Source organism: Drosophila gunungcola, unplaced genomic scaffold (assembly GCF_025200985.1).
Source record: "Drosophila gunungcola strain Sukarami unplaced genomic scaffold, Dgunungcola_SK_2 000153F, whole genome shotgun sequence".
Lineage (NCBI taxonomy): Eukaryota > Metazoa > Arthropoda > Insecta > Diptera > Drosophilidae > Drosophila > Drosophila gunungcola.
In genome coordinates, this window is record NW_026453314.1 from 2,396 (window position 1) to 142,434 (window position 140,039).

General features: G+C 39.9%; 17 protein-coding genes across 21 annotated transcripts in view; 11 read left to right on the plus strand and 6 right to left on the minus strand.

Annotated features, from left to right (window-relative positions):
- The first annotated feature begins 2,992 nt into the window (after positions 1-2,992).
- On the plus strand, positions 2,993-23,329 carry LOC128265756 (uncharacterized). Its single transcript, XM_053001964.1, has 4 exons — positions 2,993-4,041; positions 18,769-20,275; positions 21,332-21,523; positions 21,593-23,329. Exons 1-4 carry the CDS (start codon positions 3,961-3,963, stop codon positions 21,808-21,810), a joined length of 1,998 nt encoding a protein of 665 aa, XP_052857924.1. The 5' UTR covers positions 2,993-3,960; the 3' UTR covers positions 21,811-23,329.
- Positions 23,330-24,560: 1,231 nt separating this feature from the next.
- On the plus strand, positions 24,561-29,636 carry LOC128265759 (monocarboxylate transporter 7). The gene is made up of 5 exons (XM_053001967.1): positions 24,561-24,729; positions 26,841-27,896; positions 28,836-28,980; positions 29,048-29,168; positions 29,249-29,636. Exons 1-5 carry the CDS (start codon positions 24,646-24,648, stop codon positions 29,508-29,510), a joined length of 1,668 nt encoding a protein of 555 aa, XP_052857927.1. The 5' UTR covers positions 24,561-24,645; the 3' UTR covers positions 29,511-29,636.
- A 672-nt stretch (positions 29,637-30,308) lies between these two features.
- LOC128265765 (receptor-binding cancer antigen expressed on SiSo cells) lies at positions 30,309-32,204 on the plus strand. Its single transcript, XM_053001974.1, has 3 exons — positions 30,309-30,750; positions 31,817-31,945; positions 32,007-32,204. The coding sequence occupies exons 1-3, from the start codon at positions 30,397-30,399 to the stop codon at positions 32,187-32,189; spliced, it is 666 nt and encodes a 221-aa protein (XP_052857934.1). The 5' UTR covers positions 30,309-30,396; the 3' UTR covers positions 32,190-32,204.
- A 305-nt stretch (positions 32,205-32,509) lies between these two features.
- LOC128265762 (uncharacterized protein DDB_G0283697) lies at positions 32,510-33,820 on the plus strand. The gene has a single exon (XM_053001971.1). The coding sequence runs from the start codon at positions 32,511-32,513 to the stop codon at positions 33,705-33,707; it is 1,197 nt and encodes a 398-aa protein (XP_052857931.1). The 5' UTR covers position 32,510; the 3' UTR covers positions 33,708-33,820.
- Positions 33,821-35,977: 2,157 nt separating this feature from the next.
- LOC128265755 (protein vav) lies at positions 35,978-51,187 on the minus strand. Of its 3 annotated transcripts, XM_053001963.1 has the most exons (11): positions 50,503-51,187; positions 50,245-50,426; positions 48,791-48,865; positions 47,117-47,737; positions 41,251-41,359; positions 40,982-41,149; positions 39,414-40,243; positions 38,238-38,615; positions 38,016-38,168; positions 36,472-36,643; positions 35,978-36,409 (listed from the first exon to the last, which is right to left on the minus strand). In XM_053001963.1, exons 1-11 carry the CDS (start codon positions 50,743-50,745, stop codon positions 36,341-36,343), a joined length of 3,000 nt encoding a protein of 999 aa, XP_052857923.1. In that variant the 5' UTR covers positions 50,746-51,187; the 3' UTR covers positions 35,978-36,340. The 3 variants fall into 3 exon arrangements, with proteins under 3 accessions (XP_052857923.1, XP_052857922.1, XP_052857921.1); XM_053001962.1 differs by lacking the exon at positions 47,117-47,737; XM_053001961.1 differs by lacking the exon at positions 41,251-41,359 and having other exon boundaries at positions 47,119-47,737.
- On the plus strand, positions 41,857-45,213 carry LOC128265761 (uncharacterized). The gene is made up of 4 exons (XM_053001969.1): positions 41,857-42,079; positions 42,173-42,266; positions 43,050-43,856; positions 44,681-45,213. The coding sequence occupies exons 1-4, from the start codon at positions 42,040-42,042 to the stop codon at positions 44,937-44,939; spliced, it is 1,200 nt and encodes a 399-aa protein (XP_052857929.1). The 5' UTR covers positions 41,857-42,039; the 3' UTR covers positions 44,940-45,213.
- Positions 51,188-51,634: 447 nt separating the features above from the next.
- On the plus strand, positions 51,635-62,391 carry LOC128265753 (rapamycin-insensitive companion of mTOR). The gene is made up of 12 exons (XM_053001958.1): positions 51,635-51,895; positions 53,751-53,961; positions 54,031-54,576; positions 55,238-55,391; positions 55,459-56,322; positions 56,496-56,672; positions 56,746-56,954; positions 57,203-57,994; positions 58,058-58,182; positions 58,253-59,198; positions 59,867-60,617; positions 60,678-62,391. The coding sequence occupies exons 1-12, from the start codon at positions 51,832-51,834 to the stop codon at positions 61,752-61,754; spliced, it is 5,916 nt and encodes a 1,971-aa protein (XP_052857918.1). The 5' UTR covers positions 51,635-51,831; the 3' UTR covers positions 61,755-62,391.
- A 115-nt stretch (positions 62,392-62,506) lies between these two features.
- LOC128265763 (heparan sulfate glucosamine 3-O-sulfotransferase 6) lies at positions 62,507-68,447 on the minus strand. The gene is made up of 4 exons (XM_053001972.1): positions 67,725-68,447; positions 65,720-66,183; positions 64,204-64,724; positions 62,507-62,996 (listed from the first exon to the last, which is right to left on the minus strand). Exons 1-3 carry the CDS (start codon positions 67,869-67,871, stop codon positions 64,217-64,219), a joined length of 1,119 nt encoding a protein of 372 aa, XP_052857932.1. The 5' UTR covers positions 67,872-68,447; the 3' UTR covers positions 62,507-62,996; positions 64,204-64,216.
- Positions 68,448-70,485: 2,038 nt separating this feature from the next.
- Positions 70,486-73,287, plus strand: LOC128265760 (uncharacterized). Its single transcript, XM_053001968.1, has 3 exons — positions 70,486-70,661; positions 70,721-70,978; positions 72,052-73,287. The coding sequence occupies exons 1-3, from the start codon at positions 70,601-70,603 to the stop codon at positions 73,179-73,181; spliced, it is 1,449 nt and encodes a 482-aa protein (XP_052857928.1). The 5' UTR covers positions 70,486-70,600; the 3' UTR covers positions 73,182-73,287.
- Positions 73,288-74,409: 1,122 nt separating this feature from the next.
- LOC128265764 (protein-lysine N-methyltransferase EEF2KMT) lies at positions 74,410-75,907 on the minus strand. The gene is made up of 3 exons (XM_053001973.1): positions 75,718-75,907; positions 74,618-75,428; positions 74,410-74,553 (listed from the first exon to the last, which is right to left on the minus strand). Exons 1-3 carry the CDS (start codon positions 75,787-75,789, stop codon positions 74,447-74,449), a joined length of 990 nt encoding a protein of 329 aa, XP_052857933.1. The 5' UTR covers positions 75,790-75,907; the 3' UTR covers positions 74,410-74,446.
- Positions 75,908-77,089: 1,182 nt separating this feature from the next.
- Positions 77,090-87,207, plus strand: LOC128265757 (uncharacterized). Of its 2 annotated transcripts, XM_053001965.1 has the most exons (5): positions 77,090-77,632; positions 81,039-81,220; positions 82,546-82,816; positions 84,833-86,062; positions 86,886-87,205. In XM_053001965.1, the coding sequence occupies exons 2-5, from the start codon at positions 81,062-81,064 to the stop codon at positions 87,020-87,022; spliced, it is 1,797 nt and encodes a 598-aa protein (XP_052857925.1). In that variant the 5' UTR covers positions 77,090-77,632; positions 81,039-81,061; the 3' UTR covers positions 87,023-87,205. The 2 variants fall into 2 exon arrangements, with proteins under 2 accessions (XP_052857925.1, XP_052857926.1); XM_053001966.1 differs by lacking the exon at positions 77,090-77,632 and having other exon boundaries at positions 81,088-81,224; positions 86,886-87,207.
- A 129-nt stretch (positions 87,208-87,336) lies between these two features.
- Positions 87,337-107,111, minus strand: LOC128265754 (histone-lysine N-methyltransferase 2D). 2 transcript variants are annotated; one of them, XM_053001960.1, is made up of 4 exons: positions 106,665-107,111; positions 89,279-91,988; positions 88,169-88,299; positions 87,337-87,989 (listed from the first exon to the last, which is right to left on the minus strand). In XM_053001960.1, exons 1-4 carry the CDS (start codon positions 106,665-106,667, stop codon positions 87,903-87,905), a joined length of 2,931 nt encoding a protein of 976 aa, XP_052857920.1. In that variant the 5' UTR covers positions 106,668-107,111; the 3' UTR covers positions 87,337-87,902. The 2 variants fall into 2 exon arrangements, with proteins under 2 accessions (XP_052857920.1, XP_052857919.1); XM_053001959.1 differs by having other exon boundaries at positions 88,169-88,302.
- Positions 107,112-115,998: 8,887 nt separating this feature from the next.
- LOC128265751 (salivary glue protein Sgs-3) lies at positions 115,999-117,512 on the minus strand. The gene has a single exon (XM_053001956.1). The coding sequence runs from the start codon at positions 117,461-117,463 to the stop codon at positions 116,162-116,164; it is 1,302 nt and encodes a 433-aa protein (XP_052857916.1). The 5' UTR covers positions 117,464-117,512; the 3' UTR covers positions 115,999-116,161.
- A 2,922-nt stretch (positions 117,513-120,434) lies between these two features.
- LOC128265752 (uncharacterized protein DDB_G0271670) lies at positions 120,435-122,090 on the minus strand. The gene is made up of 2 exons (XM_053001957.1): positions 121,902-122,090; positions 120,435-121,834 (listed from the first exon to the last, which is right to left on the minus strand). Exons 1-2 carry the CDS (start codon positions 122,037-122,039, stop codon positions 120,581-120,583), a joined length of 1,392 nt encoding a protein of 463 aa, XP_052857917.1. The 5' UTR covers positions 122,040-122,090; the 3' UTR covers positions 120,435-120,580.
- A 2,352-nt stretch (positions 122,091-124,442) lies between these two features.
- On the plus strand, positions 124,443-132,420 carry LOC128265768 (uncharacterized). Its single transcript, XM_053001977.1, has 5 exons — positions 124,443-124,778; positions 124,857-125,166; positions 126,433-127,133; positions 129,667-130,015; positions 131,950-132,420. The coding sequence occupies exons 1-5, from the start codon at positions 124,629-124,631 to the stop codon at positions 132,255-132,257; spliced, it is 1,818 nt and encodes a 605-aa protein (XP_052857937.1). The 5' UTR covers positions 124,443-124,628; the 3' UTR covers positions 132,258-132,420.
- A 1,326-nt stretch (positions 132,421-133,746) lies between these two features.
- LOC128265747 (uncharacterized) lies at positions 133,747-138,354 on the plus strand. The gene is made up of 6 exons (XM_053001953.1): positions 133,747-133,881; positions 134,105-135,472; positions 135,698-136,618; positions 136,698-136,844; positions 136,912-137,113; positions 137,195-138,354. The coding sequence occupies exons 2-6, from the start codon at positions 134,139-134,141 to the stop codon at positions 137,807-137,809; spliced, it is 3,219 nt and encodes a 1,072-aa protein (XP_052857913.1). The 5' UTR covers positions 133,747-133,881; positions 134,105-134,138; the 3' UTR covers positions 137,810-138,354.
- An 839-nt stretch (positions 138,355-139,193) lies between these two features.
- LOC128265767 (post-GPI attachment to proteins factor 2-like) overlaps positions 139,194-140,039 on the plus strand; it is a 5,535-nt gene continuing 4,689 nt past the window's right edge. Inside the window, exon 1 of the mRNA XM_053001976.1 lies at positions 139,194-139,483. Coding sequence (XP_052857936.1) covers positions 139,343-139,483 — 141 coding nt within the window. The 5' untranslated portion in view covers positions 139,194-139,342. The remainder of the gene's footprint in view (positions 139,484-140,039) is intronic.

Genomic DNA, 140,039 nt, shown 5'->3' on the forward strand with positions numbered 1-140,039 from the left:
TTTTTTTTAGCCAGATTCGGATTAAGCACATTTTAACTTAATTCACAGTGTTTTTAAATACAGAGATATTGTATTTAAAAGCTTATAATTTTGGAGGGAAGACAGTATATTTTGTTTAATATGTATTTCACATTAAAACCGCTAATATAACATGCTTAAGTCCACTAAAAATACTTCGTACTTATTATAAATTGTAAAGGTTTTTAAGTTGGGTTCAGGGTTCATGCATGTAAGAGAGCCAGGAAATTTATACTGCACAGGGGATAAGGACCAGCAATTTCGTAGCATGCAACGCACTCTTCTTGTTTCCTCTCATAGCTGACTCTTCCACATGCCACATCCTCTTTCAGGACACATACAAGGAGACACACAAACAAAATCACCCACATACATCCACCCACAGGGGTGGGTGGCTTAACAAAGTGAGCAACAAGTTGAAACAGGAAGGAAAAGAAGAAAACAAAAATCAGAGCAGCAGTGCTGCCCTTCTAGCCAATTTATAGTTCTGTCTATTACACCATCATACTTATTTTCTATTATTATTGATAAAGCTCACAAAAAATTATAAATCAGCAACTGACATTATCCATTTTACGTACAGAAAAATATAGATCAGCCAATACCCAAATATATCAATACTGGACGACTATATCCACCGCTGTTCTTTTTTCCAAAGATACTTTACATAATGAACATAAGCTCAACTTTTTTTTTAAGTTTCCATTGCATTGATTCGCAAGAGACAGATCGATAAATATAATAACTTATGGGGTGCAGCTATTTTAGCCTTTTTAGTGGCTTCAATTGTAGCAACAATACTAATGAATCAACAATCTGTCGCCGGGTTGAATCAGCTTTAAGTACTCGCATGCGAATCCCACGTGGATGTGTGCGGTGTCATTGTCAGCTCCGCTTCCCCTATCTTTTTAAAAACTCTAACAATTATCGATTCTTTGACAAACTTGCAGGACAGTGTTGTGTATTTAGCGTTTTATTTCTTTTTTCTGCTATCAAATGTCGATGTCGGAAATTGAAATTGAGATTGGGATTGGGATTTCAAGTCATATTGATAAAAAATTATTTCATTTTTATACCCTTGCAGAGGTTATTATAATATCGGTAAGAAGTTTGCAACGCAGTGAAGAAGACATTTCCGTCCCTATAAAGTATATATATTCTTGATCGCACCACTAGGAGAGTCGACCTAGCCATGTCCATCTGTGCGTCCGTCTGGCCGTCCGTCCGTCTGTTTGCATAAAAAGAGTTTCGAACTCCGATTTTGCAACGAGCGTTAGGCTCATGGAAATGTACATTTCCACAGATTTTCCAGTCATCGCTGTCAACGCCACTGTTTTGAGTTCATGAAGCATTGAAAGAGATTTGCATGACCAATTAGTTGCAAGAAAAGAATAAAAGGATCGCCCCAAAAAATGGATTGGCGTATACATGTTTGTTCTTCATACTTTTAATGAGAAGTATTAAATACAACTTTTCAAAAGAAATTGGTTCTAGTCTAGTCCTATTTTTGTAACAGTCTCTCACTTTTCGTTTTAATTTATTTGTTTCACGTATTTGTATTGTAAAAAAAGCTCTTCAATGTTTCTGGGTCTTTATCACTCATACGCACTGTTGTCCTTGATCACATTTTGTATTCTAAAGATTTTACGTGTCGAATGAGTCATTTTTATAGAAACTTTTAGACCATCAAAACTATATTATGTTTTGGTTTTTTTTAATACAAATATTTCAAATAAAAATGTACTATAGTTAACGGTGAAATTATGTTTTTTTTAAGCACCATAGCTTACAAAAAAGATATATGCTCATCTGATATTGATAAGAATCTATGGGGATAGCCCAAAGTCTGTGTTTGCTTTAAAGAGGTATTACTGTGAGCACACACACTTGCACGTCTGCGCAACAAGTTAACGGGAGAGAAGGGAGACAAGAGAGCACAGAAAACGGGAGAGACTATTTGCGCAACTGCAGCCGAACCAAAATGCCATGCAAAGAGAAGGGAAGAAGTAGTAAAGAAGGAGAGAAAAAGGAGAGGAGGAGGCAGCAAACTGTCCAAATGCAACAAATGCGCCATAACTTCAGACAAAGAACGAATGTAAACAATGAAGCAAGGCGCATTGTTGCTGTTGTTGCTTGGGGATTTTGGCAAGCAAAGAAACGTAAGCAAGATTTCTCTCTCTCTCTCTCTCTTTGTCAGCTCTCTTGATCGACATTAGAACGCGATCTTGAAACACAGTCACACACACATGGGCATGGACATGGCCAAGCTCTCCCACACGGACAGCGGAGTGACTCTCTCTGGATGGAACCGCACTGTGGGCCGAACTCCCGGCATTTCATTCAAATTTATTTATTTATTTCTTGCAGTTCCACTCTGACTTTCTGTCTACACAATAACTTGGCTTACATTTTAAAATTTAAATTTTGTTCTTCAGGTATTTAAATTCAAAATGGTTTTGTGAAACCTCGGATATGCACTCGCTGTACTCTTCCACGTTGAAAGAATAGGAACAGCTAGTATGTTCGTATTTACATGTAAGCCCGTTTTCTCGTCCTTATAGAAAGCTGAATAGTTGTTATAAAACACCATTTAAAAACCTTCGTCTAGATAAACATAAACATAAGAAAAAAAGGGTCTTAATGTCATATAATCAGCTTCGAATTCCGTATCCCGTATCCTGGTGTAAAATAATGTGTTTAACCTATATTAAGAACCTGTCCTGGACATACACTATGTGACGAGAAATATCAAAATCATATAAAATCAATTATTTTTCACATTGGGATATAAGATTCGCATGGAGGTCCAAACAATGATCTGGTCTCTAGTAAAGTCGCTAGCTAGTCACTCCGTGCTCCGTATGTCCCACTGTGCGACAACGGTAACGGCGACCGAGGCAGCGGCGGTGGCGGTGGCATCGACGCAGGCATCGGCGGCAGCAGCAGTCAGGCCAGCAGCGCACCAAAGCAGCGACGGGACGGCAAACGACAAACGGCGAACGGCGAACGCTAACAGCAGTCAGTATCGATTGAACAGCCGCGCGTAGCCCATCGAATCGAGGAAGAGACGCGACGACGAGAGCGAGCGAGACGGACGACAGGCGACGAGACAGAGCGACCAGGGAAAGGGAAGAGGAGAAGGAAACGGAGACATTGAGCGCCTGCCGCCCCCTCTTTTGTAATAAATAGCGCTGTGCGAGGCGACCACGCTACCAAACGGCAAGAGTCCGCTGAGAGCGACGCAACGCAGGCCACAAAGGCCCCGCCCCCGCCTCCCACCGACAAGACACCAGAACAACAACAACAACAAAACACTACCAACAACAAAGCACCGACACACACACATACACATCCATACACATCAGCACTCCCCCTTGAACGAAAGGGAGAACAGTGAAACAGCTGGATGAAAAAAATAACCAGGCTGACCAAAACAAAATTAAATTTTACCAACTGGCTAAAAGGAAATAATTTACAACAATATAAAACAAATATACATCTCACGCGTTTCTCCACTAAGTGCCTTACAACAAACAACACATAAACCAAAAATTCAAATCAAATTGAATAAAATAACAAATTAAATTAAAATTTCAAATGTGATACAAAGAAACACTGATAAAAAGGAAAAAAAATCCAACTTAAAAAAAAGGATAAGTCTATCTCTTTTTTTGTTTTTTTTTTTAAGTGTGTTGTCTAAAAATCAAAGAAATGGAAAAATATAATTAGACTTCATCAAAAACCAACCACACACAGACGGCAAGACAAAATTAAGAAAATCGAAAGAAAAAACCACAACGTAAAAAATATCCATAAATCTATATATACTACACCTCGTACATATATAGAGATACCTAAACAACAAAGCAAATCCAGGAAAAGCAGGCAGCAGAAGAAAGAGCAGAAGCAAAATAAGCGAGGAGAACAACAAAGACGGCAGAAATGGCAACCAAACAGCCCAGAAAAGTGGCCCCCGATGGCGGATGGGGATGGGTCGCTTGTTTTGGCGTTAGTTTGGTCAACGTAAGTCGCCCCCAAATAAAATACTAGGTTAACCCCTTTCGACACATTCCGGTATCCATTCGAGCCGTGCCTGCCAATCAGTTAGCCAATACCGATGGCTATGATTTCTGACCTCTGACCTCTACTACTCTACTCTTTTCTTTTTTATCCAGCTGCAATTGACTTTCTCCCGTTTCTCCGCCTCACTTCCCGCATTTGCACTTAGGATAGGTTAGTTCCGAAACCCCAACCGCATTTCATAGTTATATGGCTCGTGGTAAACACGTTTTCATATGAACGATAAGATTCAAATGAATTATGACGAAATTCAATATGCTTCTAGTCCTACCCGCATTTTTCCATGTTTACACACACCCAATTTATGGGCTACCTGAAATATTATTGGCTTACTTGTGGGGCGGCGCATTAAAGCCAATTTCATAAATAATAAATTCCCTAATGGACAAGGGCGCTTTGCCGGTGTTTATAAAAATCGAACGCCTTCAAATAGTAAACGCAAAATTCACATTAAATATTGCTGTAAATCAATTATAAAGATCTAAAACTAGTTTATACATAAACACTAAAGTATGGTTTGAAACTCTTTTCTGTTTTTGTTTAATCAAGTCAAAATGATTTAATTACTTATTATTAGCGAAAGCAGATTAATTTACACAGCTGAGTTAAAGGGAGATCCAGTTTCAATCATTAGAAAACAAAATGCTTTTGACAAGCTGATAACGAAACAGAAATCCTTCTATCTAAACATTTGCACTTTTAATAAAGTCTAAATTATGTAAAGCAAACCCCCACTTTTTACCTTCTAACTGATGTCCAGAGCAGACTGCATTTTAATGTGTATCCAAACCTCTATTTGTATCTGTATCTAAATCTGGGCTGCACCCTGCCAATGGCCATAAACTCTTTTTTATGAAGTCCGTCAGCAAACAGCTGCTTCCTAATTTTAAAAGAGCTGTTTGGAGATGCATATACGCAGAGGAGAAAAAAGGAGTATTCTGTGGGTTTCCAGATCGTATCTGTCTGGCGGTCACGCACCCGCCGCGTGATCTCGAAAATGCGTCTCAACACGGTTTTTTTTCTCCGTTTCTGTAGTTGGCTCTGGCTCCTTATATGCCTATAGCCACATTGTTTTTTGTTTTAGTTTTATTTCGTTCCTCTTTATATACTGTTGCAATCTGGCCCGAGGCATCAAGCAAAGTGAGTCAACGAGAAAATAGGTTTTGGTGGCAAATCCAAGAATCAATTGACACAATTGATTTAATATATATATTACAGTATTGTATATATATATATCGCCTAATTCTGAATAAATATTTTGAATTTTCTTGGCATAAAGTAACAGCCAACACTGTCATCATTATAAAAGTATTATGAGATCATCATTAATTGGGCGGATAAGAAGGATCTTGCATTTCATCTGCTTGCAAAGAAACAAAGAATAGTTATGTATATTGTTAGCACAGTGAAATTTGTTTGTTGGCCAAAGATCATACTGCAGGATAAACTTTGCGAAAACAATAGTATTTATGTAAATCAAAGCAAATATGTTGTTCTATGACGCATCGTTAGTGTGAAGCAATTCCAAAATCAGATTATAGCAATTATGTAATAGTCACAAAGTTGTCTTATTGTCATTTGAGCGATAACCAAGCGACTTGGTAAATGAGTCGAGACGATGTGCAATTATAAATGCTAATTTGTGTGTGGCCAAGCGAAGATCTCGAAAATTGACAGCAACAGTCCCATGCAATGATTATGCGTACTCAGAGTGGAGACAATGATATGAGCATTAGGGGTGCTTATATCATCTGGGTGCCGTCGACTCTTAAAAATAATGTAACAATCAATGGATCAGATGGGTGGATATGGTTAGGATGTGTGCACACATTGAGTGCCGATGGTTCGGTCATTGCAGCCAAATGCGTTGTGACACGATTATTCGAGGGTGGTTCAAATGGTTTTGATGGATAAGAACAGATAACATATAAAAACTACACGAAAAAAACATTCAAAAATAATAATCTTAATTACCCTTTGATTTAAGTGGACAACATTTGTAATTCTAAACTGCACATTATTTACATTCTCTAAAATAAAGTGAATGTAAATAATTTGCTGTCATTAAAATGGTATTCTTCATAAATATGATGTTGTATTATGTATAATTTAAATTTTATTTAGTTTTCGATTAAATTTGCAAGTATGTTCCTTATATATGTACAATTGGTAATACCTGTGCAAATCATTTACGCAAGTATGTATCTTGTCATGGCGAAATATATACAAATTTAAGGTTCTATGAAACCTTCCCATAATAATGATCAATTTAAACCCACTGAATATTAATCTGTCTACCCATGGTGGCTGTCGCCTCCAGCCAATTCTCACCCAACGAAAACAAAACACTAGAACGAAACCTCCAATAGAAATGTGCCATTTGAAAAACAAATCGAGTGTTTGGCTCGGAATTTGCCTTTTATATTTGGTCTTTTGTATATGTATGAAGAATGAAACTAAACGACACTTTCAGGATGCTTGTAAACAAAAAGTAGCGCGAGAAAGAAAACAAGGAATGCCCAAGTCTTAAATTGAATGATTAAAAAGTTAATATCTGCCCAACAGATAAAGGAGATCTTTAAAAGTTTAGTGACGTCAGGTCCAACTTCACACAACCTTTCAACGATTACGACTAGCAGGTGGGTCCATAACGAAAACAAGATATTTAATCATCTCCTAATCAGTCGATTAAAACTGTCCTGAATCATGGCCGTGCAAATATATCCCATGGAAACAAGATAGATAAGATATTTGTGACCCACTTGGTCACACGACCAACTTCCAGACTTCGACACCGAAATCTCGAGTAGTTCGTTTTAGTGCCCCGCCCCTTGCCGGAAAATTTAAAACACTCGTAAAACTTAATTGTTCTTCGGGACAATAGAATGAAAGGTGCTTAGCGAAAACAAAATCGATCATCATCATCATCATCATCATCGGGGTGCTGGAACATTGAGGTTAGATGGCGACTGACTGATATGCCAATCATTCGATTATGTGTTCGATTGCTTTTGGTTCTAGGTTAAGTTCGAACGACTAATCGCAATCGCAACTTTTGTTTGTTTTCGTTCCGTTATACTACCATTATCTTTGGCCAGGCAAGCACACGTTTAATCGCTTTTAAATCATTTACGAGGCAAATTAGCACTTGAACCTTATACAACACGAAAACCCAATAGAGCAATAGCAGTATGTGCACCATAAACAATACATTTTTGAAGCTGGTACAAACAACATGAGTCTTATTAAATAATTTAGCTTGTTGCCATGATGACTGGACCCCTGAAGAAGTTTTTTTTTTTTTCTCTTCCCACACAATCTAGCCGGAAACATGGTTGTAAAACAAAACGAAATATTTATTATTCACTGATTTACGAGAATTTAGAGTAATGGTGACTTAAATTTGCTAGTTCACTAGCTTTTTAATTTAATCGCTTAATAAGTGGAAATATCAGATGAAAAAGATCAGATCTAAATATTATTGTATTAATGAATTACATCTTGAAAGGCATTTCACAAAAATTAACCAAATAATATAACTAAGTTTTATTATTACACTTGTATTGCAATTCTTCTTCTCCATATTCACACATAGAATGTCTAGTCCGGGAGCATTGTTTAAATACCTTATCAGAAAGTAAAGAAAAAGAACCGCGTCGTCTGTCTGTCTGGAAGGCCTGAGGCAATGATAAAGAACGAGTTGCTATATAGCCGAATATCCGCGCAATCCAATTGAAAATACGATGAAAATTGTTTACGTAAGGCCCCAAAAACAAAGACCCGCGGTCGAACCCATTGGCAAAAGCACGTGACCGATAGCGAAAGGCGGCGGAGATGAGATAAAACTATGGAGATATGTATATGCATAAACTCAGGATATACACATAATTTGGAAATGAATTTGTTTGCCTCGAGGTTGCCGACACACTTCGGATGTATATACAATCGTATTTTGAGCTCGGCGGAATAATTGCTTAATTTATCCGGAACAAAGTGGAATATCCATTAGCGGATCGTTATTAGGCCACAGAACGATTTTATATAAAGCGTTTTTATCGCTGTGATTAATCATTGCCTTCGCTCTGTTTTAGCTGCAATCGAAATTGTTAATAAATATTGACTTTAGATAAAAGTTATGTGAGGAGAAGCTTAAGTGCTAGCTTAACATTTTCGATTAACTATCAATTGACTATGTGTGTGCATTTTATTCCATTTCATTTAAATGACAGATAAACGTTTGTTATCTGTTTTTTTTAACCGCCCAATATTTTCTTTGTTTTGCAAAATTCATTAATTTAAAAGGAAAACAATTGGATGGAAATTCTTTAATTCCGCGGGTCAATTGTTACTTTGTCACCCGTCAGTTTTTATTTAATTGTGATTGATTTGCAACCGTGTTTTTGTTCAAACATTGGCGGCTGCATATACAGTCTACACTTTTTTCTTGTTTTGACAATGGGGAACCGGTGGGCTTGGAGCTCTTTGGTTGACCGATGATGAAATTTGCTAAACAATTGAACAACACTAATCGGCGATTTCTTTGGCTAAATAACTGTGGACTTTGCTCCACTGACTTTGAACGCACGACGAATCTTTTGTCTGTTGTTGTTTTCATTCCCATCTGTTCTTTTCTATCCACCTATCTATTTGCGGTGTGTGTCGTCTGATTTGTTGTCTCTGTTTACCTATAAATTATATATGGTGTTTTCGCCTCTGTGTGTTCAGTGTCAGCGCAATAATGAATACCAAGTTAATGTTGTGGGTGCCACTTGTGCGGATGCTCTCTTTCGGTTTCCAACCAAGTACCAGACATTCGGGCATATTGTTTTCTTCGATAAGATATATACTGAAAACATATCCTTGGTCTGGATTAGAGATCTTATCATATCTTAGCAATGTGAAATATGTCTTTTATTATATGATTATTTAGTTGATTTAACATGATATCCTATCATATCTTAGCAATGTGGAACATGTCTTTTAATATGTGTTTATTTAATTGATTTAACAATAATAACAATAAAATCCCCCCGCATTTCTATAGTAAGAGAGAGCAACCACCATTTTAAGCAAATCGAATTTATTTTCACATAAACTCACATTGTTTTCTTTTATCATGGCCAAACAGTCTCCCCGTACATAAAAAATATTTAAAAATTTGAATTTTAAATTTAAAAATTTTAAATTGATAAGCTGAGTCACTAATTAAATGGATAGAAATTTATAAGCGGGGTATTTATTAGTCTGACTTGTTTTCCATATGGATTTTTTTTCTATTTGAAGACTGCCGTTTCACCCCTCGAGAGGCCAATTTGGAAAGAAAAAGAGCAAAACAAGTAATTAAATATACAAAGAGAAGGCGTCATTGATTCGCGCTGTCGCCATTTCGTTACCATTTCTGATTTCTGATTTCTGATTTCGATTCCGCTGTTTGTTTCGGTCTCCGTTATCATTATCAGGTGCGATTAACACATTGGTTCATGGGGCTCAAGATGTTAGCAAAGCGAAAATCCCCCCGAATCAGCAAGTGCCAGGCAATTAAGCTAAACATTTAGAACATTGGCTTAATTGATAATTAGAATACGCGGATTTCGTTCAGCGTTGAGAACTGGTCATGTAAGGCGGGCGTGAGAGATCCCCAATCCTCAAACCCGATTTGTACCCATCTTGGGCATTCTGTGGGGTGTATTATCACACTGTGTTTGACCGATCGAGCGACCGTTTAGCATTCGACCAACGCATGCTCGCTGAACGCAACCCAATACGTCATAAATGTATCCGGCATGCTTCACTCGAGTCGAACAATCTATATCTGGACATGCTGGTACATATATGTGTATATATGTTTGTATGTGAAGTGGCATTAGTGTCGTCGCACTTGGAAAGCCAATTAGAACATTTCCGAATAGTGTTCAGATAAGTTAACGTATTTCAAATCAGATGGATTTAAGGTGTTTCAGATGTTGTGACATTTACAAAGTAGGCTCTTTAGGCTCGTTAGCTTATGTAGAGGATGGAGGATGTAAGTTTATTAAAATAGGGATAATTGCCTAACTAAATATGGTTTGACTGACTGTTTGACAGTCCATTGAAATATAAAACATTGTTTCCATTGAAAAAAAAAAATTCTTTAAAAATATTCAAGGAAGTATATTAAACAAAGCCTAATATCTTGGAATTCTGTAAGTAAAACTAGTTTTAAATTTCATACATACATAAAAATAAATAAAATCCAGTGTATAGTTAATTTCAATGCTAAACCAAAAAATTAACAAAATTCTCACTTAATTCCCACAAACAAATTCCGAATAAATTCAAATGTTTTCTTGTTAATTGTGACGTTTTCTTCTATGCACAATTGGTAAATGTGTCTGTGTGGATTGGCCTCTGTTTTCGCAAATGAGAGCTAATTTCTTTGACAAATTCCGAGTACCAGGCGCGAGAAAAACAATAAATAGAATTAAAATAGAGCATAGTAAGCGGTTGAAATGAAATTTACTGGTGGTATATGTATGTATATACATATATCGTGCAAACAAGATGCGAACGCCTTTAACTAAGCAAACACACTTCAAAATGGGCATTCGCAAGTGAATGCTAAAACCAAACGATATATCGATTGATACCAGGCTATCTCACAATGTTAATTCAATTTTAACAACTGCTAAAAGCGATCAGCCAGAGATTCGATCTATTGTGCCATTGGCTATATAAGCCGAACTGTGAACCGCACGAGATCGCAGTATTAGATTTGGATTTGATAGGTTATCAATATGGGATATGGGTGCTAATTCCCAACCCACGCGCCAGACATTCTTTCCTCATAAACTAAGTGGTGATTTTCAGAGGATTTATTGCTCGAGTTGACAACAAATTCAACAGATCAGCCGATTTTGCAAAACAAAACCAAAATACAACAGGTGTTTAATCTAGAGATCTATAGATTCAATTGTCAATAGAGGAATATCTCTTCAATCATCACCCTGAGGATGTTTATTCTAATATGCTATTCGTTTATTTTAAGTAATGTTTGTGATTTATGACCTCTAAATACTTACATATACCTAGTTATACATCAGATTAGGTTTTTCGATTGGAGGCGTTAGTGCACTTGTCATCATAGGGTTTTGAACTAAGCATTTAATATTATTCGATTACTTTTAAAAATGTAGAGATTGGTGGTGTGTTTTTAAATATTGTACTTGTTTAACATTGACTAGCGAATCTAATTTCGGAAAATAGTCACTGAGTATTCGATAATTCTGTGAAATCAATACCCCAAAAACAAAACGTTTCTGCCGCAAGGCAGCAGCAACACAAACAGAGAAACTGCACGCAAATGCACAAGTACTCACAAAAGAAAACTTTCTTCTCTTCGCAATTTATTTTTGCATTGGCCCCAACGACGTCACGTGATCATTGTGATCGCAGAATATCTGGCGGCAGCAAAAACTAAAACTAAAACTGAAACGAACCGCATCAAAAAGGCCCCGAACAATCCGCAATCGAAGCAGCCTTAACAACGGGTCCCCAACGGATCAATGTCAATAGTAAAATGCACATGTGATGCCGTATTTTCCTGCCTCCCAAGCGTTGTGGCAAATCCGGTTTGGCCACAACAAAGGCCAGCACAGCTGATGCTGCCGATCACGTGACTGCTCACCAAGTTGCAAGTTGCACCGAATGGGAGCTCAAGCCCCTTCCCCCTCCAAGAAAAAAAAAAAAAAACAACAAACTCGTTTGCAGCTTACAACAGCTGCTCTCGTAACTGTATCTGAATCTCTAATTGTATCTGTATCTGTATCTGTATCTGATGCCAGCCTATCTGTATCTGGGAGTATCTCTGCACGAGAATATATAGTATGTGTTGGGTAAATCACATGACTTCGATCATGTGCAGGCCAGCCAAGCAACAGAAGCAGCAACACCATCATCAGAGCCATCAGATGACCCGATATTAAGCCTCCATCCGCTCCGTTTTGTACCCCATTAACAGTAGAGCCTCGAAATAAAGTTAAGATAAATGTGTCAGCAAAGAAACTGATCAATTAATGAGGGTTTAGAATTTATTGATGGTTATAGGTATAACACAACTAATACGTTTATTCCCACAGAACATAGAGCATTGGTTGAATATAGTTTCGATGGTTATAAGCAATCTAATCAGATCCAGTTGTCTGTACGTACACAATGCATCGAATTTGCACTTGCAAATTTCTAGAATATCTACAAATCAAATAGACTAATTAAAAAATATTTTTCACTCTACACTATGTCAATACTGAAGTTCTAAAAATACTATTCTACAGCTTTCAATAACGATAATCTTAGATATTATTTAAAGAACATTAGCGTTTTCGGTCCTGCTAATGAATATTTCTCCCAAATCAATTACAACACAAATTGGGCAATTGGAAAGAAAGAAACGATAAGAAATCCAAAAACACATAGAATAGTTACTCAATATCGAGTTTTAACTGTAGTGCAGTCCGGATCGGTTTGGCTTCGGTTCGGTTCAGTTCAATTCAATTTCGAGTTCAGCTTTGTGACGGCTTTTGTTTTATGGCAATGTCGAGTCAACTTTTTGTTATTGTTTCGGTTTCATTATTATTATTTTTTGTTGCTGTGTGCTTTTAATTGAAATGTTTGGCAGTGGCCGAATCCCCCTTCAGTTGAGTTCAGTTGAGTCGATTTGAGTTGTTCCGTTTGGTTCGGTAGTGAAATGTACTTCACAATTAATTGTTTCAATTGCCACGAGGGCCCAACAGGCAGCAGCAGCAATTTAATTTCAATTCAAACATATTAATTCACTGACGATCGTCCTCTGTGTCTCGATCTTTCATTTTTGTCCGCTTCTCTACGTTCAAGTAACGTAAATTATTGTTTTACCCAGAAGAACATTAGCCAATCAAAGCTCTCAAGTTCAAGGTACTCGTAAAGTTACACAAAAAAGTCAATTAAAACACACAGCAACACGTAAAATTGAAAATATGTAAATTCACTCTTAATTAAGTCAAGGCGGTAGCGATCTGAGGGGTAACTGAAACCGAATAAAATGCATTGAACTGAACGGGTTAACAAGTCACCTTACCACTTCATCCCCATACCCTTGAGCTGAACTTGAAAGTAAATCGGAATATTTTAATTCTCCACCTTTCAATGTCTCAGAGTCATGTCGATACCTATTACTGTTGACAACCTATCGTTGTAGGTTAAATTATATTTATTAGTCTATTTAATTTTGTTAATTCCCTTAACATAATGGTTTACTCGTATTGTACAAGAAGTTCGCTCTATGCAACTAATAATACACCTAAATTAACCATAACTCCATTAATTAATTTACAAATGTGAAACAAATTGTAAACATGCAACTATTGCATGATCCCAATGCAATTACGGAAATATTAAATTACAAGTACGTCATTTTCCTCACAACAAATTGAAAAATGCGTGTGGTAACGCCGAAATAAATTCATTAGGCACTTTTGATTACACAATTTTACAATTTCTCTCGGCGATTACCTGTAATTGAGCGATTGCTACTAACTTCTAAAGGCAATTACTGTTGTGGCCCAACCAAACCGACCCGGAAATTAACCTAGGGCTCAACTATTTACTTCTTATCAAGCTGAAGATTGGAGAATGGACAGGAATACCAGATAACATTTTGAATATGAAGTTCAAATAGTGAAGGAAAAACCGCAGGAATGATGAAATATCAAAGTGGGGGGCTAAAAAATGCCACGCAAAACTTAATGGGAAATCGATAGAATGAATGGACTTGATTTACGACGGCGGTCAAGAGCTTCCTCAAAAGGGGGATGAAGACGTGGAATGGACTCAAATGACGTCTGCTGGACAACAACGTCATCATCGTTGACATGGGGGTGACATATTATGATGGCATAATATGGGTTATATCTATATCCATCCCCCACAATCCACGACCTCACGAACTTTGGACTTCAAAATTGATAAAAGCGAATTCAAAACCAGTAGTAACACACACACGCGCTGCCAAGTGGCTTCCAAATGCCCCATTCAATATCTTTCCAGATAGACAGTGTATCTTTTCGTATCACGAGACCCAGGCGTGCTATATTTACACATTGTGAAATAGTTTAAGCTGAGCAAAAATACATCATTAATAAACAGAAGTTAATAACATTTAAGGATTGTTTCACATAATCAATGTTGAGTTTAAAATATAATCAAAAAATATATTAAAAACAATAATGGGTATATTTGTTCGTATATTGACGAAATCGTTAATATTGCGTTTTTGATTTTTGGCAATTTTCTAAAAATTAGTTTTTTAAAACATCACTTTAAACCTATGCTTTTCAAATTCATAAATTAAACTCCATAAGCAAATAAATCGAAGATTTTAAATTTTGCAATATGAGCTTGTCCAAACAATAAAGTTATGAATGAAACTTATGAAAATAACATCAACAAGTGAACAAAATTATAGCATTTTTAAACATTGAAATTGAGTAATAAATGAAATATTAAATACACTGCTTCCGATTTGGAAGAGTTATTTATGAGTACTTAGTCGTTTGACATACGACTTTAAAAACCATAAATCACATCTTAAGTTTTTGCTAATTTAGCCCCTTTAAAGAGTTATTTTCTGACCTAAAAAACAAATATTTCAACCCCATAAACCCTTCAAAGCCAATCGACTGAACTATGACAACGTGTTAGCCGCGTGAAGGGCGCTAGAGCGAATTGTTAAGTAATATTGTCTATAAAGGGAACCGCAACGATACGACAATATTTCTATATGTACGTATTTATATCTGTATACATGTATATATAGGTATATAATACATATATATAAAACGACTTTCGTTGCGAACACTCAAGTGTCACGTTAATTTCACGCAGTCAACGGCAAAGGGGCATCTACTTGTAAATTAGATTAGAAAATATTGCACGAAATGTTTAAAAATAAGTTAGCAGCTAATCGTGCAAATTTCGCATCTAAGCCCCCCTACTGACCACAATTAAATTATACCCAGCAGAGCATAAATCAATAAGCTGATTTGGGGCAATATCGAAACACAAATAAAACAAATCACCAGTCTGTTCCCGACTTGGTTGTTAACGGGTTTGCTGTTTGACTTTGGCTGTTTTTCGCTAAAATTGTCGAGCACAACAGCGAGTTTAAACCAAATAAAACAAAACATGTGTATAATTTATCTATATAGAATATGGCAATAGCTAATAAACAATCCCCAACAACAGGCAATAAGCTTCCAAAATATTTATTTACACATTACAATAAAAACCAAACCCTCCTCCTCCGTCGGCAGCGCTGAAAATGTGCAAATTTATAAAGAAAACAGGTCGGATTAGTTTTTGGTTTTCTTGAAAAATTGTTGAATCGAACAACAAGCGTTGATTGAGATTTCCTTGCTATAGCGGATGTATGTATATGTATTGTTTTTAATTTACAAATTTTATATTAGATAGATAATGGCTTTTTATAAACAATTATTAGACAGGTCTATAACATTCACTGTTTGAGCAGTTCTAAAAAATTTCGGAATTTCGTTAAAGCGTAAAAAAATAAATAACTTAATTGATTTGCTTTGCAGCGACAAAAGTCATTGTTTGGCGATACAATAGCTATTCGAATTCTTTAAAATACCTTTTAGTTCTGAAAACCTTTTTCTTTACCAAAAGCAAGTCCAACTTTTCTACTTTTCAGCATGCCCGACTTGATCAGTCAATTGTTATTGACAGATTTTAAAATCAAAGTGTGGGAACTTAAAAATATTTATTGAACCCCAATAGTGCCAATCCAGAGTAATATCGACTTCGCCCCCGCAATCAATATCGCAAATGATTGAACTATTTTAGCCATATTTGGGCACACCTAGTGAGCGCGTGTTGTTTCCTTCAAATGTTTTTTCTCCTTCAATTATGAGTTCTGATAGTTCAATTATCAAGCAATTAAGGCTTTGACTGAAACGCCCCATAAAAGCACATAATAAAGCCGTGGCTCGGACGGGCGCCGTAATTCAGAAATTCGAAAATCAATAAGCACCAAAGCGCAATCAATAATAATCGCAGCCCAACCGCAAACAAATAAAACACTTTAGGAAGTCCATCAATCCAGAAGGTTTAAATCGTTCAATGCTGAAAGTAGATTTTAAGTAGCCACGTAAGACGTCCCTTCAGGAAATCGCAATTAGTTAAAACTCAAATCTTTATGGCATGAGTTATCAAATAGTAAGATTACTTTAAAAGTTTCACAAAATCTCAAAATAATTACAATCATTTTCCATCAAACTTTATATAGTTATTTTAGATGTTACGTAACTATCATTGCCTTAAGTGTTGCCCGATAGTTTTATTTATTATAATGTAAGCAATTACATCAAAGCGATTGAAATCCAAAAACTTCAGCTATAAGAAGAAAACAGATAAGGCGAATATGTATATCACTCAGAAAGATAGCAAAATAGAAATGTATTATAAACAAAAATTTCTAATTTTCCTTTAACCCATATTTCACACCACACCATTAATTCGCTTAGTTGGCCTCTAAAATGAGTACGAACAAACTGAATTTTAATGCCAGCCCACCAACTATATAATCTAATAGCAAATTCATGCCCGTCCACTTTATAGGCCAAGCCATTTAACGAATACAAATTGGAGGTGCTCGAATTTCGAGTCTTGACAGGCACCCTCAATAGATATGAATCCACAAGGTCCGAAAGAAGGAATCGTACAGAGAAAGAAATGTGAAAAATCCATCAATCAAATCGATCATGAATGGAAGAGAACGAAAGCTGTTCAGTCAGTCAGTCAGTCAGTCAGTCAGTCAGTCAGTCACTTTGTCCCTTGTCCGTCAGATTGCGAGTCCCTGGCGTTGTGATTGTGATAAGGGCAAAGCCCATTGAGATGGTGGCCAACGCAATTATTGCACAACCGATAAGATGAAGCAGGGGCCTGAGGAGGACCATCTGAAGAGCATCGATAGGGGCGTAGTGCTGACATCGGGTTTGCCCACTTGCCCGCACCAAATAGTTCTCATACACCCTTCAAGTGTGGGTGTTACAATTCTAGCCAGACCCTATAGTATGTATATGATATATTCTCTAAGCAGCTTCAACTGTCGAGTGGATCTTTCCATCTGTTTCTACTAAAGATTCATTTAGCAGCTGCCACAGAAACAATCGGAAATTGTTGTGTTTGTTGTTTTTAAGCATACATTTACTTACTCCGAGATATAGTCGTGCTTTACGATTCTAGAAACACCGGCTTAATTAAATACAATTCAGACGACTATTATATATAGCTGTTATAGGAAAGATCAGAAAGCAAATATGAAAATAAAAGAAAAATCAACATAACTTTTTTGTTAAAAAAATACAATTTTTAATTAATTAAATTCGTACAGCTATTGGTAAATGAATAGAAAACTAGGGAATTCAACACAATTTTGATGTTTTGTAACATTTACGCTAGTTATAAAAAAAAAATTTCAATTTAAAAAAATGAACGACTATAACATATAGCTACTATTATAAAATGTATCGAAAAATGTTTCGGAGAATCAACTTAACTTGATTGAAACATAATATATACGCATAGAAATCGATGACATTTGCGTTAAATCTGTATGGGTATATAAACTTCGGTTAGCCGAAGATAGCTCGATTTTGTGTTTGGTTTTTTGGTTTTCCGCTGAAAACCGATAAGCTTTTTTTCTGAGATATTGTTATCCGTACGATGACGTTATGTTTTGTGTCAATTACTCTGGCCACTTTCCCCTTTCCCTTTCCCTTTCCCATTCCCCATTTCCCCTTTTCCCTTTGGCAATCCCTAAAAAATGCCGTCCCCCAATGTTGGTTCGTTGATAATGGAATGGTTATGGCCCGGCGCCCCCTCCCCCTCTACGTAATTCTTTGCGAGTTCTGCCCTCGGAGACGATAAATCACGCGGCCTCTGAACGGCAGATTAGCTCGCACAAATTGGCCCACATAAAAATACAAATAGAATAAAAGTAATAAAATGTTCGCATAGTAAGTGTATAATTTATGGAGTGCTGAACGATCAGTAATCGAAGTTCGATTGAGCTGTGGCCGATCGCAGGGTAGAAGAATAATAACTAATTCTGTCGATAATTTGATTTATGAGCTGCCGCGAATTCTTTAAAAGACAATGGTCCAACATTTTAAGAAATACCTATTTAGTAACACAGAAATACAATTAATTCGAATAGAAGCCCCTTCCTTTTGCTATCTTAGAATGGCGTCTATGCATCCTAATATTCGTATACCCCAGTCAATAAAACCAATTATCAGAACAAAATCTGAAGTTTCAAGGCAGTTATTTAGGAAAACAGCAAAACAGTTTATCCAGTGGATAGCAAACCTTTATTTGATATTGAACTTATTTCCATAAATTAATTTAAATTAAAAATCTTTACAAAGTATCAAAAAAAAAAAACAAGAAAGAAAACAAGTCTATAAACCCAATGTTCAATATACATATGTTGGTTGGTTGTTGTTATGAAAAGAAAAACCAATCTGGGGAGAGTTTAGGTCAAGCGTGATTTTAGACCATTAGACTGATTTCCAGTATTGCTTACAGCCGTAACCCAAATCAGGACTCATGCAAAAATCTCTTATACTTATCTTATAGCTGGCCACCCGCTCCATCGAACCATCGTTTGGCCTGCTCTTCGGGGACACCCTCAAGGATCTCAATGTGGGCACCACGGGGGCAGCGGTGATCATCAGTGCGCTGGACGTGTGCATGAACTTCTCCGGACTGTTTGTGGGGCCGCTGCTGAAGGAGTTCTCCTACCGCAAGGTGGCCATCGCCGGATCGCTGCTGTGCGGCCTGGGACTGGCGCTCACATCGCCGGCGACGAGCATGGCCCACATCCTGAGCACCTACTCCGTGATCAACGGCATCGGCGTGGGCCTGTCCACGTCGGCGGCGTTCGTGGCCCTCAATCACTACTTCAAGCACAAGCGCGGCCAGGCGGTGGGGCTGTCGATGGCCGGGACGGCCATGGGCATGCTGATCATGCCGCAGCTGGTGCGGATCCTGCTGGAGGCCTACGACTTCCGGGGGGCGGTGCTGCTGCTGGCGGGCGTGGCCCTCAATGCCACGGTCGGATCAATGCTGCTGCAGCCGGTGAAGTGGCACATGAAGGAGGAGTTCGACGACGAGGAGCTGATGTGCATCTCGGCCCTGCCCACCCCGCAGCCCCAGCTGACGGTAGGCGGCGGCGGCGGCGGCGGCGGAGCAGGTGGCGCAGCGGCGGCATCAGCTGGAGCTGCAGCTGCAGCTGGAGCGGCGCCCGAATTCAAGGTGATCAAGGAGGATGGCAACGAGGAGGACGCCCTGCCCGAGATGAACACGCTGCTGTTCCACAAGCACCATCCGCATCAGCACTCGATGCGCAAGAACTACTCGGAGATGGCCATGAACACGATGAATGGCAACCGGCTGGGCTTGCCCAAGAGGCCCACCTTTCCGCGCATCATGTCGCTGGCCGGGGTGCAGTCGGCCGCCCATGGCGCTGGCGGGGATTCGGGCGGCTATACGTCGCAGGCGGAGGTCAATGCCACGCAGCTGCGCTGCCGCAAGGCCTCGGTCACCTCGAACCTCTCCTACATGGACTTCACCGGCTCCATTCTCCAGGTGCACCTCAACACCGGCGACGATGAGTTCGAGCAGAACGATCGCGAACTGCGACGTGTTGGCACCGCCACGGGCAGCATTGTCCTCGGCGGTCACCGCGACAGCTTCATCAAGATGAAGCCCACCGAGCTGGACAAGCAGGCCGAGGCGGCGGCCGCCCTCGACGAGGAGGCCAAGAAGAAGGCCAAGAAGCCGGGCTTTTGGCGCCGTTTCGCCGACCTGCTGGACATCGATATGCTCAAGGACAAGATGTTCCTCAACCTGCTCTTCGGTCTCTCCATCTTCTACGTGGCCGAGATGAACTTCAAGATGGTCACGCCGTTCTTCTTTGCCAACCTGGGCTACCAGAAGGCCGATGTCGCCTTCTGCCTCTCGGTCACCGCCATTACGGACATCGCCGCCAGGATTGTGCTGCCACCGATATTCGATCGCACCACGATCAAGAAGCGCACCATTTTCCTCGTCTCCATCATCTTTGTGGCCCTGACCCGTTCAAGTGAGTGGCTGCAGTCGATCGTCGTTCATTTCATTTGCATTAAGAGTTCAATTTTAAAATAATTTCAAATTCCAACATATTTGAACATTAGATTTCAATTTTAAAAATAACTTCAAATTCCAACATACGCCTAGGACAAAGAGAAGTAAACTATCTTAAATCTTTAGAAGCAGCGATATATTAATTCTTATATTATATCTTGCATTTTTAGAAACACTGCCATATATTAGAGACTAACTCTGTTGACATTTTTAATTAATATACTTTTTTTTAAATTTTATTTTTTACTTAATTTACGGAGTTATTTTCTTTCAACGAATATATTATAAGTGGAGCATTATCCACGATACTGTTTATTTATATGTTTAATAACTAACAATCACATAGCTAGTGAGTAGCTGTAGTCGATCAATCATTTCATTTTTTAATAGATTTCAAATATAAAATGATTTTATATTCCAATATACGCCTAGGTCGAAGAGAAGTAAAATATCCTTAATTTTTTGAAACACAACTATATTTAACAGACTTACACTTTCAATAGTTATCCTTTTTTCATCATCATATTTTACGGGTTTTTTTCTTTGAAGGAATATACTATGAGTGGAGCATTCTCCACAAAACTTTTTCCTTATTTTTATAATAATTAACAATCACATAACAAGTGAGTAGATGAAGTCAATCAATAATTGGCCCGTTTTTAATTGGTTTTCAATCCTTTAATAATTCCTAATGTCCATATAAACTCAAAAGTTTAAAAAAAAAAAAACAGCGTTATATTTAAGATTTACTATAAAACTACTTTTAATAGTTTTTATATTGTTCATTGAAACATTAAGTCGAGTCTTTCACACATAACTTTTTCCTTATATTATATATTAAATAACTTTTTTACAACATTTGATCGTTCCAAATATAGCGTTGTCCGATTTTAATATAATTAAAACCGTTGTTCTGAAGTAATAAATCGTTACTATATCTATATAATCTATACTATAGATTTTAGGAATTTTACGGTTATTTTTAGTAACTAACAATCACATCTCGGCTTTTTAGTTATGGCTGAGCAGACGGACTGGACGCAGTTGATGGTGTGGCTCTCGATCTGCGGCTTCTTCCGAGGATCCGCCCTGAGTAACTTTACGCTAACCGTATCCGAATACTGCTCACTGGAAAAACTGCCCTCGGCATTCGGCTGGCATCTGGTGGGCAAGGCCCTGTTCGTCATCACTTTTGGACCTCTAATTGGTAAGGACCATCTAGATATATATACAGACTCCCAATTATTTACTCAACATGGATATTTGTCAATTGTAGGTCTCATTCGGGATGTAACAGATAGCTACCCCATTTGCATACACACCCAGAGCGTTTGCATCATGATTTGCGCCTGTGCCTGGGGCATTGAGTACCTGGTGGAGTACATCCACTCGAGACGTCGCACCGCCGATGCCGCCCAGTTGCCAACCCAGGACGGAGGTGCCACCACGATGACGCAGACGACGACGACGGGACAGCACGATGTGAAGCTGTAGATCTGAAGAGGTTCGGCGACAGCATGAGATGGACATGGGATGGACTAGAGAGATCTACTTTAAGGAAGACAGTCTCGCCGCGGGACGGAGGATTGATTTCCTCCAGCGAGTACCCCACTTTAAATATACTTAAGAGGGTCCCTGCACAATGCAAGGGTATAATTTTAGATGGGGAAACCCATTGGTTCCCACTTCGTTTAACACTCGAGCGTAGTGTGCGGCCCTAATCCCCCAAAATGTATTAAAACTCAACTTAGTTAAGTCATTTTTTTCGTTTGCGCTCTTTTTTTTTCAATATGTTTAGTGAGTCTTAAGATCTTGGAGAGACATAATCATACACACTCCACATACCACACATATAACTATATATATATATATACATAAGCAGGATTTGTCAGTTTTAGTTATATGGAACACATTTCTCAACTGTAACCAACCCAAGGGGATAAACAAACAACTAGAGCCCCACAAAAACCACAACAAAGTGCGTTTACATTTTAATGTTAAAGGAGAAAAGGGAAAATCCAAAATTCATTCATTTAAGTTACCAATTTCCGGCGTTCTCTTCATTTTATGATTTGCCTTGATTTGTTCTCTCTTTTTGTTTATTAGTGAACTTGTATGTGATAGTTCAAAGATAGTTTTTAATTTAGATGTTAATCTTTACATATAGAAATACTGATATCTGCATCTGCATCTGCATCTGCAATATAACGATGCGACAAGAATGTATGAAGGGAATGTTGAAAATTGATCGGCTTTAAAATGTACCTTGAGAGCGATGTTGAGCAACGACAAAACAACTAAACTATACAAACATAAATAAAAAACACTATATATCATTTATCTTATGTGTAATTTAGAGAGAACGTTCGTATAAAGCTAAGTGCGTTAATTGAACTGAAGAAACAAGAGCGATCGAATTAGATAAGATGGACAAATGAAGTGAAAAGCGCGCCAGAAGTAACTTTTTTAAAGCGCTGGTTCTGATCCTAGCCAAACAAATGCCACAATATATATTTATACACAATTGAAGGTTCCTTGCAGCGGCGTTTTAACTGATCAAAATCGATAAAAAAGCCTTTTAAGTGTCCGAAAATCAGCATATTGTTAGTTTTTTTAGGTAATTTAACCAAAATGCAACTAAGCCCAACCGATAAGCAATAAAACGCAAACAAAGCACGCAAATTGTGGTGCAATTGACCAAGTAAACTCAATGTAGCAAACTTTTGGGCTCGCTGAGAATTGAGCTACACTGGAAAAGATGACGACATTCGGATATATACCATATACACAAACTATTACGATAAGCATATTTGTGTACTTACATTTATTGTGGAGTATATACTTTTTGTCGGATTAGTAAATAGTAAACAGCGATTTTGATACATGCGTATGAAGCAAAGTTTTGGAAATGTATTGCGCGATATTGTAGCCCTATAAATTAATATATATTGTATCAGTATATAAATTTGTGTATATTAAATTGAAAATAAAGTGATGAAAAACAGAGCAAAAACGAGCATTTCTTTGTTAGAGAGAGAGAGAGATGTCCTGGAAATGATATTGAGATAGAAGAGATAAGAAAATGGGACAGATTTTATCTAAGAAGTAAAAAAAATTTATGAACGCAAACGCAATGTTTGAATTTTTATAAATGCTGCAACCCAAAAAAAAAAAAAAAAACTAAAAACCAAGTAATTATGGACATTTTATTTTGCTAATAAATTTAATTAAATTAAATTAATGTGCACTTATTAATGGCACACGTAACAATATTTGCAAGGTTACGAGTAATTATTAATATTATTATTATTAATTTAATGCCCATGATTATTTTAAAATTTTATTTAGTCAAAACATTTTTGATTTTTATATTTTTTTCCTAGGTGTAAGAAGAATTAAGAAAAAAATTGGATATTTAAAAAAAATGTTATGATGATGTTAAATTAAAATGTATAAAATCATTTACTTAATTTCACCAACATTTATTTTGTCATTTATTTATTTTGTTACCTACATCAAATGGTGATCAATTATCAATATTCGTAAGAAAAAAAATTTGTTATCTTTAATATCCGAGTGATACGAAGAAACAAGGCTCCCTGGTAAATTCTTTTCACATAATGTCATCAGATATGAACCTAGAGATCCGGCTAAGATACACTCTAGCATCATTATCACCAAAGAGCAAACAAGCCAGTTTAGAAGTCATTTATAGGATGTAGTCGAGCAAAGCTCATGCGTCCGGGGGCAAACAAATGTAATGCGTGAAGAATAAATTTAATGTTGTATAAATTAGGCACAAGAAATCTCTTTGAGGGGCACTGTTGTAAATCTAGTGACACAAACCTGTCCAAACCATTAGTTTTGGAACCTCTTATCAGCCCAACTTGTTTCCGATATGGAAGGAGGTTGATAAAAACCCCGAATGCTGCTCAAACATGTTTCCGTTATTTGCCAATGTAATAGTAATATTACAATTACAACTGGAACTGGGATGGTGCGAGTGGGGGCGTGGAAGGTTACGGAAATGCTCGGAAAAACACGGGGGGCAGCAGCCAAGACAACACTGAGTGCTGAGTAGAGAATCCGGACTAATCTTATCGGCAAAGCCGTGTTATAAACCTTCGTCATAAGAAGCTTAGCTTGGTCATAAAGACCCGAGGTGCGATAAGCGGATGGTAATCGAGGTGCTACTGGCTACTGGATGCGCCGACTTATACGATGGGATTGATATATGTACACGGATGGGCGGATGCCTCAGATAACTGGGTGACGACCGAGCCATCACTTGCCGCCCAGCAGCCCGCGGAGCAACTTTGCTGATTCGAGATGAAGAAGTCCAAAGCCTACATCCTGGAGGCCCCCGATGGCGGCTGGGGAATCCTCGTTTGCATCGGCATGGCCCTGCCCTTTGTAAGTGGAATCAGTCGTGATTTCTTTTTTTTAAGTGAACACGGGACAAGCAGTGCCAATAACTATCCAAGTTACTTTAAAGTTGCAAATATAAGTGCAGTTTAAAAAAAAGAACAACAAACCAATGATACCATACGTTAAAAAAAAACTTTATTTTAGTGAGTGATCCTTATAAATCATGTGCACAGAGTCAATAAAATAATTTCTAAAGTACAATATATTTTACAAGTAACCAATTTGTTGCTATTTATCCATTAAATATGATATCGTTTTTAAATATGTAATTATTATTTTGTTTGCTCTTTTTGTATACCATGTTTTAAACTTTAATATATGTAATATGCGGAACTTGCCGGTATTTCTCCGTAATTTAGACGAGAAACAAAAAAATTTCTTTGTTTTTTTACAATGTGTGATCTTTTTTTTAATAAATTGCCTAAATACATTTTTGTCTAAAAGAATTAACTATTGTTCACATATTAAACCCATCTGCTAATAATATGTATATTTATATCTAACAAATACAATTTTTATACCCTTGCAGAGGGTATTATAAATAAAGTCAGAAGTTTGCAACGCAGTGAAGGAGACATCTCCGACCCTATAAAGTATATATATTCTTGATCACTAGGAGAGTCGATCTAGCCATGTCCGTCTGTCCCTCCGTCTGCCCGTACGTTTCTACGCAAACTAGTCTCTCAGTTTTAAAGCTATCTGCATGAAACTTTCCCAAAAGTTGTCTTTCTATTGTAACTAGTATATAAGTCGGAACAAGCCGGATCGGACGACTATAGCATATAGCTCCCATAGGAACAATCGAAAAACTAAATACAAAAAAAATTATAACTTTGGTGTTTTTTAATTTTTTTTTAGTTTTTCGACATATAAAAATGGTTAAATATTTTAGAATTACGTTTTAAATTTCATCAAAATCGGACGACTATAGCACTTAGCTCCCATAGGAACAATAGAAAAAATAAATAAAAAAAATGTATAACTTTGCTGTTATTTTATTTTTTTTATAGTTCTTCGACATATAGAAATGGTTAAATATTTAAGAATTACGTTTTAAACTTCATCAAAATCGGACGACTATATCATATAGCTCCCATAGAAATAATAAAAATATATAAAATAACTATCTAATAATTGAGCTGCAAATCATCAAAGCTTCAATGTTTTTCAACATATACGCAAGTAAATCATAATTTTAATGTTTTCAAAAGTATTTAATTCTTGCAATAGCTGCAAGGGTATATGAGCTTCAGCTTGCCGAAGTTTGCTTTCTTTCTTGTTTAAATTAAATCAGAAAATATTTTTGTTAAAGAAACTTTTATTATTTACTTTTCATTATTAAAGCGTGAAAAAAATATAGTTGCAATTTTAAAATGTATGACATTTTCGAAGTGAAAAGCCAAAAAAAGTGTATTTGACAAATAAGTAACAAATTAAATACGCCTTTTTTTGCATATAACTACAGTTTTCCCCAAAATTGTTTGCCAACTTTATTTAAATTTTTGATTCATACCTTACGCTAAGGATATGTGACCCAAATATATGCAGCACGAAGTCTTTAGTGATATATATATTTTATAATACTCAAGAGTACCATCTTAGATAAAATAGAATTAGATAGAATAGAATTCTAGAATTTGGCGGTATTAACAAGTCATTAATGCGTGAAAATTATTTAAATTGGTGCTTTAAAATGTAATTTTTTTTGTAGTCAAAATCTCAATAAAATTCTAACACAATGAATCAACAAAAAATTGTGCATATCTTAACATTTTTTCCCCTAAAACTATTTGCTAACTTAATTAATATTTATGTTTTTTTTTAACTCTTAACTATTTTTAAACGAAAATTCGCTTGTATTCGCAATTTAGGGGTAAAAAAGTTTAGTTGTTGTTTTAAAATATATATCAAATAAATTACTGCATATCTTAAAAGTTGTTCCCCTCAAATATATATTTGCTAACTTTATGAGCATTTATGATTCAAAACATTTAGCCCAAAAGAAATGTGACCTCGAGTAATATAATATTATATAATATATAGCCAAGAATATGGCTTCAGATAAGATGGACTCACCTGACTTTCATTTTTCACAGACGAGTGCTTTGGCCGCCTTACCATCGTTTGGCCTTGTTTTCGGGGACTTCCTCAAGAGCATCGGGGCGGAGACGAGTGCCATGGCCATCATCACCAGCGCCTTTTTCTCGTCGATGAGCTTCGCCGGCCTGTTCTCCGGATCACTGTTCCAGCGCTTCGGCATGCGACAGGTGGGCGTTACGGGGGGCATACTGTACTTTCTGGGCACCGGCATGCAGCTGTTCGCCACGTCCACGCTGCACCTGCTGCTGGCCTTCAGCCTGGTCCAGGGATTGGCCTTCGGACTGATTGTGCCCACCTGCTACACGACCTTCAACCATTACTTCGTGAAGAACCGGGTGATGTGGATGAGCTTTGCCCAAACCCTGATCGGCCTGGGAGCGATGCTCTATCCGATTGCGATGCAGAAACTGATGCAGTGGTATGGCTTCCGGGGCTGCCTGCTCATCCTCACGGGTCTGAATGCCCATGCGATACTGGGCATGCTGGTGATGCATCCCGTCGAGTGGCACATGCGCCGCGTGCCCATCACTCCGGATGAGGAGGCGCTCAAGCTGCTGGAGCTGCCGAAGCAGCCGGAGAAGCCGGTGAAGCCAACAGTGGTGGTGGTAAGGGTGCAGCCCGAAACCCCAGTGAAGGCCGTCAAGGATGCGCCAAGTTTCGATGCAGATCCCGTTGCGCGGCGCCTCTCCCACGCCGAGGAGCACCTGCTGCACGTGCACTCCAGCCGTGCCTCGAGCATCACCAGCCTGGGCAACTGGTCCGGACCCGTGGTGGTCAGCGATGCCTCTCCCCAGATGATGCACAGCCTGCAGGCTTCCCGTCGACAGAGCATGGTCATTGGTGGTGGGGCCGCTGGCGGAGGATCTGTAGCCCAGGATGGGGATCCAATCAAGAAGGGCTGGGTGCGCACTGTCGTCGATTTCCTCGATCTCACCCTGCTCAAGAAGCCCATCTACGTGAACATCGTGCTGGGCATCACCTTCGCCCTCTACTCGGACATCACGTTCTTCACCATGCAGCCGGTTTACCTCTTCGAACTGGGCTACAGCAAGGTGAGCTATTAAAAAAAAGCAAATAAAATCCATTTCATTAACAAGAATTTACATTAATGAAAAAAATATATATATTAGTAACAAATTTTATAGTGCTACAAGAACGTTACTGCATGTCAGCGTTTTTGAGAGAATAAACCTCAAAGTGGAAAAATTACAATTTTCATAATTGCTTAACCCTACTAACAGACAAAAGAATTTTTTTTCAAAATTTTTTACTATAAGGTTAAGTGCAACTATTTGGATTTTTAATATTATTTGCTCAACAATTTAAGGCTTTTTTAGAAAATATTTAAAAATATTGAATCCTTTTCCAGTTATTAAGGTTTAAAAATGATAGAAATATTGATATATTTTAAATTTTAGTTTTTCTGGTCAGAACGCTGACGTGGTTGCACATCAATTAAGAACGGCTGATCTGATTTTATTTCATATTTTTATTCTAAAATTCTGAAAAAGAAGTTGTGAAATTTGTATTTTGGAAGAATATTTAACGATAAGATGCAAAACATTATTTTTTATCTAACGACACTAAGGGCATACACAATATTCTAAACATGCATTTAAATACTACTCAGTAATAATTTGTCTTTTATTTAGCACTCCACTATTTATTATTTTGCGGCAAAAGAAGTAGCCTTTAAAAATAAAATACAAAATAGCGTGGCCATTTCTTTTCCGATTACATTTAAATTTTTTTTTTTATATCTTTACTCCTCTTTTCTTTTTTATTATATTTTAACCAAATACAATTTTTGTTTTGCATATAGCTAAAAATTATTAACATAATTTTTTAACTTCTCGGGGCTGACAGTAACTTAAAACCAAAATTTGAAAATGATTTTTATTTTCTGGCTAAGAAATTATATTATTAATGTTTTTGCCAAAACCTTTTTTTGGTTGCTAAAAAGTGTTATTTGCTTAACGTATATTTTTCAGCCGGATACGGCCACTATTATAGCAATTGGAGCAGCCGCCGACTTGACTTCCCGAATTTTCCTGGCCATCACCGCCGTGTGCATCCAAGTTCCCTCGCGATACATTTATTTGGCAGGAGCAGTGCTCACAGTTTTTGCAAGATTCGGTGAGAACATCTCATGGTCAACGAGTTTCTTAACTAATTCCTTTGAATTCTCAAAATTTCACGACAGTTTTTAATGGGATCACAGAGTTTATGGGAATGGCCTGCATTACGGCTGTGATTGGATTCCTTCGCACCTGGCTCCATGTCCCATTGCCTCTGGTCTTTGCCGACTACTTGCCCAAGGAGAGGTAAGTTTTATCAAACTAAAAAGCTCCATTAAATCTTGAAATTTGTGTAAATTTTCCTTCTCTATTATCACTTAATTCAGGTTCGCTACAGGCTATGGCCTATTCATGTTCACCCAAGGCAATGCCATGTTCCTCATTGGCCCCATTGTCGGAATTATCCGCGACAAGACCAAGGACTATATTCTGGTCTTCCATATCCTCAATGGCTTCATGATCCTGTGCGCCGTTCCCTGGGTCATCGAAGTGCTCATCGTAAAGTTCCGGAGGCGCAACAAGATCGAACGCAACAACGTTGATCACGACGAGCTGAAGAACCAAGGACGCAGCGCAATAAGCCATTAAAAAATATTGTTATTTTGTTGTTGTTAAACATGAATATAAAACAAGAAAGGAAGCAAACTTCGGCAAGCCGATGTTTATACACCCTTGCAGTTATTGCAAAAATAAAAACAAAATCTTCAAAACATATGAATTTCGAATTATATGAGTAACCATTTAAAAGCTAAGATGACTTTCACCCCAAGTATTCGATGGTTCCTAGGGCAGCTATATGATATTATTTTCCGATTTGAATAAGATTTAAAAAGTTTTTTACATATTTATATGTCCAAAAGAATTACAAACAAAATTGAAAATTAAAAATTAATTTAAAATTTGTAATGCAAAGAAATAATGTATTCCGCTGGGTTTTAAACAATTTTGTGATATTTTATTTAATTTTATAAAATTTTGAAAAAGCGGTTTTCCATTTTTTAATTACTTTATTTGAAATTGTGGGTTTTAGTATTCGCGTTATACATATATGACTTAATTTCCTAACACTTGCAAAAAAGGAGATCAGAAATAAATCTTTGAAAATTGCTAAAATTGCACAGTATGAAAAATGAATAATTAAACACAATATATATGTATTGTTATTTCGCTGCTATAAATATAATAAACTGTTGGTTAACTTACAGTGTGTACTAAAAAGTGCTTACGAACTGGAGTGGAAACGATAACAGCGTTACGTTTTGAACATTTTTCAAACTTATATGTCGATATCAGCTGTATTAGGGATGGGCGGACTTGCCTATCGATATCAACTGCTTTAAAGAATCGATGAACTCTGCAAGACATTGATATGTCCGATATTTTGAAATCATCGGTATTGGCACCGATGTTTCTCCACCTCTTCGAAACCGACAATTAGTAAATAATATAATATAAACCGGAATACGAGGTGACAATGCTGCAGCAAATCAAGATGCTGGTGCTGGGCATCATCACGCTGTGCCGGCGTGCCTTGTGCTGCTTCTCCAGGCGCCGCAAGCTGAGCCACAGCGGCTCCTCCTCGGGAAACGGGGACCAACTGCAGGCGGTCAATGTGATTGTGGAGCGGGGAGAGTTCTCTGCCGCCGCCGCCTCCTCCGCCGGAAATCCCACGGGTCCGGGTGGCAGGCCGTCCGGAGCGAGGGAACGGGACTGGAACTCCTGGGACGACAGTCCGCGCACCGTGGAGGAGCACATCGAGCAGTACCGCCAGCGGATGGCCCAGCCACCCACTCCGCCCAAGGAGGAACCTGAGCCGGACTTCTTCAGTGTGAGTTGGCACATTCAATACGGCGGTTACACCACCGGTCAGGCTAATAGCACCGCGATTTATATTACGTTTTATCTTCACACTTTGACCACTTACCTACTTACACATGTTTATAGCAAACATTTTTTTTATTTTATTTTTAATGGTCACTGATGTTTGTTTACTTTAAGAATAAGGTAAACTAGGTTATGGATTATTTAAAATGATGTGTGTAATTATTTTTATAAAATACCACAATATGATATGTTGTTTTTCCATGAACATATTAAATTATTGAATTGGGTTTATATAAAAAAATAGTAATTATTTTTATAAAATGACATAATATGGTTTCATGGGTTTTCCTGACAACTATAATATTAGGCTGTAATGATAAGACCTGAATCCAAGCATAAATCAGAATTAACTAAAAAAAATTTGATTTATTTGCAATTTGAAGTTTTTTACTTCTTTAAAATAAAATTTGTATCCCTTAATTTTTAACCTAAAATCTATTAAATATTCCCAGCGAGCCACTTATCTAATTCTTAAGGAACTTATTGCCTTTATTGATTGCACCAACTAAGCTGTCAATCAAAACAATCCTAAAAAAAAAAGTAAAATAATAATTGAATATAAACAGAGTCCATATTTAAACTTAATTTATTGTTAACCATTTAAAATTTCTTTGTGACATAATGATATAAAAATATGTGGATCGTTGTAATTTATCGCATAGAAAAAACAAATAGAATCCTAGTCTACAGAAAGGCAATGCTAAAACTAAATTCTCTTTTGAGAAATATTTTTAAAAAGTTCTAGAAATTACGCAAACTGCATACAATTGTAAATTAACTGAAAAGATTAATGCTATAAAAAAACTAGTCAAGAGATGGAACCCAAAAACGAAATAACTTTGTAAAGAAAACCAATGAATATTTGTTAGATCAAAAAACCCGGTTCAAAAGTTGTAGTATGTACGATTTTTTAAAAAGGTTACACTTAGTCAAAAGATAAAACTCAAAGGGAAAACATATTTTGAAAAGATTGAAAATACTGGTCTCTAATTCGAATTTCATTCCACCAGGAGCTGGCGCCAACCATAAAGCCCCAGATGAAGTACTACCTGGAGGATCCGTCCGCGAGTGCGTCCGCCAGCCAGCCAACTGACTTCTCAAGACTGCAGGCCCAGGATCTGGTGCCCATTAGCGATAATGTAAGTCCAATGTAAGTACCAACTGGGCCAACCATGTATATATAGATATCTCCATTGGCAGGCCGATCTCGAGGACTGGGTGGATGACAATGCCGGTGGCTGGGAGGAGCTGGACACCTCCCAGACCAAGCAGATCCTGCGGGAAAAGCGGCGGGAGCTGCGTCACCAGCGGCAGCCCGCTGCCCGACCAGCCCCGCCCACTGTGGGCGCTCAGCGGCTGACAGACGGACAACGTGCGGCGTAGTTAAAGCTGCACCACCCGCTCCTCCCTCTAATCCTCCTCCGCCTCCGCCTCATCCCCCACTCTGACCATTCCACAAGCAGCAACAAGCGCTTGGCTTCTGTTTTCCTTTTCTTTTGTTCGATTTAGTTGATTGGCCACACGAAATAAATCTTGCCTTTCACTCGCACTTCCCTGCTCGCGGATCAATGGATCAGTTGAGCCACACTTCCTGATGGCTCTGTGGCTTCGGACACGCTCCATTGGCCACGCTCTTATGCCGGAGTCGCCGTTCGCCATCCATAAAAGCAACTGGCGACGACGGGAGCGGCAGCTTTCAGTGCGATGCTGCTGCCGGAGCTGCTGCTACTCGGCTTGGCCGTCTCCCTGGCGGACAGCTACGACCGCACTGTCAACTACTGGGAGGCCTTTGCGCCGGGCAAGCTGCTCCAGCGTCTGGATGCCCTAACCGCCACGGATGTGGTGGATCACTCGAAGGCAGTCAAGCTGCCGGAGATGATGCAGCCCGTGGTCCAGGCGCAGGCGCAAGCCAAGGCGGACGAGGATGTGGATGTGGAGCCGTCGAACGATGATGGGGATGTGGAGCCGTCGAACGATGATGTGGATGTGGAGCCGTCGAACGATGATGTGGATGTGGAGCCGTCGGACGATGATGTGGATGTGGAGCCGTCGGACGATTATGTGGATGTGGAGCCGTCGGACGACGATGTGGACAACCTGAGTGCGGAGACCAGTCACGAGGGGTATTCCGGCGAGGACTACGAGCGCAACTACGAGCAGTTCGTCCAGGAGTACTTCGACAGGGCTGCCGACAAGGACAACCACGACAACGACGATAATGATGATGAGCTGGAGGAGGAAACCCAGGCGGAGGCCAGCAATGTCAAGGATCAGCGCTGCAGGCGGGTCAGGCGCAAGGATGGCCAGCTGTGCGAGATCTGTCGGCAATTGAAAAACAACGCGGTTTCGGAGACATGCAGCTATTCCCATGATGACCAGCCGGAGCAGTATGCCTTTGGCAGTGGCACCCAGTACAAGCGATACCGCCACGATCCAGCAGAGGAAAAGGAAAAGGGCAAGGGCAAGGGCACGGAGGAGCAGGTGGCGCCCAGCAGCCTGTGCGTGCGACGTCAGCAGGACAATAGCGTGTGCTACGCTTGCAAGGACAGCAAGGGTCAGAAGATCGAGCGCTGCTACGATGTGGAGGCCAGGAAGGCCAAGACCAGAAAGAAAAAGGCCTCCTCCTCCTCCTCATCATCATCCTCATCCTCGCCTTCCAAAAAACGAAAGCCGCGCTCCCAGCAATCCCAGCAGTCGGAGCAGGAGCAGCGCATCTACAAGCGCACCATTAGCTACAGCTATGCCCAGGGCACGGATCGGGATCAGGATCAGGATCGGCAGGGGGATCAGCAGGAGGAGCAGCCTCCGGATGGGACAACACACCTCCCGCCAGTGCCACGTCAACGTCGCCGGCGGCTGGTGAAGATTACGCGCCGACGCGGCCCTGTTCCCGTCCAATGATCTTCGTTTTGTTTTGTTTTTCTATCGCCCAAACTCATTGTATTCCCCACTCGCTAGCTTAAACTAATTATTACACACATTTTTTTGTTACAATAAAACATTTTATAAGATCACGTTGCATACTTGTGGGCTAATCAGCTAGCTAAGATTATTAAATTAAAAAAGAAACGAGAACAGAATCCTGAAAGCTAAGACTTTAAAATTGATCAAAGATGCCTTTGAAAATTAAAATTAGAGTAATTCAAAATATTTGAAATCAACAGAGGAACGTCCGGAAAATGGAGCACTCTTAAAGTACTAAATAATTCAATCTACGACCACGTAAAAGAAACAACAATAATTTTGCATACGAATTAAAATTGGTTTAATTCTACACAGAAATAAATGATGAAAATTGTTTGAATATCCTAACACGTAAAAAGTAGTTTTAAGAAGCCTATAGATACAAAAAATATAAAAAATACTATATATATTGGTCATACAATATCAGGAAGAATTGTTATGTGTAGAGCAATTTGAATAGTGGTCCGTGAATTATATCTTTGAAAAGGACTTACGAACAGATTTAAAACATAAGCATTGTGTAATAAAAATGTTAAATAAAAAAAAAAAACAAATACAACACAAATTCAAAATGATCCAAGTGTGACAACGAAAATACATATATTTTGCCATCTCGTTAGAGTCTTCAATATAAGTGCAAAATAAGATTGATTCACAAAAGTCGTTTATAAACGCGTCTCGGTGTTTTCAGCGATTTTCTAATCGTTTATTTGTTATATATATAAAACCACGAACAATTTTTTTACATTGGCATAGAACTGAATGCGACAATTTTCCAATTAAACATACACAAAGACCGGAGGTCCGAACAACATTGACTTAACTATCATTTTTTGAAGCTGTCGGAAGATAAGAGATTTTCAAATCGCCGTTTGGAAAGGGACAGCTAGAGAGCAGTTGAAAAGGTCGGCTAGAGAGTCATTGAAAAGAGATAGAGATATGTGGGTGAGTTTAATTGTAAATGCAGCTTTCGGAATTGTTAACGTTTCGGTTCGACATGCAGTGAAGATCACATCTCTGTAAATATGAAACCATACTCAAATATTCAAACTCGAAAAGCACATCAAGAGTCTGAAACCTATAGACTATAGTTTTTCTATTGTTACGCCGGTGCCTTGTGCGGGAAAAATAACACTGAATATTAAATGTGATCTGAATTGCTTGATTTGCTTGTGCGCTTGAGTGAAGAGCGAAAGATTATTAATATGGTAATCAGTTTTCTAATAGAATTGCCACAGAACCGCATTTTGTGCATGAATTTATATAATTTGATCAATCAACTTTCTTGCGCAGACTTACTCCCATTTCTACGTTCACGATTTATTTTAAATTTATTGATAATTATTTAGTGATAATATTGAATGCTAACAATTATGTATAGATTTTTTCTTGCTGCATACCGTTTTAGAACAATTCGGTACCTAATTAATTATAAACCCATTTGGTTGGTGCTGCCTTTTAAATGACTCGACATATTAATTGCCCTACTTATTTTAAAATCCATAAAATAATACTATCAATTTAGGAGTCTGATTTCAAATGAACGTGCTAAGTGAAGATGGGAGCATGACTGATTGTTGCGGAATAAACAGTATATATTTTTGCTTTAAAAACTTCGTTGAGTTTTCTAACTACACATTTTCGCAAGTTATTCGTTGGTTATATGAATAGGTACATTATAGTTAATAATAGATATCTATAAATTGGCTGGCCTAAAATGTTGATCATCTTGTAAATATGACGGTTATCGTTATTACTAAAGCTTTTACTTCCTTATCGTCGTTTCTTCATCGTAGTATTCTTATTTTCTGTTCGAACATTTTGTGGCTGCGTTGCTTTCGTTATGTTAACATTTGCGTTTCAACTAGGGTTAATATCTAGCAGTACAATAATATGAATATATATTTTTTAAAGCTTCTTTTTGTATGGAAATGCCGCACAGGGCATTTATAATATATATATAAATATATATACATATATATTCCTTTCCATTCGCACAACCCTCACTCGACGTGGGACGAATAAATTTGAAAAACAAAATAGAAAAAAAAATTTATAGAAATAGATCAAACAACACACGCTCAAATAAAACTTAATAAACTAAACATTCTTAAAAATGTAAGCATATACATATATATATTTGCAATATAATTTAAAACAATTGAAACATTAAAAGTATAGATTGACAAACGAACATTGGTGGATGATTTTGTTTTGTTACATTTCGTTTCGATATCGATTTTGTAATTTTCCAGTGATTGGCACAAATGTTTCGAGCAGACGCAAAAAATGATAAAATGTAAAACAATAAGTGCTTAAACACAAATAAAAACAAATTGTATATTTAAATATATTTAACTAGGGATACGATCTAGCTGCAGTTGTTGTTGCTGTGGCCGTGGCTGTCGATGTTGTCTGCCACGCCCTCCTCGAGGGGGGCTCCTCCTTGAGCGGCGGCTCCAGATCCAGATCCAGATCCGCCAGCTTCAGCTCCAGCTCCAGCTCCTGGTGATCCAGCAATGGCTGCCGTTGCGGGCGTAATGGCCTTGGGTGCAAAGTAAACCTCGTAGTTATAATATCAAAGCTCTTCGCTGGCCAGTTTTCTGCTCCTGCACGTACTCCTTGGGAAAGTAGCCCACCTGCGAAAAGCACCAACTGTTGGTTAACAAGCCGTCTTCAGGATTAAGGCATCCATGGTTACCGTGTCACCGATCTTGCCCCGCCACCAGCCCTTGCTGTCGCCATCCTTGCCGATGACCAGCACCTGGCAGTCGGTGCGCAGCTGCAGCTGGTTGCTCCCAGCCTTCGGCTCGTAGTCATACAGAGCGGTCGCGATCACCTCCTTGTAGGGCCACTGCAGCGACTGGTTGAGTCTGGAAAGCGTTTAACCATTTATTATGCTTTTTAGTTCACTTCTCTGTCTCGCATCCAGAAATTATTTCTATTTCTTAATCTTAAGGGCTAATACGACATTATCAGTTGTACCAGTTGAGTTAACTTTTTAATGGTACAGTTTAATCAAAAGGAAAGGCGATAACGAATGTAATCCTCTTCTTTTAGTCTCAATGCACTTCAATGTTCAGAATGTAAAAAAAGATGATATATAGCTCTCATGTCCAGAAATTCTATCAAATTGCAGTCCAATACCAGTTCCAAAGAAGTTATTGAACAAGGACAAATATCACTACTTCATGTACTAGTTAAGTCAACCAATTGAATTTAGTGTTCAGGATCTATACAAAGAAGATTCATGCTCTCTATTAACAGAATGCCATCCATTGCCAGTTCTAATGAATTTAATTTGGTTATAAATACTTATAAGACTATCAGACTATCCTACGTTTTTTTTACTATCATGCCTTTATAAGAAGTAATTAGTGTTTGTGTTTTTCAATTAAATGAATATAAATGTATTGACTTAATAAGTTAAGTTCACCACCACATTTATGTACAAAAAATTGTAAAACCTTTTCATTTCATTTCATTTTCTTATTATTGTTAATTTCAATAGTTCCTATGTTGCCATCTTTTGTTAGTTTGGTCAAAAAAAGTTTTATAACCATTCAATTGGTTGCGTAGCAAGTAACGTTTGTATACATAAATTTTATATATATAGCTGCGGTTTGGAAAATGGTAGTTTTTTTTGCTTATCAATCAAAACTTGTTTTAAAGTCACTTTTATCTTTTTTTTGTATTTTCATGAAGCTATACTTTTTAAAACTAAATGACGCACATAAAAAAATCCGCATATAGCATAGGAATAATATTTTTAAAAACACTGCGAAGAAAAAAATTTGTTCATTTCTAATTTAAAAAAGAGGTCAGATATTAAAAATATTTTTATTCCAACACAATGTGCAGATGAACGAAGATCTATATATTATCACAAATATTTTTGAAGTAATCAAGGGGATAAAGATGTATTTTGGCTATTGGAATTTAATACTATTATTTTATAAAAATATAATATTCTTGTTAAATAAATGACATTAAGTCAAATCTATGCCTAGACATACAACATATTTGTGCAAATTTGTAAAGGGTTTATAAAACATTAAGTATTACACAAATATTATATGTCTTAGCATCAAAGTCAAACTTGGAAAAGAAGGTGGAAAAACTTGCTGATCCGTTTTGGTATAAGTAGCACAAAATAATATTTGTCGTAATTTGGGTTATTAAGCCATTTAATGACTAGAGCCGAAATCAATCAAATGCATCCCCTCTATCACGCTTTTAGCTTACCCCGCAAAATTCTCCCCCAGGTCGTTGCGTTCGTAATAGGAAACCAGTTCGACGATGGTCTTAAAATGCCGGCGCGAGGACAAGCAGTAGAGCATGGAATCGCCGGAGTTCTCCTGGTTGATTTTCATATGTTTGATCACATGATCATCGGTCCTACGGACAACAGAAAGACAGCATGGCATTGTAGATTGGATTGAATAATAAACTAAACAATAAACTCACTTCAGGCTGAGGGCGTACATCGTCTCGTGGGCCGTCGACGGACCCTGGGGACGTACGCGCAGCAAGTAGGTGCCGATGCGTCGGTTCTCCAGCCGATGGGCCGCCGTCTCCCGATCCATGTTGCCCGCGAACCAGTTGAACTCGGACAGCTGGCGATCGCAGACGGGCGGCGGCACACTCACCGGATTCTGCTTGCAACGCCCCGTCGACGAGATGCAGCCCTTGTGCACGCTGATCTGGCACACCTTGCACCGATAGCCCTGGTGGATGCGGCCCTTGAGGAACTTGGAGCAGTGCCGGCACGTGGTCGGGGCGTCGAAGGTGTAGATCTCCATTTTGTGGTCCGTACTTCGGCAGCCAGGCGGTTCGAGGCTTTCCCTGTGGATGGTCGTTTATATAAGTATCCCTTTTTTTAATACAAATAAGCCTAACGCAATGACGCCGCCTGTGGGTCTTAACACACTTTTTTAGGGCAATAGCGCCTGCATATAAAAATAGGCAACCTCTTTTAAATTACACAATTTTTATTAAGCATTTAACAAACATAAAATCAATATTTTGTATCCGATATTTAAAAAAAATTATTTTATTATTTTGTAATATTTAAAAAACGAAAAGTGCAATAAAGACAAAGTTTGCAGGAGTAAAAAAAAAGTTTGTACGGCACTATTGCAGTTTTAGAAAAGCCTTAACTTTTTAAGTCTAACGTTTCACATATTTTAAATCTGTAAAAGTTTTAGTTAGAAAATATTTGAAAAATGTAAGAACTTAGTTGTTGAAACAGGCAATCTGATCAAACAAAAATATTTCTTTTTTTTCAGTTTGATAATAAATTGTTTGTTTTTGCCCTGAATGATGTTTTTATAGTGTTTAGAACCTATACCTAGATATTTGATCAAAATCAGTTGACTACACTGAACAATCAGTTCTAGGCCGATTTTTCGTACAGTGGAAGAGATCTATTCTTCAAACTTTTCAAATCGTGTTTTTGTATACATGTGTACAGTAATCATGTTACAGAACCTAGCCGATCGAACAACTGTTTCCTACATATTAAATAAATGATAAATTAAAAAAAAGAAGTGGAAGTTTGGAAGTGGTACAGCAAAGTTGGGAGGCGGTGTAGCTGCAGACGCTGTTGCATGTACCCAAGAAGCAGTGAAAGCATGTACTCACATGGCCTCGGTGAGGGCCTTGCGCCACTTGTCCCGCTCGTGCTCCGACTTGAGGTACAGGGTGAAGGCGGTCTTGCCCGACTTGCGGGCCAGCAGCAGCTGGTACTTGAAGCGCGTGTCCCGGCCGAGGGTGCGCCGCGAGTGGCTCTGCTCGACGCGATAGTCGGCCAGGTTGTGCGAGTCGCGGTAGTTGTACTGCATGTCGCCCGTCTTGATGTGCAGCGCCTTCACCATGATGAGGATCTTGTCGAAGACGAAGGCGTAGCGCAGCTTGGTCTTCTGGTCCTCGTGCGCCTTGATGTGCAGCTCGCCGTCGAGGAGCAGGCGTCCGTATTGCAGCAGGTCGCTGCCGTTGCCGTTCTGCAACAGTTGCAGGTCGAAGATGCTGTCCTTGACCTTCTGGATGATCACCAAGTGGTCGGAGTCGCGCTTCACCTCGTTGATGTACTGCGACACATCGATCATGGCCTCCTTGGCCCGCTCCAACGAGCGGTAGTCGTCGTGCAGCGGCGACGTCTCCTTCACCAGCTTGTCCAGCAGCAGGTGGTACTTGAGGATGCGCTGCATCGGCACCGACAGGATGTCGCGCAGCTGCAGCTTGCCCACGTTGTAGTCGCGCTCGCACTTCTGCACCAGCTGGTCGATGATCTGGTTCTTCTTGCAGACGTCCGCCAAATAGTCGATGGCGGCCAGCAGGCACGAGCAGTACTCGCCGTAGATGAGGAACGGTTCGCGGAACTCGAGGAAGACCTGGGCCATCTTGACCTTGGCATTGGGCGTCAGCGATTCCCTCAGCTTGTCCAGGAACCTTGTGTGGATGTCGGCCAGCTCCTGCGAATATGGTACACCAAATAAGTAAGTAAATAATTCAATTAAAATTATAACTAAAAGGAAGGTTATGTTTGAATGCTAGACTTTTAAATACCCTACACTCTGTTGACCAACTGCCGCCGGCAGATGGCGCCACCATTTCTAAGGCTAATTTGCCATCTTGTACACCAAATAAATCATTAAAATGAAATTAAAACTCAGAAATACGTCACATTTGAAAGAACTATCAGATACCCGTCAATATGTTTACTAATTTCAAAACAAATATGCAAGATCTTCTATCATCTGTTGGGTCCTTCACTGATGGGTAGATATGGACAGAGTTTGCGAATCGGTACTGGTAATGAAAAAATAATTTTTTAAAATCCAAAACTAATTGAAACAGTACGTCTTCTTATCTAAAATAAAAAATAAATAAAATAAAATAGAGTATGGAACACATTACGATTTTACCCATGTGCCGTGACTTTAAAAATGAAAATGCGCATATATTCTCATCTGCTTTAATAGCAAATGTGTACTAAAATTGGTTGACAATTTTAAAAGATATTATCAAACAAATGAATAACAAATGTGATTGTCTTAAATGAAAAAAAAAATGCACATACCAAATAGAAGAGCCTTATTTATTATAACAACTTCTTTTGCCCTGTGTTATGTTTAATTTAACTGTTTTATGACTTCAAAAAAAAAAAAGTTTGTTTCGAATAAATATATGAATCATAACGGATAACTCACTTTAATCCGCGGAAAAATGATTCGCAGCCCGTCCTCATTGAGATGACGCTCCAGCGGACCCATAAACTTGGTCTTCAGTGCGGTGAGCACGTCCAGATAGTTGGACTCCGTGTCGATCAGCTCCCGGATGACGTAGTCGCGCTGCTCAAAGCTCGTCGACGAGGCGGTCTAGAGGGGAAAGACGGAGAAGTCCAGAGATTAGGGCGGTCAGGAAGCAAGCGACTGGGCCACCAAAGTGTCTCATGCACGGACAGGCGTCGCAATTCTACCTGGCTTCTACTCGTCCTGTGCAGGGCGCACAGATCTTGGTACACCTCCTCTTCTTTTGTGTTGGTGTGGTCGTAACCGGTTCCATTGCATGCAATATTGTCGGTGGTACTAAACGAAAAGGAAATAAATGCCAAAGGAAAACATAAAAAATCATAAAAAACGTATGCAATTTTTTTTTTTTGGGGATGGGGGGGGGGGGGGGGGGGTTCTTATTGTTTCAAATGACAAAATCGTCCGAAAAACTATTGAAAAACATATAAAAGGGCACGACATCAAATCAGAGATCTCTCTTGCAGGGTTTCAAAATTTTCTTACTTAAGGGGCTTAAATCTGGCTTACAGATATATATATTTAAAATAACTGATTAAATTATACGATTATTTTTTTCTACATTTCTGAATAGCTAATATTATTTCTTATTTGTCGTTTATAGGAATGCAGTAAAATAAAAAGGTGTGCCTAACATAAATTAAAATAAAGAAATAAGTTTTAATTTCTACTAAACGTGCAATTTAAAACGAAATTTGAATACGATAGGCCGACAGCCGTTGGCCCGATAATCGATTACCGCCACTGTTAACTAACAGTGCGATTAACAGGGCGATAGAATTCAACCAGGTGGCAACCTTGGCCGGGCAACCAGAACATCTGTGGCAGAACAATAAAAAAAATAAAAAAAAGAACTTTGTGGTTTCGGGATTTCATTTTTATTGGCCCCCAAAATCACGATTTTTGGACTCCCGCTCGCTCCGCACTGGGCACAAACGGAGGAGCTGCAGCCGGGAACTATGGACCACCACACGTACGCCAAAAGTGGATCCAAAAAGTGTAGGCAACAACAACACGTGTTCTGATTGCACGACCTACGAATGCACTAATTCCGCATTTTTCTTTTCTACAATTGGCATTTATGTTTTTCAGGGTCCACGGAGGAGAAACGCGACCTGGTGGTGCAGAGGATCGCGGCGGATGAACTCTTCTCCCGGTATTCGCCCAAGCACGCGGAGCCATGGAAGTGAGTTTCTTGGTTATCCACGAGGAGAACTGGCGAAATGGTGAAGTGGGTCTAGAATCCCTCATAAATCTGGGAAACCTATTTGTGGAACTCAGGCCTTATAGCAACTAACAAAGGAGATATTTGTTTAAAAGGGAATTAATAGGGAAGCCTTTGGTTTTGTTCAGAAACAACAATATGATTCTTACAACTTTTACCAATATTCGTGTTGAAAAAATGTTCCTTTGCCAACTGTGTACAGTGGTACATTTATAAAGTATGCTCTAAGATCCTAACCTTTCACAATTTAAAACTCGCAACCTATTTCCTTAACTCACATTTCAAAAAAATTAATGTGAATTAATTATTAAAAAACAACAAAATTGTAAAGACCAACTTTTGAAAGTTTTTAAAAACTAAAAGCAAAACTAAAATTAGCGGTAAAATTGTTTGTTTACAACTTTGACTATTTGTTATTTAAAACTTCGTATAAGATTTTAGTCTATATCCAACTATTAATTAGTTTATGAGTTACAAACATAAAAAAATTGATTGCCACTAGAAAAGGAATAATAATAATAATAACCTTTTAAACCAATTTAAAGTACAAACTCGTCCCGACAAATTCTAAGGCTTAAACTTTTTCTCAGCATTGAATTGTGATTCTCAAAAGCAAACAATTTCAAATTGTGGCTAATGAGCTTAAGATGACTCCAATCGTCGTACTAATTTCATAACCAATCCTGATCTCTTTGCATACATCAATCAGTAAATCAGTTAAAACAACCTTTTATATCCCTTTAGAAAATTCAAGGACATGGCCAAAATTGGCGACTTCAGCGAGATTGCGCTGCGCAAGCAATGGTTCTCCATGGTGCAACGCTATCGCATCCACAAGGCCAACGCACTTGGAGGCCCGCTCAACAAGCAGAGCATCGAGGAGCTGAACAAGGAGTGGGAGTTCTTTGGCCTCATCCATGCCTACATGAACCAGAAGACCGCCGACCTGCACTCGTATGCGCTCAAGGAGCCGAATGTGGAGCCGCCCAACAACAACCTGGCCATCGCCAGCGTCTATTCCTGCGACGAGGCGCAACTTTCGCCCCTGATGTTGGGCGTGCTCAACGATCACAACTTTGGCGAGCGATCGCCGCCAAACGAGGGCGATACCACCGACGACATGGACGACTCAGCCGTTGCATCGCCCTGCCATCGGAACAGGGCCACCATCGCCAGCATCGCCCAGCACAGCAACAACGATGAGCTGGACAGGCTGCTGGCCGAGGCCACCATGCGCAAGGATGCCGGTGAAGGCGGAGGCGGTGGCGGTGGCGGATGCGGAGACTGTGAGGATGCGGGCGAGGATGTGTGCATGACCACCACCTGCCACGAGATGGAGTGCGGCCCGGTGATGATCGGCGGCGAGGTGTCCCTCTCCAACAGTCGCTACAACGACGACTTTGATGAGTCCTCGACGGCAACAACGACGACAACGACAACGGTCGTGAAGACCGAGAAGCTGGAGCAGCAGCCAAGCGAGTTGGTGGCCAAAACGGTCAGGAAACGACACCACCAGCGCAAGGTGCTCAGCGAGAAGGACAAGTATTACAGGTGAGTCAATCGTCAAACTGAGTGAATTGTGCATTTATCGAATAACTTTAAATTTGAAAAAAAATCTATTCTCTGGAGCAACTAAACTTTGATAGCTGTTTTTGCTGCTTAAAACAAAATATAAAACCTTAAAAAAATAAATCATATTTGATAATCCTTTTTGAGTGCCTATTTAAAGATTAGTTTTAAAAATAAAACTTTTTTTTAATTGAATCGGTTTTCTAAAGCAACTTAACTTTTATAGCTATTTTTGCCAAGTATAAAACATTTCAAAAATTAAAATGGTTTAGATTTCTTTCGTTAGTCAAAAAACTTGTTCAATGAAAATAAATCTGTTTTGTGGGGCAACTTAACTTGAATAGCTAAAAAGATTAAAACATAAATTAATAAACATTTTTAGAATCTTGTTTGAACGCATATTTAAAACTAAATTGAAAAACTTAATTATTGAAATTGAATCAGTTTTCTAGAGCAACTTATCTTTTTGCTGCTTATAAATTTGCGAATAGGCCAACATGTAAAAACACTAATAGAGGGCTACATAAATATGTATATGCATGTAAGGAACTTAAAACGTTTTCTTTCATTCAATCAAAATATTGTTAACATTTTAAATGTAATCAAAACTGGAAGTACATTTTTTTGAAATGACATTAGTTTAAGCTAATCTTGTTTACTTAAATTTATTTAAAATACTGAACACATTTAAATAGCGTTCAATATACTCCAAAACTAGAAGAAAATTGTACAAACTCAAATTTCACTCACTCAATAGATTTGGAAGCTAAGAGTAAAATTAACTAATTAACTAATTCCTGTTGCAGGCATCGTCGTCTCTACGAGCAGCGAATGGAAAAGCGTCTGATGGGCTTGTGCACTGTGGTGGGTCAGCTGCTAAAGCAGTTTGCCCCCGACATGGATGTCCAGCCACTTCTGGCCTTGGGCAGCCACATGGCCCTCAACTCGCCGGCACCGAGTAGCAGTGACGGAAACGAGGACGAGGACCAGGATGAGCAGGAAGACCAGGATGAGCAGGAGGATCAGGAGGATGCAGATGCGGATGCCATGTCACTAAGAATCTAAGCGGACATTCGAAGCATATTGTTCCACTCCGGTCAACTGATTGTTAGTTCCTATCTGTTTCTCCACATTGGAATCCCATCTCAATTGTATTTCTTACAATTCGCAAGCGAAGTATAGATAGACACGTTAAGTGATAACAAAAACTGAATACATTAATCAAATGAAAGAATGTAAACACTAGATAAGCAGAAAGCAAACCAAATACAATGCGTATGGAAATGAAAAAAGACTTGAACAATAAATGGGCCTGATAATGGGCAAACAGCAAGCCTATGTGGGTTACCCGTCTAATTTCAATGTTTCTTCAATAAAATAAAAACTATTTGAAATGCATTATGGTAAGGTTCCCAACTTGTCAATACTGCAGATTCAAATAAGTACTTTGTTAAATGTATCTAATGTAAAATACCAATAAAACAAAGACACATTTGGGTAATAGAAAATTCCAAATAATAATAGGATAATCACGTGAAACATTGAAAACAATAGCATAAGCCATCGGACAGACGAGTTGTTAGTTGTTAATGGGATTCCGCGCTTCGGCCTTTTATCGCCGCACATCCCTGTTTGACAGGCAGAAGCTTTTGGTTATGGATCGATATGGTTTGGGGTTTTCCCATCGGCTTGGTGGTGCGATGATGACTGTACCGAACTACTTTTGCAATATGCTCCCACATCCCAGCTCGGTAACACAATGGTTGCTAAAATAGTGAGGAAAGTAGTTGGCATGGCCAGCACTTCCGGTGGCTATCTGTGTTTCCTCGATCGGTGTCAAGTGGGGGTCGATAACCCATTGCATTCCCGTTTTGGATCAACCAGAAGCAGAAGAGCGGGAAGAAAGTGGCGCTCGGTGTGATATGGTATATGTGGTGTATATGCTATATGCTATAGGGTATATTTTGTGGCCTCTAATCTCGGGGATGCGGGGTTCGTTGGTGGGTGGATTGGTGGATTGGTGCGCGTCCGGGTGGGTTAGTGGTTGATTTGGTTGGTTGAGTGGTTCGAGTGGTTCGAGTGTTTCGGGTGACGGGGGGCAAGCTAAGTAAGCTCAAGCGCAAGCAAGACAAGCTGTGAATTGTGGGCATGGGCATTGGTGCAGGGCGGTTTCTTACGGCTATTTGGTATCTAAGGGATCAAGCATTCGACGGATGGATATGGGCGGCAGGAAGAAGAGGGGAGGAGGAGGCGAAGTGTCGGGAAAGGAGATGAAAGGCTGTTACACAAGACGATACGCTGGGGTGGGTCGATCCTTACGGACAAAATCGCAGGAGCAGAAGGCAATCTGTGAGCTGTTTTATGGTTACCGGTTCTAAAAACTGAAATATATTGGAATTTCAATTATCAGTTAAGTTACTTGAATTTATAGATTTAATCTTAGCCAATGAAAACGAAGTATTAAAAGCTATTTAAATTTAGAAAAAAAAATATGAAAGGAAGCCATTTGGTTATCCGAAGTATATAATACCCTTTCAGTTATTACAACAATGTATTAGTTAATACACTTTACTTAATGCACCAATTGGTATATAAAACGTTGTGTACCACTATTAAATTTGTTAATGCTTCTATATTAAACCAGATAAGGTGATTTCGTTGTTAAATTGCTAAAAGTTGACTAAATTGGTTTAATTTAAAAGTATTTTGGTCATTTTACTTGTCGATTTTTATTCAAAACAAAATTTTTTTTAAAATTAAATTATATCTCATGTTTTTTGCATGCAAGTGTAAAATTTTGTATTCATTGTCCCTACACTTCCATCATAAATATTTTTTGAAACAGAAATGATACTTTCGGTAAAGTTTCTTTCGGACATTTTAAAACTAGAAGACGGATTCTGCTGATGTTCCTGACTAAAATATATATTGTTGTTTTCTTAATTGCGTTGCCAACTTCTGACTAACAAACATTGCCTAGAACAGCTCTAAGATTACATTTCGTTCCTAGAATTTTTTAGTATATTTCCAACAAGTCCGAACTGCAAAGCAACTGACTATTTCCACACATAACATAAAATTTTTAATTAAATTTAGATCCGAAAATTATAAGATTATAATATTTATATTTTGTGCATGGAACTTCCGTTGCTTTGGTCTTGACTTGTTGAGTTCGCTTTCGATTCATGGCGGATCGATCCCACCCCGCTGGACACAAAGACAGTTAATATGATGGACAGCACACCTCGGGTTTGGCCTTGGCCTGGAAGGTGACGTAGCACAGGTCCTCGTAGACCTTCTCGTCGTCCTCGCTGTAGATGTAGGCGTACTCGTGCTCCGTGGACGCCATCGAGGAGCGGTAGTTGTAGACGGCGGCGGCCGCCCGCTGCAAACGCTGACTTTCGCTGATCAAAAGCGACGACGAGGAGGAGGATGTGGACACCAGCCGGCTCATTGGTGGCCCGGGAGCAGTTGATGGCGAAGTGACCGCGATGGCTTCGTCGCCCAAGGGCGATTCGCATTGTCGGGCAAAGGATTCCGGAGTGGGTGTGACCGCATTGGAGGCGGAATCAATCGTGGTGGAGCTAACCACATCCAGGGTGAGATCGAAGGAGAGGTTCCTTTCGCCAGCCAGCAGCGGTGTCTCCACGCTCGCATCATCCAAATCATTTTCGATGGTCGAGTCGCACATATTGGAGAGCGAGTCCTCGATGTAGTCGTCGATGTCCTCGGTGCCGTTCTCGATGGTTATGTCGCTGTTCTCGTCCAGCGATCCACTCTGCGAGGTTCTATCGTAGTACTCCGCCGACGAGGAGGCGGAGGCGGTGGCGTCAATGCTGCTCGTCTTCTGCATGCTCAGATCGCTGGGGGGAATCCCCCGATTGCGACCCACATATCACATTCACCACCAAGAAAGCAACACCCATACACAATTCACATTCACAATTACACACACCGATTCCAATTCGATTTGATTTAATTGAGTCGATTCATTCACCCAGAGTGTTAGATAGAGATAGAGACAGACAGAAAGAAAGAGAGAGAGTGTGTTAGATAAAGCTGGACAATGGGATATATGCTTGGGTCTGCGTCTGCTCGACATTGACATCTACTTCGACTTCGACTTCGATTTCGACTTCCTCATCTTGCACAGATAACAATGAATGATAATGATATGGATATGTGTACATATATCTGATATAATTATTCAGTGATTTCTAATCAAAGTGTATCAGTAAATTACAAACCAGATTCTGATATTTATAACCTAATAATATATCTTTGCAGTTTCAGGCACTTTTGTATCTTACTTTAAAGTTCGGCAAGAAATACATTAAGATTGTAAGATTTTATAATTAACTCAGCTACTTTATAAACTGCCGAACAAATATCATAACTTCCTTGTCTTACACACAAAATAATGAATTATTTATGCAAATTTATCCGAGATAATTGTTCAGTGATAATAGCTTTAAAGGGTGTCTAACGTGCCATTTTAGGGTTCACCACATTTTGCACAGTTTTATACATTATTATATAATTTTAACTTTTAGTTTTATCGCGATTTTGGAGATGTCGAAATTCCAGAAAGAAAATAATTTATGCCTACAAATATTTGAATAATCATACATATTTGTTCCATGTGCTCGATAAGCAGCCAGACAAGGGCTTATATTTAGTCTTGGGTCCGGGAAGTATGTGGGCGCATAATGAGATCGGTTCGGGTCGCATTGGTTTGTGGGTTAAGGGGCGGGGACAGGAAACAGGGGACAGGGGACAAGGGACAGGGGTTTGCTGGGGCAGGAAATGCAGGCCTGCATCCATGAGCAGCGGATCAAGCGGGGGAACACGCACCATGGCTCAGGGACACTAAACGGAGACGGAGACAGGGATCCCGCCCAGACTTATGTACTCACGTGGAATGCAGGTCCTTGTAGATGGCCTCGTCCGAATGGGAGCGCTCACTAGGTGATAGCTGCAGGTTAAAGCCACTGAAAAGAGTTTAAAAAGTATAAGTTAGTCAAGGATTTAGCTTGATTAAAAAAAAAAAAATTATAAATGTGTTGTTTTTCCTATACATTACATTTTCCTAAACATTATAATTTATGTTCAGTGTACACACATATTTTAATGTCATTATTATACCGAAAAATGCTGTGCTCATGTAATTTAATAAATGAGATACTTAATTCAAATTGCAGAAGTAGATATGTGTACAAAATATAAGTTGGTCCTTGTCAATAATCGCGGATGTGTTGCTGACTTTACCGACCATTCCCGATTCGTAGAGAATAATATACATGTTGCTTAAAAAATAAATAGTCAAATGTTTAACGCATTTTTTCAACACATATTTTAAATTATGATATATATATATCCAGAAATATATATTTCAGAAATGTAGATTATTAAGGGAGGAGTAGGGTTTTTAAATAATTTTTTTCATCATTTATCTTTAAAAATGTAATGTAATGCTCTTTCAATGTCTTACTATATGTACGAGTATGAGTATTTAAAATTTGATTTAAACTGTTTCGTCAATAAAAACGTTCAAAAGTTTGTTTATTTTTTAACAATCCTCATAAGTCTTGAACCAATGAATCTATAATGCAAATTGCGATTTAGCTTATTGAAACCAAAATGTGGTTGTAAACATGACCGAATGATTAATTTGATTGTGTTATTTTTGAAAAATCGGTTTTGCTGCGCACTGAAGAATTTCAATATTCCGTGCAGGTATTTGCGAAATGCACATACATACACATAACTACAGAAATCAATGTAAAGAAATCGTTCGTTTTTCAAAAGGCTGGCATTTTTTAAAAAATAATAATGCTTTTATTACTTAGTATTTTTATTTTCCCGTTTTTACTTTTCAAAGTTCGCATTCGATTTTAAAAACGGTTAAAAAATAATTCAAGAGAAAAATACTACACAAAATTAGTGTAGTTCTATAACCTTGATAAACAATTTTTTATCTATATTTCCTATTCCTTATGTTTTTTGCCAAAATAATTTGACACTGGACCATTGTCCATATGTTTGGATTTGCATCTGAATGTGATTGTAAATATGTATGTAGTCTTATCAACAAATATTAAATAAACTGAATCAATTCTGATTCGCTGGGACTTAAAGCAACACTGTCTGAATCTGAGCAAACCTGAGGCTATTATATAAAAACAACAATTAAATTTTTAAATAATAAAATTACAAAATTATAACCATTGCAAACTACTAAACAATTTCAATCAATCAATATTTAAAGCATTTCTCTTTGACCACCAGTTGCTTGGATGTGCCTAAACACAATCTGAATCTGAAGGGATTGGCTGGAGCACCGAATCCCACCCCCACTTGGCATACTCACATTAGATCCGGATGCATCTGCTGCACCTTGCGGCACTGCGAGAGCTTGGAGAGGGTGATGAGGACGCGGTGGAAGTTGGTCAGGTCGTACAGCATCGTTGGCTCGAAGAGATCGGCATCGCGGATCCCGAAATTGTTGTGGCACACGTCCAGGAAGAGCTTGATGTTCTTGCTGCACAGGAACTGCAATGGGTTGTGTGGCAATCCGCTTTAGATCTTAGTCCACCATGGTTCCGCCTCCCTTGCCCTTCTACTTTACCTGTGCCATCTGTGGCTTGCGATTGAACTCCCGAGGATCCATGCTGCTGGGGTCCAGATGGATGACCAGATTGCACAGGAGCACACCATCGCGGAGGGTCATCGCCAGGATGCGAATCTCGGCGTCCGCCTGGGCGGCCTTGTGGTCGGGCGGGATGACCTTGCACCTGGTCAGCCAGGCGACGCACTCCCTCCACAGATCGCCGTTCACACCTGCCACGCCCCCAAAACTGTTGCTGGCCATTTGGAAGGGAGTAGGGGAGGAAGGGCTTTGGGTAGGGGTCGGGGTGCTTTGGGCGGGTCAACTGGAAACTGGGGTGGGTGGTCGGTTGGGGGGGCGTGGGAGAGCGGGGTCGGGAGGCGGGTCGGTACGGAGGGGCGGGGCGGGGCCTCTCTCGTTGCGTTAATGAAAACAATTGAGGCTCATCAGTTGGCCGTTGCGAGATACACAGAAAACAACAAAAACAACGGAGGCGACCGAATCGAAAAGCGTACGAATCGCGTACGTCAGCGTTTTGGCCGTTTTTTGCACCGACACACGCAAACACACTGCACTAAGCACACGGCTATGGGAAAAATGCTCCGCTTTTGGTTTTAAAATTAATTCTTTTATTGCAAAATATTGGGTTTATCGAAGAGGAAGAAGACTCGACTTCCGATATCAGTCTATAAGAACCGGTGTGACCGTTCGCAGCTCCCTAAAATATACTGTCGCGATCGAAAAATACTAAATTATGCCATCAGTGCTGCAAAATACGAATATTAAGGTCGCATGTACTTGTTTTTTCGACACCTTTTTCGAAACCAGCGGGATCTTGGAAACTATGGATTTTGGTTTTTACATATTTAATTATGAAGTCATTTCCACTTTTCTAACTTTTTCTTTAGTCAGGTTAGCGGTTTTTATTCAAAACTTTCTAATATAATATTAAAGTGAAAGGTTTTTCGAATGAAATCATTTTTGCACTAAATTTTATTTAATTGAACATTAAAAATGCTTAAAAATATAGGCTAACACCATTCTTCCATATTAAGCAGTGCAGACTGGAAATTTATTTTTAAAAAATGGACAGATTTTCTTTTTTTTCTATTTGTTTTGGCTGATACTTACTGAAGTGGACCGCAATGGCTTAGTTGGTATTTTTCACTGCCCCTCGGACGGTCACACTGAAGCGGCGAGCAGCCCAATAAAAAAATGTAAATTGTGCAGCAAGTGAAATTGAAAAGCAATATATTTAAGTGTGATCCGCGTGTGCTGACATTAAGCAAATCGGCGGGTGCCGATTGCCGCCCCCGCCCCAAAGATCCCCGCAAATCGCCTAACCCCGCGATGGCCTCCCTACATTCCAGTTGGCGTTTTGGCAAGCGGAGCAAATTACAATTACGCATTAAAGGTAATGTAACGAATGTGTTAATTGACATCAACATGAAATCGGGATGTTGTCGCAACCATCGCTGGGGTTTTCCCTACCTTTTCCGTTGTTGTTTTTGGCGATTTCCGGGGAAAACAGCAGCTGTTGCTGTTGTGGATCCCATACCGTTACCTTCACACAGCAAGCGCCCCCTCCCCTTTCCCCTTGCTAGTGGACTTATTCAATAATTGGTTGCATCGCATTTGTTGACATTGATGTCAAATGCATGGGCAACCACAGAAACAATAACAACAAAACACGCTGGCAGCAGCGCTGTTAAGTTGACTGCGCATAACGGTACCGATTTATAGCGAACGATTTGCTTAACCGATGTATATCGACAGCATGGCATATTCTGATCAGCATTATTTCCCCTGAGCCAGCGGATCCTATATTTACTTTTTATTTATGTACATATTTTTATTTTTATTTTGGTTGTTGCTACTGTTGTGTTGGTGTTGTTGCCATTTGACCAAATTCTTCGGCTTCATGTTGGCCGACTATTTATAGACGGTCGCCAGCATAAAGAGAGCCCCCAAAAACGATGACGCAGCACCAGCAACAACAACATAAACATCCACAAAACATTAACAACAATAACAAGAAGAAGACGTTAAATGTTCGATTTCTTCCATTCAGCATGTCCTTCACTCTTTCTCTCTCTCCGCCTCTTTCTCTCTGTCACTCTCTCTCTCTTTTTCCATCCAAATCCATCATACAAGTACAGTTAGTTGTAACGACGACAACAACAACAACAACAATAACAGAAAAAACAACAACAACGAAACTGCTATGACGCCGTTGTTGTCATTTCACGTGCACAGCCTGCGTCGACGTTGGCAGAGGCACCGCCAGTGGCAGCGGCAGAGGCAGAGCTGATTAGCTTCGCTCGTGGATCAATTTCACTTTGATCGCTTTCTATTGCAAGTGGTTACTTTCATGCATATGTATGTGCATCTAAAAACGAGAGATTCTTATGCTGATCAGGACATATCTGTATATATCTATCTAGGAACGATATTATCAATTTAGGTTTCTTATTTGAAATGGTTCACTATTTTGATACTTAAGAGCATTTTTTATAGTAGTTAAGGAATAAGTAAATTTCGCAAACAAATATAGGTTTTTTTTAGTAAATTAGTAAATTAAACTAGTAAATTAGTAAAAATAAAATTAAGTAAATTTCGCAAACAACTTAGATTTGTTTTTAAACTAGTAAAATATGCCCAGAACATAAATATAACATGTTCTCAAAATTTCAAATCGATCGTTTTAGCTTTTCAGCTATTTCGAAACAACTTTTTTGAAACCTAATTAACGCTAATTCAAAATGTAATAAACTTTTTAAAATTTTTTAGACATATTCGATTGCATCATCACCTGATATTACATTTTTTTAATATATTGTAAATGTACAAATTTTTAGTTCTATTTTTGTTGTATTAGTTCTATTGTTAAAGAAAATTTGATTTTTAAATATTTCAAAATGTAATCGCAATAACTTAAATAATAAAATAGTGCAAGGTTAAAGCCTTTTAGCACCTTAATCGAATTTAAGTATAAGATCTTGATTGTACAATACATGGACAACATGCTTAAGAAACGTGTCGAAATAACTGTTTTAGTCTTTGTAGGATCAAAAAACCTTTCTTATTATTTCTTAATTATAAATAGCATGCTTCATGCTCTTGTAATCCAACGCTATTAAGATGCTCCCTATTTCCTATGTTTAGAAATAATCGGAATTATTACGATTACTATTTCTATTTGTACGACTAGAAAATGAAATTTAAACACAAAAACTAAATAAACTCTTTAACATCGTTTGCCCTTACAGTTTCGCAGGATCCGGAGGACTTTTACCGCCTGGATCCCAAACGATCGGCCGCCGAAAATGCCTTCGACATATACTCGATGCTCTGTTTGGAGGAGACGCGGGACACGAAGCGCCTGTTCCTGCTCAACGCGCTGGCCTCGCTCTGCTTGGGGGCCCGAAAGGGCTCCCACCACAGCAACATACGCTTCAGCACGGAGGAGCTGCTCTACTGGTAAGGTTTCTGGGGAGACCTGAGGTCCCATGCGCCACAGCTAATGTCCTCCATGTGGTTCCGTTGCAGCCTGAGTGCCTCACTGGTGCACACTTTTACCCAGGTGCGAGCGGCGGCCCTAAGGACGATCCGCTATGCCCTGAGCACGCCGAAGGACATCAAGGCGTTCAATGCGCTGCAGCTGCAGCACCTGCTGTGCCGCTCCATTGACCTGATGCTAAAGAACGACGACGAGCGCGTCCAGGCCCTGAAGCTGGTGCGCAAGATGCTGGCCATTGCGCCGGAGGACATCAGTCCGGTGGTGGTGCGCTGCCTCGTCTCGCTGGCCGACAGCGGAATCGAGGAGAACGACAACCTGCTGCGCGCCTGCCTGGCCACATTGGCGGAGTTCGCCGTGCTCAATCCGGCGCTGCTCATCGTCTGCGGCGGCGTTACTTCCATCACACGCAACGTGCTGGAGTGCCACAATCCCCGCATTGCCGAGAGTCTCTGCGGCGTGCTCCTGTACCTCCTCGAATGGCCGCAGACGAGGAACATCTGCGGAGTGCGGCTGGATTGCCTGGCCGCTCCGTACTGCGACTTCACCTACAGACTCGGCATCATGGATAAAAACAAGTGAGTGCCCCCAAGTCTCTGAATAACCAAGACTTAACAACTTATTTAATTATACGTGTAAAGGTTTCAAACCGAAAATAATATTGCATTATAAAAAATTGGTTAGGACACCCGAATGCTTTCTGCAAAAATTTTAAACTACCGACAACCCAATAACATAATACAAATGAAAATTGCAATTGAACCCATATTTATGGAAGTTTCGCAAATGCTGAATCAGCTTTAAAAGCCAGACGCATTCGGATCGATTACACCTATTGACTTGCCGAAAGTAAACAAACCTTAGTGCCAAAGCTCTAAATAAAAAATGCTGATGTCGGATTGAATACATTTGGCCGCACTTACCAGCATTGCAAAAAGAAATTGTTCAGAAATGCTGCTAATAATCAAAAAGCCTGCTATGAACTTATCAAAATAAGCTACAAACATATGCTAGTCAGAAATGCAACTAACAATCAAATAACTATGAATTGCTTTTAAGACCCCATAATTTGTATATATTTGATATCAGCATACGATATTTCACAAAAAAAAAACAGAAAAGAGTCAATAAACAAATTTATTGACCAAATTCGATGAGCCAAAAAGTTGTACATTTCTGTACTACTAACTACAGTGCTATTAGCAACATTATTCATACAGACATATACTTATCTTCCAGAGATGCGCGTGAACTTCGCTACACTAGCTGTCGACTGGCACTTCTATCCGTGCTGCGCAGCTGGACGGGCACCCTCGAATTCTGTGATCCTAGCAAACCCTCAGGCCTGAAGGCAATAGTCGACGCTCTTTATTTAAATCAGATTGAAGTCAGAGTGAGTACTTACTTCACCGCTTATTTTGCGTTTGAGCACAAATCATTAAACAAATGAATTCCCACAGAAAGCAATACTGGATTTGCTGTACGAGCTGCTCTCGCTGCCCCAGCCAACGTGGACGGATGACTATGCGGTGGCGCTGCAGGCTGTGGATCCGTCGGACTTCCAGACTTCCTGGCTGCTGACCAATGGCTTCGTGTCCGCCGAAGGGCGCTCCATTCTGCCAACGCTGGCGGCCCGGGCGCCCAGTGTGGTGGAGCAGCACCTGGCGCTGATGCTCTACTGCTTCCTGGAGACTGGACTGCTCAATGCGCTCGTTGAGGTTGCCGTGGGCAGCGACCAGTTCGTGTCTGTGCAGGCCACGGTGCTGATTGGCAAGATCCTGCAGCTGATGCACACGCACCTGCCGCCGGACATCTGCTGCACGAGTCCGGCTCTGCCCACGCTGGTGGGCCACGCCACCCAGGGAAACCAGCAGGCCAATGCGGCGGTGGCCGCCTTGCAAAACTACCAGAAAATGCTGCGCCAGCGGCCGGCATCGTGCAGCCTCTTCCTAGACAGCATTATCCAGGGCGGTGCCCTCATCCAGACGCGTCTGTTCCGTCGTCACCTCAACGTGCAGGAGCAGGCGGGTCCAGTGCTCCAGCTGCAGGATACGGCCGAAGCGGCCGCTTCAGCGGTGCCGCCTGTCGGCCAGTTTCGGGCCACGCTCGATCGCTCCCGGCTGGACTCAGTCTCCTCCAGCGACGAGTCCAACTCGCAAGCCTCGGGCTCGTCGAGGTCCAGTTTCCGGCTGAAACGAAAGTTCTTCCCCCAAGCCTTCTTTGACAACTTTCGAGCCTTCAATCGGCTGCTCACAGACTCTCGGGTGCTGACCCAAGCGGATGCGCATCTCTGGGACTGGGATGTTATCACCACCATACTTAAGGTAAGCCCAACTATATACAGAACTATACGTTTAAAGAGCTGTAGAGCTATTTATGTCAAAGCTACGTTAATCGAATTTACAATGGAAGTACCAACCATTTTGAAACATTTAAATGATGGGTTCACTTTTACTTACAACAAGGAATTTGTGATATTGAGCTGTTCTTTTTGCAGTCGAATTTAATCCGCAAGTTGGACTACACTCTGGGAAAGTTCCTGAGGCGCCTTGTGGACTTTTACAAGCCGCGTAACAATCGGTTTTCGCACCAGGATTTGGTACCTGGGCAGAGCCTGCCAACCTATGTCAGTGCCGGACTGGATCTGATCGATGTCCTCTTGGGCAGCAGCGAGGTGGGTGGTCTTATTTGTAAATCAACCTTGGTGGAAACCTACCTACTGACTCTCTATTTGCTCCACTTTGCAGTTGGAGTGTATGCGCTACATAACCGACTACTTTTCCGACATCAGCCAGCAGTTGGCGGCCGTCACCACATCGAATCGTGCACACGACTGTCTATTTAGTCCGCAGCACATGAACAACACGATGTGTCAGCAGTATTTCCTCTATATCGGACGCATGTGCCGAACCACTAAGGGCATCGAAGTGCTCAAAAACACCACCGTATTTGAATAGTAAGTATCATTGACTCGAATCTACTAAGTTAAAACTAGAAAAGGTCAAGAGCTGTTAGGTATGCTGTTAGAAGAATTCAAAGCTTTATAAAATATGATGAAATTTAAAGTGTAAATTATGAAGGGAAATCAATCAATAGTTTGTGTTATATAAGAAGAAAGATGGTAGCGAAGAGTATTTGTAGGCAAATGAACAAGAAGTTGGGTTCTAGTAAGAGCTAAGCTAATCAAGAAACCCATACTTTCAGCTTGATCAACCTGGTGCGAGTGACGGATCATGTCTGCTATGTTAAGCTGATTGTGTCCGGCTTGAACTACAGCTACGAGAAGCTACCTCGCCAGGTGCTGGAGAAGGCGCTGACGTCGGCGAAGACGCGCAGCGGACGCCTATATGCCACCCAGTTCATGGCTGTGCTGCTGCGTGCCCGACTGCCCCACTTTGAGGTGTGGGGCATTCCGTTGATCATCCACCAGACGCGGGATGCCGACCGCAGCGTGGTGCTGGCCGCAATGGAGGTGCTGGAGGAGGCCTGCCACGACAAGTACTACCTGGAGGAGATTGTCAGTCGGTGGCCCAATCTCACGCAGCGCGGTGATGCCGGACGCCTGCTGATGGCCCGCTATTACTCACTGCCGCGCGGCCTGAACAGTACGAAGGCGCAGATCGTGGATGAGATCCGGTACTGGCGGAACGGGTACAACAAGCGGTACGTGCTCCTGGTTGAGGCCGACACCCACTCCAGCCTGACGCTGCACATCCGCAACGAGGACGGCTACTACTCGCGGCGCAACTGCAACCAGAGACCCCAGACTGTTCCGCCCAACATTGCCCCCCATCTCTACGGCCAGATGGCGCAGACTGCCCAGGGAATGACGGCGCTGCGGAAGCACGGAGATCTGCCGCAGCTGCTGGAGCTGCTCACACGGGCCAAGTGCTCGGACGACGGCGAGTGCCTGGACCTGAAGGCGTCCATCTGGGCACTGGCGCACGCCTCAACCCATGCCAATGGAATTGAATACTTTGTGGAAGCTAATGCTAGGTAAACAACTGTTTTTTAAGTTTACTATTAAATTCTACTAAATTAAATTCCCCATATTCGTAGACTTTATGAGAAGCTAATTGTGCTGGTGACCAAGTGTGAGGTCTACTCGGTGCGAGCCACCTGTTTTAGTGCCTTAGGACTTATTGCCGGCACCCAAGCAGGAGCCAATATTCTTTTTAAACTGAGTAAGTGCATATGCCCATATGCCCTGACTGTTGCATTAAATGCCTAAATATAAAACTGCATGTTTTGCAGACTGGCTGAGCGTGCGACATGACAGGAACACCATGTGGCCAGTGCATCAGCCGGAGGACTGGATGTCCAGCCAGTACACACCGGTGCGACATTACTACGAGGATGTGCCGGCGGACAACCTGACGATGCTGGAGGATCAGATCGATGGGTTCTACTACACAGGCTCCTACTATTGGAACCTGATGGCCGACCAGACGGAGTCGAGTGCAGGCGCCGGAGGTGTGGCCATGTCCGGAACCACGGGGGGCATTCATCCCACAGTGCAGGATCCGAACACAACGACCACGACCACGGATAGCGTTCGCACCACAACCGACGATGTGCATCCCAGAATGTTGGCCAGCCTGGGGGTGGCCGCCAAATCGAAGACTCTGCCGGAGGGCAGTAACCTGCGCCAGGGCAAGCACCAGCGCTCGCTCTCCGAGTCAAAGACCACGGATGTGATTAGCTTGCTCGGCGGCGGAGCCACCACGATGCCGGGGGCGGGTCTCTATCCCATGCCGTACCAGCACCGCATACGGTATAATTCCTGCACGGATTCGAACACTTCCGGCGTCAGCAGCTGCGAATCGGTGACCGGACGCACTGCAGCTGCGGCCGCCGCAGCAGCGGCCAACATGAGCGAGTTCCAGCAATTCCCGCTGAGTCCCATTCCGAGCATGTCCAATCTGCTGGAGAGCGACGAGCTGATCCGGCGAAACCAGCTGGCCACCAGTCTGCTGCCCTCCACCCTCAGCCCCATGGCGATGAAGGGCTATGCCCAGCTGCGCTCCCTGCGCGCCCACAGTCGACCCGTCTTCTCGGAGTCGGCGGCCGCGTTCTACGACTTCGCCGAGATGATCGGCACGCCCGAGGTGCAGCTGCGCCGGCCCGACTGGACCCATGCCCATCGTCGGCTCAAGGTGCGCAGCCTGGACCGCCAGCCCAAGCTGAATGAGGTGTACAGGTGAGTTGCCCAAGGTAGGGAATGAGAGGACAAGAAGGAAGGCAGCTTGACAAAGTTAAAAATAAATAGGCGTCGCCATCTGCCGGATTGCAGGGTCAACTCTGCTACGGGTCTTCGCTCTCTTACGCTCTTTACGCTCTTTCCAATAGATAAGCACTGTTTTTTCAAATATGCAGTGACGTCATAATTTAAAAATGCTTAATAACTTCAAAGATATTGGTTCGGTTTGGAAAATTGTTGGTGTGTCGATAGATATTGACCGAATAAACCTAAACCGCTCAATAGCTGGTCCTAACCATATATCAGAGTTATGTGTCAAAGTTTCCCAAATTATTGAGCGTAAGAGTAGGCGTGTCAAAACTTAAAAATAAATTAAATACATTATAGGCATTACATAAATCTGCATGTTTAATCCCAATTGTCTGGCTTTTGTGGTATTCAAGATCACGACGTTTATAGAGACGGACAGAAAGAGGGACAAAAAGACGGACAGAAAGAGGGACAAAAAGACGGACAGAAAGACGGACAGAAAGACGGACAGAAAGAGGGAGAAAAAGACGGACAGAAAGACGGACAAAAATACGTACAGAAAGACGGACAGAAAGACGAGTAACGGGTATGATAAGTAGTAGTGGATGGTACTTAATTCGTATTTTACACCCCTACAGACGTCTCTCCGCGGACGAGTTGAACGTGCTGCTGCCCACGCTTAACGCTCCCAAGTTCCTGCCCCAGAACGACCTGCAGGGGCCGTGCTACGCGGGCATCTGCCTGCCGAAGAACGTGCTGGACCTGTTTCCCAAGCGCAACCTCAGTCGGACGTACGTGTCGCGCGACATCCAGGACCAGGATCTGATGGGCATCAATCTGCTGGGCAGCATTGGGCGGCAGCAGTTCCTCAACGACTCGCTGACCAACGAGGGCGGCGACGAGTCCTCGGTGATATCCTCGCTGTCGGACGTCTCCTCCGCCAGTCGTCGCCAGCCGCGTCAGTGGCAGCAGGGCGCCAAGCACGCGCGCAGTCAGTGTCTCCACTGCGCCCGCTCGCCAAAACAGCAGTCGGGTCACGACCACAGCGGTGGCCAGAGCAATGGTGGTGGCGGTGGTGCCTCCCTGGCCCCCTGTGAGCTGTACAGCAGTGCGGCAGCCGCCCTTGTGGCGGCCGGCATCCAGGCCGGACCTGTTCTGGCCAAGAAGAGCTCGGGATCGTCCGCCCCGGGAGCCGCGTCGTCGGGTGCCGCCCTGGGTGCGGACATAAGCTTCCATTCGCCGGAGAGCATGCTGAGCGAGGACAGCCTGCCGGACAGGCTGACGGCCTCCATCCTGTACAATGTGCAGCGCCTGGCCAATCCCGTCAGTGCCAAGCAGTCGAAGATGGCGCTGCTGGAGCTTAAGCAAAAGCATCCGCACGCCTTTCAGGTAAGACTTGTAATTAACAAACTTGTACAACAAACAGCCAATTTATCCACTGCACTATAGGACATTTGTCTCTACTCGGAGTCCTGCAAAACGCTGGGCAGGAGCAGCTATCGCATGATTGCCCGCCGCTTCCTGCAGGAGCTCTTCCTGGACCTCAACTTCGACTCGTTCTACGTGGAGCCGCAGCTGATAATCGGGGCGCGAAAGTTTCCCGCTGAGGAGAAGCCAGAGGCCACGCCGCCCACGACAATGCAGGCCATGCCGTTCAAGGCCATGATCCTCAAGCCCAAGCCGGCGGCCCAATTGGCCAGCGTGTACGAGACCAGCTGGGAGAACCTCATAATGGACCAGTCGCCCCGGATAACCAAGTCTTCGCCTGCCAGTCAGCCGGCCAATGCCCAGCTGCAGGCAAAGCCACGGAATCAGCTGCACATCGACGACACGGAAAGCTCGCTGTCCAATTCCGACGGCGAGGACGACGCCGGCGAGGATGTGTGCGACGGCAGTGGGGCGGGCACGCAGGCCAGCTCGGTGACCACCGCCCACACAGCCCTGCCCACCGGGAACAGCAATCGGAGTAGCATCTGCACAATCAGCCAGCAGCCAGCTGCAGGTGTTGGTGTGGCTACCTCCGCTGGAGCGGCGAGTGTATCGGATGAAGCCGGTACAATTTTGAGGAACGAAAACCGGCAGTATACCCGCGGACGCTTCTATACGCTGGAGCTGGACTTGAGCTGTACCAAGAACAAATTTCCCATCAAGGATCGCAGCCAGGCAAAGCCGCCGCCGCCGACAGCAGCAGCATCAGGAGCAGCAGCAGCAGGCAAGAGCTCGCCCACACAGGCTGTGTCGATTCTGCAGCGTCAGGTGAGCGCTGATGCGCAGGCAGTGTCGCCCACCATTGGCGGTGGTGGCCATGAATCCTCGTCGGCCCTGCACTATTCCACGGTGACCAAGAGCTTGCCGGCATCGATGGCCAAGCCGGTGGGCAGCCTCTACTGCGAGAAGCGTTTGCAGAGCTCCAAATCGGAAGCGGTTCTCGATGAGGTGGCGATAGCGAGACGAGCATCTGGCGGTGTGGGAGTGGCCAGCTGGCGCCAGCTCCTCGACACACTCGGCGAAGATCAGCTAAAGTAGTCCAGAAGTCCAGTAGTCCAGTAGTCCAGTAGTCCTCCACTCATCATCTCCACATCTCATTTTTAAAACGCCCGCCCGCCCGCCTTCCTAAACCGAAACCGATCGGATGGATGATTGTAATATATCAAATCAAAGAACATGTAGCTACCTAGTTTTAGGCACACCCTACTATAGGAATTAAGTTATTTTCGCCTAGTTCGTTACGACTAATGTTATTACCATAATTACTTTTACGATCACCACTTATGCATAGTTATTTTTAATGAAATAAAATCATAACCTTAAGCAGAAAACACCAACAAACATCAAAAAATCCCAAAAAATAATATATAATTTTCTAATATAATATATATCTACCAACATACTGTATAAAAGCAAACAAACGAAGGCAAATTGGATGAATACCTTAAAGCAACAAGAAACAACCACAAACCACCGCGATTTATTTAATCAATTGTACTTAAAACGAAAAAAAAGAAATTAAAAACTAGTGGCAGAAGAAAAGAACAAGACCACAAAATCCTTAAATCAAGAAATTATCATTAACGTTGAAAACAAAGCAAGAAAAGCGAATAACGTGAATCGTTCACAACCAATTTAAAAACCAAAATAAAATCAATAAATTTATAAAACTGAACTCCTCGGATTTTCTATTTTGATAGCAAACTGGGAGAATGGACAGTAAGACGACACCTTTACAATTAATTAAAACAATTATGATTTTCGGTTGACTAGATTTGGTTTAAAGTCGATTTATTTAGGTTGTGTTTTAATTGAAATTAGCTAAGCAACTGTATTGGTTGAGTCATGCAATTGAAATTCATGGAACTATTTATATAATATGTATTCAATATATACTATATAGGAGACTGTAGGAATTTCGTAGTAAGCTCTATTTGTTCACTATTTGTATATAAATGCACATAATTATCTTAGGCATATGTGTGTGATTTTCGAGTATAGTGGGGAAAAGTGTGTGTTGATTTTCATTTGAGTTGGATAGAGGAACCGTATTGTTTTTGAGTGCATACTTTGTGTAGGACACACTTCGTTGAATTTGTCTCCTGATAAAGCTACAATTAATTGAGCACTAAGTTTACGTGTGTGTATATACTATATATAAGTACAATTTTATGTATCAAAAATGCAATCAACAATATCAGTCCGTTGCCTAGCCAGCAACAACAATGTCTCCTTTTTTTTAAGTTTAACTCCATTGGTTTTCCGCATGTCGGCCATATGCTGAAACATAAATAAGATCACATATTAGGGGAATCATTTTGACAAACATCGAGGTAAAAGTGAACAGAATATGACCCCTAATACCCCAGATTTGCCCCTTTTATACCCTTGCAGAATATTATCTAACTGCAGTGTAAAGTAAGTAAAAACATTATATACTTTTTATAGGCATCACTAGGCGAGTTGATTTAGCCATGTCCATTTTACCGTACGCAGAGTTATTGGTATTTTTTTTACAATTTAAAAAAATAGGTTTTTTACTTCATACAAATCGGACGATTATAGCATATTGCTGTTCAAGAAAAGATGGAAAAATTAACTGGATATAAAAGAAATATCATTTAGCATGGTTGTTTTTCATAAAGTTTTAAATTGTTATAAACTAACAACTAATTCATATATGTAGGTATCTGCCATAGAAACGATCGAAAATGTATCGGAAAGTAGATTCATTGTTTTGAAACACATACAAAGAAGTCTCAATTTAAATGAATAATACTCTTTCTTATGGTTGCAGGATATATAAGCTTCGGCATGCCGAAACTATCTTTCTGTCTTGTTTTGTCAATAACTTTTAAAATAATAAAACATTAGAGAACACCCCAAAAACACCTAAGAAGTTAAAAATTGCCTAATATCAAAGCTGCGAGCTTATTAAATAGAACAAATATTTATACTAGTCTGAAAAAATATTAAAAACATATAAGAGACTTCTCTATTTTCGAAATTAAAAAAATATATTTTTGTATTACATAAAAATAGTCGACCATGATTTCGATTTTCGATTCATATATATATAAATTATGGTTGTTACACCTCAAATTTATATAAATATATGTTATTAATATTCTTGCCTAGGGAATAATAAGGGAATTTCAGACAAAAGTTTTAACACAGTGAAGAAGACATTTCCGACCCTATATAGTATATAAATTCTTGATCAGCATCGCCAGGCGAGTCGATCTAGCCATGTCCATTTGTGCGTCTGTCCGTCCGTTTCAACGCAAACAGGTCCTCAGTTTTTTGGCTATTTTAATGAAACTGGATCGGACGTCTATATCATAAAGCTTCCATTGGAACAATCGGAAAAATAAATTACGGTTTTAATTTTTAATTAAGAATGCATCGGGAAATCGCCATAGATTCATTGCATAAACTTCAGCCTGCCGAAGTTTGCTTCTTTTCTTGATGGATGAGAGAAACTCACCCAGCCTTTTGTCCTATGGCCAGGAAAAGTTGATGCCGGTCAGCTGGTAGAACTTGTTGTTAAAGGGCCGATAGAACTCCCTCAGCCGCTCGATGGCCCCGGGATCGATGTGCGGGTGGTTCCGTCCCTTCGTCTTGCCCAGACAGTGGGGCGTGGAGCGAGCCTCCGACTTGAAGAGGCACGGGAACCCCTTGGTGGCGTTGAAGTAGAAGTGCTTCTCGGTGACCACGCGCTTCAGTCCGAGGAAGTCCTGGACGCGGCCGATCTCGTAGGCGGGGTCCATGATCAGCCGCTCGCCGCTGATGAAGAGCAGCTGCGAGAGCGGGAAGTAGAGCAGCCAGCGCTCCAGGAAGCGGGCGTACACCCCGATCTTCACCGGGCCCCAGTTGGTGTCCACCACCGAGTAGCTTCCGTTGACGAAGGCCAGCTGCTCGAAGCGCTTCATGTCCGCCTTCTTGCTCGCCGCCTGCGTGTAGTCCGAAATGGCCCGCGTCACCGGATCCCGCACCACAATCAGCAATCTGTACATATAACGATATATAATATATTAACATATATTTTTATCCAAAATAAATTTAATTTTAAAATAATTGGGGATACTGCAGAAATCACTAGGGTTTTGAAATTACATAAAAAGGTGTCTTAAAGTACGGAATAAAAATATAAGTCACACTATTTTTAATTGAATTTAATTTATTTCAATGTCTTTCGGACTCAAAATATATTGTTATTTAATTATTGACACCTTTTAAATTAAATAAGGTAGTTTTCTTTTACGATATGAATATTCAAAAACCGAACAAGTATATTAAAAGCTTAAATAATTGGACAATGGTCTTAAAGTTTCTATACAAATTACTCATACGAAACGTAAGCCAGTTAGAATTTAAAGCTAATGTGGTTTAAATTTGTCTGATCTTAAGACAGGTTGAATAAAGTTTTATTTGTTTTCCAATTTTCCTGTTTTTTTTTTTGTACAGTTTGATACACAAGGGAAATAGGGTATGTTTACCAGTAGTCCTTGCAAAAATAAAAGTCTCAACTAACGATTATTTTCGGTCCCGAAAGTAAAGTATTTCATCAAGGCTAACAGTGCGTATGAGTGTTAAACTTTAAGAACAATCGGCATATACATATAGCTGCGGTCAGAATAACAGTACAGGGACAATGTAAAGTTTAAGTTTTTCAAGGTAAATAAAAACTGTTAAACATTCCCTAAAACTCACATTTCAGTATACTGTAGTAATTAATTTTATAACAATTTAAGAAAATAATCATATTGGAATTAAAATGATTTTAATATATGATTGATTTTTAAATTAAAAATAATCAAAACATTTTTTAATCAAGCTTTTTAAAAATATTTTAAATTTTATACCATTGATAAATGTTTTTTTTATATTTGCCCTATTTAGTTTACAGTATTAGCTTTACGAAGATATGCAAAGAAATAGCCTCATCTATAAACTACAATTGTTTTGACCGCAATCGTGTGTGCGAGGTAAAAGGTGCTCACTTTGTGGCCGGATTCATGTGGTAGACGCGCTGCGGCACCTCCTTGGTGACAAAGTAGCTGGGCGTCTTCTCCATGGTGATCTGGCCCTCGATGGTGTACGGCATGTGGTGGCGGTACCAGCGCAGGCCGCGCTGGTAGTGCCTGTCGAAGAAGTGCACCTCGGAGCCGGCGGCCCGGACGTCCGGATGCAGGCGAATGAACTCGAGCAGCGCCCGCGTTCCGCTCTTCTTCACGCCGATGATGAGCGTGTCGGGCAGGTGGCGCGACGGTCGGAGGCCCTGCGGCCGGAGCAGCTGATACTTGGGCGCCCCATCCAGACTGCTGGTGACCGTCTGGGCTGGAGGAGCACTGGTGGAGGAGACGGAGGAGCTGTTGCTGCTTCTGCTGCTCCTGCTGCTGTTGCCTTCGTCACTAGTGTCGTTGCGGGCCGAGGAGGTGAGTGCCAGCAGGTTGCGTATGTTGCTCTGCGCGGAAGAGGTCGGAGGTCAATGCCACACATATTCAAATTTTCCAACAAAAAGTGAGTATCTTAAAGGTACCATTGAACAACGATTTAATATATTTAATATAGTAATTGTAATAACTCTGGCAGTAGATCAGTTTGCTAGAAGACTTCAATGTGGGATTTCCTTTGTCAATTAATAATTAATTAATTAATCCCAATGGTACGAAGTCATTAATAAAGGCAGGTATCATTCTTATCATTCCTTTCCGATACTGAATAACTTCTTAAAAACATGACCGAAAATCGACAGTTTATTTATGTACATATGTTTAACTTTTCCCCCGAACATTAGTTTTCACTTCTAATTATAACAAAATCTCCTAAATGTATACTACCACTGTTTCTTATAAACCTTATTAACTTTCTGTGTGGTTATACAAATCTGACGGATTTTGGACATATTCAATTTCACTAGACATTTCCGACCCTTTAAAGTATATATATTCTTGATCAGCATCACTAGGTGAGTCGATCTCGTCCGTCTGTCCCTCCGTCTGTCCGTCCGTTTCTATGTAAACTAGTCCCTCAGTTTCAAAGCTATCTGCATGAAACCTTGCCAAACTTTGTATTTTTATTGCAGGTAGTATATAAGTCGGAACGAGCCGGATGGGACTCCTATAGCATATAGCTCCCACAGGAACAATCGGAAAAAATAAATGAAACAAATGATCACTTTGCTGTTTTTAAATTTTTTTTTAGTTCTTCGACATAAGTAATGGTTAAATATTTCAGAATTACGGTTAAAATTTCATTAAAATCAAACGACTTATCGTATAGCTCCCATGGAAACAATAAAAATATATAACAAACATTTTTTTAAATTAAACTTTTCTATTTTGTGAAATTTTTGTTCTTATTAAAATCAGATAACGATATCATATAGCTGCCATAGGAACTATCAAATAATTGAGCTGCAAATCATTATAGCTTCAATGTTTTAATCATATGCGCAAGTAAATTATAATTTTAATTTGCAGCAATAGCTGCAAGGGTATATGAATCTCGGCACGCCGAAGTTTGCTTCCTTTCATGTTTTGAATAAAATGCTTAGCAAGTGCAGTCCGCATCAGGGAGTCCCCCTGATTAAGAAAACACCCATGGTAACATTTCCTTTTAAAGTGTAGTTTACGTTTCTCACATCTTTATTTAATGGTGGACTTTTCTGTGGCGTCTCTCGAATTGATCCACCTATTCGATATAAACGAACGAATTTCTATAACGTGTTTGAATGACAACATAGTATTTTACCATGTGTTTGGATATAAATAAATAAGCACAATATCAGGTGAGAAATGTAAGTTTCACTTGGAAAAAAATGTTACCATAAAGAATTCTTATGTGTCTTTTTGTATCACTCTGAAATCTTGTATTCGTTTTTGCAGCGTTTTAATAGATTACATTTTGTAAACTAATGTTAGTATTATAGAATCCGTTTACGGGGCACGAAAAAATACCTCATTTTTTTTTTTTTTTTGGCGATTAATGGTAATAGTCAATTACCTGCTGCAAACTGCGACTAATGCTGGCCAAGAGGCAGGCGTTGAAGCTGTAGGAGAAGTAGAGCAGAGTCACGCTGACGACGACGGCGATTGCCAGGCTTCGGCTGCTCAGGCTAAAGCTGCTGCACCAGATGCTCATCACAATCATGGTCACTGGGTGCGATGGCGATGGCTATGGCTATGGCTATGGCTTCCCTATCCGTATCCGGGTCGCGCATCTGGTGGAATCTCCGCCGAATTCCATTGCGAGTCACTAACCCCGGAGCACTGAATGCAGCATCCCGATTTGCAATCGCCGGGCGGCCTTAACCGGCGGTGGGTGGTGAAATGGGAAAGTAGAAAGTGGGGGTGGTGCTGGTGCTGGTGGTGGTGGTGGTGCTGGTGCTAGTGGTAAACCTGGCACTTCGCTGCTGTAGTTGTCGTCGCTGCCGAGTGGCGGAAGTGAAAGCCAGGGATAAGGCCGGGCCAAGACATTGGGGTGCCCTGGCAGCGGATAATCGCGACTTGGTCCGCCGCTCGTGTGGATTTGGATGGGTGGAGGTTACGGTGGGGGGTTCCGGGATTCCGGGAATCGCCTGGGAAGCGGACAGGCGCATTGGCCACTCCCTCTCTCAAAAAGCACGCTTATGCAATTCGCTCTCGCAAGTTGCCAAGTTGCTTTCCTTCTGTGACGTCACAGATTAACTTCATTCCCTTTTAAGTTCAGTTTTGCGTATTTTGCAACCTAACAGAGTGCTGTTAGGCGATCGATAACAACTGTTTCACAAATATATACAGCTGCGGTCATGAAAAAAATAGTAGGGTTTTAGCCTTCGAAACTTTTCAAATATTTTTTTTATATTTTCATGAAGCTCAAACCTTAAACTTAATGGGACATAGGCATAATATTATAAAATAGTTTTAAAAATTATTGAGAAGCAATATTTTTATTTTAATTTGTATTTTATAAAATAGATAAGATGCTAACCATTTTTTATTTCTATATAAAGTGCAGATGATCAAGGATTTAAGTTTAATTACTTAAATTTGCTTAAAATCTTATGGTGCAGTATTTTTAAAAGTGAATATAGTACTACTAACAGTTTTAAATTTCCTTGGACAAACACAAACGCTATCAAAAATTTTATAAACCTAATTCGGTTTATTGGATACTAAACACTAAAATAAACTATGTATGAATTTTCTTAACGCTTTCTATTGGCCCACCACTATTATTATGACCGTAGCTGTATATTCAAGGATGGTCCAGAAATCACTTCAAACTAAATGCGGTTGGATTCGAATATAATGTAAAGCATATCCATCACTAACATCTATTCAGAATCAGAATAAATTTACAACCGTTTCCGACGGTATGTGATTAGAAAAATTTTAATTTTTTCCTTTTATAGCCAAGCGTCTTAATTATTTAAATGAGGAGACATTTTTGCATGTCCTTAACAACTTGCGTTTTGTGTGACCTAAAGCGCCTATTTTGTGTTTTTTGAGTGTTAAAACGACTCCTGCATATATAAATTCCATTGAGATTTTGAAAAAAAAGACTTATAATAAAGAGTGTAGTAAAAGTTAAACTATCTTGCTTAGTGGTACATAAACTAAAGGTTCAATAAAATAAAAGAGAGATCTAACTGGGAATGCCATCCTACAATTGAATCCACCTTGTTCTCTTCACAGCCTTATTTTTACTCACTCACTCTTCGCCACTCTCTGATTTTCGCTCTCGGCTGCAATCAATTGTCTGCTCAAAGGTAAACAAACTAACTAAGAACTTACCCCCGCCCACTTAAATCACCCCCCAACCCCCAATCCCCCGCCCACCAAACCAAAACGCCCACTTATGCCTGATAGAATACCCACTGGCATATAATATTCAATTGAAATCAATTTCCCAAGCTTTATCGCCGGACGTTTGATTGTCTGAATTCCCTATCGCTATTAGCCATTCAAGATTAATTTTAAGCCTTAGCAAACGAATAGACTCATAGTATTAAATAAGTACGTAATGTGGGTTGATGTATGCAAGGAAATAGCCAAAAATGTGTACATTTTTTGAGGGTGAACTGAACATTAGGGGCCCTCACATTAGTCTACAGCCAACTACCGAGAACTTATCAAAATCATCTGTTTATCTGGCCAAGTGGCTTACTCCACTGCGACATTAGTCACTCAAACGGAGATACACTGGGGATAAAAACGTTTGCTTTATTAGTCCTTAATATTATGTCCATATAACTCTATCTTTAATATAATCCATAACTCGAGTTTGACCAGATAAACTTCAAAATTTATACAAACAAAAAGTATTAAATCCAAATATTTTTTACTCAATTTAAATATTTTTCGATTTGATTTTAAGTTAATTTTAAGTGATAAATATTTTATACATATTGAAGTTAGCAACACAGAACCAACACCATTAAATCTTGGACATCCAATTTTTTTTTAAATAGTTTTACTGTAGTGTTGGCGTGTGCTAATAATTTATTTTACCTTAAATGGTATAAAACAATTCCGGTTAAATTATTGTATCTAAAATGTTTAGGCAAAATCAGTAAAAACTCCGACCCCTTGCTATTATAAAATACAAGTCACAAGCCATAAAATACGAAAATATTGTAAAATCATTAAAGTAAGCTTCAATTTCTCTGGAAAACACAAATGTTGAACTTTTCTCTCGGTGTAACCGTGGCCACACATATGCACCTGGTGGGGTTATCTTATCTTATCTTGGCCGCCTTTGTCGCAGTCGACTTAGCCGATGGACTTCAACTGCCCCATTTGCGTCTGGGTGCTCATCGTGGGCATCTCCACAAAAATGCTCTAAGCTCCTCCACTTACCACCCCGCTGGAATAATCTGAATAATCTTCTCCTGAAACATGACGAACGTGTGGGGCAAACTGGTGCTGAAGTTCTTCAAATATGCGCCCAGCTATGTGGGTGAGTCAACTTGTTGAGGGAGATCTTCCTGCGACAATGGTATATCCCCCTATTCCCAGTCTGCTTGAGCTTCCTGCCCTGCGGCATGATCTTTGGCTACACGATCTGTGCCTTCGTCACGCAGCGGAATCTAAATGCGGGCCTCATCTACTATGGACCGCTGATCCTGGGCGCCTGCTGGGCGCTCCTCACTGCCCTGGCCATGCTGGCGGTCAAGTTTGTGAAGAAGTGCATCGTCTATTGGCAGCCCTGGCTGCTCCTGTCCGCCGGAGTCTTCAATCTAATCGCCAGCTGTTTCTACTTTGCTGACGGATTTGGTGAGTCATTAGTAAAGTATTTAATCAATGGATATTTTTTCAATGGGTTGGACACATATGTACGATTTCCTTAAGAAATAAAAACAGGTACCGTAAATAATTATTAAATTGATTGAACAAAATTTAATGATTCAAAATATTTGTACGATATTTAAAAAAAAAGGTTTAAACAATAATGATTATTTTATGAGCGATTATAAATGTTTACTGTGACGACTTGTTTTAAATTAATGAATCGAAGAATTTTGTACATTTTTTAAAAGGTAATTTAAATTATTTCAAACTATTTGGCTTTGATTCTAGTATAAGTCTTAAAAAAACTGTTCAACCAAAAAAAAAAACGGTATTCAAAATATGTTTAAAAAAACTCAATCACAAAAATAAACCGAAATATTTTCCCTTAGGAAACATTGCTAAATCCCAAAAAAAAAAAACCGAAACATACATTTTTTTATTTTACAATTTTTTAGCAATAAAAAATCTAAATAAAAACTACAGACTTTTGTTTTTCTTTCTTAATGGATTTGAAAGTACAAACGTAGTTAATTCATGTTTTTCATTTTCAATTCATATATTTTTCGTTTTTCGATATATATGATTTTGGTTTTTTAAATATGAAAAATTAAAATTATTTTAAAAACTGTTGACTATAAATAGATTTTTATATCTAACAAATTTAATTTTAAGTAAAGCCAGATTTAACTAAATTAATATTATTATTACTTTTTTTTTTTAATTTTTTAAAAAATTTTCTAAAAGAATTTTTATTTTAAGATCTAGTTTATATGTTGTTATGATATCATTTATTTATAAGTAGCCAGTTAAGGAAAACCGTTAACGAAATAATAATAAATACAAAAATAAGTATAATGCATACTATTTAAAATCTAGTTTTGTTCACATTAACTTAGATTATTTAATTACTGTAATTAATATGATGATTGTATTTATAATTTAAATACGAATTATAAAATTTTGGCCTTAATAGATAGATATTAATTTTTTCGAATTATTTTTTTGTTGAGAAGGCCTAGGATCCTTTACTCAAAGTCCTACCAAATTTTCCGTTGCAGACCACGTTGGTGCCTACATCTCGTACGTGGCGCACAGCACGACCTTCGTGGCCGGCTACAGCTTCCTGCATACGATCTGCTCGAAGGGCAGCCGGGCGCTCCTGATCTCGGCCAGCTGCAGCTGCTACCTTCTGGGCGTGGCCTCGGCGGTGAGCCTGATCGTGGCCGCCTACAGCCGGAATGTGAGGCAGTGGGAGGGGCAGGCGACGACGGCGACTACGGAGCAGCTGATCGACGGGATCTATGTGAACTTCGCCGGAACGTACTTGAGTGTGGCCGCCGTGATGCTGGCCATCCTCGTCGGCCAGAAGGTGCTGCACTTCCTGGGCAGCGTGGACCTGGCGAACAGCATGGACAACGACCTGCGCATCGCCAACTCCAATGGCAGCATCTTCGAGAGCCGCGACGAGGTGATCAAGCGGCTGCAGTTCTTCTATGTGACCAAGAATCAGCAGTGGAACATGATGCTGCTCCTGCTCTTCACGGAGGCCGTCCAGTTTGCCCTGTTCGTGTACTTTGTGTACTGGTTCGCCCTGAATCCGGCCATCCGGTTGACCCAGTTCTCGGGCATCGATGCCATGTTCTGGGTGATCTTCGGCGGCAGCCTGCTGACCCTCATCTGCCAGTGGTTCCTCTCGGTGAAGGTCACCTTTGTGGGATCCCAGGTGGCTCTGGTCTTCTGCACCCTGCTGGCCCAGATCCTCTGCAGCGTGACGGAGTCGCGGTGGTCACTGTGGCTGCTCCTGGTGCTCTTCGGCCTGGCCTATTCCAGCCAGCAGATCGCCCTGCTGGAGGTGACCCACTTGCGCTTCACCGAGTGCATCGTGAGTGCGTCCTACATCCTGAAAATGATCTGCACCAGCGTCGTGTACTTCTACTTCGTGGCGGACGCGAAGAACTCCTATTTCTACGCCCGGGACTCGAGCACCCTGATGGCCCAGGGATTCGTCTTCATGATCATCACCTCGCTGCTGGCCCTCGTGGTCGGCATGAAACTGCCGAGGACGCACCGCGCCCATCTGCTGGAGATCCAGTACGAGGTGTACGGCATCATCTTCATGAAGCACCAGATCGAGCAGCTCAACGTCCGCTGGCTGAACGACGGCACCATTCCCACCATCAATCAGTGATTGAGAGTGGGAATACCGCCAAATGGCACCTTTTCAAATTACATTTTGAAATACTCAGTATTTAATTAAACAAAATAAAATCGACTTTTCAGTCGAAACTCACACATTCCACTGGTTATCCTTTTTTACTGGTCGATAAGAATGTGCATTCAGATAAATTTATCTAATAATTTTATAAATAACTTTCATCAAAATGCTGAGTTTCGGGTTGAGCTCAAAATTAAATGTCAAGCGATGGGAGATCGACTTTTTAGTCGAAACTCACGTAATCCATTTGATTGTACATGCAGAAAAATTTATCTAACAATTAAAAAATAACTAGTTTTAACTTAACGAAAAATTTCAAATTATTTCGGAAATTCTGTTTGAATTCACATTTAAATAACAAATAAATAATAGGAAAATGTTCCCTGAACTAAGACCGTCGCATAAAAGGTTTTTTTTTCTAGTTTCTGTTGATTATTATCCAAAATGAGAAACAATTAAATTTTAAAGAACTCTTATAATATGACTTTTTATCCAAAAACATAGGATTCACTGATTTCCTCGAGACATTGGATAATTAATCATTGATTTTGCAATACTATTTGTTATAGTTATGTTATGTTATAGGAATGACAGGTAAAAAAAAATATCTCTTGCAATACTATTAAATAATATAGAAAAATAGTTTTGAATATTATGTGACATTCTTAAAAGAAACATTTTTTAGTCGAAACTCACAGATGTCATTGATTGAAATCGAGTCGTTAAATCAGTGATTAATGATTTTCCAATACCTTATAACTATTTATAAAATAAAATATAGGAATGGCCAAAAAAAAGATGCTTCTCTTAGCCGATCTGTACAGTGTATATATTTTTTTTTATAGCTGGGGAACTGCACTGTACCGTCAATAGAGTCTAAAATCCCGCCGAATTCTTTTAAATTCAATCCTAAAAGCGGGATAATTAAGTTCTTAACTTTAATTACCAAAAATAAATCAAAATTTTTTTTTTTACTAAATTCAAAGATTCCACTGTTTTTACGAGGTTTTGGATCACTGATGAATGAATTTATCGTAATTGATGAAGTTGAGTTCTCTGGGCACTCAGACATAACGTTTTTTTGTAAGTAAACTATAGGAATGACCGGCTTAAATAGATGCATATCTCCCGCCGAATCCTGTTAATTACAATCCAAACAGCGGGACAATAAAGTTCTTAAGTTAGATGCAGATAGTGGGTGTTTGTTTTTTGCGGTGTCGGTTTATTTAGGACTAAAACTAGCGTCGAATGGAGATAATTTGAACGGCGGCGGTGTGATCTCGACAAAAGTGGCTGGCACAAGCGGATACATTTGCGCAGGGAGTCACCTTGTAGCCATGAATGCCTAGCCAAAGAAACATAAATATTATTTCAATTATCTACCATGGGAGTGGGGGAAAGGAACTCACCCAGCTGGGCCATAAACTTGTGCAGTGTGTCCACATTCCGCACTGTGCTGGCCAACAGGGTTTCCAGCTGGCCACCGCGTCTCGTGTAGAAGTAGTCCAGGGCACCCAGCAGGGCATCGAACTGGGAGTCATCGTAGATCACATCGGCGGCAAGAAGCAAATCCGTTTCGGCATGGCATTTCCAGGGGAATTCGCTCACCGAGTCCCAATCGAGCTGCTCCGCCTGGGGCTTCTCAACCTCCTGCTGCTCCTCCTCCTGCTCCTGCTCCTGCGCGAGCTCCTTGTCATTGAAATTCAGAGCGATATTCTCGCGCATCAGCTGGACACACGGTTCACTGCCATCGGTGAGTAGGACCTGGCCCACCTTCAGCTCCAAAGCGGGCAACTTGAGCAGGATGCCCAGTAGTCCGGCACCAGCGCCCAGTTCCACTACATTCTTTCCCCGGACCAAGTCTGGATGCTGCAGTACATAGTCGGCCAGAGCCAAGGCAGCTTCCCAGGTGCACAGTCCGGTGGTGCCCTCGCTGACAAAGCTATTGGATTCACGGAGCGTTATGTGGGCTCCCGGACCCATCAAGTAGTGTTTGTAGGCGTACGATGTGCCCGATCCTGGACCCTCGCCCATCCTCACGCACAAATTGCTGTAGACGTCGTCGTGCACATCCTCCTGGTCCTTGAGCAAGTGCATCAGCTGCTTGAGGAAGGCCTCCAGGTAACTTCGGCGCACCGGATATCGCCGGTTCAGCGGGTGGCCACAAGTGGCCGCCATCAGCTCCTGCTGCTCCTCCCAGCTTAAAGGCAGCTTCACCGTCTACACAAAAAAGTATACATTAATTATTAGGTATACAAAACACATAGTAAAGAATTGATAAAAATGTATACCGCTGATAATAGAAAAGATAATCTTAATCCGTATCGTACATCGATCTCACATATATTGTTCAAAGAAATCAAAAAGTCAATCAATAGATCTAGAATGCCCTATCTTTATTGACCCAGTGCCTTAAACTTAAACAACATAACAAACTTCTTGGAAAGGCAATCAATAAATACAAATGCAACAGGTGGCTGGCTACATGGTGCTGCAGGTGCCCACTTACCGACCAGGCCATCTTGTTCACGGGATAGCAGCAGAGGAACTGCTGCTGCAGTTTTCCATACTTTTCCGACATTTTCCACTGCTCCGGGAAAACCAAAACTTCCGCAGTGAGTGAGTGGATAAAACGGTAGAAAACCAAACGAAAGTGGCAACGTGAAACGAAACCGGCACCTGGGCCAGTGTGCCCGTGGTGAAAGATACCACTTGGCTGGGATCGGGAATTCATATAGGGTACTCCCGCAGTCATAGAGTACCTACATATGTACCTAGACAATGTTATTTGCTACCAAGAAGAATGTCTATATCTTACAGTACCCAAACAGGCAGTTTTAGTAACTTTTCCATTTTTATATTTAGCAGTTTATAAAAAGTTTGATTTTCAATCAAATCAATATAACAAATATATGATTTATTTATGTTACATTGCCATATTTTTAAACATAAATAATTTAAAAACAAAACAGTTAAAAAAAATCATTAGTCAGTAATGGGACTCCAGCTTGGATTTCTAATTTCGGAATGGGACCCTACGTGGAAAAAGACGAAAGCTTTTTTCTACTCCACTTTAACGATAAAGTATAAATATTACTTTTTCGTAGCTCAAGCGTAAAAAGGGTTTATATATAAATACTTAAAAAATTAATTTGTTACATTTTAGCCTTACCTAAATACTGTTTTTGGATAAATAACTATATAAAATATATATGTATGTATATAGATATATTTCCAAAAACCTTAGCCTTCTTAGCTACAAAAAAAGAGTACCTTTGCGAACAATGGGATTTTCATGCGGGGATTTTCACACAATTGGTGAAATTTAAATCTACAGTTCGAAAAAAACAGTAATACAAGTATCATATTTGTATTACTGTTATTTTTTTCGAATGGAAATAAAATAATTTAAATCCATTGTTTATATTACTTTTTAAAAGCGTGGACTCAATTTGTTAAAATGTTCTTAAAATTAAAAACCTTAATTGTTTGGAAATTACCTAGCAGATTATGATTTATAAATAATATGGGTTCAAACCACTTAAATATTTTATCTTTACAATAAATCAAATTGGATAAAGTATGTACGAGTGTATTGATAGGACCCAATCAAATTACAAATACTATGTGCTGCCCACTTTTAGGCTTCCAATGTCAATCGAAACATAGATAAACCACACGTCAACACGTTGGATGGTCAAATCGAAATTTGAATGGAACGTTTGACAACCAAATAGTTTTATTTCGGTTATTTCGGTTAAATATAGTAGAGCAGAACCATTTCGAGGGTGGCCCATCTCGATCCTCATGCCTCATCTCGATTCTCGATTTTGCGAGCAGTTCTGTTAAAATCAACAGCGAAATGCTCTGCTATTACGTGGACGTAGTGCCGATCGATTGGCGCTAGTCGATCCGATCTTTTCATTCTCACAGCGATTCTGCTCTGTTCAGATTCGGTTTGGTGTTTAGTGTTCAGTGCTTAGTGCTTAGTGCTTAGTGCTTAGTGCTTAGTTGATTTCCGCAGCTGGCGGCAATGGCAGCGATTCCGAGCACCGCGTTTACGAATCGAGGAGCACTTGTGCAATGAGTTTTTGAATCGGTTTCGGTTTCGGTTTTGGTTTCGGTTTCGGGATCTATAGCTTAGCCAAGAAGTGGCCTCCAAACGCATCCTCCTCAGCAGCCTTGAACTTGGCCCAAAGTCCGCGATTTGTTTCTCAATTAAATGCAGGCCAGTCAGTCAGATGGTCAGTGAGTGAGTGAGTGAGTGAGTGAGTCAGTGCATCTCGGAGTGTATAAAAATAAATAACAGCAGCGGCAGCAACACTTAACCCAAAATAAAAGCCAACGCAGGAAGTACTGTGCTGCCAATTTGCGAGCTTGCCAAGGAGATACTATACGGATACCATTCGGGGCATAAAATAGAGGTATGTAAGTGGGCGGGAAACGGGCAATACAAATTGGTATTGGGATTGGGATTGGGATTGTGGGTGCGACACGTTCCCATCACACACCTCGCACGAGTTCATCCGCCTTGCTATCAGCAAGATGTTCACAACACCTGATTGATTCCCCCCGATTACAACGGCCTCGTTTACATTTTACAAAAACAAAACGAAAACAAAAACAAGTAAAGCCAATTTATTATAAAAATGTTTTAACCCAGCCCCTCAGTCAAAGAAATAATTCAATATCCGGAACCAATTTGTATTCCTTCGTACACTAATAACAAAATGGAATAGTGCAAATAAATATCTGACTATTGAATTCAACATTTTGTATTTAATAATAAAATATTTAAAATACTTTAAATAATGTTCAAAATATTAGATTTAAATTCTTTTTTTTTCAGTTAAATAGGGCTTAAATCAAAAACTTTTAATATACTCATATTTAAAATGACTAAAAACAGCAATGGATGAAAATCAAAGCTAGAAATATATAAATTGAGTTTTTCTTATTAGTGGAGAAATAGTATCTTTGAATATATGTATATTAAGATACTTTTTAGCAAAATCCAAAAGGTTTTATATATACCTGCCGGACTAATATTGCATTACTCATGTTAAAATTGACCGAAATAAACGTTAAAATTAACAAAAGCAATGATCTTAAAAATACATATTTTTACTTTTTAATGCTAAAATATAAATCGTTTTACACTGGAATCCTTTGGATGAAAATATAGGTCATTATTATTGTTTATTTATTTATTTAAAGCTATTAATATTAATATTTTTTATTTGTAAATTATCCCAATGCGACGAGCAAACTCTTATTTATCAAGGAGTAGTCACAATTTCTCTAGTTATTATTAATATACTTAGTTAATTAAACCTGCTGTGCTGGAATGGCAAATAATAAAAAACCAATAAAAGCCCTCGCCTTTTTATCGACTTTTTCATATATAAAAAAATACATCAGTAGCTCCTTATCATTGACATTTTTAATATAATTATAAATTAGTCAGTGGCGGGAACGTCAGTAACCTAATCGTTGGCTATCTGGAAGCACAGCTGTTAGCAAAATATTTGGCTTTGAGTTGAGGGCCAGAAGGAGCCAAACTGCCCGGATTCATGTAACCGGTCGTCATCGCAATCTTATCACTATCCACCACTATCGATGGATCCACAGCCACTGGGCTTTGCTTATCTTGATCAGTATCTGTATCTAGGGCTGTGCCAATTGTTTTCTATCAACTTGAGTGAACGAAGAGCTTGGTGGTGATTAGCTTTTCGAAGCTTATTGGCAAAAGACCCCAGCATAGGGAAAATTTAACCCACAGAGATTTGGATAAGACGTATATAAATAGCTAACAAATATTTTCTCTTAATTATGGGCAAAGCAATATTTTTGCCTATTAAAAATTGGTCTACAAAATTAGTTAATCTGTAATTAAATTTTGACAAAATTGTCAAATGAGTTACGAGCAACGTGCAAATGCCATTTTTCTGTAACTTCAAGGCAACGACTTAAGGAAATTTTAACTGCACTGCAATAATTACCAAAAATGCAAAAGTATGTACTTTCAACTATCCGTTCGATTGTGAAAACGTGTTGGCAGCATTGTTGCATAGAAATTACGAACTATATAATGCAGCATATAGTATATAACGTTACAGATTACTAACTGAAAAACTGTAAACTTTACTCAAACATTTTTTTAAACATCTTGTTAGCATCGATTCCGCCGCTCATTTGAGGTAAAATTTGTAGGCATGCTAATTGGGTTAATTAAAAAGTTGCCTTAATAAATCTAAAATGATTGACACAAAACAATTATTAGAGGTGTGTTTTAAAATTTTGTATACTCAATTTCAATTATTCTCCCGATTGTATTGGATTGCATTGATCAAACTAGTTGTCAAGACCGTATTTGCTATCAGTTGAGTTTGTTATCAGAGTTTTAACACATTGTTGAATATTTTAAAACAAATTACTCTAAATTAAATTTTTTTTAATTGTGTTGTATTAATAGTAATTGCTGTCCAGACCGAATTTGATAACCGTTGAGTTTGTTATCACATTTTTAAGCACCTTAACTGTCGCTAAATGAAATCTTTAGTTTTATTGATTCGTCATTCATTCCCTTTTTAATTGCCCTAGACCTTTTTTGCTATCAGTTGAATTTATTATCGGATTTTTACGTACCTCAGCTCTCATAATTGATTAGTGACGACGAAAGAACAATTCGTTCTCGTTTTTATTTACCTTATTTTCTTAAGTATTAAGCTCCAATCTTAATTGCATTGATTAGTAATGTTCATTATCAATAACCATCACTTTGGCCTGGTTTCTCCCCATCGAATGTCTTTAGATTCCAATTGAATTGTTGCCCCATTTTTTTCCACCCCAATTCACCATAAATTGTGTGCTTTTTATGCACACCCCAACGCAACTAGAAACCGTAGTCTGCCGGAATCTGGAGACACCGCCTGCCATTGATGGCTAAACGTAGGGTGATCTGGGATCAGATCGGTGGCACTACGGAATATAGCATCGAACTACTGATAAGTGGTCATCTGACGGACACCCAGACACCCATGACCTTGGGCCGGGGTTGCTCTTCGGAATCGCGACACTCTGCACAGGGAAAAATGTCATACTTAATCAACCAAGCTTTATAATTACTTACAGTTAGCTAAACAACTTAATAACTAAATAATAAATAAATTGTATGTAAAAGTAGGCAAAATAGAAATACAAAAAGTTAACAATTTTTTGTGATTAATTCAAACGTCAATGCAGTACAAAATTGAACAAGCAATATACAAGGATCAAAAATGTTGTTTCGTTGATTTAACTGAAAAAACTTTTTTCTGTGCATAAACCATAGAGGACAATAACATGATTCACAATTTGCGCGCTAACTTTTGATTTGGTTTGCGTCTCTGGGTCGGAATCTGTCACATGACGGTGCTGCTGATAAGAAAGCCGCAGGTGAAGAGAGCCGGAGATTTCGCAATTCTTGGCATTCAGCCGTGAACCCGGCTCTGGTCGTCATCCGACCGCTGTCCGCTGGCAACAACACTATGTAGTGGTACTACTACTACATCACTATGCCGGCGAACTTCGCTTTGCTTTGGCCGCATCTTCATAGCCCGTATGCGGTTAATTGCGGACAAGTGATCGTTAGCGTATTGCGTCCAGTCCAGTACTATAATTGCCGTAAATCATTCACGAACGCGCGCTTCAATGGAATTTTCCCCCATATCATTTCCCCATTTCATGGCACCATTTCCTTGCCCAATGGCATCGTCAGGGTCAACATGGTCCTCGTGTTTGAATCGTCAGGGTCACCATAACCTGTCACTCATTTAGATTCTCCTTTAGATCGTTTTCAGTGAGTGGCTGCCATGGAGAAGAGGGTCTACCAGGACACCACCCGGCCGATGCCCAGACCTTCCCGGACGCGGTACTACAACAAGCATGACAAAAGTGACCTGGGCGAGGACTTCGTGGCCCCCGACGCGGGATGGGCGTGGCTCGTATGCATCGCCGCTGGCATTTCCAATGTAGGTAAAAGTCAGCCAATTGAGCTCTATTGATGATCTATAAATAGTTAAAGCATTATATAAACCCCAAAAGAAATGGTCATAGAAATAGTTCAGTTTCTTCAGTTCAGATCTTGTTACATGCATTTTAAATTAAAGTGTATGAAAAAATTAATCAATAATATGATTCTTAAATTGATACCACGAAAGTATCGAAATAAAACTTATGTGGCTTAAAAATAAGGCCTTAGACTGCAGTCTTCGATATATAAATTAAACAAAAAGTATCGGTTTTATATTATTAAGTATTGAATTAACACTTATGTCTGTTTTACGACATAATTGATCAACGATTTCCTCGTAAATATTGTCAGCAAACAAAAAAAATTGAAATAACCGCTAGCATTATTTCAGCTCAACTCATAAATGAGTTCTTTAATTTTAAAAAATTTAATGAAATATAGTATGGAAAGGTAGTGTGATATTGAATTTTGAATATATGCTTGGCTTGAAGTACCAACAGGCCTCTTGAGAGGTGTTACAATAAAGACAGTTTGTATGCAATGTGGACAATTTAAGAACGAATAAATAAATAAACGAAAATAAAAGAGTTAATAAATACATTAAAAACAAAAGAAATGAAGCTACTTCGGCAATCTAAAACTTATATACCCTTGCAGCTATTGCAAAATTTAAATATTCTTGAAAGCACTTAAATTTCGATTTATATTCGTATATGTTTAAAAACATAGAAGCTTTGATGTTTATACCCTTGCAGAGGGTATTATAATTTCAGTCAGAAATTTGCAACGCAGTGAAGGAGACATTTCCGACCCTAAAAAGTATATATATTCTTGATCAGCATCACTAGGCGAGTCGATCTAGCCATGTCCGTCTGTCCGTCCGTTTCTACGCAAACTAGTCTCTCAGTTTTAAAGCTATCTGCATGATAAAAAATGTAACTTTTCTATTTTATAATTTGACAGTTCAGAATCACGCTTTTAATTTTATTAAAATCGGAAAACGATATCATAAAGCTGCCATAGGAACTATCGAATAATCAGCTGCAAATCATCATAGCTTCAATGTTTTTAAGCATATACGCAAGTCAGTCATAATTTTAATGTTTTCAAGAAAATTTTTTATTGCAAATAGCTGCAAGGGTATTTGAACTTTGGCTTGCCGAAGTTTGCTTCCTTTCTTGTTTTGTTATATTATCATTTATATTTTGTTTGCAACAGTGTTTTAAAAACAAAGCATGTCAGTATCGACCTAAGCTACATTAAAGACTATTGCCATAGTCCGAAAATCACATTTCGAAGCACTTATATATATTTCCTTTACAGCTCTCCATTTACCCCTGCCTGCAACAGTTTGGCTTCCTGTTCAGGGAGCGCCTTTCAGATCTGGGCATGTCCAGTTCCCAGATCACGGCCATCATCAACACAAATCCGGCCGTATCGGCCTGTACGGGTCTGCTGAATGGACCGATGTTCCGGAGGTTCACCTTTCGGCAGGTGGCGATGGCCGGTGCACTTCTCATTTCGAGCGGCATCGTACTGACCGCCTTCTGTGAAACCTTCCTGGGCTATATGGTTGCCTACGCCCTTCTGTTTGGTGAGTTATTTATGGTTTCAGGATAAACTCTTAATATATCAAATGTTAAATTTTAATTATGGAAAGCTTTTTAGTTAGGATTATAATTAAAGCCTAATACATATATATAAGGTTCATTTCCAAATCATAAGACACTACCAATTTTACAAATATTTTTATTATTAATAATAATATCGAAGTGAAAATGTATTTATGGCATCGTTATAACGAAGTGAAGATTTCAATATAACAAATATTATAGCTATTTATATTCTTTACAAAACTAACAACAAAAACTTATTATGGTGCGTTTCATAATTATAAGACATATTTCACTTTTATTTTAATTTAGGCGTAAATAAATTTGATGTGTAAGATACCTATTTGGCTGATTTAAACTTTTTAATAGTCAATAGTCCATTTGATTTTGCAAGACAAAATAATATTTTTTTCATAGAGTATGCTAATTTTTTAGTAGGCTGACTCGAGTCTTGCCCATTCGGCTAAAATTGAAGTCTTTAGCTCTTCAGTGTTAATATACTGACGGTTATTAGCATTTACCCGTCTTACTAAGATGCCCCATATAATATCTATTGGGCTTAAGTCCGCGAAAAGGCCAGTCCATCGTTTGCACAGAACAATCGACCAAATAGCGTTTGGTTGGAATATGAAGGATATTTCCATAATTTCCTCAAGAAAAGGTATAAGACTGCTTTCCAATACCCGCAAAATGGGGATCTTTTCGCAAATCTCTCCAGTATTTTTTACAGCCATCAGGAAAATACGATCTTAAATTAAAAAGTTTATGTTAATGTTTACATAGTTTAAAGTTATTAACTTACCGTGTTCCATTTAGTACTAAGATGGTTTTCGGCAAATTGAAGTCGAGCATCCTTGTGTCGAGGTAAAAGATGGGATGATTTTATCATTTTTGATAATTTTACATGATTGCGTCGCTGAAGAATTCGACGAACTGTTGTTTGGCAGGGTTCTTCAAAAAATTTCTTATAACGCATCTGCTTCTAATATATTTTTTTTTTTGATATTTGCTAAATTGACAGTCCTGAATCCTTAAATGCTGAAATTTTTCCGCGCTCTTCACTTGTTAATATTGTACCGCTAGGCATTTTGCAAGGAAATATATATTATTTAGTATAAAGTAAAAAATCTCAGCTTCAAAGGTCTAGGCTCGTTCAGAACTAATTTGCAACTATTGTCTTGTCATTAATAAACACCTTGAAGAGCAACAGAAAAGCACTAACTCAAAAAAAAAAAAACTCTTAAAAAGACCGGTGTGAGATTTCTTAAAGTAGCACTTATTTTTACAAGAGAACATTCTAAGACAGTAAATAATGACAACAAGACCTTATAAAAAGCCTTGAGCTTAAAAAATACTAAGCTTAAAGTTTCTCTTTAAGATTGTCTTATGACATTGCATCATTTTCCAAATTAATTGATTTATTTTTTAATACGTATTTAAATTTTTTAATTTTATTTATTATATTTAATTTCCATTATTTTTTAAATTTTCAAAATTTATTTAGTGATTATTTTTTTTATCTTTTAATTAAACTTTTCGTTATTTCTATTAACACGAATTAAGACGTTCTTTTACAAGCTGAAAGTTTCCAATATAAACATTTTTCCACTTTTTAGAATTTGTCATTTATTTTGTCATGGGCTATGGAGAAAAAATTTTACAAAATTAATTGAATCGGATTAATGCAACCCGAGATATTGAGATTTAATTAATTAATTGACTTTAATGGTTTTATTTGTTAATTACGTTAATTATTGTTTCATTTTCGGATTAATGCAACCTGAGATATTCGATGTCTTATGTTCGTTTATTTTTACTTATTAAAAAATTTTTTTGAAGTTCTGATAGAAGTGTTAATTTATTTGCTTACTGACAATAAAAGTTTTATTCCGAGGGTGTTTTAGGCATTCTATTGTTACAAAAAATGATTTCGTTGTAATCCTGATACATTAATTTTAAAGTAATTTATGTAATCGTGCCCTCTTTCTTGATCTTAGGCTTTGGAATGGGCATCAGTGTGTCGGCCTCGTCGCTGGCGATCAACACGTACTTCCAGCAGAAGCGTCGTCGAGCGGCGGGATTCTCGTGGACAATAACAGGGCTGGGTCCGATCTTCCTGCCGCATCTGGTCACCTTCATGCTGACCATCTATGGGGTGCAGGGAACGACTCTGCTCTTTGCGGCCATCTCGTTGCATGCGTTCGTTTGCGCGCTGATCTACCAGCCGGTTCGCTACCATGTGAGGAGTACGCCGGAGGATCCTCCGGACCAGGAGCAGCAGCCGGAGCCACTGTGTGCCCACTGTGCCTGGCAGCAGAAGCGCGAGCCGGGTGGGATCTTCTCCAGCCAATATTTGTGCCAGGACGACGATGCCCAGCGACCCGGCTACGAGATCTGTGAGCCCGGCACTCCGATGCTCTCACGGGCCAATGACGGCTGGTACGGATCCCGTCTGTCCCTCAGCTCGGGCCGCATCCGATTCCGCACCATTTCGAGTTCCAAGGATCTGGAGCAGACCCAGCGATTGCACAGCCCCATTAGCGAGGAGCAGAACGCAAACGAAGCGGAGGAGTTCCTGCGACCCAACAACTTTCGCCGGGAGCGTGTGGAGTCCAATCTGGAGGCCAAGTTGTGCTGCCGATGCGCCCAGTTAAGGGAGGAGCATGGTCAGCACAATAACAACCAAAAGGAAAAGGAGGCCGAAGTGGAGGCACCACTCCACGACCCCCAGATGAGCTTCCTGGCCAAAGTGGTGACCTTTTTCGACCTGGACCTGCTGCGCGATTTCACCTTCGTCAACCTGGTGGCCGGACTCACGATAATCAACTTTGGGGAGCTCAACTTCTCCATCCTAACGCCCTTCATCCTGGCTGACTTTGGGTTCGACACGCCGCAGATCACGCTGGCCATGTCGCTGCTGGCCGGACTGGACATCACCATGCGCTTCCTGGTGCCCTTCCTCACCGAGAAGATTCCGTGGGACAACCGGGTCTTCTTCCTCATCGGCGTGGTGGGCATCGCCCTCGGTCGCACGGTGGTGGCCTGCACGCGCTCCTACAGCCTCATCCTCGGCAGCTTCGTGTGGATCGGGCTCTGCAAAGGCGTGCGCACCATCTTCTGGCCCCTGATCATACCCGGTTACGTGCCGCTCAACCGGCTGCCCGGTGCCTCGGGACTGCAGCTCCTGATCTCCGGACTGTTCACCCTGATCGGCGGCCCATTTGTCGGTGAGTGGTTTTGGCACACACAGGAAATATGAACAAAGATCAAGCGATTATGGGCTGTTCAATGCGATCTTTTTACAAATACTTAGAGTTTTTATATCATTTTCATCATAAAAAGGATCAAATTGATCTTCTTTGAATTTGATTTTAAAAATAACTATATAACTATATCAAATTTAAAAGGATTAATCTTTTTATCAAGATCCATAGGCGCATCAAAATAATAAAAGATGTCAATATATTTGATATGTAATTTTGCACATTAAAAAAATCAACTTGATATTCTGTCTTATAAATAAGTCATTAACAAAATATAACATTACGCTATTGTGCTAAAATGTAAATTTTATATTAAAGATTTAATTGATGTTCTCGCAAAAAACGGTAAATTTCATGTTTATAGTTTGGATAAATTATCCTAAATCATTTTGAAATTGGAAACATAAAACTTTTAAAAATGAATCATGTTGATTTTTTACCTATTTTTCCAATTTAAAAAAGATTAAAATATAAAAATAGAGGTTAGGACCAGAAGTGTTGGTTAATTTGTTATTTTAAAAAATAAAATTATACAAATTGTTTTGAACATAACAAATATAATCTTCACAATTTAAAATTATTTATTAATTTTGATAATTTTGATATTACAAATGGTATTTGAATGGTATATTGAAAAATGTATTCAATTTATATTCTCAAAAAGATAAAATTGTTTTTGAAGTATTGACTTGCAGTTTATCAAATCGGTTTATTTCCGTTACAAAATAAGATACATTTTACTCCCATTTCATAATAATAATTTTTCTATGTTACTTTATAAAAACAGGCTTGGTGCGTGATCGCTACAACTATTCAGTGACCCTGCACTGTCTGAACATGATGTCCTTCGTGGCGGCTGCTTCCTGGACTCTGGAGGCTCTAGTTCGGCGACATCGTCGCAAGCAGCGCCTGGTGGACAGCTGAGCAGGCCCTCAGATGGCGGTATCCAACTCAAAGACATTTTAGCATAGGATCAACATTTTTTTTTCGTTAGCTTTAAGAACAAGTTTTGTATAATAAATGTGCCAAAACAATAATGACGTTCTGCATTCTATGTATCCCCAGAAGTGTGCTCAATTAACGCAAAATTTGGCCAGTTTTTGATGGTATACTTTTGGGGTAATCTTGTATGTTCATTATAATGGGTTCATTGATAAGATTCGTTATAATCAAACATAAAATTGAAGCTTAAAAATTAAATTCAAATAACAAAAAAAATAATACCTTCTGTATTATATAATAAAAGTCCGATGATATTTTATTTTTATTCAATTATACTTACAAATTAGAGTAGGTACATTAAAATGACTTTGATTTATTTTATTTTATTCGTTCAATTCATTTTTGCTATTTTTGGGTTGCACATCGATTGCAGCGTTGTCAATCGCCTGACAACCAACTTTCCGTATAGATTGAAATAGATATAATAGATATTTATACATAGAACTACATACAGCTAGCGAAGGGAAACCCGCGAAAATATCAGAGATTGCTAAAAAAAAAAAAATAAAAAATGCGAATGTTTTCGAGGATATAATCTAGGGGTAGCTCCATCCACTCTTCCTTTGGTTCTCTGTCCTCATGGTTACTCATCATGGTCCTCTGCTATTCGTCTCTCATTAAAGCTACCAAATGCGAAAATACTCTAACTGTGATTCGGGATCGGATCTTCCAAAGACTTGGCCCTATAAACTAGGTTGCATCCTCGGGTGGCTGAAGGGGCGGCCGGGAGGGGGGGGTAAATATATTACAACAGGTAGGGGGGATGAGGGTTGACCTTTTCCCTTGACCTCGGCCTTGACCTCTATCTGGGCGAGGGCGACATCGTGGGTTTCGCTGTGGGTCGTTGCAGTGCAGCCGCCGTCGGGGCTGCCGTCACTATCGTGTTGACCTGTGATGTGTGGTGAATGGTGAATGGTGTATTGTGTATTGTGGGTGGTGCAGGTGGTGGGTATGATTTAGTTGCAGTAAGGTGAAATGTGGTGAATCGTGTGGTGTGGTGTTGTGTGGTGTGGTGAAGACAAGAGAGAAGCTCGATTACATGTCTAAACGAGGTGAGTTGCGATTTACTTTGGAATTTCCATCGATTATCTCCACGGGTTCCGCCGGCACAAAAGCGGACAGTCCCATCAGTCCAAAAATGTCCGGCGTATAGTTTCTCAGCTGTGACGAACTGGTGGGCGTGGCCGACTTTACTTCACCTGCTAATTGAGGCAGACAGTAATCAGAGACAACAAAGAGTTAGTATAGAATACTGAATTCCTATCTATAAGAAAAGTACCCCAAAACAGCAGCTTTCCGTATGTTTTAGAATATGCGTTATGAGCACTTACTTAATTCAATTTACATCTTTACATTATGGAACAACAAATATATATGTTCATGTGTTAACTATAACTAGATAATTTTTAGTTTTTGGCTCTTGGTCTTACTATCTTACCGAAAAAAGTTATTACAAAAAAACTACATTGTTTTATATTTTAAGAAAAATTTAAGGTTTGGTTGCAAAGGAATGGAACAAAATATAAACATTATTTTATATTTGACTTTGTCATTATATTATTTATATCATTTAGATTTAAAGCTGCGCAAAAAAATAAATCGTAATCATTATGGTCGCTAAACATTATTTTTGTATTTTATTTTGTTTAATAATAATTGATTTTATTAATTAATGCATTTTATCGCGTTACTTTATTTATTAGAACATGCTAATTATTTGCAAGCGAAAAAAATTACAGCTGAAATATAATAAATAAAAAAAACAAACATAAGTCATGATAATTGCGGATTAAAAAACGTAACCCTAATGGTATAGTTCAATTATTAATACCGCAAGGTATTAATTCGAAAAACAAAACAAAAAATATGGCTAATTTCGGTACCTGCTTTAAACAAAAATATTTTAAGTAAATTGTATTTACAGTCAAATGAGGACGTTACAAAAAATAACACTATTTACAAAAAGAACTTCAGATAGTATTAAAGTATAAGTATTAATTCAAGACTAAATAATATATATATACTTTTTAGATTTAATTTCTAAAACTGTAGACTAAGGCCTTATTGTTAAACCACATAAGATTTATTTTGATAATTTCGTGGTATCGTGTAACAATAGTTTAGTTTTTCTGACCATTTCTTTTTACCAGTGTATACCTAAGGATCTGCCACATTTACCTGGAGTGGGCCGCATCCGTGGAAACCGCGGCGCTGGCGTCTGGTAAACGGGTCTCGGAGCAGAGGCGGAGGCCTCGTGGCGATCCCGGTCCCGAACCCGATGCTCCTGCTCCTGCTCCTGCTCCTGCTCCACTGGGTGGTGCTCCTGGTGGCGCGGCTGTGGCGTGACCACATAGACCTTCTCGTTGGTCTGCGGCAGGATGGCCACCTGGGCCTGTTTCCACAGCTCCTTGGGCGCCGGCGTGCTGCGCACATAGAGCGGAGCCACCGCTGTCGTTGTGCTGGGTGGCGGGGTGGTGGTGCTAGTGGTAGTGCTGGTGCTACTGCTGGTCATGGCCGCGGTGGATCTCGGCCGCTGCTGGGCATCGTAGTAGTCGAAGTGCAGACGATTGTCCTCGATGGGCTGGAAGCCCTTCGCGCCGCGCTCGCCCAGCAGATGCAGTTGCTCCAGATTGTTGATGGAGGTGGACAGATCGCCGGCATCGGTGGGTGGCGCGGCACCCAGCTCGAAGCCCTCGCCCCGCGTGGTCTTCGACTGGCGCTGAAAACTGTGGTGGTGTTGGTGGTGGTGTTGTTGTTGGTGGTGGTCTCTCAATGCAGTGGGCGATGGTGTGGTGGTCGTCGTGGTGGTGGTGGTCAGATACTCGGAGGGTATGTGCTTGGATCTGCCCCGAATGGTGGGCGTGCTGGGCCGATGGGACAGGGAGTTGTACTCCTGCTCCGTCCATCCATCGATGTTGTGCTGCAGCCGTGAGATGTCCACGCCCAATCCCTGGCCGGGCAGCAAACGCTTCGTCTCCCGCTCCCGCTTGAGCAGCTCCCTCAGGTTGGAGGCCAGAATCTTGGTCAGGTATTTGGTGGTGCGTCGCGAGTTGGGTGGCAGTGGTGGTGCCGTCACGGTGGCTGTGGCTAGTTTCGACTCCTGCTGCTCGTGTGGCTCCTCCTCCAGGTCGTTGCCATGGTGAGGATTCTGATTTCGATTGTGATAGTGATTCTGGTTCTGCTGGGGATTTGGTTGCGGCTGTTGGTGGTTCAGCTGCCTTGAGGGCGTCCAGCTCTCGAAGGGGCGTGGTCGCTGCTTGGTGGTATAGGGTATGATCACCTGCTGCGGACTTGGCGGTGCCATGCCGGCAAACTGTCCACTGGCATCGATGGCGCCGTATGTGGAGGTGGGCGTCGGTGGCTGTGTGGGCGTGTACATCTGGCTGAGACGGAAGCCGAGATCGGCGGGATCGCGGGTGAAGGGTCGCCCACCCCCCACTCCTCCTCCTGCTCCTGCTCCTGTCAAGGGGGCGTGGTTAATGGGTGAATCCAGCAGACGCTTGGGCGTTTCCCTGCCCCTTCCGATGCCCTGGCGGTGATGCTGCACTGCAGCCAAATGGTTGTTCAGCTCAATGACAGGTGACGCTGGTGGCGCAATTGTCGTCGTAATGGGTAAATCCGTAGTGGTGCTGTACGTTAGGGTGCTCGTCTCCTCCTGGAATTGCTCGGCATAGTAGAAGGATTGCTCCTGCTCCTGTTCCTGTTCCTGCTCCTGCTGCAATTGCTGTTGGGAGGAGGCCGCTGGGTAGTTATCCGCCGCCGGTGGCTGTGTGGTGGTCTCCGCAAACTGCCCAATCTCCGTGAGCAGCTGCGAGGCGGGCAAATGCTGATGCAGCTGGCCACTGCTCAGATCCTCCAGCTGGTAGCGCACTGTACTGATGTCCGGCTGCGCTTCCCGCTCGGCATTGACCTGCTGACCACCCAGATCGATGGCATGCGACTGCACGAAGGTGGCCGGGTACTCCACGGAGGTCACGAAGTCCGTCACCTGGTGGCTCTGCACGATCTCGAAACTGGAGGTGCTGGGGCCTGGAGGGGCAGGAGTTGCCAGTAGTGGTGGGGAAACTGGCACTGGTCTCACCTCCGACTGGGCCACCGCATTCTCCTTGGGCGGATGAGGATGAGGATGGGGATAAGGATGGGGATGAGGATGCGGATGAGGCGATGGCACCGGCCGGAAGGGCTGGGCATTGTACAGTGGGGGCAGTGGCACCACCAAGGGCAGGAAGACACTCTGTCCGGAGCCTTGAAGGAATTGCACCGCCCGCTGACGTTGCTGCGAGGCCTGGGCCAGCGGTTGTTGCTGCTGCCATGTTGCATGTTGCTGCTGGGGATGCTGCAGCAGTTGTTGTTGTTGTTGCTGCGGGTGATGTTGCTGCTGCTGCTGCTGCGGCAGATGCTGCAGTTGCTGCTGCTGCACTTGCAGCTGGCTGTTGAGCTGCTGCGGATGCAACTGCTGCTGCTGACCCACCATGGGCACCCAGGGATACTTGTTGCACAGGCTGCAGGGCTTGCCGCCCGCATCGAAGCCACCTGCAGCTGGCTTGGGATAGGCATAGCTCAGCGAGTTGCTGGCCCCCAGTTGCTGATCCTTGGGCGATGATCCGCCGCCACCCAGGCCAAACCATCTGGCCACACGGGTCATGAAGCCAGTGGCCTCGGGAGTGGCAACTGGAGCCACTGGAGCAACGGAAGGTGCCACCGCCGAAGGAGATCCCGCTCCAGCGTGCGTTAATCTCTGGGGAATGGGCAGTGGTGGCGGCACCAGATGATCCGCCGGTTGGGCCGGCAACGCCGATCTACCAATCCTCTCCTGGGATTGCGCCGCGGACAAGGCCAGCCAAGACGCCAAAATCAGGGTGACAAGACCAAGACCCAAATGGAGAGCCTGCAATGGAGAGAAAGAGAGGGCCATTCCAATTATCTGCCAAATTTCACTTTCCATCTCATAAATCCCGGCCAGACGCCAACGCTTTTAATTTATAGAGAGCAGGCGATCCGGTTGCGGACTGAGATGAAAGATGTGCCACCAGTCCAACAGTCCACCAGTCCACCAGTCCACCAGGCAAGCCAATCCGGTTCACTTTTCGCGGACTTGAAGTTGACACTTGGCAAATCAAGAAATGCCAGGGAATAAAAGAGCAATTATTTGACAAGGTCGAGTGAAAAACTTTCCAGTAACACGGATATTTACTTTAATACTTTTTTCCAAAATGAAATTATCAATGTGTATAACCCAAAAAACAAAATGTCTTTACATTTAGGAACAGTAAGCAGAAAGATGGTCCTAAAACATATATAATATTTTGGGAAAAATAATAACAAATGACTTTTTCGGATGTACCAAGTATAGATACACTTTTCTAAGATACAACCGTTTTTACTGTTCTCCAATATCACGGATATTTAAAACTTTGAACCATTTTTCCAAAATGAATACATGAATTTATGCACACACAAAACAAAATGTCCTTACATTTTAAAATAATGAGCTGAAAAATTAGTGTTACACAAATTTTTTCGGAAGAATAACTATACAAATAGCCTTGTTTTGGTTTTCTTAAACTTTTATACTTTTTTCCAAAATAAATTGATGAGTTTGTACACAAAAAACAAATGTCTTTGCATTTAGGAATAATGGTTTTTTTTGGTTGTAGCAGGTATAGATAGGATACAACTGTTCTTGGCCAAAAAAATAATTTTTTAAGCTTTGCAGAAAGTTGACCCACACCTGCACATCCCAGCTAATAATTTGATCAATTTAAACAAAAGTATATAATACCTTTAGAATTTTGTTTTCTAAATCTAGAAAAATCGAATGAGTAATTTTTGCCATGGAACAATTACCCTTAAGATTTTCAGAAGCTCTTACAACCTTTCCGAAAGAGCTAAACAACAATAACAAATCAATATCAGATATTTTGGGTGACGATAATGGCTTTTAAATGGAAAGTCTTCCACGAACTGATTATTCCAGCACAAACAAACTGACTAAGCCATAAAGTATGTAGTCGCGAGATAAAAAACCAATTATCAGATAGTGATGGGGAGGGGGAGGGGGAGAGCTTCTTTATGGATGAGCATAAACAAAAAGAAACGTTTTCCGCTTACAATTTAATAATTTGGCAAAGGAAAAATTTGGAAACTATTTTAATAATTTTTACTCAAAGAACTTTAAATCGTATGACATTCATGCAATAGGGAATAGGTAGTAGAAAGAATATAAGAGATCTTATTAAAATTTAGAATCCATGGCAACTTTAAATACTTCTGATGGCAATAAAAACATGTTTTCCGGACACATTTCTATCAACAATTGGGATTGAGAATCGGCACGAACGCCAAATGGAAGCCACTTTCTCCAGGTGAGTCGGGCTGTTTGGGTTGGTCGAGTGGGGCTGGGTCGGTGGTCACTTGTCCAAATTGGTAATTAGCCAAGATAAGTGGAGGCCAGCTACTGGCCATCTACCCCTCATTCCCCCCTATATTCCTCCACACACTCCACACACCGCAACAAAATATGAAAAAAACCCCAAACAAAACGAAATAAATCTCGGGTGATGACTTCCTCCCCACTCATGTGCATCTCTAAACGACAATTTGCCATTATTTATGGCCATTATTTTCGTCCGTTGATTTATTGCCAGCTGGGTGCACTGCATCCTATCCGATACCGTCCGATCAATGGTCATTGCTGAGCCACCCCCTTCCAAGGTCGGGCGAAGTTCAACAGATATCTCGGAAAATTGTGGGAAGCGCGTTCGGATAATCACCCGAAAAATTTATAAGAGTGGGAATTGAGATACCGACCTCTGGAATCAACAATTTCGTTTTTTTGAAAAACTTTAAAATATAACACAACATCTTAATTTCCTTTTCATGTCCTTTTTATTTAATATTGGTTGGAATTTGGTCAAAAATAAATGAATAGTAAAAAAATAATTGTGTAACAATTTTGTGCAGCTGACGACCTAAACTGTCAATCTCCAATCGAAAAAAATTTTTTTTTCATAATTTCCGCACATTTTTACTTTGTTAACTTTTTGTGAAAATTGGCCAAAAACAAACTATTTTTCACTCTTCAAGTGATGCTGATATATATATATATATAATAGAATATAGAATATATATACTTTATATGGTCGGAAATGTCTCCTTTACTGCGATGCAAACTTCAGACTAAAATTACAATACCCTCTGCAAGGGTATAACAAATTTTAAGTTTGCTGTTTTTAAGTTTGTTTTTTAGTTCTTCGACATATAGTTATGGTTGAATATTTTAGAACTACGGTTTAAATTTCATAAAAATTAATACAAATATTTAAAAAAAAACTTTTTTTTTTATAAATTTAACTTTTCTATTTTGTAAATTTGTTTAAAAATTCTTTTTGACTTCCTAATAATTTGGCAGTTTAGAATTACGCTTATAATTTTATTAAAATCGGAAAGCGAGATCATATTGCTGCCATAGGAACTATCGAATAATTAAGCTGAAAATCATCATAGCTTCAATGTTTTTAAACATTTACGCAAGTGATTTAATGTTTTCAAGAATAATTTTTGATTCCTTTCTTGTTTGTTAAAAAAGTCACAAATAACAGAACAGTATTTTTAATGTGTAAAAATCGAGAAAATAAAAAAAACAAAAAACCTGTAACATTTTTCTAAGATTTAATTAGGTTATAAACAGGTTGTTATCTTGAAAAGAAATCGAGAAGAGATTCACTTTGAATTTTATTCACCTCTTGACGCAAAGCGAAACTGCCCCTAGCCCTTGATTTTAGCAATTTCCCAATTTTCCCAGTTTCCCAGTCTCCCAGTGAGCCGGCAACTAATTATGTGAAAATGAGCTCTCATTAATGTAGAGTTATCAATAAGCAGCCAAAAACGGAGACAGCCGAGGGAGCCAACAATGGGCGTTCACTTTCCCATAATTATTATTATTTTATGTGTTTATTCAGCTCGGCTCTTATTTGGGATACTTCCACGTACAGCTTCAAAGTCGAAGCCCAAGCTCGGGCAGAAGCAGAAGCTGCGACTCAACGTAATTCAATTAAGCCCGCATCAAAACAAAGCCAGATCCGCGGGGGCCACTAATGCCACTACGACCACCAACACCACCACCACCACCACCACCACCACCACCACCACCACCACCACCACCACGACCATTGCCAGTGCCACTCAATCCCAATCCCACTCCGCTGGAATCCACCTCGTCCACATGGCGATGTCGCTGGGTTGGCAATAAATCGAGGTCGCCGCAATTTGAAAAGAAAGTGAAATTCTGCAACTGTTGGCAAACAGCCGAGCAGCTGACGGATGGAGGAGTCGGGTCTTACACTCAGAAAATTAAGCTAGAACTATATAATTTACGGACTGAAACTTTGGACAACTTGAATTTAATTTGTTAAATGGAAATAGACCAGCGCTGCAAGCATAAGCTTATTGTTGTTGCGCTAGTCACATTGACATAGTATTAGTCAATTCATTAAAGCAAATCCTTTAAAGTTAACAATTTTCAATCACAGAGTTATAAATTTGCAAATTAAATTCTTATAATACCTATAAGCGTTTTTTTTTTTTTTTTTTTTTTTTTTGTATCTAAATATTGTACAAAAAAATAATAGCATTTATTTGTATAGAACTAATTTAAGAAAACTTAGCTTAACTAATTCTACAATTTAGGCAATCGAAATTTAAAATAATTTAAATGTTTAAAACTTGTAAAACTGATAGACCATTCGATAAATTGACTCCTAGACAGTACTCTCAATCAGTACTTCCAGCTTAACCAACGAAAATTGTTATAAACTCACGATTGTTAAAAATCCTTAAGACATCACTACAAAGGATTATAGTAATAATATAATTAGCACCCATGCCACAGACTTTTGGGCAGTAATTTCGTATTGTTTATGGTATGCCAATGCAGCTATGTGAGTTTTTGCTAGTTCATCAAATTTTAAGAACAAAAATGTATATACATTTTTATTTATAAAGTACTATTTTCAAAAGAATCTTTAAAAACATTTAAAAACGTATACCTTTTGTATACTTAATTAAGGGCTTTAGATATGTGGAATTAATTTTGTTTGAAAGCTATGTGTGCCTTGAACTGCTTTTAGATTTTTGGGAGGTTCGTTTCAACAAAACTTTTTAGCAGCACAGATGTAAATATATTTTTTAATAAACTTACGTCTGTGTTATATGCAAATCGTATTGTTTGTTCTTCTGGAAGTTGTCTTTTCGCCAAGTGAAGTGCCACTTAGAGTCTGGGTTTGGGTCTGGGTCTGGATCTGGTCTGGCTGCGACTCTCGGAACTCTGGGAACTTGCGGCGACAGAGCCCAAAACTCGTTTCGTGTCGATAATAAAAACAGCTCCAGCCGCCGGAGAGGATCTGTGGCCGCCACATGCAACCTTGGCTTTGCACTTGAAAATGGCAAACAACCCATAGGGTTTGACAAATGGCATGGGAAATTGGAGGGGTTGAGGGCTGAGGACTGAGGACTGAGGACTGAGGTTGGTATGGATCTGCACGCGATCCAACAATGTGCTTGGGAATCTTTTTGGGGGCAAATAACCAAACCGCAATTGTTGGCTCGTCATCACATACATATGAGAGACCAAGCGACCAAGCGACCGACAGACCGACCTCCCGCCTTTCAGCTGCATCTTCGCTCCTCTGCGGCTGTGCAGAAAGTGAAATTGTCGATAAAACTCGGGAGGCTTTGGCTTCGGCTTGGGCTTTGTGATGAGGGGTGTATTAAAATAAAAGAAAAACGCAACAGCAACAAAAACTGTCACAGCACAGAGGCACTAGGTTTTCCAAACAGCAACAGCAACAGCAACCACTGCCTGAGTGCTTGCAGCAATATTTCACTTCTGCCCAACAAAAGCCAAAGAAATTAATTATGAAAATATACTCATATCGCATGCGCCGTTGCAAATATTGCTGCTAAAGAAAAGGAAAAGAAAACAGGCAGAAAAAAAAAAAACACAAAAACAAAAACAAAGTAATGACAACAACAAATGCCTTTTTATGGGCCGCAAGTCGTCAACCGCCAACGGACGTGGCGTTGGAAAATGCAGATGGATATGGATACGGCAATGGAGATGGCAGCTATGCCCCCAGAAATGACCCCCCATGAAAATATGCATTCATACTTATTGGCTCTCCGAATCACAGCTGGGCAATGGACATGCTCATCCTGGGGAAAAACCAGGAAAATAATGCAACAATGTTTGATAATTCGGTGAGATCATCCAACTTATCCACTCTATGGTTGCATTAAAGATTTAGATAGATTTTGGTCATTCGGGTAGGTTTTCAATAGACAACAGTAAACATGTCGATTAGATTGTTTCAAAAACTAACTTTTATATTCTGAAGTCGGGGCATAGTGATGCTCTGTGCATTATTTAATCTTCTATCTATAAGCATCTTTTCATATGATTTGTGTAAATACCTATATTTAAAATAAAATTTACAAATGAATTCAACCAATTTTTTGTATGGTTTGGTGACCCCGTCCAAGCCATGTCCTTCTGTGCATGATTATAATTTAATCCTCTATAAGTTTACTAAACCATTTCTTAGCCACCATTGTACATTTTCAGTGAGCACAATAATTGTGAAACTTTTCTGATGACTTGAATTAAAGTGATGGTAGCATCAGACACCATTTAACTGTCATGTGCAACATCTCTTGCGACAGATCCTAATGCAGTGATTGCATTGCGAGTGCAATTCTATTGTTTACTCAATCTTCCCGAGATCGTGACACCTTGGCACCTCCTCCCCATCGATCCATTTATCTACTCCATTAAATGGCGCCCAACGTGGGGCTATCACTTTCGCTTCGTTTTGCTGATCTTTGCTTTTCCAGGCAATGCAAAAACGTTTTCCGCATTTACGTTGGCCTAGTCATCATCAACATCATCGTATGGGTCTTCGTGGCGGAAATGTCTGTTGTGGTTTCTGTTGCTTGGACCAGGCGACAGGTGCGAAGATTTCAGCCCTTTCTTGGCGACAACTTTTTCCAAATGAGATGGCACAAAATGCAATGCAAATGTGGGACAAGCCGACGACAGTCAATAATTAGTTTCACCAATATTTTAGATTTATTAATCTTCTGGCCACTTACAACTCAAATTGTAATTACGAATACTTACGAAGCGACTTTAATCGATGAATGGACTTATCTCGCTGTCTGTCAGCATTTTCATGGGCCGACAGGTGACTGTCGAATACGTTATACGAATGCTATCAGATGGCCCGCGAATAATGCGAAGTTTTATATACTTAATTACCTGATAAGTTTTTGTTAACGCTGGGCAGGAAATTGATATGGAAGCGGTAGTGAGCGACTTATTTATACCCGTAGCTAGTTATTGATATCAGTTAAGGACCTTGCAGGTAAACGCAACATATTTTTTTTTTGGTATTTCAAGTAATACGCAGCTTTTATTTGTATTATTTAAAAGTTAAGTGGTAATTATTATTCGGCATTCGTTTAGAAAGTTAATATATTTTATCTATTTCAAACCTCTAATTTGGCTAATTGTTAATGATAGATTCTATTTTTCGGTGTAAATTATCTTAAGTGTGAAATTTACGCCAATAAATCAAGTTGCCCAATTACACTATGCAACCATTCATTAATGCAGCCAAAAATATGATGGCTTTACTTCGTGTGACATGAAAATTGCACACGTAGATTCGCTGCCAAGTGGTCAAGTGGCCATTGGCCTTGTCACGACCCCAGATTCACTCGAATGTGGATAATTCATGGAGCTGGCTAATTTGATTAGCTGCGCCTGCCACGCTCAACTGCGATTGCGGATCAAGTTGGACTCTGGGCACTGGGATGTGAATGTGACTGTGAACGTGAATGTGGAAGCATACTACATCTGGAGACCAAGAAAATGCAAAAGACATTTGCGAAATGTCTGTCATGGCTGATGCCTATATAATTGTGCGATGAGCAATGCGCAACTGCTGCGATGATGATAATGATGATGTATGTATGTTCGTACTCAAGTACTCGACGCAATGCGGAATCGCCAGCAATTGTGACAGCACGCGAGCAATTAACAAGTTTCCACCCAGCATTTGTCGCATAACCCGATGGCTCCACATTCACCAATCGTCATTATAAACAAATTAGTGCATTGCCCGATCTGACGATCGAACGTAACCGACTTTGCATAATAGCTATCTACCGCTCCATCTAGCCAATCCAATCCAATCCAATCCAATCCAAGACCCCATCCCAATCCCAATCCCAATCCCGATCCCGAGTCCCGGAAGACCGCAGTCGATCATTGTGGTGTTTTGCCCGTCTGACGGCATCAGTTACCACTTTCTGACTTTCTGCTCCCTGACTTACGCACAATGTCCCACGGCTATAATGTATATGCATATGTGCACGAAAAAAACAAGGAAGGATGAAACTGTTAACAAACTGGGTATCAAAAAAGGTTTGTTTGACCAAATATTTATTTACCCTACAAACAAACCCCCCCTACACACAATAAATCATTGATATGACTGCGATATGATAGAGATCAAAAAAAGTTATTTTTTAAACAACTTTGCTTTTGGCATAAAATAAAATCGAAGTTTGAAGTACCATCTAGATTTTGTGAACACGCAAAATTTATAAAATCATTTTATTGAAAATATCTTACAGAAAACAATTTAAAAATAATATTATTTTCTAAGTTATATATATAAATACACTTTTAATGTTCCTATTCTGCACGCTGAGATAAAAAATGCCTAAATGAAAACATTTAAATAGAGTATTTATTTGGTCAAATGCTAATTGATTTTATATTGCTGGTGCGATCATCACGGTTTTTTAACCTCGTTGAGAAGTGTTACTTAAATTAAATTAATTACTTAAATTATACATATTAAAGATGTTTAGTAGCTCTTATTTAGTGTAATAGAACATAATACGAACTCCAAAATTTGCATATTACCCCGGCAAATCAAAACAAAAAGTGCGAAAGATCAAAGACAGATGACAAATTACTCATAAATTAACGAAACCAATCTTAAATCAAGCAGTAAAGCTGGAGAAAAAAGATATGGATGGAGGTAAGTAAAAACCATAATTGGCCAAAGTGGCTGGCAATAAGAGTTGGCAGTGATATAGGTGGGTAGGTAGATATGAATATCCCCCTTTTGATTCCACATATTAGATTTCAGTACGAAGCGCCACGTAGAAGTGCAGTAAAAAGCAGTAGGGACCCGGCATTGTAATAATAATAATAATAATAATATGATAATAGCAAAAGTAATGATTCCCAAGATTGCAAGCATAATCGGCGCATTGTGGACTTTATTGCTGCCCCTTTCCATTGTCGCTCCACTCACCCACAGGGCTAGTCCGGGTATGCCCCCCGCAACACCACCTCTATATCTCCATATGGGGCTATACCTATATCTACAATATATCTCCGCCGATTCGGTGTGACCGTGTGGAACAATAAGAAAAGCGAGCAAACGAAGGAGAAACAGAGAGAAAAACTCGAAACTTGGAGGAGATGCTCGGGTAAAAAGTGAAAATTTGTCCGCGTCCAAAAATTATGCGCTTTTCACACGCGCACCGAGCTTCGGGGGGCTGGGCAAGAAGGGGGAGGGCCGGTGGCACTCCAGGAGGAGGCGGGGGGGCGTGCCGCTTCACTCTCAACACTTGCGTGTAATTGTCGTGTGACAACGTGAGCTTGACTCCGCCTGGAAACCTTTTTTCCCCATAGAACCGGTCGCTCTGCCTGAAAACCCCTCCACTTTGAGACTTGTGGACCGCCCGCTCGACCGGCTCAGCGTTTGCTTTACTTTTTTGCACGAAATGAGAGGGGGTGGGGGGAGATGGCCGGTATTCCAGCGACCTCCTTGTGGGTTAGCGGGCAATTGAGCCACAGTGGAGCAAGAGTTAGGCTTTTCTCAGTGAACCCTAGCTAAGAAACAGAACCAAACGAAACTTTATCACAATGTCCTGAATTTAAAAGTTTTCATCTAGGTTTTTTTCGTACTTAAGAGATTAATGCTGATTATCTACGTTGTATATTCCTGGTTAATTTCTATAATGTGAGTGTGAAAAGGTACCAACTTGAGCCCTAAAAAACTCAGAAGGAATATCTGGTCATATTAACATAATAAATTTCAAGAAAATTATTTTTTTTTCTTTAATCAATAAAATATAATAAATATTTGTAAAAACTATTATACTAGTAAAAAGAAATATACAAATAACCCTACTTCAGCTTAAGTGTCTGTTGAGAAGTGATTTTAGAAGGCTATGAGGAATACAGCTACTCCTATCCAACTGATTAACTTCTCACCCACCTCAAAATAAGTGCTCATTTCTTAAAAGTCAATAGATCAGTTTCATTTTGTGATGGGATGCTATGATCAATACAATAATATCAATCACCTCACTTTTCCATAGAACTTGGGCCCACTGTGCAACGCCGACGCTGAACTTGGCAGTTGAAATCCGAAATAAGAAAGAAGTCGGCTTAAATAAAAAACTAGCTCGAATGAAAACAAAAGTAAAAGTGGTTGTTGTTGCCGCTGCTCTCATTGTTGTCTTTGACTTGAAGTTCACTTTTGTTTCTAGGCATTTTCCTTTGTTTTTCAACTGCGTGTTGAGTGAGTTTTCTTTGCTCTTTATTTTCTTTTTTTTTTTGTCGGGAGGGGCTGCGGGGGTCAGTCATAAAAATTCGAGCACCTGTCCCCCACCACCTTTTTGTTTTTCAGTTTTTTCAGTTTTTTAGGGTTTTTTTTTTGGTTCATGCGGTAATTAAGATCGTTCGCTGGCCTAAGTGACGCCAATTAAGTTACGTTGGTCAGCCGGAGAAGAGGAAAAGAGTTCGTCTTTGACTTTTAGCTGCGTCCCTTTATTTATTTATTATTTTACCTGCATTTTCTCACTGTTGGCTTTTCTCGTTTCGTTATGCAAGTTCTGCAAATGGTGCTCGGGGAAATCTAGACGTACCGCCGTGTCTGTGGGAAAAAGGAAAAGCCCATCTTCTTTTGCTGCCGAAAACTGGCAGCTTGCAATTATGAAAGTCGGAGGCTGAGACCGTGTCACATAAATAATCTGACACTCTTCGTGGGCTGTTAAAATTGAAGTGAAATTGCAACTGATTATTTAAAACTATAGTCATTTGGTTTTTGTCTTCACATTTTTCCCTGCCCCACAAAGCAGAGAGATAAAAAATTTAATTATAATTAAGTGTGGCTGCGGCCGGCAAAAGCGATGGTCGAGACAGATATTATATTGTTTTGTTCGGCTCGTTAATTGCCAGCCATTGCCTTAATTGGCCCACTGTGCCGCGCATGTAACACATGGCGTATGCGTAATCTGCTAATCATATATCTCACATATATTTCTCATAATTCGCATAACTGCTCTCGTTTAGTCGATCTATTATACAATTGAGCGGGCGGCCTGAGATCGGAAAACCATTGTCGCGAAATGTAAATTTCTGATTAATGGAAATTTGCATAAAAGGTTTCAATTTCTCTTCTTTTTCTTTGTACACCCAAACGGAAGCCCAGAAATGTACTTTCGCAAATTTAAACGGAAGCAAGTGAGTTGGCAATATGCTTAGCCGATTGGGCGGAAAAAGAAAGCAAAAATCGTTGAAACAAAGTATATGTAGACCTAAAATTGGGTGTTGTTAAATAATCAGTCTGAATTAGTTTCTATTTTAGATCAACAAACACTTAAATTATAAGAAAAATAACTCATAAAAAAATTTGCCAGCTTCAGAAAGGACATTGAAATCGCAACTCACAAAGAAATGCTGTTAAAAACTGTGCTTAACCAACTTTTTGTGAATTTAAAGAGGAATTTAAATTTGCATTTTGGCTACTCTCATAAAGATCAAATACTTTTGATGTTAAAATCGACACTTGAAGTATTTTGTATCGTTAAACTATCGTTGATTATATTCATCATCAAGTTTTAATATCATATTTATTATAAATAATAATAATAAAAGTACATTTTTTTGGCTGATTTTATACCACTTCGTAAATACATAACACTGTGCAATATTTTAAGAGTTTTGAAGTAAATCCGCAGTATTGACATTCTAAATAGACAAATGTTCTTTAAACCATTAAATTATATAACAAATGTTATTATCACCCTATTTCCAGGGCAACAAAAAAAAAACTATCCCCGTTAAAAAATCGGCACAATGCCTAAGATCAAAATAATAATAATTTCTAAGACTTCATAATGAACGGGACATATGAAATATTTTTTAAAGCTTTTTAGTTGTTACAAATAAAATTGTATTCAAAATCTCAAAGTTGCCTAGCTAAGTCAGAGAGAAACCAGATAATGGGCCTTAAATAAACAGTTTCAATTAACACCCTCAGAATCTGAAGTTAAAACTACAGCTTATATTTTCCATGTTGCACTGTGTAATTGAAATTGACATGTAATAAACTGCACTTATCACGACAGCCGATAAATTAGAGGGCTGGGTAGTGCAAATTGAACCGTTTTCCCATTGCGTTTTATTGGGCCTCCTCCGGGGCTGAAAATGCACTTGCCGTGAATTCGGTAATTATGTGAATTAGTGCCTCCTCTTTCACGCCCCGCTGGCTAGTTTTATTTTCTACTTAAAGCGTTGACAGTTGGCTTCGGTGAATTGAGGTGCCATCATCATCATCATCATCACCATCAGCATCATCAGCACTGGAGCACCATCATCATCATCTGCATCGATTATGCAACGGCGGGAAGAGGCGCATTAGCCAGTCATTGACACCTTAACCCTTCGCAGGTCCAGTGGTCAGTGGTCACCACATTAGCATGCCTGGCTGCTTATTGGTTTTTACGATGCATGGCACAAAACATAAAAATAACTCAATAAAAAGTACCAAAAAAAAAATGACAAAAAATAAACTATAAGGAATAAAGAGTGTGCCGCCTCATAAAATGTAATTCAACAATTACACAATGGGAATTGCCATGGTGTTTTTGGTATGTACAATGTACAATATGCGATATGATGATATATTTAACTGGGCATCGGCCATTGGGTGGGTGCCTAAAGACAATACCATTTCTGCACAACATTTTCGGGGCTGTTACAATTACGTGTATATGCTATATAATACCCATATTCGTCTATATTCGTCATGCATCTCGCATGGTTACCCCCTCCTCTGAAAAATAATATAACAAAAAAGCGGGGCGAAAGACAAAACGCGAAACACACTCTCTTTCGATTTTCGATTTCAATTACAATGCGAACACCACAATTACAATTGAAATGCACTCGGCGCACCTGTTACGCGTGTTGCCTCAACTTACCTCAACCAAACCGAACCGAGCCACCCAATTGGCCGTGTGTAATACCCGTAAACTCGTACACTTAGGCATCATACGAGTAATATTTTCTGGCTCTTGCGCAATCGATCTTCCCCAACGATTTGGCCGTGATCGGCATGCCATAGTTCCCATTTCCATTCCCGTGCTTACACAGATCCATCAAAGATCGCCGGATGACAAGGTGCGTAATGATCCAGGGGGCTAATTATCCCCGGGCTAATCCCAAGGGGCCATGGGAAAGGGCACCATTTCAATGATTCAGTACTTTATTATTTCTTTATTGTTATTGGAGCACCGGCATCACGATCTCTATTTTTGTGCCATCAGTTTGGCAACCCAATGATCTGGCCAAAGATCAAAGCGAGCAGATTGATTAATTGGGCATTTTGTTGCGATCAATGAGCAATTTGCAGCCATTGCTTTTCATGGATAAATAGGGTTATTGGATAATAGGGCATTATGAACATTGAGCGACGTTGTCCTTTAATTTGTTACACGGCATTTGCTTGTAATTTCCTTTTTTTATTTACCTACTTATAATTAAACTTTAAGATGTAGAATTTCTTGAATTGTAGAAAGAATGTATGTATTTACTCCACGTCAGGTACTGCACATAACAATGTTGATGTTGTTCTTAAGTCAAACAAGAAGGAAAGCAAACTTCGGCAAGCCGAAGTTCATATACCCTTGCAGCTATTGCATTAATTAAATACTTTTGAAAACATTTAAATTATGATTTACTTGAGTATGTGCTAAAAAAAAAAAATGTAACTATGATGATTTGCAGCTCTATTATTAGATAGTTATTTTATATATTTTTATTATTTTTATGGGAGCTTTATGATACAGTCGTCTGATCTTGATGAAATTTAAACCGTAATTCTAAAATATTTAACCATTACTATATGTCGAAGAACTAAGAAAAAAATTAAAAAACAGCAAGTAATAATTTTTTTTTTTATTTTTTCGATTGTTCCTATGGGAGCTATATCCTATAGTCGTCCGATCCGGCTCTTTCCGACTTATATACTACCTGCAATAGAAAGACAACTTTTGGGAAAGTTTCATGCAGATAGCTTAAAAACTGAGAGAGTAGTTTGCATATAAACGGACGGACAGACGGACGGACAGACAGACGGACATGGCTAGATCGACTCTACTACCGATGCTGATCAAGAATATATATACTTTATAGGGTCGGAAACGTCTCCTTCACTGCGTTGCAAACTTCTGACCTCTGCAAGGGTATAAAAATAAGTAGGTAGGAATTTACACGAAAAAAATCTATTCTATGTACACGACTTTGAAAATTCTAATTTTTAATTTGTATTTAATTTAAGAATTTACATATTTGGAAACATTTTACTTAGCTAAAATTAGGTTTTAGTCTCAAAAAAAGTATTGAATTTTAAAACCCACTTTAAGTTTATCATAATGATGAGAAAGTAAATAAATAAATATTTTTCCATTAAACTGCCATTTATCTCTAATAAATTTGTTTAATTTTAAAGATATTAAAACTTTTTTTTTTCTTCTTTGTTTAATGAAGCTAGTTCAAATCGGTACTACTTAAATGAAAAATAAATACATATCCTTTCTGAATTAATATAATAGAATATATAATATTAAAATTTAGTGCTTAACGTCTTAAAATTTTAAACAATTTATTGAACCAATAGCAACCTTTTCTTGCTTCTGAATCCAAGATAAATGGTAAGGCAAAAAACTCGTTAGAACTTTCATGTGAGACTGATCTTATTTAAATCTTTCAAGTTTTTTGTCCGTTGTATGTATTTCACAATGCCCAAGAGATTTAAGACAATAGAAGTTCTTTATATTCTAGTTTATAAGCAAAGCTAATTAACTAATAAACTGAGAGAGTTTAATATGTATGTCTAGGGGGCATCTGCGCTGATTTCCCTTTCCATTGTCTTCTTTCGCCCATCGAAAGTGTGATATCGAGCCTCAGGCGATGTGCATATAGCCCAAATATGTTATAAAAATTCGAAAAGTCACCGTCCCAGGGAACGAGAATCGCTCTGGTTCCCTCGCTAAAAACCTGACCTACGGACCCCTTCTGCGCTCGTAAACCCGATTCTCGATGGTTCCGTGTGAAGAGTTCTTGGTAATTCGGCTTTGGATTCGCCTTACTGCTTGGCACTTTACTTTCCTACTCGATCTGTGTGGGACTCACCATTTCTGAAGAAGAACTTCGCCTCGCTGAAGGTCGATCCTCCCTGATCCGCTGATTGATTGATCTGGATATTCCGGTGAGTAGGTATCTGGCTTAAGACTGCCGGCTACCTGACCTGCAATTCCTTTGAATTTCTTTTTACTGGCAACACACTCGTCACTCGAACAAAAACGAAACAAAAAATCTGATTGTGATTTTGGCAACTTTTTTGGCACTAAATTTCACTTTTATTGCAATCACCGAAAGAAGGCTGGGATGCTGTGCTGTACACCGAATATATGTGTATATATTGTATTTAATATCACCGACTGGATCTCGAGTCCCAACCGCCGACGAAAAACAACGATCGCTGAGCAACTAAGTGTCGAAGTATCGAAGTATCTGAGTATCTGAATAGAGTATCTGAATCTCTGACTGCACATGCGCGCAGGCGCCCACGAACTGAGCGCTGTCCGCGGAAAATGCGGCAGGTAAGGCGGTCGATGATGAACCGCCGATGAGCGGGAGAGAGTAATAATGCCGCTGGAGAAACAGAGACCAGTGCTGCCACCTTAGCATGTTTCAGGCTAGATCGAGCTTATTTGAAAATGAACTGTAGTGTACAAAAAAATCAATAAATGTTCAGGCATCGATAATTGTAAATGAGACTCGGATAATAAATTAATCATTTCAACATAAATAAGCTTGTTCAACAGGGAGTAACAACAGTCCCTTGACTTCTGCCATGTCTTACATGTCTTATATTACATAAAAATAAAATAAATGAAAGATGAACATATATCATATATGAAATCTGCTTTATTTATACAGTACGTTTTATTAAATGGATTTTAAAATTTAATATTCTTATACAAACAATTTAACATACATAAAACAAGTACATCTTACCCAGAAAAACATCATGGTAAATCCAAGTAATTTCACTTTGAATTTAATATTATTGGTACTGATTTCACCACTAGGGGTGTTGTGTTTAAATCAAAGTGTACAACATTTTCATTTTTATTTTTAGGCATGAACAAATTAAGTTTTAATTAAAAAAATACGAAAACCTTAATTTTCCTATTGGATAAACCAATTGAATATGTAAATCATTACATTACCATGTTTTAAGTTTATTTAAATTAAGTTTTCTCTTAATTCAATTTGTTGAAAAAAAAGCAACTATATTTGTATTGTTTTGTTTAAAATGTTGAATTTAAAACTATTAACTAACATACATTTTTTCGTATGTTTTTTGGATATATCTTGTTTTTCAGCGTTTATTTTTAATTTTAAGCCTTTTTTAGGCTATTTTTATCTAAAATCTAGCTTATGCGGGAGCTCAACACCTGGCAGCACTGACAGACCTATAGAGAGCCAGTCAAAGAGAGAAACTGCCATCGTGACGCGTTCGCTACGTGAGCGGCATCCGCTCAAAGGCAACATGCAAAATGTTGCAAATATCTGTGACAACGACTCCGCCACTGAGGCAATCGAAACTACAGATGGGGCACAAGGGTCATCTTCATCCGAGGAGAAGGAGGATGAGGAGGCGGAATCGCATTGGGGCACGGCTTCCTTGGAACACCGCCAACTATAAAAAATAAAAAAGCAACTGAATATTATTATGATAAGCCCCTAATAATGAATATATGATAAAAGCTATTTTTTGGTAACTTCAGAACTTTCTATTTTCTTAAGCCAGGGGCATATTAAATGTTTTTTAAGCCAAGTTAAATTTTACTTTTAATAAATTAAGTGCACAAAATATCAGGGTTTCTTTGAAACACCACCAATTAAACTGTTGGACGTCGTTGACAAATATTCTTCAAAGCTTTCCAAAAACAAAATTGATAAGGCAGGAAACAAATTGACTTTTTAAGAGTTCCAAGCTTTTCATTACACCTAAGGATTTTTTTAAATTACAAAATTTAACTCTCAATGGTATCTAAAACTATGAAAAACAACCGTCAGCTTAGAAAATAGCCAAATAAAAAATTTAAAAAAACTGATACATTTTCATATTTATAATAACTAACAAGAAAGGTAGCAAACTTCGGCAAGCCGAAGTTCATATACCCTTGCAGCTATTGCAAAAATTAAATATTCTTGAAGACATTAAAATTATGATTTACTTGTTTAAAAGCTATAATGATTTGCAGCTCAATTATTTGAGCTGCTATATGATATCGTTTTCCGATTTTAATAAAATTAAAAGCGTAATTCTGAACTGTCAAAGAATTAAATAATCAAAAAGAAAATTACAAAATAAAAAAGTTAAATTTATTTACATTTTTTTTTAAATATTTTATTGTTCCCATGGGAGCTTTATGTTATAGTGATTTTGATGAAATTTAAACCGTAATTCTGAAATATTTAACCATTACTGTATGTCAAAGAACTAAACAAAAAAATTAAAAAACAGCAAAGTTATTTTTTTTTCATTTATTTTTCCGATTGTTCCTATGGGAGCGATATGCTACAGTTGTCCGATTTTAATAAAATTTAAACCGTAATTCTAAAATATTTAACCATTACTATATGAAGAACTTAAAAAAAAAATTAAAAAACAGCAAAGTTATAATTTTTTTTATTTATTTTTCCGATTGTTCCTATGGGAGCTATATGCTATAGTCGTCCGATCCGGCTCGTTCCGACTTATATACTACCTGCAATAGAAAGACAACTTTTGGAAAAGTTTCAATCAGATACCTTTAAAACTGAGAGACTTGTTTGCGTAGAAACGGACGGGCAGACGGAGGGACAGACGGACATGGCTAGATCGACTCTCCTAGTGATCAAGAATATATATACTTTATAGGGTCGGAGATGTCTCCTTCACTGCGTTGCAAACTTCTGACTGAAATTATAATACCCTCTGCAAGGTTATAAAAACTTAATCGAATATGAATATTAAGGTTTTTTAATAGATCGAACTTAGCCCATTAGCCTGCCATCACTTACAAACAAAATGGATCAGGAAAAATTCCAGAGCAGAGTCTTAACCAAAACTTCCGAGTCGTTGGCTGGGGCAGGCCGAACTAAACACTGAAGGACCTACTTGGGATCGGAAATAAAAAAAATTTACGTGGACCATCCCAAATCCTATTATTTGAACCATTAATCAAGCCCCTCGTGCGCTAAGCTCGGACATCACGGAAACTTTCCTCTGGATGTTTACACAAATGTCTTAAGCTATATGGATTGGATCGGCACTTTACTTAAGCAATAGAGAGTCTTAGATCTCAGATCGAATAAATGAATCATTTAATTCAAATCATTTAACGCACTGAAGGCCCTTAAACTTTCCCAGAACTCGGAAATAACATTTTTGCCAAATGTATAACCGAATAGAGACGAGATAAGCCAAGAAGATGGATTATTCGACCCTCTGACAAAGATTATTAAAGTGAAAATATTTATGAAGTTCTACCACAATCATATGAATGTCAGATAGTTCAGATCAATATTTGAAATGTGTGGGGATGGTTGTGGAATTAAGAATTGCCATTAGCATAATATTTCATGAATCATAAGCAAATCAAATAGATGAATATTCATTTAATTTAATCTAAAGTAAAGTTTTAGTTGGAATGCCACTAATAAAACTCAGAGTTATATGTGCCAGTTAGTTAATTTTTTTGGTAAAACAAATAATAATCGTTACAAAATTCGATATGAGTAATTTTTGAAGTTGAAGGTGCGATCATCACTTTATTCTAAGGTGTTTTTGTTTGATATTTAGAGCAATGCTACAACAATATCGTTTTTTAGGACTAACATGTTAAAAAAAATTTATTTAAAACATTATTTATAATGTGGTAACTGGTTCAAGGTTTAATTCGTTATGTGTCAAAGAAAACATGTAAGTCGTAGCGACTATAAGTTACGAAAAATTAGTTTAATAATGGGCCTATTTACTGGCCCTTTTGACAAACCATTAGTTAGGGTAAACCTAAGGTCTATTTTATAAAAGTACATGTTCAAAAAACACATAATGCACTTCAGTCACAAAAGTCAAGGTGCCAAGTCTTACAGTAACTGCCTCCCTTAATTTGTAATATTAAACACCAGCGATTATAATCGCCTTAAAATCATCGTTTCTTCAGGCTTAAAATTTTAAATGTTTTATAAAATTTTAATTTAATTTAAATATAAAATCGATCAAATAGCTTCAGTGCTTTATAATAATTCCATAGCGAATTTAATTCGGACAACTTCTTTTGTGTAGTATTCTTGATATATATATATATTTTTTTTGGTTTATTAAGTGAATCAAGGCAAACCATTTTTTTTTTTAATTAGTCGTTTAATAAGCCAGCCTTCAAATCTCTTTCAAGAACGCTGAACAAAAAATTAATACGACTTTGAGCAACATTTTTGATCGATAAAAAAGTAATAATTTTTTTTTTGCTCAACCCATGACAATTGATTTGTGAGCGATTAAATAGTACTCAAAAAAAATGATTTAACAGTTGCTGTTTTTTTGCGGTCACTGCATTTTAAAGGTAACAAAAAGTGTCATATTCGTAATCAGGGACTCGAACTCCCTAAGTGTCCGAATTCCCTTTCTGGATATGCAGACTCATCCGCAGGTTTCCTCGATTACGAAGAGTATTGCGACATTAGCAGATCGATGGATTGGCCAGACTGCCTATATCCACAGCCCGTTACATTGCTCACTTTTTATTTGAGAGTTGACAAATTTCTTAGTTTCCAAATCATGATTACGGCGCTAAGAGTTACTTAACTGCAGCTCGGTTTTGGCTTGGCTTTTACTAGGAAGCTGCTGCCACACATAATCTTAATGGGCCGTGGCTCGTTTCCATACGATCCCAACTAATCGCCATACCACTTCGGTCCCGAGAAGCATCGCAACTATGCGATGATGGCTCGAGTAATTGTACAACATTTAAATGTTGATCTTGACTGGCACCGACTCGGCCCAAATGAGATAAAAGAAATAATAAAACACAAAACGCGGGCTGGCGACAACGTCTAAATGTGCAAATGACATAACAAGTACGAGTCTGGGCTAGCATTTAAATAAAGATACAATTGTATCTGTCCATTTATCTGGGCATTTCCACACTCCCCCCTCGACCCCCTAAGAAAAAAAGAAGAGTGACGGGTGTCCCCACCCAAAAGCCAAAAATCACAAAATCACAAAAAACAGAAATGTTCGCACGCAAATGTTTGTCGTCGGTGCGTCGATTGTTCCTCGAGTTTGCACAAATGAAAGTGGTCAACAACAAGAGCGATCCACTGTTACTGCTCGAGATGCAGGATGGGTAAGACTGACCCCGATATCGGCCATGCTATATACAATGCGAAAAAGAAAAAGTGCAGCAAGTCAATATTTAAACTTAACATGACAATCCTTAGCTAATTGTGCAAAACGACAAAGAGGAAAAGGCCTGCGGATTCCCATATTTGCCAGGTATTATTTGCCTTTGTTTTTGAGATTCCCGAAAAGGTATACCCAACCTGCAGTATTGGCACCATGACTTTACCTTTTGAAACTTGATTTGGTATATCTCCTAAAAGTTGTTGCTTTAATTTTCAGTTCCTTACTATTTTTTTGAAACATTTTTCAAAAGCATTTATTATTTTCGATAAATAACCAATAATAGTTCTTAAGAAATTGAATTTTAGCCAGTATCAGTTATGGTATAGACCTTGCAAAAAGGTCAAATATAAATTACCTCCCTTCTGAATTTCTTACTTAAACGATTTAAAATCAAAGTGCTTCTTTATTACATAGATGTTTTTGAACAAAATTTTGGATAAATTAATTTGTCATTTTAATGAATTCTGATCAGGTAACATCTTTGTATTTGGCAGATTTCATTTTCCTTTATTATCGAGCTTTGACAAAAAAGGGTACTTATTTAAGGTTACCAATCAAATTTATTCTAGGCTTGCCTTGAAGCGTACGAAAAATTATATAGCAAATCTGATTTTTGATGCCAAATGCTATTCAATATAACAAATCAAGACCTTTTGAGGAATATTTGTTTTATTTTAACTATGGAGTTCACTTATTTTTTGTATAAAATTTTGGAAACTCTTGAGGAATATTTGTGTTGTCTGAAGTAAAGGTAGTCACTATTTTGAATTAAAACCCCTTCACGTGATGTAGATCACCACGTTTTCTTGCTGTGTTTGCCAACTCTTTTAACGATCCACTTGCCTATGACCGTTTAGGGCCAAATGGCAACAACTTTTCTGCCAAATGGCACTATGCACGTATCCAGGGTTGGGTCTTTGGGCTTTGGGATTAGGATGAGGCTGGGGATGGGGATGGGGATGGGGATGGTGGGGCGAACGGAGGGGCTGGGCTGTACGTGATTGGACTGCCTCCAAACTGCGATTTTCAGCCGGAGTTTGACCTGCTTCAATTGTCGCCGCCGCTGCCGCTGAAAAAAGGCATTTTAACGAGCTACGCGCATGCGCAATTGTCCAACCAAGCGGTGTCGTCGATGCTCCGAGTCCGTCGCTTTTTTATGCAACTTCTCGGCGGACCGACGGACCGGCGGACGGTTTGGACGGTTTGGACGAGCGGATCAACAGACCGAACCCCATTTTGCGCCCGGTGAGAGACTTTCACTCATTTGGGAATTCATCGGGTTGTGGCCGCCGTGCGGATTGCCGTGGATTTAAGCAGACATTTATCGCATTCATTGCAGATTCCCGTAAATTGAATCCGTGCTCCCCCATGCGGAAGTTTATTAGCCACCCACTGACCACTGACCACCAACCATCGACCACTGATCCACTGCGAAAAAGACACGGAACCATTAGATTACTCGGCTATTTTCATTCATTATCGCCGTGAAATCAATGGCACGTGATTGAATGTGGATTTCACGGCGGGAAAAAGGCAACCGAACGATGGTTTGTATTTGAGGAGGTATTCAATAGTTAAGGTGTAAACAATAAAATGTCAATATCACCGATATAAGCCCAAGAATGTAACCTAGTTCAGCACACTCATGGAAACCAAAGGAAACCAGAAAGGAAGCAAGCTTCGGCAAGCCGAAGTTCATATACCCTTGCAGCTATTGCAAAAATTAAATATTCTTGAAAACATTAAAATTATGATTGACTTGCGTGTATGTTTACATTGAAGCTATGATGATTTGCAGCTCATTTATTTGATAGTTCCTATGGTAGCTATATGATACCGTTTTCCGATTTTAATAAAATTAAAAGCGTAATTCCGAACTGTCAAATTATTAATTAATCAAAAAGAATTTCTAAAAAAAATTACAAAATAAAAAGTTAGATTATTTTTCAATTTTTCAAATTTTTTTTTTTTATTTTTATTGTTGTTATTTTGATGAAATTTAAACCGTAATTTTGAAATATTTAACCATTACTATATATCGAAGAATTAAACAAAAAATTAAAAAACACCAAAGTTATAATTTTATTTCCAATTGTTCCTTTGGGAGCTATATGCTATAGTAGTCCGATCCGGCTCGTTTCGACTTATATACCACCTGCAATAGGAAGACAACTTTTGGGAAAGTTTCATGCAGATAGCTTTAAAACTGAGAGACTAGTTTGCATAGAAACGCGTCCGTCCGCGTCCGGACGGACGGACGGACGGACAGACGGACATGGCTAGATCGACTCTCCTAGTGATGCTGATCAAGAATAAATATACTTTATAGGGTCGGAGATGTCTCCTTCACTGCGTTGCAAACTTCTGACTGAAATTATAATACCCTCTGCAAGGGTATAAAAATAAAATATAAATTATTTAAGGAACTAAGAACAAGAAATATTTTTAATCATTTTTTAAATGTCTAATTTAAAAAAAAAAATAATGACGAGCAATTAGGGATCTTAGAGAAAATAGTACAAATTAAAACATTATATATTTTTATATCAAAAACAATGGCAAAATTAAAAAAAATAATATAACACAAAAAAACAACGATATGTTGTTGATATTTGATATTTTTTTAAGATCGTAGGTTATTGTAGAGGATATATATTTTGCTTTCATAATTTAATTGAATTGTTCGATTTAAGTCACTCTTTCGACCAGAATGACGTCAGCAGTTTGGGTACTTTGTTTTTTTGAGCCTCGCCAGACAGCCCAAAGTCAATATTTTTATAAAACAAAATCCTAAAATAAAGTTGAAAACCTACCATGTTATGTGCAATCATTCTATTAAGTACTTTCTTTAAAAAAACTTCCGAAAATATTTCTTGTGGGTTACACTGGTAATAATAATAAACCTAAATAAATCAACAATAAGATTTATTAAAGAAAATAGTACCAATCAAAAACAATATATTTATATTTCAAATAATTAAGTAAACGCGCTCAAATTTGTAAATTGTTATATTTTTTTAGTGACTCATTCTTGAAAAGCAATCACAGAAACCCTTTGCGTATCAACAGCGAAAATGTCTTAAATAAATCAACAAAGTTAAAGGGAAAATAAGTAGTAATTATTTATTTTCATTTGACAAAGATAAGATAATATTCGGGGAATTCTTGGTTGATTAAAAATACCTGCCTAATAATTTGCGGTTGCTTTCCATTTACGACACTTTTGTTTTCGATTACATATCACAGAAGCTTATCTTCTTCAATAATACTTCAATAATAAGTGAAATAGAAAAACGATATTCATATAAAAAATAGGCACTTAAAATAGGGAAACAATAGGAGACTTTTTAAAATTCCATCGATCAATGACAATTTTATTTAATAACAGGTCTAAAGCAATCAATAAAATAAAGATAAAATATTTTCCAGGACCTGTTAAAGGCAAGTAATTATATAGCTTCTGCACGGATTTGATATTAAATGGCTTGCGGACTAATTACTTATCAAAGTTATTTAACTTAATTTTAAGAAAAGAGATAAGATTCGTCACCAGGAACTCAATGGTAAGTCTCCAAGGTAAATCATCAAGATCCAGTCAGAGAAATGAGGCTGTAAGGAAAGATGAATGAAAGTAGAAAACATCTTTCAGAAAAGATTAGATAATATTTCCGGAAAAATTCCCATACCAAGGTTCACTGAATAATAACCAAAAAAAGTAAAAAATAATTCAAACAATTTTCCATTGATTTTTCTTCAATCATTTTCTACTCCGGCCTACAAAAATTGATTTGCGATCAGGAAATGTTCCTTGGTGACATCTTTGCGAGACCAATTTGTCACTTGAGAACCGGTCAAGCGAGCTTTTAATGACAGGCGATTAGATAGTAGAACTACCTTCTTATCGCCTTGATGGATAATGCGAATGAAATTGAAATTGCCGTCATACGGAACCACTTGACAATCAATCACGATGCCCAGATATGATTTCCAATAAATTAATAATAATAATTAAACTAGAATTTATTCACTTCAGAACAACAAAAAAAAGTAATCACAAATACAAAAAAAAATGCGGAAACTATGAAGTAAATAAAAGTGGCAGGTTTTATTGCTTCCCATCCCTTTCTAGCCACTTTATCCTCGCCTGCCATGGACATCCTTATGCTTAGGCATTGCATTCGTAATGGGCTGAACAGAAGCTATTGAACGGATCGAATTCCATGTCTGCAGGACACTGAAGGACATGTGACTGCAGCTTATTCTCATCGTTGTAAAAGCAGAGGATGTAGCTGGAGCAGCTGTTGCTTGACGGATAGAATCCAATGGTGGGGCAAGGATAACTTTCCACAGTGGTTTCCGAATACTCGTCGGAGGTGTTGGTCACCTCGGTGGATCCGGTATCTGGCACATCCGTTGTGTTGTCACCAGTTGCGGGTTCATTGGTTGCGGGTTCATTGGTGACGGGTTCATTGGTTGCGGGTTCATTGGTTGCGGGTTCTTTGGTTGCGGGTTCATTGGTGACGGGTTCATTGGTGACGGGTTCATTGGTTGCGGGTTCATTGGTTGCGGGTTCATTGGTTGCGGGTTCATTTGTTGCGGGTTCATTGGTTGCGGGTTCATTGGTGACGGGTTCATTGGTTGCGGGTTCATTGGTTGCGGGTTCTTTGGTTGCGGGTTCATTGGTGACGGGTTCATTGGTGACGGGTTCATTGGTTGCGGGTTCATTGGTTGCGGGTTCATTGGTTGCGGGTTCATTGGTTGCGGGTTCTTTGGTTGCGGGTTCATTGGTTGCGGGTTCATTGGTTGCGGGTTCATTTGTTGCGGGTTCATTTGTTGCGGGTTCATTTGTTGCGGGTTCATTGGTTGCGGGTTCATTGGTTGCGGGTTCATTGGTGACGGGTTCATTGGTGACGGGTTCATTGGTTGCGGGTTCATTGGTTGCGGGTTCCTTGGTTGCGGGTTCATTGGTTGCGGGTTCATTGGTTGCGGGTTCTTTGGTTGCGGGTTCATTGGTTGCGGGTTCATTGGTTGCGGGTTCATTTGTTGCGGGTTCATTTGTTGCGGGTTCATTTGTTGCGGGTTCATTGGTTGCGGGTTCATTGGTTGCGGGTTCATTGGTGGCGGTTTCACTGTTTGCGGGTTGTTTGGTTGCGGTATTCTCCTTGGTTACAGGAGCCTCAGTGGTGGGTGGAATGGTGGGGCTCTCGATGTTGCTATCGTCGCGGGCCTCAAATGTGGAAATCGGGCTGGCGATGCACTGGGCCGACGCGGAGCTGAAGACCAGACCGGCGGGGCAGCGCAGGAAGCGCATGGAGAAGCCACCGAAACCGGTGGCCTGGCAGGCATAGAAGTCCGGCGTGTTGTCCACTATGGCGAAGTAGCCGCTCCGGCCGCACAGGGACTTGGCCTGGATCACCGATGGTGCCAGGATGAGGGCCAGGCCCAGGAGCATCGATAGTTTGAACATCTCTCTCGTTGAGGGTTTCGTTTTTTTCGCTTTGCCTCTCGTTACTTGGTTCGACGGACTAACTGGCCGGACAATCGAAACTTCGCTTTTATAGCCAGACCCAAAAAGGTGCCGGTCGCAATCTTACAGATTGCGTTCGATTAGCTGATAAAGACGAAATTCGGACCACTGAAGATAATAGTGGCCGAAAAGTCAGACTGAGCTTCAGATAAGCGATCAATATAAATGTCATATCTCCAGGGCCTTCAATTAACGTATATCTTGCGTTCTGGAAATTCCCACTTCTGGGTGTCATCTAGTCCCCAACTGAAGTTTCAAAATCCTTTTTTTCAGATTTTTATCAATATTGCCGTTTTCGCAGTGAAAGTAAAACTGGTAGCAATTACGATTTTGTATTAAATAAAAATGAATTATCAAAGGCCCATCCTAGGGATTTTTATACCCTTGCAGAGGGTATAATAATTTTTAATAATAACGTTTCCGACCCTATAAAGTATATATATTCTTGATCAGCATTACCGTCCGTCTGTCCGTTCGTCTGTCCGTCCTTTTCTATGCAAACTAGTTTCTCAGTTTTAAAGCTATCTGCATGAAACTTTCCCAAAAGTTGTCTTTCTATTGCAGGTAGTATATAATTTGGATCGAGCCGGATCGGTCGACTATAGCATATAGCAATCGGAAAAAAAAAAACAAGAAAGGAAGCAATTTTCGGCTAGCCGAAGTTTATATACCCTTGCAGCTATTGCAAAAACGAAACGAAATTAAGATAATGATTTACTTGCGTATATTTTTAAAAACATTTAAGCTATAATGATTTGCAGCTTAATTATTTGATAATTCCTATGGTAGCTATATGATATCGTTTTCCGCTATTAATACAATTAAAAGCGTAATTCTGAACTGTCAAATAATTAAATAATCAAAAAGAATTTCTAAAAAAAATTACAAAATACAAAAAAAAAAATTTTTTTTTTTATTTTTATTGTTCCCATGATAGCTTTATGTTATAGTCGTCCGATTTTGATGTAATTTAAACCGTAATTCTAAAATATTTAACTATTTATATATGTCGAAGAACCAAAAAAAATTTAAAAACAGCAAAGTTATAATTTTTTTAATTGCTCTTAAAAATAAAGAAATCCATGTATCGCAAAACTCTACCATGGGCCTTAAAATATTTATTCGATTGCAAAAGTTTAAGTGTAAAAAACGTTGAAATTTGTAAGAAATATCGCTTCTGAATATCGTATTTCGCGTTTGAAGCTTCTAGACAATTTGCGATGCCGGGCCCATAGACTGGCCCTCCTGAGTTGCTTGGATTTGAGACTATAGAAAAACATTTAAGATAAAGAAAAAAAACGATTTTTGGAAAACCTCAAGGTGACCTAAGCCCTTGCCAGAATTAGGAAGAAATGTTATGCTGAGTTGCTATTGTGCATTTATCACCTCCCCTTTTTTATTTACACCTGTCTACTTCGTTATACTTCATAAATAAATTATTTAGATATCTCTAAGGAACTTTTACATTTTTGGGATAAATCATTATTTTGCGTTTACTTCAAAAAACATTACATTTATTTCGAAGTTTACTAACATTAGGCTTTCCCTAATAAAACTTCTTTGTGGATTATCTATATGTTGAGTAATATTTTAAAACTATATTACATTTAAATAAGCTAAGATAGACACCCTATCTTTAATACATATTAACTCGTAAATATTGTTTATTATTATTATATTGCAAGATCCAAAATAAAAGCAAGGTAGTTAATTTCAGAACCTAATTTACTTAGTAAAGATAAAGTCTCTTAGTATAGTGATTAATGGTGAAACTAGTAGAAAAACCTAAAAGCTTATCAGGACTAGCATTTTTCTTTGGAAAGATTTCACACCTGCTCAAGCTGCCCAATCTTTTCTACATACCATAAACCAATAAAAGTTAAAAGGTAATTTAAATGCCACTAGCAAATGCAATAGCCTCGTGAGAAGGTTACCAAAACGATTTCTTTTTTGCTTTCCTTTAAATTTTTTAAGAAGAGTAGAATAGGTTTCCTAAAAAATATTTTTTATTAGTGAGAAACAGTTTTAAGACTTGGTTAATTCGTCTAAGCCCTTTCCAAATAAATAAACTAAATTTTAATGATTTCTTTTTTAAAATTTCCTTAAACTTTTTTAAGTTAAATCTCATTAATCGGCCAAAAAATTGACACAAAAAATAAGATCAAAATTTAAACGCAGGTTCCTAGGAAATTGAATCACAACACAAACCTTAAGAGGTTTACCTATTGAAAACCGGATTTCTGCGAGACATCTAATGGAATAAGTCAAAACAAAAAAGAAAGGGGTTAAAGTGCTGGTTTTGGGTCATGTTTCTGCAAAGCCATTTTTGAAAATTTAAATTTGATTCATTTGCCCAGAAAATCGATACAATAAATCTACAATAAGACTCAATTTTACCGCAGATTCTTAGAAAACAAAACTAAGCCACAAACCTTAAATGGTAAACCTTTTTGAAATGGGAATTCGGCGAGAAGAGTTATGGACTTAGAAGTGCTGGAGTTTTCAACAAAGCTTTTTTTGGGAAAAATAGAAAAAAGGTTACATCATTAAAATTTCAAAAAAATCAACCCAAAATAACAAGCTAACATTTAAACGCACATTGTTGGTAAACCTTTAGATTAATGCCTATCTGTAAGAAAACTTATGGACCTTAAAGTGTTGGTTTGGATCACATTTTTGTTTTAAATTTTTAAAAAATTTATTTTTTTAAATTTTATTTGCATTAAGTCCGCTTAAAAAAACCTTAGAGGTATGCCTTTTCAAAATTGTATTTCTCCGACACAAGTTATGGTTCTAGAAGAAAATAGAAATCAAATTAAAAAAAATATAACTACAAACCTTTGGAGTTATGTCCTTTAAAAATATAAATTCGTTTGTTCGTCTATATAAAATAAATAAATTCCATTTCCAATATTTTCTTTTTTTTATTCTTTATTTACACCAGTAGGCAAAAAAAAACAGTTAACAAAAAAAAAAATGCAGAAATATAAATTCCCTAGACTAGAGCAATGGACCAACATAGATGGGGGCTCCCCGTTGAGATTGAGATTATCTCGGCTATTCTGAGGATTCGGCACTCTCGATGGACTCGCCCTTGGCCTTGTCCTTCTCGGCCTTCGCCTGCTGCTTGGCCTGCTCCTTGGCCGCCTTCTTGGCGGCCTTCTCCTCCAGCTTCTGCTGCTTCTTGGCCAGCTTCTCCTGCTCCTTGGTGGCCTTGAGGCGCAGCTTCTCCTCGGCCTTGTACAGCTTTAGCTCCCGCTTGATGGCCGCCAGATCGCTGACCTCCGTGGCCTCCTGGCCCGGCACAATCTGCGTCCAGTCATAGCGCCAGCATCCCCCGATCACGGCCTCAAATCTCTGGCCGCTGGAGCAGCGCACAATGAACTTGTGGAATCCGCCCTGCAAACTGGCCACGCAGCTGTAGTAGTAGGTGTCATCGTGTCCGGCAAATCGACCCACAGCGAGGCACTGGAAGCTGTCCTCCTGGCACTCAGCCACGTCCCGCACGCATCTGCCCAGGCTCGATGAGAAGGCGGTCAGAGCCGGACAGGTGACCTCAATCTCCTGCAGCTGCCGCAGCACCGGATTCAGCAGGCACTTGTGGTAGCGCCTGCAGTCGCCACTAATGTGCGGGAAAAGTCCCGCCGCCTGGCATTGGAAAGTGGGCGGAGTGGGTGCAATGGTGGCCTCGCCAGGAGCGGCGCTGGAGGAGGAACTGGAGGAACTGGATGAGCTCTCTGGCTCTGCGGTGGAGGAGGAACTGGCGGAACTGGCGGAACTGGCGGAACTGGAGGAACTCTCTGGCTGAGCTGCGGTGGAGGAACTAGAGCCCTCTGGAGCGACTGTAGAGGAAGAACTGGACGAACTCTCGGGAAGACCAGCAGTGGAGGAACTGGATGAAGCCTCTGCCTCTGCCTCGGCTGTGGTTGTTTTCTCTGGAGCCGGTGAAGTGTCCTCGGCAGCGGAAGAGGTACCTTCAGGAGCAGAGGAGGTCTCCTCGGGGACGACTGTAGTCTCAGCTGCTGGGGAGGAGTCATCCTGGCCAGCTGGTAAGGTTTCCGGAGCAGCAGTGCTGGTCTCCCCCTCGCCAGATCCGACTGTGGTGCCCTCCTGAGCCTCCAATGTGGTTTCCTCATTCGCCTCAGTGGTGAGCTCAGTGGGCAACGTGGTGTCCCAACCGGAACCCTCCTCACCCGGCTGAATGGTGGTGGTGGTGGCATCGCTCCATGGCTCCGCCTGGGCGGCCAGCTGGTCCTGAGCCGGGGAACCTTCGCCGCTGAGCGCCAGGATGCCGCAGGACTTGGTCAGCAGCTGCAAGTTATCAATGGGTCAGGTGGTATACACGCCCCGGATCCTCGTGGCAGGAGGAGGTACTTACCACGGCGGCGCAGAGCAGCAGGATGGTGGAGAGCCCGGAGATCCTGTGGCTCGTCATCTTTCGCACTGTGAAGGTGGTTTCGATTGGATTGCCTCTAGACTCGGTGGTTGGTTGGTGTAGTGATGGTAGTCGTGTCATCGTCGCCAGTGGCTAACGTCGGTCGATCGTTGTGTGAGCTGCTGGCCGAGAACACAGCCGATTATATAGCCCGATCTGGCCGGGATGCTGGTGCCAAGATGCCTTATCGGGCTTAGCACCTCCCCACTTACTTACCTACTCAGTATCGCAGTATGTGATAGATATAATAGATGCCAGCAGATAGACAGACGTTCTCGTATATGGTGCAAATAAAATGTGCGCCTGTTTTTTCACCGCTCTGACGTCGTCACACGGGGTTTTCAGTTTTTGGGTTGCAAAATACAGTTGTAAACCCGTAAAGTGCGGGGGTACGGTTACGGTTACGGTTACGGGTACGGGTACGGGTACGGGTACGGGTACGGGTACGGACCATTCTCCGCGGATGTGAAACGGAAGTGTGTAAAGATAAGTCGGGTAAATCCACGGGGGAGGTCAAGTGGGCGGCGGAATGGCAGTTTCCAGATAAATCTGTTTGCCCGGCTTTCGTCTTAGAGTGCTTCTGTTTTTGCTGCCCATCATTCCAGAAGTGGAGTCAAAACAAAGGCTATGACGCATCCACAAGCCGAAACCGAGGGGTTCATCCGTATGTCCGATATCTGTTCACTTCCCAACTCAACTCTTGTCGCATTGGAACGTCTTTCACCTTACAGGACTATTTCAACTTAAAAACTATAAAAAAAATACATTTTATTATACATTCTAATGGAAACATTTTGCGCCAATACTGTTTTGAATTACAATGTTTTTTATTTATTAAGTCTGAATAACAATGAGCAATGTTATTTTGACAAATGCATATTTTATTTATATATTTTCACACCTTAAGCTAGCACTCCAGCAAACTTTAAGATAAGCAACGCAATGCGCATAATTTATTTCCATATTTGTATATCATTGTTCTATTTTTAATATCTCAATTTTTGGACTGCGATGTTATTTTTCTAGTTTTTTCAATAAAATAGAAATGGATAAGGCTTTACAAAACCAATTTTAAGTAAACATAACTTGGGTTAATATTATACTTGTATTGAAAGCTTAAATGAGTAGGTTTGGTCTTCTTTCTGCCAAGTATAAAAAACAAGGAACCCTGTTTTCGGTAATCATTCCATTGGATTGTGAAATAGTTCCATTTCGCATATCAACTCCCCAAGTTCTATCAAATATGTAGTAGGAAATATGATGCCTGAATAAAATGGCAAATAAGTTTACAAACAATTAAAATAACAAATTTAAAAAAAAATTAAATAGAGTATAAAGTTAACCTTTTTAAAAAATATGCCCAGAAAAGTGTCTGTCAAATATGGAAAAATATTTGCCCCATAAATATGTTAATTAAATTAGACAAAAATTAAAGTCAAAAGTTTAAATGCTGTTTATTAGAGAAAAACCAATAAGTTCTATGGTTTTAAAAGGGTGCATTGCAATATGTTTTTAATGTTTGGTACATTTGTTGGTCATTTGCAGTAGCAAAGCATTTAATAGTATTAAGATGTTGATAGCTCTTAGTGTAGGCATATTTTTTCACAACAATAATCAGCATTCTTGCTAAGTGCTAGGGTGAAAAGTGAAAAAGAGGATTCCTGTGGATGTAATCAGCATTTTTGGTTAAATCAAAATGCAATCATTTAAAAGCTTTGAGAGCTTATGTGAAGTTGTGTGCTTTTTAAAAAGGTTCCCTTTTTCACCAGCAATTTTACTGGTCGTATACGCAATATGTAACATATTAGCACTGTAGTGTGCGCTATGTTTTCACAACAATAACAAGCCCTATTGCTGGTGCTATTGTGAAAAGTAAAAACAGGATACCCGTAGATGTAATCAGAATTTTCGGTTAAATCAAAACACATTAAAAAAGTCAACGCCAGCCAATTCGTAGCCATTACCCCAATGTTGCTGACCCCGTTTCTGGATCTAGATCTATAAATGTATCTGTATCTGGATCTGGATCTGGATCCAGCCCGAAAGTCACCACCTCACTAGCCACCCCATTTATCTGCTTCTCTTCTCCGGTTCTGTTGGCCATAAACATAATTCACTGCCGACGGCGCTGCTCGCCGACTGAATTGCAGGCAAACGGCCTGCAAACGCTTTGCATATCTGACGTTAATCTCACGGATAGCCAGATATTCAGATAATCAGATAATCAGATAATCAGATATTCAGATACCCAGATACGCAGCTGCGCAGATACACTTGTGCAGTGTGTGGACACAGATATCTGGCATATCGTGATAAGAGCTCCCTCCACTCCATTCCCGATGTTATCAGTCTACCTCTCCGGGTCTCCGGTTCTCCGGATTCTCCGGATTCTCTCACTCTCCGTGGCTCCATTTGTGTGGGTGTGGTTGTTATTGTGGGTCTTTTTGTTCGCCATTATCTAAAAGGTTTCGGTGGTTAGGTGAATGATGAATGCCAGCGGCTAGACATAGCGCACACACAAATTCCCACTGCCCAGTGAACGGATACGGATCACCGCCACTTACTCAGTTAGTCAGCTAGTCAACTAGTCAGCTAGTTAGTTAGCCAATCCTCCAGTTTTGAAGGAAGGAGCATCTGGGAAGCATCTGGGCAAGGGAGGAGCAAACAGGAATGGCTACCTCTGCAATCGGCGGAGTGGGTGTGGCCACCTCCAGTACGGTGCGCCGATCCACCGCCAGAGCCACCGCTGGCATCCAACGACGCCGGGTGGTCAAGAAGCACATCCAACAGAAGTACATGCTCTGCGGCTTTGCCATACACGTAAATAGCAAATCTCTTTCGTAATGCTGAACTGTTTATCATCGTCAACGTCATCTTTTTGCCAAAACAAATCAAAAGGCTTTTCTGGCCACCCCCGCCTATTTGTACGGCAATGTGGTGGAATCGGACAAGGATCTGGTGCTGAGGATTTGGCCAGCCATTGTCTACCAGGCCACCGGTGAGCTGTGCCGCTCCATCATGGAGCACCTGGACACAGAGTACAGCGGCAGGTCGAGGGAGACCACTGAGTACAGGAGGGTCTTCCTGCTGGCCACGCTCATCGCCTGCGTTTCGCTGATGGTCAGCGGAATACTCTTCTCCTCCGCCTGGATCGTGGTCACCACCACCACCCAAGTGGTGGCCATTGTCTTCTACGGATGCTTTGCGGGTGAGTCGTGGTCAGGGCATTTGGAATCCGGAGTCCAAAATCTGTCGTCCGAAAAGGCGGGAAAATATGTGGAACACCACAAAGAGTCTTACATACGTATTCGTGTATCAAAACATAAGATTACTTATTCTTATACTTCATTTTATTTATTGATTGCATAGGCAACACAAAACCGATACTTGCAGAAAATGCGGGCCTTTATTTATTTATTTTACTTTCATTATATTTGTATGTATGTTGCATAGGCAACACAACAAAAAGTCATATAATTTAAACAGTTCTGTGCATTAACGCAGAGGTGTCTTTTATTTATTTAATTTATGTACCGCTGTGTCCATACAAATAATGGTGGCTTTTTTTTTTATATTGCACCAGTTAGCTACTGGTCGTATACGCAATATATCACGTATTCGCATTCTAGTGTGCTGCATTATGACTCTGCACTTTTAATAAACGCGGATTCGATTATTGACGAAACTCATAACTCGAAATCATCTATTAATAGAAGAATTCTAGTTAAACTATAAATTGTTTTAATAGATAATAAAAGTATGTTCACAAAGTCATCCTGATTTCATATTCGATCTTATAAAAACAAGTACTTAACATAAAATTATTCATTGAATTTTCAGCCTCTTAACTATTTAAAATAAAATCCTTTTGGTATTTTTATAAAAATCAACTTTAACAATCAAGTTTTGATAGCCATTTTATTTAATCTTATGATTGTATATTTATTTTAAATACAACTAGAACAATTAGGCACTTTATGCATTTTAATATGCATATTTTTAATATTATGATTTTATTCATTATTATAATTTAAATATGAAGTAAGCAAGTAGGTTTTTAAATATGTTAAAGGATTTCAATATTGGTATAAATATATTCTGAAGCGCTGAAATGAGGTAGTGTTATTTTTCTGTTTTAGATTTAAAAAGCGGAACTGAAATGATTTAATTTAAACTCTCAACTACACCCAATAAAAGATCGTGGTAAATCCAAATATTTGCACTTTAAATTAAGTATTTTCAGTACTGATTTAGTTCCCAGGGGTGTTTCATTTTTATTTATTATGGAAAAATTTAGTTTTAATATAAAACAAATGATATCTACAATTTTCCTATCTGATTAACCAATTAAATAAGTTAATAATTACATTATCATGTTTTTAGTTTATTCTTAGTAAGTTAATGTTTTGAAAAACAATGTAGCATTCAAATATTTTAATGTTCAAATTAACCATGGGGTTCTCTCTGGGTGTAGGCATCGGGTCCAGCTTGTACCTGTGGAAGACGCACGTGATCCTGGAGGCAGTGCGTCCGCGGGAGGACAAGTTCGTGCGCAAGACGATCCACCTGTGCGGCGAGGCCTTCTGCCAGCTGTTCCTCTCGTTCGTGTTCACCAGCCTGAGGACCCTCTACGGCACCGCCCAGTCGATCGTGCTGATGTCCGCCCTGCTGGTGAACCTCATCCCGCTGGGCCTGATCATCACCAAGCATCGCGAGGACGCCTTCACCACGAAGCGCATTTCGGTGATCAAGGCGGAGACGGGCTTTGCGGCACTGCCTCTGCGGGCGGCACTGGCGGACCAGCTGGACGGCCTGGACACGCTTTCCTGGCGGAATCCGGCCACGGAACTGGCCACTGCCAGTCCGGGTGCCGCGGTGGCCGCCGCCGTGGTGGACACGCACAGCAACTACATGCTGGCCACCGACGAGGCCTATGTGACCTATGTGAACCCCAACGGGGTGGAGATCATGGAGATCATACCCGAGGAGGACGAGACGGTGTCCATGATGCGGTCGAGCAATGCCACCATCGACAACTATGCCATGTCCGCCTCGCAGACCTCGCACAAGTCGTTGTCCAATGGCCGCCTGTATCCATTGGCGCCCCAGCATCCGGTGGCCACGGGAACGGGCACTGGCAGCTCGTCGCCTCTGCCTCCGGACTATGCCAATCTGGTGAGAATACACTGATAAAAAACAAGTACACTGATTAAAAATGGATTGGTAAATGTAAATATCTGACTATTAAATTCTTAATTAAATATTTAATCATATTAATATAAAATTGCATGATTTAATATTAAAATATTTTAATTAATTTGAAAATTATTAAATTTAACATAGTTTCTATTTGATTCAAATTCATTTTATTTAATTAAATTTGCAGATATCAAAAATAATCCCGTACATAATCAAATTAACAATATTAAACATAAATAAGGCTAACCCATATATAAGGTTACCAGACAAAGTTCCATAATCAGCCACTCATTATATGTATATCATTAATTTACTTGAATATAAATATTATATTTATTACTATCAATATTATTGGCATATTATACCATTTATAGGCATTGGCAACAATAATGGATGAAAATCAAAGCGAAAAATATTTAAATTGAGTACAGCAAAATTTGATCTAGAACGTTTGTTTTTACCAGTGTAGTAAATCCAATTATTCGATACTCTTTATAATTAATTTTTGCTTTGCTTTTTATCCATAGCTGTTTCAAGTTATTTTAAATATGAAAACGATACTTTTTTTTTAATACTTAATTTTACTATTTAAAAGGACCTATTTGAGTTCTAATATTTTCCACATTCCTTCATATTTTGTATAATTTTATATATATATATGTGATTTGTTTGGGTTCAATGGATATAGTGGAATAGGTTTTAAATTATGAAAAACGTTTTTAAATTCAAACCATGCTGTTTTAAATTATATATGAAACTTTTTTTAATTAAATGAATATTAGCGGTTTTCATTTAAATTAAATATGGAATTATTATATTATTCTCAATATTAAATTTTACTTTTTATACCCTTGCAGAGGGTCAGAAGTTTGCAACGCAGTAAAGGAAACATCTCCGAAATTTACCTTTGCTGTTTTTTTTAATTTTTTTTGCAGTTCTTCGACATATAGTTAATATATAGTTTAATAAATAATATATAGTTAAATATTTCAGAATTACGGTTTTAATTTCATCAGAATCGGACGACTATAGCATATAGCTCCCATAGGAACCATCGGAAAAAATAAAGAATTTTTAATAGCTGCAAGGGTATTTGAACTTCGGCTGGCCGAAGTTTGCTTTCTTTCTTGTTTCGAAATAGGATTTAAATTATAAAAATCTTTTTATACCCTTGCAGAGGGTATTATAATTTCAGTCAGAAGTTTGCAACGCAGTGAAGGAGACGTTTCCGACCCTATAAAGTATATATATTCTTGATCAGCATCACTAGGAGAGTCGATCTAGCCATGTCCGTCTGTCCGTCTGTCCGTCTGTCCGTCTGTCCGTCTGTCCGTCCGTTTATATGCAAACTAGTCTCTCAGTTTTAAAGCTATCTGCATGAAACTTTCCCAAAAGTTGTCTTTCTATTGCAGGTAGTATATAAGTCGGAACGAGCCGGATCGGACGACTATAGCATATAGCTCCCATAGGAACAATCGGAAAAATAAATGAAAAAAAATTATAACTTTGCTGTTTTTTAATTTTTTGTTTAGTTCTTCGACATATAGTAATGGTAAAATATTTCCGATTTACGGTTTAAATTTCATCAAAATCGGACGACTATAGCATATAGCTCCCATAGGAACAATCGGAAAAATAAATGAAAAAAAATTATAACTTTGCTGTTTTTTAATTTTTTGTTTAGTTCTTCGAGATATAGTAATGGTTTAATATTTCAGAATTACGGTTTCAATTTCATCAAAATCGGACGACTATAGCATATAGCTCCCATAGGAACAATCGGAAAAATAAATGAAAAAAATTATAACTTTTCTGTTTTTTAATTTTTTGTTTAGTTCTTCGACATATAGCAATGTTTAATTATTTCAGAATTATGGTATAACTTTTATCAAAATCGGACGTCTATAGCATATAGCTCCCATAGAAATAATAAAAATATATAAAATAACTATCTAATAATTGAGCTGCCAATAATCATAGTTTCAATGTTTTTTTTTAGCACATACTCAAGTAAATCATAATTTAAATGTTTTCAAAAGTATTTAATTAATGCAATAGCTGCAAGGGTATATGAACTTCGGCTTGCCGAAGTTTGCTTTCCTTCTTGTTTAAATTCAAACTATATTTTTCTTAAATGTAAGGCATATAAAATAAAACAAATAATACACATTTAAAAACCAATATTTTCCACATTAATTTTGATATATATTTGTGCTATGTAATATGAATTCGATTAATGTAATGATAAAATTTGAATTATAAGGTTTTCGATTCCATATTCATTGCTGTTTTTTAGTTATTTTAGTACCCGTTTAAAATTCCAATATTATCCACGTTTATATGCATTCTATTTAATATTATGATTTCAATTAAATTTTAATATAAAATATCACATATTGGATTTAATAGTGGAATGTATTTATTACTATTCCATATTTGTGTCAGTGTATGATTACCCCTTCGATTGCCCAGTCTAAGGCCCTTTCTCCTTCTTCTATTGATCTTGCAGCGCCGCATCCGAAGGATGTCGCGGGCGGTCACCTCGCATCTGTGGTGGAATCTGCTGGACAAGATCGCCATGCCGCTGCAGCAGGCGCTGCTGGTGCCGCAGCTGTATGCCACCACGCTGCTCCTCTCGGCGGACATCTTCAGCTACGTGATGTGCCTGACGGTGCTCCCCGGACTGGCCGTCAGCCACCATGCGCTGAAGAACGCCGAGATCCCATTCCTCTTCTCCCTGCTGGCCTTCCCCTGGATGTGCTTCTCCCTGATGACGCCGCGCTTCGGGACGAGCCTCTACAAGCGCAAGATCCAGTGGCACACGCTGGGCAGCCTCTGCAAGTGCCTGGCCCTGATCTGTAAGTCCTATGACCTTTTGTTTAAAATAACTAAAAATAATTTGTTAAATACGCTGTTCTAAGCTCCCAAAAAACCGAAACCATTGGATAAATACTTTTTGGTAAAACAGGCTTTTTATAATGCTTTCTTTTATGCCATTAGGCCAGACTCGTGTCGCCTCTAAAAAAAATGGATTGGCACAATCCTTCAATTAATATTGAGTTTTACAGAAATAAGAAAAAACTTGATTACTTTCGAAAAAATCTGTCAGTACACCCAGAGAAAAATGGCATAGTAAAATTTAACATTAATATATTTGAATCTAACATTGTTTTTCAAAATATAAACTTCCTAAAAAAAAAACTAAAAACATGGTAATGTAATTTTTCAATGCTTTAAAATAAAAATGAAAGTATAACACAATTTGATTTAAAAAAAAAACACAACTCCGGGCTAAATCAGCACCGAAAATATTTATTTCATATATTTGGATTTGCCATGTTTTTTTTCTGGATGTAGTTATCATGGCCAGTAGAAGGGTGCCTGTTTTATTGAGTTTTTACATTTTTTTAACAAGAATTTGTTAACAGTTTTTAAATGTTACCATTTTTAATTATTTAAAAATCAAAACAAATGAGGGTTTACTAAAGTTAAGTTCTATATAATATTTTAAATTTATAACGTACACTGCCTTAAAGACAACAAGCTTTTGTAGTAAATTATTTCATAGCAATGCACATTTTAGGACGTTTGAACAGGAAAGACTTCTAATGACTTAAACGTTGGTTGTGTTTACACATTTGTTCTTTTACACTATTTTAAGACATCCTTCGCAATGTCAATTTTTATACCCTTGCAGAGGGTATTATAATTTCAGTCAGAAGTTTGCAACGCTGTGAAGGAGACATTTCCGACCCTATAAAGTATATATATTCTTGATCAGCATCACTAGGCGAGTCGACCTAGCCATGTCCGTCTGTCCTTCCGTCTGTCCGTCCGTTTCTACGCAAACTGGTCTCTCAGTTTTAAAGCTATCTGCATGAAACTTTCCCAAAAGTTGTCTTTCTATTGCAGGTAGTATATAAGTCGGAACGATCCGGATCGGACGACTATAGCATATAGCTCCCATAGGAACAATCGGAAAAATAAATAAAAATAAATTATAACTTTGGTGTTTTTTAATTTTTTTTTTAGTTCTTCAAGATATAGTAATGGTTAAATATTTCAGAATTACGGTTTAAATTTCATCAAAATCGGACGACTATAGCATATAGCTCCCATAGGAACAATCGGTAAAATAAATAAAAATAAATTATAACTTTGGTGTTTTTTAATTTTTTTTTAGTTCTTCAAGATATAGTAAAGGTTAAATATTTCAGAATTACGGTTCAAATTTCATCAAAATCGGACGACTATAGCATATAGCTCCCATAGGAACAATCGGAAAAATAAATAAAAATAAATTATAACTTTGGTGTTTTTTAATTTTTTTTTTAGTTCTTCAAGATATAGTAATGGTTAAATATTTCAGAATTACGGTTCAAATTTCATCAAAATCGGACGACTATAGCATATAGCTCCCATAGGAACAATCGTATAGCTGTCATAGGAACTATCGAATAATTAAGCTGCAAATCATCATAGTTTCAATGTTTTTAAACATACACGCAAGTAAATCATAATTTTAACGTTTTCAAGAGTATTTAGTTTTTGAAATAGCTGCAAGGGTATATGAACTTCGGATTGCCGAAGTTTGCTTCCTTTCTTGTTTAGTCATAATGTTTCCAATACTAATCAATTAATTTATTTCAATAAATATGACTTTTTGAATCTATTTTTAAAATCTGTAAATAAATTAGCACATGAAATGTAAATGACCATTTTAAGAATGATGAAAAGTATACAATTGAAGAGCTTAACTTTAAAATCCAAAAATGTCCCGTATTACCCACAGTCATCAGCTTCTCGACGTCCAAGCTGCTGCTCAGTGTGTCCGCGGTGCTGCTGGGATTCGGCCAGGTGGTGACCGCCTTCCTGCAGGAGCTGGTCTTCCAGATGGGCATGACGCGGGCCAACTGGACGGCCATCCGGCGACCGGTGCACTTCACCAACGGCCTGCTGGTGCTCCTGTGGGGCGCCCTCGCCCACTGGGTGGTGGAGCGGTACTCGTTCCAGGCAACCGTGGGATTAGCTGGAACACTCTATGGGGCGACCTCGCTGCTCTGGAACTTCCTCTTCTTCTGCTGCCAAGGCAGGGACTGAGACGATCAGCAGGATCTGCTGAATCTGCTGGATCTGCTGGATCTGAAGAATTCGCGGGGATCCTAGTCTGTGTGTGTGTGTGTTGCTGTTGTTGATGTTGTCGGTGGTGTGGTTGTTGTTGTATTTGTGCAGTGATATTAATAAATAAACATACCTATAAACTTTAAAACAAGTAGCCATATTTTTTGGGATTTGAAAAAAGCATCATCTTAGTAGACCTGTTTTTTTATGCTACATCATGTCATAGAAACATTTTCAGTCTGTCTGGTTTATTTGTGAAGTTCCGTCACAGAAATATTTTATACTCACAAGAGAGAAGAAAGAGTTTTAGTGAATTTTATAAGGCATGTAAGTCCAAAAACAACAGTAAGTTGCATTTTATATGATTGTTCTTCTGCTTCTGGGAAAGCAGAAGTCGTAATTGAAGCAAGTGAAAAAATCAAAAAGCGACAAAAAACAGAAAGCATTGCTTGTTGCTTTGCTGTTGCTTACGGTTATAAGCATATAATGATTTTGCTTTTTGTCGCTTTTCTTTTGTTCTAGCAGCGTAAGTCAAAAAAGTAGCAAGCAAATATTGCATAGTTTTTGCATAGACCATCGTCTGGTTTATTCGAATTGTTCTACAATTAAAATTTAAAGAAGAAAACGATTCACAACCGCTTGTCGCTTGCTGCTTGCTACTTTTTTGACTTACGCTGCTAGAACAAAAGAAAAGCGACAAAAAGCAAAGTCATCCAACATTCAACTCATAAAAGCAACAGCAAAGCAGCAAGCAATGAAAAAAGAAAAACAGCGACTGTGGCTGCTTTCTGCTTTGTGTCGCTTTTTGATTTGCTTCGACTGCGACTTCTGCTTTTCCAGGAGCAGATGCAGAAGCAAAATAATGTACCTATTTCAATATTAAGTGCCTTAATCCTAAATACATTTTAATCAACGAATTTAGACTTAAAATAAAATGGGTTTTTTTTTGCCTAAGATGGGTACTACACACATTTTTATACCGTTGCAGTGGGAATTAAAATTTTAAGTCAAAAGTTTACAACACAGTGAAGTAAACATTTCTGACCATAGGGTCACAAATGTACAATGGGGTATATATATTCTAGATCAGCATCACCAGGCGAGTCGATGCGTCCGGCCGTCTGTCCGTTTCTATGCAAACTAGACTAGACCCACTGTTTTAAAGCTACCTGAATGCAACTTTCGCAAAAGTCTTCTTTATATGGCACGTACACCCGGAGAAAAGCCCCACAGTAAACTTAAACATTTACAATTTCAAACGTAACATTGTTTTTCCAATATATAAACTTAAAATAAACTGAAAACACGATAATAGCACTATAACGTTAGGGAATACCCCAATCATTATTCACATTTAAGTATAATCGCATTTAACTTGCTGACTGACGTAGGCTGGTAGCTACAAAACCCACTCACAGCAATTAATAGCCGCCTATCGATAACTTCAAATGCCTGACATTATGAAGTTATCGATTGAACGGTCACTCTAGCACCAGCACGCCAAAAAAAATGAAAACTCTTTCATTTTAGAATTTTTCCTCGTCCTGTCGACATAAAACCTAGTGCATTGTAAAATCGAGCAAGTTCACCGGCTGGCCAAGCGGTAAGTGATTAAATACCGGGTGCTGTAAAGTGGCGAGGGGTGTGAAGCGGACCAGCAGCGGCGGCGGCGGCCACAAAAGCGGGAAAGCGAATGCGCAAAATCGAGGCTGCATTCTACCGGCTTTTCCATTTTCTTTTCTTTTTTTATTTGGTTTTGACAAGCTGCAACTACATTCCCGACTCCATTTGCCCATTGTTTCCGTTTGCACGGCTTGTAATTCTAGCTAAGAGCTGCGGAAGCGGTACGCTAACACACGCATGTCGCAGTCTCCCGAGGACGCCGTTGTGACCACACTCACACACATTGGCACATCCAAGGCCGGAGTCGGTGCGTCCCCAGATTCGACAGTAGTTGTGGCCAATTCGACGGCAAATCCGCTACACTGGCGCTTCTCGCCTGCTGAATACCAACACCAACAACAACAACAATTCGTGGCACACACAGTACACATTGATTCGTCCGAGAGCCAGCGATTCTCACCGGTATCGCCATCAGCAGGAGGAGAGGGTAACTCCTTGGAATCGCTGCAGTATTCGCCGGAAGAAACCTCCTCGATTTCGGGCACAAATGAGTACTACCCATCGGCACACTACGCTCCCTCTGAGCAACCCTACTATCCTGCCACACTGAACAACCTGCCGGTTGTGACAGTTCCGCCTCATCTCCTAACTCCTGCCCTGCCAGCAAATCACCATCAGCTTGACAGCAGCAGCAGCAGCGAGGCTATCGAGCAGCAAACTGAGCACCATTTCTACCAGCCCGTATCGGATGTGGCGTCCTATCAGCTCGATTTGTTGATCAAATCCAACGGAACTGGGGACGGGCACCAGGACGGTGAGGTCGTCCAGTACAACGAGCAGTTTGCAGGTGAAGCCCACAGCCAGCAGGTTGGGCCAGAGGACGGCATATACACCGATTACCAGTCGGAGGAGGGAGCATACGCCAACCACCACATAGAGCCAGCTGAACAGTACAACACCACTGGGAGAGAAACCAATCGAGAAGACATATTCCTGGCCTGGGCCACACCGTCGTCGGGTGATGCATTTGATGCACGAAATGAGAGACCCGGACTGCTGGTAGAGCCAAGCGAGCCAACCGAGCCTCATCCTCTTGCCAAAGCCGTGCGCAACATTCTCGAGCTGATCCGCGATATCTGCGATACCTTGACCGTCAATCCAGAGCATCCGCACGCCGAGAGGTACCGCTGCACCATCAGCTTACTGCGCCAGAAGCTGGCCGATGTGTGCCACAAGCTGGTAGACACAGCTATCACCGGCCAGGCCACCACGCAGACCGTCAGCCTGCTCAGGGAGGTCTTTCTGGGCATCGAGCTATCGGAGCAACAGGAACGAGGCTTCAGGGAAGCGCAGGCGAAGACCATCGGGCAACCTAACGACACCACCCAGCAAGGCATTTCAATGGGCTTGGATCTGTTGAAGAGACTCCGTCAGCTTGTAAACGGCTTGTACAAGCCCAAAGAGAGAGAATCGGAGACCGGCGATTCGGGCTCGGGATCTGAGGGCCGAAGCGGAACGGGTCGTGTAGACGACCACCAGCAGGAAACTATAAATACACCCCGGAAGAGACGGTAAGCTCGTTATGAAATTTACAAAAATTATGTGAAAATACTATAAATTGTTATCCTTTGGCTTTTATTTCCATCAAATAGATGAATTTATCTAAATTTGATGGGGCTATGTCAAACAATATTGAAAAAGAAGTAAATATTTTATAACAAATAATAATGGAAAAAAGACAGGCATATTTAAGTCTTGATTGTTAAAAAGAACTAATTGTTTTTCTGTCCTTGCAGCACCCAGGAGGACGATCCTCAACTGATCAAGTACCGGCGCGTGGACAATTCGTTTCCCCGCTACATACCGAATGAGCCTGCCGAGGACCCAAACCCAAACAAGTCCATGGCAGAGCGCGAGGGCGAGCGCGAGCATCAGCAACAGGGCTCGAAACGCCTGTCCATATTCAATCCACCTGTGTACACGCAGCACCGGGTGCGCAACAATGCGCCCTACATGCCCAACCCGTTCGATCTATCGGACGACGAGGAGCCCCACTCTTCGGTCAGTGCATCAGGATTGGCGCGTGTCACGCCGCAACTGTCCTTCTCGGATGCCGTGCGCCTGGGTCAGAATGGCTTTGGCGAGACGGCCCGTGTGAATGGCCACTTCAGCCACATGGGGCACAGGGCCCCGCCTCAGGCGGAGAGGAGCATCCTGACCCACGAGCTGGAGCGCTCGGAGCATGAGCAGTACCTCAACCTCATCAACACCGTAGCCCGCAATAATTCCGGGGCCAGTAGCTTCGTCAAGCCGAGTGCCCCGCCGCTACAGCGCTCAGAGGCCCAGCCGCCATCGTGGAGTTCAATACTGCGCGGCAACAAACCTCGTCCATGGCAGCAGCCAATGATGTTGACGGGGCGCGAGGACAGAGAGAAGAACCGCGAGCTGTCCGATTACGCCAAGTTGATCAGCGGCGACGCAGAGCAGCAGAGCCGCCCACCGGCATTACCGAAGCTTATGTCCCTCGAAAGCTTTAATAACAGTCACGCCTCCGTCATTTCCAGCAGTGATGACTCCGATAGCTGCTCGTCCAGCTCTTCTTCTAGCTCGTCCGGATCCAAATCCTTTGCCGGATCCGTACTCGAGTCTGAGTCCTCTGTGACCGTTACTGCTGATGACAACTCGGAAGGCAAAAAATCGACCGTGTCCAAACACTCGTAAGTGAATTAGTTAGTTTATTATTGCATACACAATCTTGTAATAAATACTTTATTTGGTCTATTAACAACCGAACAGTGGTGCTCACAAATCACACAGCAAAGGCTTGCATCATCGTTTTGCCAGCAGCATCTACCTGAAGGATGACTTTGCGGACCAGTTTAGAACCAGGACTGCACGTCGGCTTGAGGAACATGAACATCTCCGTGAATTGGCTGCTCAGGAGTAAGATTCCCTCGCCATACGAACGATCTACCATGTCTCGTCACTAACATGTTTCACCAAATTTCAGTGCAATCCGCAGCACTGACGAACGCCGTGAATACGAACGTAAGCTGCGCGAAAACATTTTCCAGTACCGTGTCATTCACAAGCCCATCTTCGTCATCGGGGGCCTGGACAAGAAGACTGAGAAGAAGGAGGCACAGCTCATTCCGCTGACCGAGGCGCATTTAAACCGCTACAACGATTTGATGCAGGGCCCACCTCAGCAGGTAGGAAAATTACTGCATTTACTCCTTTCGATTCCGATCAAATTACTGACTTGACTTATCTTTGTCCCTACAAAATGTAAGGTCCTAGTTACCAAGTTCAATCTGAACATTTCTCGCAACGACATACGCACACTAATCGGAGGCACCTGGCTTAACGACGAGGTCATCAACTTCTACATGGGATTGCTGACCGATCGCTCGGAGAAGCGTGCTGGCCAACTGCCAAGTGTTTATGCCATGAACACATTCTTTGTGCCACGCCTTCTGCAGGCTGGCCATTCGGGCGTGAAGCGCTGGACCAGGAAGGTGGACTTGTTCGCCAAGGACATAATCCCGGTGCCAGTTCACTGCAACGGTGTCCACTGGTGCATGGCCATCATTCACATGCGCAACAAAACGATTCGCTACTATGATTCAATGGGAAAGCCGAACCAAACCGTGCTGGACGCTTTGGAGGCCTATCTGCGTGCGGAGTCGTTGGACAAGCGCAAGCAGCCGTTTGACACCAGCGGCTTCACAATCGAAAGTGTCCCGAATGTGCCCCAACAATCAAATGGAAGCGACTGCGGCGTCTTCAGCTGCATGTTTGCCGAGTACATTACTCGCGACGTCTCCCTCTCCTTTTCGCAGGAACAAATGGAGTACTTCCGTAAAAAGATGGCTCTGGAGATCGCCGGCGGGGAGTTGTGGATGTAGACGGTTCGCTCCATTATGAATTACTTGTGTCTAATTCCACACAGACAGTAATTCTAGTTTGGCAACGAGACGAGGATCGATTCTTAATTTATTAATTAGAAACCTAACATAAACTTTCCAAGCAAGTGCTCCGCCTTTGATCGAACTCGAGCAAATCGAGTCTATCTCACTCCTTCGATTGCGTCGAGTTCGATTGGGCAGAAGCGAACATACACGCGCATATACTTGTTCCCATCTCATTGTACACTTCGTATAAAAGGACACTTTGGATCCTTTTAATACGCCTTTAATCGAACTTGGGCAAATCCAGTCTATCCCATTCATTCGATTGCGTCGAGTTCGATTGGGCAGAAGCACACATACATTTTACACTTCGTATAAAAAGACACTTGCGAACCCTTATGGTTCGTTTGATTACACGAAAGCAGCAGCATCATGCATCTACTATTAAATGTAACACCTTTAAAGATCAGATGGAGCGAGAGGATATAGACATCTAATGTAACAGAAAAACTAGTTTGTCAATAAAGCGCTAAAACGTAAAAGCAATGCTAGAAGGATGTATTAATTACAGATCTGTCTGTTGTGATTTTGGAAATCTTTGTACATTTTAGTGGACTAAACGTAAATTTTAGATTGAGCAAAGCTAAAAATTATCCACATGTAATCTCACACAAAATAACTAATTGAGTATACCAATTCTTTTGGCGAACATCCATATGGAATTTTATCTTAACTTTTGCTTGAATTGTTTCTGTTTTTTTTTTCTGCATAACTTTGTCATACTAATACTTATAATTAAAGAAACGGAGAAAATCTGTTAAACTTACGGACATTTTCTACTGACAAACACAAAATATTGCGACAATCCCTTAGTAAATGCACCATAAGCTAAGTAAATGATAAAGGAAATCATTTTCGGGATTCAATTCAGTATTCGTAAAATCGAACTTTTTTTAATATAAAACTTTAGTTCATTAAATTGGAGTTATTTTTGTAAAGATTTTTTTCATAGTCTTTGTATATAAGGAACTTTGCTAAACTTAAGGTACATAATGTAATATAATTTATTTTTGCAGATCAAACTATAACAAAAAATATAAATATATGAAAACAAATATACGAAAGTCTTCTAAGTTCCATTCATTTTTAATTTTAATCTCATTTTCTCATGCACTTCATGTGATATTGAATTTCAAATAGATGCGCGCTATACCTAAGCTTTAACGGTATACGGCGAGTGTGACCCTGCCAATGGCTTGCCAGTGGGGCCAGACCAGGCAGTAAAGCTAACGGTATACTGCCAGTGTGACCTTGCCCATTTGACGGCTAGTGTGGCCAGGCCGAGCAGGAAAGCAGAGAAGCGGAAAAGGCGACCGCCGTGGCGAAAAAGCAGCAGTTGCGAGAGAGGCGCGCGCGCGGTCACAACTCGGCGACGGCAGCGTTGGGGCATGCAAATTATGCCAATTAGCATCATCGACGGGAGCACGAGCAGTAGCAGCAACGCCAACGCCGACGACAAGCGAGCAGAAAATGCAAATGCAGCAGCAGGGAACAGGAGCGGCGACGTCATCGGCGGCAGTAGATAGCGGAAAGGGGGCGACGCCCCCCCCGCGCCCGGACCTGCTGTCCAGGAGGAACAGCTGCTCCGGCGGATCCGGCGACCCAGCAGCGGTGAGCTGTTTTCCGTTTTTTCCCCCTCAAAATACCATTCGAGCTTCATTTTTTGTTTCTGTGTATTTGACCCAGTGTGTGCGCGCGTGTGTTTTTCGTGCGTTCGTGTGTGTGTATTTATGGTTTGTTTGGCCTGGCCAAAAATTATATAACTTTAAGCCGAGGAGGCAGCGCACGCTTTGTGACCTCCCCACCCATCGCCCAGCCCAGGCACCTTTACCACCCCCCTCGTAGCGCCAACCCCTCCCCCTCCCCCTCCCCTGCACAATCTTCGTTGCGAGGGTTTGTGTGCAAATGTGTGTGCCCGTTTTATTTTCCATGCTCCCCGGCTCGTTTGTTGTAATTTTCCGCAGCCACCGCGCATGCCACCCCCTGCTCATCTCACCCTCACCCCCTTCCCTCGACGACCTCCGTTTTCCACACCGAAAATAGTTTTCGAATTGGTCCAAAAACAATATTGCGAAAAGGTCAAGGCATTTCCTGCTTTTTCCGTTTTCGATTCAAATTCAATAAGTTTTTGTCGCAGGATATATGTATGTATTATATTAGAAAATTG

Excerpts from the sequence above, each read along its gene's own strand:
- LOC128265756 (XM_053001964.1), top strand. The coding sequence starts at position 3,961 with ATGGCAACCAAACAGCCCAGAAAAGTGGCCCCCGATGGCGGATGGGGA. Across the intron at positions 4,042-18,768 it reads TTGGCGTTAGTTTGGTCAAC|CTGGCCACCCGCTCCATCGA; the intron begins GTAAGTCGCCCC and ends CTTATCTTATAG. Across the intron at positions 20,276-21,331 it reads TGTGGCCCTGACCCGTTCAA|TTATGGCTGAGCAGACGGAC; the intron begins GTGAGTGGCTGC and ends TCGGCTTTTTAG.
- LOC128265759 (XM_053001967.1), top strand. The coding sequence starts at position 24,646 with ATGAAGAAGTCCAAAGCCTACATCCTGGAGGCCCCCGATGGCGGCTGG. Across the intron at positions 24,730-26,840 it reads TCGGCATGGCCCTGCCCTTT|ACGAGTGCTTTGGCCGCCTT; the intron begins GTAAGTGGAATC and ends CATTTTTCACAG. Across the intron at positions 29,169-29,248 it reads GACTACTTGCCCAAGGAGAG|GTTCGCTACAGGCTATGGCC; the intron begins GTAAGTTTTATC and ends CACTTAATTCAG.
- LOC128265765 (XM_053001974.1), top strand. The coding sequence starts at position 30,397 with ATGCTGCAGCAAATCAAGATGCTGGTGCTGGGCATCATCACGCTGTGC. Across the intron at positions 30,751-31,816 it reads CTGAGCCGGACTTCTTCAGT|GAGCTGGCGCCAACCATAAA; the intron begins GTGAGTTGGCAC and ends TCATTCCACCAG. Across the intron at positions 31,946-32,006 it reads TGGTGCCCATTAGCGATAAT|GCCGATCTCGAGGACTGGGT; the intron begins GTAAGTCCAATG and ends CTCCATTGGCAG.
- LOC128265762 (XM_053001971.1), top strand. The coding sequence starts at position 32,511 with ATGCTGCTGCCGGAGCTGCTGCTACTCGGCTTGGCCGTCTCCCTGGCG.
- LOC128265761 (XM_053001969.1), top strand. The coding sequence starts at position 42,040 with ATGGACCACCACACGTACGCCAAAAGTGGATCCAAAAAGT. Across the intron at positions 42,267-43,049 it reads AAGCACGCGGAGCCATGGAA|AAAATTCAAGGACATGGCCA; the intron begins GTGAGTTTCTTG and ends ATATCCCTTTAG. Across the intron at positions 43,857-44,680 it reads GAGAAGGACAAGTATTACAG|GCATCGTCGTCTCTACGAGC; the intron begins GTGAGTCAATCG and ends TTCCTGTTGCAG.
- LOC128265755 (XM_053001963.1), bottom strand. The coding sequence starts at position 50,745 with ATGGCCAGCAACAGTTTTGGGGGCGTGGCAGGTGTGAACGGCGATCTG. Across the intron at positions 41,360-47,116 it reads GCCAAGGCCAAACCCGAGGT|TACCACCGACAATATTGCAT; the intron begins GTGCTGTCCATC and ends CTTTTCGTTTAG. Across the intron at positions 38,169-38,237 it reads ATGTACGCCCTCAGCCTGAA|GACCGATGATCATGTGATCA; the intron begins GTGAGTTTATTG and ends TGTTGTCCGTAG.
- LOC128265753 (XM_053001958.1), top strand. The coding sequence starts at position 51,832 with ATGGCCTCCCTACATTCCAGTTGGCGTTTTGGCAAGCGGAGCAAATTA. Across the intron at positions 56,955-57,202 it reads AACACCACCGTATTTGAATA|CTTGATCAACCTGGTGCGAG; the intron begins GTAAGTATCATT and ends CCATACTTTCAG. Across the intron at positions 59,199-59,866 it reads AAGCTGAATGAGGTGTACAG|ACGTCTCTCCGCGGACGAGT; the intron begins GTGAGTTGCCCA and ends ACACCCCTACAG.
- LOC128265763 (XM_053001972.1), bottom strand. The coding sequence starts at position 67,871 with ATGATTGTGATGAGCATCTGGTGCAGCAGCTTTAGCCTGAGCAGCCGA. Across the intron at positions 66,184-67,724 it reads TTAGTCGCAGTTTGCAGCAG|AGCAACATACGCAACCTGCT; the intron begins GTAATTGACTAT and ends TCTTCCGCGCAG. Across the intron at positions 64,725-65,719 it reads CACATGAATCCGGCCACAAA|ATTGCTGATTGTGGTGCGGG; the intron begins GTGAGCACCTTT and ends TTATATGTACAG.
- LOC128265760 (XM_053001968.1), top strand. The coding sequence starts at position 70,601 with ATGACGAACGTGTGGGGCAAACTGGTGCTGAAGTTCTTCAAATATGCG. Across the intron at positions 70,662-70,720 it reads ATATGCGCCCAGCTATGTGG|TCTGCTTGAGCTTCCTGCCC; the intron begins GTGAGTCAACTT and ends CCCTATTCCCAG. Across the intron at positions 70,979-72,051 it reads CTACTTTGCTGACGGATTTG|ACCACGTTGGTGCCTACATC; the intron begins GTGAGTCATTAG and ends TTTCCGTTGCAG.
- LOC128265764 (XM_053001973.1), bottom strand. The coding sequence starts at position 75,789 with ATGTCGGAAAAGTATGGAAAACTGCAGCAGCAGTTCCTCTGCTGCTAT. Across the intron at positions 75,429-75,717 it reads TGAACAAGATGGCCTGGTCG|ACGGTGAAGCTGCCTTTAAG; the intron begins GTAAGTGGGCAC and ends TTTTTTGTGTAG. Across the intron at positions 74,554-74,617 it reads CAAGTTTATGGCCCAGCTGG|GCATTCATGGCTACAAGGTG; the intron begins GTGAGTTCCTTT and ends TTCTTTGGCTAG.
- LOC128265757 (XM_053001965.1), top strand. The coding sequence starts at position 81,062 with ATGGAGAAGAGGGTCTACCAGGACACCACCCGGCCGATGCCCAGACCT. Across the intron at positions 81,221-82,545 it reads TCGCCGCTGGCATTTCCAAT|CTCTCCATTTACCCCTGCCT; the intron begins GTAGGTAAAAGT and ends TTTCCTTTACAG. Across the intron at positions 86,063-86,885 it reads GATCGGCGGCCCATTTGTCG|GCTTGGTGCGTGATCGCTAC; the intron begins GTGAGTGGTTTT and ends TTATAAAAACAG.
- LOC128265754 (XM_053001959.1), bottom strand. Across the intron at positions 88,303-89,278 it reads ACGGATGCGGCCCACTCCAG|CAGGTGAAGTAAAGTCGGCC; the intron begins GTAAATGTGGCA and ends TGCCTCAATTAG. Across the intron at positions 87,990-88,168 it reads TAATCGATGGAAATTCCAAA|GTCAACACGATAGTGACGGC; the intron begins GTAAATCGCAAC and ends CACACATCACAG.
- LOC128265751 (XM_053001956.1), bottom strand. The coding sequence starts at position 117,463 with ATGTTCAAACTATCGATGCTCCTGGGCCTGGCCCTCATCCTGGCACCA.
- LOC128265752 (XM_053001957.1), bottom strand. The coding sequence starts at position 122,039 with ATGACACGACTACCATCACTACACCAACCAACCACCGAGTCTAGAGGC. Across the intron at positions 121,835-121,901 it reads TGCTGCTCTGCGCCGCCGTG|CTGCTGACCAAGTCCTGCGG; the intron begins GTAAGTACCTCC and ends GATAACTTGCAG.
- LOC128265768 (XM_053001977.1), top strand. The coding sequence starts at position 124,629 with ATGGCTACCTCTGCAATCGGCGGAGTGGGTGTGGCCACCTCCAGTACG. Across the intron at positions 124,779-124,856 it reads TCTGCGGCTTTGCCATACAC|GCTTTTCTGGCCACCCCCGC; the intron begins GTAAATAGCAAA and ends ACAAATCAAAAG. Across the intron at positions 130,016-131,949 it reads CAAGTGCCTGGCCCTGATCT|TCATCAGCTTCTCGACGTCC; the intron begins GTAAGTCCTATG and ends TATTACCCACAG.
- LOC128265747 (XM_053001953.1), top strand. The coding sequence starts at position 134,139 with ATGTCGCAGTCTCCCGAGGACGCCGTTGTGACCACACTCACACACATT. Across the intron at positions 135,473-135,697 it reads AATACACCCCGGAAGAGACG|CACCCAGGAGGACGATCCTC; the intron begins GTAAGCTCGTTA and ends CTGTCCTTGCAG. Across the intron at positions 137,114-137,194 it reads TGCAGGGCCCACCTCAGCAG|GTCCTAGTTACCAAGTTCAA; the intron begins GTAGGAAAATTA and ends ACAAAATGTAAG.